At 48.3% G+C, this 118930-nt stretch overlaps 2 protein-coding genes, 1 non-coding gene and 1 pseudogene across 10 annotated transcripts; 1 reads left to right on the forward strand and 3 right to left on the reverse strand.

Moving 5' to 3' along the window:
• Positions 1-13031: 13031 nt before the first annotated feature.
• On the reverse strand, positions 13032-33992 carry LOC118144830 (suppressor APC domain-containing protein 2-like; annotated as a pseudogene). Its single transcript, XR_013521671.1, has 2 exons — positions 32783-33992; positions 13032-17031 (listed from the first exon to the last, which is right to left on the reverse strand). The product of XR_013521671.1 is annotated as a suppressor APC domain-containing protein 2-like (transcript).
• A 59-nt stretch (positions 33993-34051) lies between these two features.
• Positions 34052-72927, forward strand: LOC100894274 (NBPF family member NBPF3-like). Of its 7 annotated transcripts, none has more exons than XM_078335933.1 (19): positions 34052-36226; positions 43801-43923; positions 44970-45240; positions 48577-48687; positions 53625-54046; positions 55272-55509; positions 57215-57424; positions 58593-58697; positions 59245-59454; positions 60600-60704; positions 61275-61484; positions 62671-62775; positions 65253-65462; positions 66658-66759; positions 67841-67939; positions 69041-69092; positions 69877-70040; positions 70707-70758; positions 71278-72927. In XM_078335933.1, the coding sequence occupies exons 6-19, from the start codon at positions 55425-55427 to the stop codon at positions 71519-71521; spliced, it is 1953 nt and encodes a 650-aa protein (XP_078192059.1). In that variant the 5' UTR covers positions 34052-36226; positions 43801-43923; positions 44970-45240; positions 48577-48687; positions 53625-54046; positions 55272-55424; the 3' UTR covers positions 71522-72927. The 7 variants fall into 7 exon arrangements, with proteins under 7 accessions (XP_078192059.1, XP_078192058.1, XP_035115288.1 ...); XM_078335932.1 differs by having other exon boundaries at positions 34052-34505; XM_035259397.3 differs by lacking the exon at positions 55272-55509 and having other exon boundaries at positions 34052-34505; positions 53625-53707; positions 53978-54046.
• On the reverse strand, positions 68469-68609 carry LOC118145210 (U4 spliceosomal RNA). The gene has a single exon (XR_004730341.1). It is a non-coding gene; the product is annotated as a U4 spliceosomal RNA (small nuclear RNA).
• A 2271-nt stretch (positions 72928-75198) lies between the features above and the next one.
• LOC103788956 (uncharacterized) lies at positions 75199-117365 on the reverse strand. Its single transcript, XM_078333166.1, has 3 exons — positions 116556-117365; positions 76463-76621; positions 75199-76248 (listed from the first exon to the last, which is right to left on the reverse strand). The coding sequence occupies exons 1-2, from the start codon at positions 117363-117365 to the stop codon at positions 76505-76507; spliced, it is 927 nt and encodes a 308-aa protein (XP_078189292.1). The 3' UTR covers positions 75199-76248; positions 76463-76504.
• Positions 117366-118930: the final 1565 nt, after the last annotated feature.

Genomic DNA, 118930 nt, shown 5'->3' on the forward strand with positions numbered 1-118930 from the left:
TTACTGGTATTCTTTGAAGCAAATTTATAAGATCTGAATTATTCAGAAAATGCTCCCAAGCTAATAGAAGAAAATGCTTTAACCAGATGAAGTATCTTGCTACACAATATGGTGTGGTGGTGAAGCGTGCAGGCTCTAAAACCAGAAAACACAGGTTCAAGTCCTCGCTGTAGCACCTTGGGAAAGTTGCATCATCTCTCTGAGCCTCAATTTCCCCATCTAAAATGTGGGGATGACAACAATAGTGTCTATTTCACAGAGTTGTTTTGAGGAAAATAATATATGTAAAGCACTTTGAACAGCAGTTAGTGCTACGTAAGTGTTTGCTAATATTGTTTTAACATTTCAGATTATAAATATCTACCCTGTTATTGAGATGACAAGCATCCCTAAGCTGTTACCATGATGAAGAGCTTTTAGTTCCTTGGTTCTCCATCAGCTTTGCCAGAAAGAAAATACCACATGAAGAAGAGCAACTGAAGCAGGCGTGAGATGGAAACTTGGCTTAAGATTGGAGGTCTTGGGCTGGGTGCGGTGGCTCACACCTGTAATCCCAACACTTTGGGAGGCTGAGGCCGGCTGATCACAAGGTCAAGAGATCAAGACCATCCTGGCCAACATGGTGAAACCCCGTCTCTACTAAAAATATAAAAATTAGCTGGGCATGGTGGCACAAGCCTGTAGTTCCAGCTACATGGGAGGCTGAGGCAGGAGAATGGCTTGAACCCAGGAGGCAGAGGTTGCAGTGAGCTGAGATCGTGCCACTGCACTCCATCCTGGTGCCTGGCAATGGGGCAAGACTCTGTCTCAGAAAAAAAAAAAAAAACAAAACAAGATCGGGGGTATTGGGTTTATTAGGCTTTCGTCTTAAAATTTCCTCAGCTCCATTGATAAGAAGATGTTTAATATCAGTCTAGCTAAAAAGGACCAATAGACCCCACAAGACACTGAGTTAGACATAAAAATAGAAGGGTAGTAAATAGCTGGGTGCGGTGGCTCACATCTGTAATCCTAGCAGTTTGGGAGGCCAAGGAGGGAAGATCACAAGGTTAGGAGTTCAAGACCAACCTGGCTAACATGGTGAAACTTTGTCTCTACTAAAAATACAGAACTTAGCTGGGTATGTTGGCACGTGCCTGTAGTCCCACCTACTCAGGAGGCTGAGGAAGAAGAATTGCTTGAACCTAGGAGGTGGAGGTTCCAGTGAGCCAAGATCATTCCACTGTGCTCTAGCCTGGGTGACAGAGCAAGACTCAGTCTCCAAAAAAAAAAAAAAAGATAATAAATAAAATATGGAAAACTACACAACCAGATAATAAACAGCTGCAAGTACCTAAAACATAGCTAAAATCTCATAGGATTATGTTGAATGAAAGCAGCCAGCCACAAATGTGCATATACTGTATGATTCCATTTATGTGAAGTTCAAGAACAGGCACAACCAATCCATGGTGACAGAGGTCAGTATCGTGGTTAACTATGAGGAGGACAGCAACCGAGAAGGGGCACAAGGGTGTCCTCTGTGGTGATGGAAGGATTCTGTATCTGGACTGAGTGGCGGTCACATAAGTGTGCACATATGTAAATAGTGTGGAGTTGAAACTTAAAGTATATTCACCTCACTCTGTGTAAGATAGTGTCATAGTCCATTTTTGCTGCTGTAACACAACATCTGAGACTGGGTAATGTTAAAGAACAAAAATGTATTTCTCACACTTCTGGTGGCTGAGAAGTCCAACATCAAGGCGCCAGCAGGTCTGTAGTCTACTGAGGGCTGCTCTCTGCTTCCAAGATGGCACCTTGAATGCCGAGTCCACCAGAGATAAGGAATGCTGCGTCCTAACATGGTGGAAGGGACAGAGAAGCAAAATAAGAAAGCTGAACTAGGTGGCTTCCTCCAGCCCTTTTATAAGGCCGCTAATGCCATTCATGAGGGGGCTCTTCCCTCACGACTTAATCGGTTCCTGAAGACTCCGACTCTTCATACTATGTACATTGGAGTTTAAGTTCCAGCATGAATTTTGGAGGAGATACAAACATTCCAATCATAGCAAATATACTTTACTAAAAACGAAGGAAAAAAGGAAAATCCTGCCTCTAAACAAGATATTTTAAGAGTTATTTGCAGCCCCATTTTCTGCTTGCTTACATACATATTTGTGACCATCAGTGTCAGCTGAGAAGTTTCAGTAAATTTAAAAAGTTTCACATTATCTATTAATATTTTATTTAGATATGATCAAATTTATAACCTAGATTTTAGGTTAAGACAGAGACCCATAGTAATTTATTGCAATGTGAGAATGACAGAGAGATATTAACTAGCAAACTCCAACTATAAAAATAAATTTAAGGGCACAGTTCTCTGCTATGACTCCCGCAGACTAATCATTACTTGGATAGCAATGAATTAACTAAAAATGGAAGTGAGAACAGTTTGAGTCCTTTTTGCAGTGGATGGATGTTTGTGAGACTATTAAGTGAAGAGGGTTCAGAAACAAGGGGATAAATGGCAGCTAATTTGGGGTTGAATGGAGTAACGGGATGATCTTGAAATATAAGAATCCTGCCTAATGGGGCTTGTCTACTTGCAATTTGATAAACTAATATACATGAATTCAAAGAGATAAAGGACATGAGCACTCAGAGCAAAATTACAGGAATAAATTTAGCAAAGAGGCACCACAGTTGAGATAAGGGTCAGTGTTCCACGTCTGATACTTTTAATTCCTGAGTCATGGGGATGGTAAGCCGGGGAGCAGAGTCTTCTGACTGGAAGCTAAAACCCACTTGGGGTGGGTTCAGAGAGTCTGTTCAGACTCAAGAAGCGAAAGCAGATGTTGTGTGGTTGAAGATATCCCGATTGCAGGGGCATTTTCAAAGACGGTGGTGCTTGGAGAAAGGAATGTTGTGTATTTTAAAATAAAAAGAATTAAAAGGAAGAATGGAACAAGGAAGGAAAAGTGACCAGAGGATAGGGGACCATATGTTCTGGGTTGCAAGGTACAGCTAAGGTTAGGTCTGCTGTCTCGGTGCAATGATAATAGTGCCCCTTTCACCCTCTGAAGGGTCTGGATTTGGATGATAAAGCATATGATCGACCTACCAAAGAAAGAAAATTAGCCAGAAGGCCCATCTGTCCATTGCAAACGCTGTGTACTGATCCGCAGACCAGCTGAGCGGTGTACACCACCTCTGCCTCGCCCTACTCCTCGCTGCCCGGGTCCCCAGGAAGGCTGGAGCAGAACCCTGGGCTCTTGCGCTGCTCTGGTGCCACCTGCAGGTTATATGTGGGAACTGCGTCTCTCCACCCCACTACCCACCACCGTGCCTCCCCACCCCGACTCTGCACAGCTCTGGACTTGACCAAAAGACATTCTGAGAACGGGAAGCTGGGGCTGGGGAGTGGGCTGGACCCGTCTGTGAAGCCCTCATTACAGAATCGGATAGGCCCAGCTTAAACCAACAAAGCCAAGTTCCTCCTCTTCCTGCCCACTCCTGTCCTGTCTCATGTTGTAGACTGGAAACAAGCCGAATTCAGAATTTTCATTTGGTAGCATTGTGAAGCATACAGCTGGAGTCTCCAAGGTGCCATTCCCCACATATCTGTCTTTCCGCTAATACATTTGGGTAGTGGGGAAGCAAGAGAACTTAAGCTTACTAAGCTCCTACTGTGTACTGAGCACACAATGGGCACTTTTCTCTCCAGCCTCCCAACTGGTGTAGCATAGGTGATTATCCACCAGGGATACAGCATGAGAGTGGGCTAGTGGCGTGCTCACAGTCTCTCAGCTGAAACTGGAACCCCGGGGTCTAAGGCTAGTGCTCTTTTTGGATCTCCAGCTTGAGCAATAGTTGCAAAATGCAAAGAGAGAGCACCATGAAAATCTAAAAGGCTGGTCTGGACTCGATTATTAATTTTTTTAGGTTTTGCAAATTTTTTTGTCTTAACATTATTGTCTTAACAATGCAAACATTGTATAATGATAAAATCAAGTTAATTAACATTTTAATCACTTCACATACATTTATTATTATTGTTTTTTGTTAAGAACATTTAAGATCTGTTTTCTTCGAATAGTGTTTACTAGAGGTGAGGAAGGGTAAGGGGGGGGTTAGCCAAAGGTTGGCTAACAGGTTAACAGATACAAAAGTACATGGCTGAAGCTACCCTCATGCCTGTAACCCCAGCACTTTGAGAGGATGACTCCATCTAAGAGTTTGAGACCAGGCTGGGCAACATAGTGAGATCCAATCTCTACAAAAAAATGAAAAATTAGCCAGGCACAGTGATGCATGCCTGTGGTCCCAGCTACTTGGGCGGCTGAGGTGGAAGGATCGCTTGGGCCCAAGAGGTCAAGGCTACAGTGAGTTGTGATTGCACAGCTGCATTCCAGCCATGCGGACAGAGTGAGACCCTGCCTGGGAAAAACAACACACCAAGAAACAAAGAGTACAGCTAGATAGGAGGAACAGTTCTAGTATCTTTAGCACTACAGGGTGACTATAATAAATTACATTTTATTATATATTTTTAAATAGCTAGAAGAGGGGATTTTGAATGCTCCCAGATCAAAGAAATGATAAACATCTGAGGTGGTGGAGATTCTAATTGTGATTTGATTATTACACATGATATACATGTATAAAAATATACTGTCCCCATAAATATATACAATTACACGTTGATTAAAAATAATAAAAGCAGGCCTGGCACGGTGGCTCATGCCTGTAATCCCAGCACTTTGGGAGGCCGAGGCGGGCAGATCACGAGGTCAGAATATTGAGAGCAACCTGGCTAACACAGTGAAACTGCAGCTCTACTAAAAATACAAAAAAAAAAAAAAAAATAGCCAAGTGTGCATCGGTAGTACCAGCTACTCGAGAGGCTGAGGCAGGAAAGTTGCTTGAACCCAGGAGGCAGAGGTTGCAATGAGTCGAGATCACACCACTGCACTCCAGGCTGGGCCACAGAACAAAACTCCTTCTCAAAATAATAATAATAATAATAATAATAATAATGAAAGCAAAAAATCTACTCTCTCAGCAATTTTCAAGTATACATTATTATTAACTATGGTCATCATGCTGTACAACAGGTCTTCAGAACTCACAACATTATATTTAATTCTGATCAAAATAATAGATACAGAGTTAAGAACAAAATTGTATCTGGAGCAAGAAATTCTCAGTAAAAGAAGAAAAAATAGCAAAATGGAAATAAGAGGTTTATATCAAAAAGCATTTTCTCTGCCCTTTCCTTTCTTGTCTGAGTTCTAATTCCCAGAAGCCATCACTTTAAACTCATTTTGCTACTTCCTCTGGCATTTATCATCCTTTTTTTTTTTTCTTTTTTTGAGATGGAGTTTTGCTCTTGTTGCAATGGTGGGCTCCACCTTCCAGGTTCAACGAATTCTCCTTCCTCAGACCCCGAGTGGCTGGGATTACAGGCATGTGCCACCCCACAAGACTAATTTTGTATTTTTAGTAGAGACAGGTTTCTCCACATTGGTCAGGCTGATTTTGAACTCTCGACCTCAGGTGATTATAGGGCTGAGATTATAGGCGTGAGCCACCATGCCTGGCCTATCATCATATTCCTGTCTTTTTTTTTTCAGATGGAGTCTCACTCTGCTGCCCAGGCTGGAGTGCAATGGTGCAATCTCAGCTCACTCCAACTTCTGCCTCCAGGGTTTAAGTGATTCTCCTGCCTCAGCCTCCCTAGTAGCTGGGATTACAGGCATTTGCCACAATACCTGGCCATTTTTTTGTATTTTTAGTAGAGACAGGGTTTCACCATATTGGCCAGGTTAGTCTTGAACTCTTGACCCTGTGATCCGCCCACCTTGGCCTCCCAAAGTGCTGGGATTATAGGCATGAGTCACCACGCCCAGCCCTATCATCATATTTCTGAAGAATATTGGTGTTACTATTTCTTGCTTTGTTTTCTTCATTATCTGTGATTTCCAGGCCTAGTGCAGTATAGGGCTTACCTCCCTTATGAGGTCTTAATTTTTTTGCCTCAATTTCACCAATTTGACTGGATCACAATGTTACAAAATCAAAAGCATTTATATTCTTGTAGCTATCTAAATATTGTTCCCTAACCCAAGTCCTGCTCTGAAATTATTTCTTTCCTTTTCTTCCCTGGAGTTAATAATTGCTTCAGAATTTTCTCCTTCATTTGCTTATTTTTTAATTTTTTTACCAATTACTTACCAATTTTTTCAGATGCTCCAACCAATTTATCAAATGCCTAGTGATAATTATCCAAAAACTAAGAAGCACTGGATACTCTATCAGCTTTGTTATTTTTCTGGAGGCTTCCCTCTCTCCCTTGCCCTCCATCCTTCTGCTCCAAACTGGACTCAGCTCTCACCCCGGCAGGGCTGGCATCCTGGCACGTCTGCACCGCCCTGTGAATTTCCTGCTGCCTCTTCTGCGAGCATCTCCTGTTCCCCAGCCCCAGGTCATCTTTTCCCTGGTCTATGCTCTCAGGCACTGCAGCAGTCTTCAGATGCTTCCTGAGAAAGAGTGAATGGAAGTCAAGCTTTCTGACCCTCGCATATTTATTATGTCATTGTTCTACCCCCACTCCTGATTAATAGTTTGGCTGGAAATAATGCTCTAATTTAAATGTAACTTCTCCTCACTTGGGAAATGCTGCTCTATTATTTTCTAGCTCCCAGTGTTGTTGGGAAGAAGTCGGTGTCATGCTGAGTCTTGATTCTTTGTATATGACCTGTCTTTTCTCTCTGGAAGGTTTCACAATTTTCTCTCTATCCTTAGTCCTTTTCTGAAATTTCCCAATGTTGTGCCTTGTTGTAGGTCTGTCTTCATTCACTGTGCTAGTCACTTGGTAGACTCTTTTGAACTAGAAAATCATATCATTTTACTGTAGGAAGCCACCAGCAGGTTTGTGTGAGCTGTGTAATCGCATTCTATTCTTGCAAGGACAGAGTATCAAGCCCCTGGGAACCTTATAAGTGGATGGCGGGGAAGGGGGGTCTGAGGTGAATTCAACAAAGCTGCAGCACCCCCTGAGCTCATGTCCCAGGGCCAGGCTCTGCCTGAGGACAGTAGACATGGGTGAGACCCACTTCCTGCCCAGTCCTATGTGGGGCCCAGGACACACATGGTCCAGGAGGCCCCCAGCCCCGGGCTACATTTACATGCATCTACCTGCACCTGGCATTCGGTGAGCCACAGGAGCACTAGGGGAAGGGGCAGCTCCAGAGAGCAGGGTAGGAGGGAGGTAAATAATCATGGGGTGGGGAGTGGCCTTGTGGGGAAGGGGCAAAGGGAGGCCGTGTGTGTGTGTGTGTGTGTGTGTGTGTGTGTGTGTGTGTGTGTGTGATGTATTGGGGGAAATTGGGAGAGCATCTGTAGTTTTGTCAGTCTTAAGGGTGGGGCCCTGATTCAGTAGGATTTGTGTCCTTATAAGACAAGACAGCAGTGAGTGAAATCACTCTCTCTCCACACAAATATAAAGAAGAGGTCACCTGAGCACACAATATGGCAGCCACCTACAGGCCAAGAGAAGAGGTCTTACAATGAAACCAACCTTGTGGGCATGTTGATCTTGGATTTCCCAGACTCCAGAACGATAAGAAATAAGTGTTTGTGGTTTGAGGCACCCAGGCTGTGGTACTTTGGTGTGGCACCCTGAGCTGACGAATACATCTCCCCATCCTACTGCAACCACGTGACACTAGAGGGCTTGGCCGTTTTAGTGTGCCAGCTACCCAGCCAGCCCAGACCACACCAAACCAAGCAGAGACTTGCTTCTGGAATTTTCTGAATAGGAACTAATGGAGGGGAGCTCCATCCTTTCTTGGGGCCAAAGCCAGGAAGATGGAAGCCTCGTGCTGCCAACAGCCTGATTCCAACCCTGCGAAGGAAGCTGCTGTGAGAGCACAAAGCTGATCTGCAGACTGTGGGGGAGACAGAGACCAGGAAGGAGCCTGCAAATCCTCACAGTGCTGGGGACTCTGAGTCCAGGTATTCCTCAGCCCCGACTGCTCCCTGCCCTGCCCGTGGCTAACTTACTGACCGATGAACTTCCCTTGTTTCCTGAGCAAACTCAAGTGAATTTTCTGTCACTCGCGCCAAAAGAGCCCTGACTGCAGTGGCAGGGCATGGCAGGGCTGGGCCGGCTGGGCAGAGGACGCTGCGGGTGGAGTCAGCTGTGACAGGCACACAGGAAGGGCAGTTATCACGTGGCCTTCCTGAGGTCTTCCTCCAGCCTGGATGGTGAGCAGGACACACTCACACGCTCAGGAGGTCAGAGTGAGGGATCTGGTCAGAGGTGCCATGCTCAGAGCCATCTTTCCATGGGCCAGACTCTGTCATCGAGGGCTTTGCCATCAGAGACAGTTTTAGTCACATCTTGGGTTCACTTGATCAACTGCTGCTCTCCTAGTTTCAGGATCTTCAAACTAGGCTTCCCCACGTGGACGCTAGGAAGCCAGAGGCATCCTGGCCAGAAGCCCAGATCATGAAAAGGGCTCCTGCCGGTGCTCTCAGGTTCCAGAGGGCAGGACTGAGGGGGATGGGAGCAGCCCAGCCTGGGCAGCCGAGACAAGTACACCACTCTTGATCCTTCTCCTGGAACTTTCCACCCCTCAAGTTTGGGCCCCAGGTGGGGCACACGTGGGAAAGACAATGCCTATGCCCCTGACTAGTTTCCCATTAGAACTGATCATTGCACCAAGCACCGTCCTCCATTAGAACTAGACCAGACCAAGGGCCACTTTGCTAATGGATGCGTCTTCTTGGTCCATCTCATGCTCCCAACAGAGCTCTCTCCCTGGCATGGGAAGGTGCCATTCCAGGGCAGCCCTTTTGACCCAGCTTCCAGCCAAAGCCAGTCCCCCTGCCAAGCAGGCCCTAGAGTTACACTGGAGGGTGGCAGGCCTCACCTGGCAATTTCTTGCTGAAAATGATTAGTTTCCACACAAGTACAGCCTGGCTGTTTCATTCAAATTAAACCCAGAAGGAGACTCCAGCTTCAGTCTGGACTGCCTGGAAGTTGGGCTGTGTAGAGCGTTTGTGTGCTGGAAATTGTCAGACACGTGCAGACTGACCCAGTAGATACAGCAAATATACCCAGGGCGCCAATCAAGACAAGTGTGCACATGTATGCACACACACACACACACACATACACATGTGCACACGCATGTATGCACACACGCACACACACATGCACACAGACACACACATCAGAAAATCTAGAAATAAACTATTTTAATTTCAGCTGTCATGGAAATTTTATGTCATTTCCCCAAAAAACACAAATTTTATTTTATGATTTAATCTTGTATTTGTTTTTTAGAATCATTTAAGAAAAGGGGGAGCTGAGGGGTGGCTCACACCCTGTGATTCTAGCACTTTGAGAGGCTGAAGCTGGAGGATTGCTTGAGCCCAGGAGTTCAAGACTAGCCTGGGCCACATGGCAAAACCCCATCTCTACAAAAACTACAAAATTAGCTGGATGGCGTGGTGCATGCCTGTGGGAGGGATGCCTTCCTCAGGCAGGGACTGCCCCTACTGCAGACATCAGGACACGGAGCTGGGCCAGGTGTGGTAACAGAGACGGATTGCTGGACAGGAACTCTCCCACCCCCTCCTCATTTCCGAGTCCTAAAGGCAGGGGTTGGTGGAACGTTATAAAACCCCACAGCACCATGCCGATCTCCTGCCCTGAAACCTTGTGGCTTCTCCTTTGCCAACAGGGCATAGGCCATGGGCTTCATTTTGCCATTTAAGCCTTCCGTGCCCCAGCCCAGTGGCTCCCCCCGGCCTGTGCTTGAAATATGCCCAGCCCTTCCCTGATTCGTAGGGGATCCGAGAGGCCCTGAAATATCAGGGGATCTGGTCCCTGCAGACAGTAACAGGGAGCCTGGGGATCCAGCACTGATTCACCCCAGGGGGTCCTCCCTTGACTCACTTCCCTTCCAGGAACCCCATGATACCCTCTCTTAGAGCTGGCTGCTCCATCTGAAGGGGAGAAGGGTGTGGCCTGGGCCCTGGTGAAGGAGGCTCAGCCCTTCCTTGCTCCACGTTGCTCTTGGGAATGGTCCCGAAGAGGTAGCTGAGGCACTGAATCACACATGGGAGGTGATGACGGGTGCGCCCTGAGGCCGCAGTTCTTACGGCATAGCTAGAGCTGCCTTGGCTGAAGGAAGAACGCTGTCATGTGGGGTTTCTGGCATCAGGACAGAAAGGGGATGTATCCCTGCATCTCTCCGAAAGCAAACTTCCATTCAGCCTCTGCTGGGTCAGGCATCTGTGCTAGGATGAGGAGGTGTGGCAGGGGGTGGTCCAGGGCTATTTGTAGGACAAGCCCCCACTGGGGGACAGGGTATCTGAGGGGCACCAGCTCTGCCTCTAGGAGGCTGAGTGGGTGGTGAGTGGGGGGTCCTGCCTGTCACCAACAGGAGCAGGGAGAGAAGGGCAGAAGGAGGAGGGGAGGTGGCGGATAGACAGATGGATCCACAGGGGAGCAAAAGGAGGGGAGAAAGGACAGAGCTGGGGAGCAGCTGGAGGGGTGTGTGGGGCTCCTCACAGGGAGGGCAGGGTGGCTCCTTCCTTGTTTCCCATCTTGCAGCACTCCCTGTTCCTGGCCCAGGGCATCTGAGGCTGCAGGACCCACTTCTCACTATCATTGGGTCCTTTTGGGCCCCAACATGGTCACTCCAAACTTGCCTGGCAAACGAAGTCCAGCTAGCATTGGGGTGGCCCCACTCGGTGTCTCGGACACTCGAAATGGGCAAAGCCACGCCCTAGGCCATCCATGCCTGGGTCGCCTGCCCCCGCCCCCAACTGGACAGCTTTGGCTAGCTACGAACCCCATAACCTGAGATAGCGGGGTCCGTGTCCAGCCCAGGGTTGATCCCCGGCAACCCCAGCCTGTGGTGGGAGAAGCACAGCCTGCTTGACTCCACATCTGGGGCCACTTCTGGCTCCTCCTGTCCTTTTTCCCTCCCTGAGGAAACCCTCTAGGTCCACCAGGCTGGGTCGGGGTCTCAGGCCCCTCACTCATCTGTAGATGCAAGTCTGGCCATCATAGCCAGCGTCCAAGGCAGGGCCAGGGCGGGGGCTAAAGTTGGGGGCCGCAGCCTGGACTGCACCCCGGCAGGCTGAGCGACGGGACTTTTGAGATGTGGTGGTGTCTGGTCCATGCGGGGGTTATTGTTTCTCTTGAAACCACAGAGACCTGGGTTTGAATCCCAGCTCTCCTATTTGGCTGTCAAACCTTGAAGTCCCCTCACCTCTCTGTGGCAGTTTCCTCATTTGTAAAATTGAGTTGATGAGGATTAAATGGTTTAATGTACCTCAAGTGCCTAGCCAGGGCCTGACATACAGTAAATGCTCAATAAATGCTTATTCTTTCTCCTCTGTCTCTGTCATCCTGCACATTCCTGTGATTTGGGGTTTACATATAGCCTTACACATATCACCTCCCTTGTTGCAGAGCTTGAATCTTCCCCACCAGAGGCTGCTGCATACAGTAGGTGTGCAATAAATGCCTGCTGTGGTTGACTAAGAAACAAATTGCTGTTGTTCTGTGGGGATCTGGGCAAACCTAAGCACTTCCATCTGGGTACCCTAGGAGGCCTGGGATGAAGGCTGTGCCAGGCTGGCCTCAGTGGTGGTGAAGCCATTGATTCCACAACTTGTCCCTTGTTTTTGCTTCTCCTCAAGTCACCAGGACGCCTGGTTCTCGTTAGGGGCTAATTACTGGCCAGCTATGGACCTGGGACTGGGGGGCTGTTGGAAGACTGTTTGGAGAAAAATAGCTTTCTCTTCAGGAATGAAAAAAAGAGAGAAGGCTTCTGCTCTATGAATCAAAAATGTGGGTGAAGATCACCACCAGCCCCATCTCCCCTGCCCTTTCCCCTCCCCATCTTCCCTGTTCTCCACCTACACAGATGTCTTCGGAGCCTCCAGACAAGGTGCTCCCGCCCACAGCTGAGATTCAAGTCGGGATTAGCTGGGACCCTCCCCCTGCCTTGTTGCTAGCTGGGCAGAGAGACACAGGCCTGCAAGACAATGGCAACAAGCAGGGCGGTAATAACCTGGCTCCAGCATCTCTGCTGGGGCTTCCCAGTTTACCAAACATTCACGTGGTCTCTTGACAACCTTGGGAAGTGCGTGTGTTGGGGGACAGTGTCCCTGCTTCCAGATGAGGAAAAAGAAAAACATGGGCAATTTAGATGATGTGCAATGATCATGTTTCTGTTGCTGAAGGTGGAACGTGGTGGCAGTCATGGCTCACTGCAGCCTTGACCTCCCAGGCTCAAGCAATTCTCCCACTAAAGCCTCCTGTGCAGCTGGGGCCACAGACACATGCCATCACATCCAGTTAATTTTGTTTTTTTCTCATAGAGATAGGACCTCACTGTATTGCCCAGACTGGTCTGCAATTCCTGAGCTCAACCTATCCTTCCTCCTCAGCCTCCGAAAGTGCTGAGATTATTAGGCATGAAGCACTCTACCCAGCCCATATGTTTCTTGAACTCCTGACCTCAGGTGATCTGCCTGCCTCGGCCTCCTAAAGTGCTGGGATTACAGGTGTGAGCTACTGCACACCACCCCATCTGTTTCTTTTATAGTGAAAATAACATTTTGTGAAAAGTACTGTGTGTTCTTTACACGTTTAAGATTACACTATTAAAAGCTGAGATCTCAGTTTTTAATATTATTGCAAATCTGGTGTTTTTTTTTTTTTTTTTTCCTGAGATGGAGTATCCCTCTGTCTCCCAGGCTGGAGTGCAGTGGAGCAATTTCAGCTCACTGCAACCTCCACATCCCAGGTTCAAGCGATTGTCCTGCCTCAGCCTCCTGAGTAGCTGAGACTACAGGGGCATGCCACCACACCTGGCTAATGTTTTATATTTTTAGTAGAGATAGGGTTTCACCATGTTAGCCAGGATGGTCTTGATCTTCTGACCTTGTGACCTGCCCACCTTAGCCTCCCAAAGTGTTGGGATTACAGGCATGTGCCACCGCGACCAGCCTGTGTATTTTTTTTTCATATTTTCAGAAATCTCTTTATTTCTGTATATATATAAAGCATTGCTACTTTATGTTCTCTCTGATAATTCCAGTATCTGTGTCTACAGAGTCTATCTGTTGTTTCTGCTCGGTCTCAGAGACCGGTTTCCTTGTGGTGTTTATGAACTTTTTAAACTGGAGATCTCATTTTCTTTTCTTTTTAGAGATGAGGGTCTCTCACTACATTGCCCAGGCTGGTGTCGAACTCCTGGCCTCAAGTAACAGGATTCGAGGCATGAGCTACCATGCCCAGCCGAGATGTTCCTTTTCATTGGAACTTAATCAACACAAAATCCTGAGGCCTGGTGGGTTGTGTTCCCCTGGGGCAGATTCTCAACCAGGCACACTTCTGCCCCCAAGGACACATTTCAACATCCTTAGACATTTCTTTTTTTTTTTTTTGCCAATCAGTTTGAGCTTATGAGGTTAGCCTTGAACTGATGACCTCGCCTTTGTGAGCGCCATGACCTCCGGTGGGAGCCACTTTGGACCCCAACATCCTTAGACATTTCTGGGTGTCAAAGCTGTGTGCACACGCATGTATGTCCCTGTACACACTATGGACACCTCATGGATTGAGACCAGGGATGCTGCTCACATCCTGCAAAGAGACTGACCCACCAGCGTCACCAGGGTGGGCTCCAGGTAGGGTCTGCCTGCGCCTCTGCCAGCCACCTAGATAGACCCTGCCACCTGGGACCACTCTACCTTCTCCCCTCGTGGTCTCCAGGGTCACACTGTAGCCTAATTTTAAGCTGTAAACTTGGAGGACCTATTTTTCTTCACCTTGCATGGAACCCCAAGGCTGAGAGGCAGTTTTTCCAGAGGTCCCAGCCTGTCTCACAGTTCTGCTTTAGCTGTGGGGCCAGCTCTACGTGGGTGGTCTCCTGATGAGGTCACCCTGGGACAGACACTGTTCTGTCTCCTGCTTCCAGTCCTGCAAAGTTGCCAGGAAACCCCATGCTCTGGGCATGGCAGGCACCCTCAGAGGCAGACATGGGGCAGCCCTGGTGGGCAGACTCCAGCCTCCTAACGGGGTGGGGGAGAGGTTCTCCTTGGCTGCCACTGGCCCACCCACTGCGCTGCAGATGACCTGGTACTGGGGCTCTGGGGCACAGGCCTTCAGGACCCGCTTCCTTTCCTGCCAGGAGGTCCAGTCCTGGCGTCTTTATGTACCCTGGAAAGTCCACTCCCATCCTCCGGGGAGGAGGGCAGCTGTACACTGGGCTGGCTTGAGTCTGTCCTGGGACACCCCTGCAGACTGGGTGCAGGAGGGGATGTGGCTCTGTGAGGTTGCAGTGGGCAGGTGAGTGTGGAGCTGCGTTCCGGAAGGGAATTGACCACTGCCTGCTAGGACCCCTCCTCTGAGACAGGGGTGCCTTGTGGGACAGTGCTCCAAAGTGCCCTGGGCACGAGGGATCCCTAAGTCCCCCCACACTGACCCCACATTGGGGTCCCTGGGGCCCACACACACCCTGCATTGTGGTAGCTTCACCCCCCCACACACTGACCCTGCATCAGGGACCCTGGACTGCAGAACCCATCCGTGATGTTGCCATACCCTGGCTCTGGTGGCACTCAGTACCACCAGGCCAGGCTGGGCAGGGCCCCCCCACCAATACCTACCCCAGCACACCAGGAGTGGGCCTGGGTGGGGTGCAGGGAGTGACACCCAAGGGGACCTGCCCCAGGCTCCTCCTGTACCCTGAGGGTTCTCATTGTCCTTGGCTCAGGGAAGTGGCTTCTTTCTCCTGAAACCTGGGGTCAGGCTGGGCGTGCGAAAAAAACGGGGTGAGCAGGACCCCAGACCTTAGGAATCCTGAATGGTGCGGGGGGGGGGCAGGGGGAGGGCAACAAGCTCTGCCTATGACGTGCCTGGGAGCTGTCTCAGGGCGCAGAGTGACCCCCTTCCTGGGGACAGGCCCTCCTGGGGAGACAGGCTCACAGGTTGTTGTGTGGAACTCAACGTGGGGCAGCGTCCTGGCCAGAATGAGGAAGGCCAGGACAGCGTACGGGGTTCTGGGGGAGGCACAGGCAGGCCAAGCTCCCGGATCTGCTACAGTCAGACTCCCTCAGCCTTGGCCAGGACCGGAAATCCGACCTCCATCCCTGCCAGGCTAGCATACCCTGCTTAGAGGCCATCCCTACCCCCTCCATCTGCTCCCATCCGAGCGGCAGCCACCCTGTCCTGGTGTCCTGGGAAGGAGGAAAGCTGGCCTTGGACCCGCATCGCAGCCGCCCGGCGCCCTCTGCTGGCCACTGTCAGAGGTGCAGCCCGGCGTGAGCAGCGCCTTTCCCTGGAGAAGGGACCCAGGGCAGCACCGCTGGAAACCGCTGGGGCGACCCCGATCTGCTAACTCGTGGAGGGATTCCCCCGTGTCCACTGACAGCGGCAGCAGTAGCTGCAGGCCATGCTGACTCAAGAGAGCCCCAGCCCACGTCAGCACCAGGGGCCAAAATCGAGTCCAGGGCTCGGCGCGAGGTCAGCCTAGGGCAGGCCTGGGGAGCCGGATGGCAAGGGAGGCAGGAAGGCGCCCACTCAAGGACTGTGCCTGGGCCTGACGGGGGTCTCCAGACAGAGGATGAGTGCAACGGGGCGCCTGCTCTCCCAGGGCTGAGTGCCAGGCCGGCCCTGGGGTCCCGCTGGGCCTCACACGGGCTAGATGAAAGTGGAGTCCAGAGGTCCCCGTCCTGCTGGCTCAGGGTGCGGGCTTTAACAGCTGCTTAATGAGCGTGACTCCTGCTCCAGCCGCGTGATGCGCTCACTCTTCTCAGCCACCTGAGTGAGGAGTCGGTTCTGCTCCTTCGGCACGAGGATGGTCTGCTGCTGCCAGCCCGGGGCGAGGTGGACGTCAGGGCAGGGCAAGGGGGCCCGGAGGAGTGGGCAAGGCCTGGCTGGCACAGGCCACAGCCAGCAGCTCCCCCAGGCCCCGGGCCACCTCCTGTACCTCGGGCAGTAGTCGCCCCAGTGGGCGGGGGCTCCCCGCAACCCCAGAGTTGGCGCGGGCTCTGCTCTGGCCCAGGCGGCGCTGGCGCTCCGGCACTCCTGCTGCTGCTGCTGCTGCTGGTACCTGTCGCCGCCCCGCGCCATCATCTCCAAACCCTGCAGCAGCACCTCCTCCTGCTCCAGCTCCTTTACCTGCTTTGGCAGGCCGCAGCCCACGCCGCTGGTGATGGTGAATCTCCCACATTCCCCTCGGGCACGGGGCCGCCGGGCATCCCGAGTCCACCTCCAGGGCCTGCAGGCCGTTGCACCTGCGTCCGCGCTCGGGCTCCGTTACAGCGCCGCCTGGACGGGGTGAGGGGTGGGGCACAGCTGCTCCGGGCTGCGGGCCCGCGCTGCTGGGGACGGTCGAAGAGCGTGCACGCCCAGGGGCAGGGGCTTCCTTTCCAGTACAGACCGCGGCTAGGAGGGGGGCACCAACACCAGGAACTGCAGCAGCGACTGGTCCCCTGGGGGGCCGTGGCACGCTTGGAGCCCGGGGCTGCCGTCAGCCTCAGCAGCGAAGTGCGCAGGCCGGCCACGAAGCGCTCAAAGATCAAGTCGCCGCTGGCCGGGGCCATCTGGCACAGACCCTGGAGCACCCCGCGGGGCAGCTCCTGCGCGTCCGCACTCTGCCACCGGGACTCGATTTCATGCAGGTGCACCAGCCGCTACGCTGGTTGTCCAGAATGTGGAACAGGGTGTGCTGGCTCTGCAGGAAGGCGTGGGGCAGCCCCTTGTTGCTGGGCGAAGGGGCGGGCTACGCAGGAGGCACGCAGCCCTGCTCAGCAGTCATGGTTCCGGTCCCCGTGTCCACCCATTTGTTCTCTCGCGTCCCCACAGCGGGGCCGGCTCCGCGCGCTCCCGTATTTATTTTTAAGAGAGACAGGGTCTTGTGTTGCCCAGGCTGGTCTGAATTCCTTGACTCAAGGGATCTTCCCACCTTGCCCTCCAGAGCGTTAGAATTCCAGGTGTGAGCCACTGCACTGGACAAAGAGGAATTTTATAGGCAGAGCACGGTTGAGCCTTGCCATGGCATCATAATGTGGTTTCATTTTAATTTCTCCCTTCAAATGTTTCTCTTTTTAAAAATTATTTTTGGTCAGGTGTGGTAGTGTAAGCCTCTCATTCCAACACTTTGAGAGGCTGAGGCAGGAGAATCCACTGAGCCCAACAGTTTGAGGTTATGAAGCTGTGATTTCACCCCTGCACTCCAGCCTGGGCGACAGAGTGAGACCCTATTTCTATTTTTTTAAAAAAAGACACATAATAATTGTATGTAATTTATGTAATTGTACATAATAATTGTACATATTGTGATGTTTCAGTAAGTGTACCTCCAAATGTTTCTGAGTGTGGCTATGAAGTGTCTCTGTTCTCTGATAATCACCACGCAGTGTTGATTTTTATGTATCAATCCTTTCTCATGTTAATGTCAACTGAGAGGAAATGTTTGTAGATCATAAGCAGAAATACAGTTTGTTCAATCAACAATCATTTATCATCTGTTGGTATGTGCCAGGCCCTTATTTATCAGGGTTGGAGCGCTCTATCCTTGAGGAATTGCCCTCTAGTTCTTTGAAAGCAGTTATGAAACTAGAGAGTAACTGTCAAGGAGGACTTGTTATGTGCAGTGAGGACAGGGAGTCGAGCTTCTGATTTCTTAGTATACATTGGAGGGCTCAAAATATGTTTGCAGAGACATGGAATCAACCTCAATGCCCATCAGCAGTGGATTGCATAAAGAAAATGTGGTACATATACACCATGGAATACTACACAGCCATAAAAAGGATCATATCTTTCACAGCAAGGATGGAGCCAGAGACCATTATTCTAAGTGAACTAATGCAACAACAGAAAACTGAATTCCAGCCAGGCATGCTGGCTCACACCTGTAATCCCAGCACTTTGGAAGGCCGAGGCAGGTGGATTCCATAAGGTCAGGAGTTTGACACCAGCCTGGCCAACATGGTAAACTCTGTCTCAACTAAAAATACCAAAATTAGCCAGGCATAGTGTCAGGTGCCTATAATCCCAGCCACTTGGGAGGCTGAAGCAGAATTGCTTGAACCTGGGAAGCAGATATTGCAATGAGTCAAGATCACGCATCACTGCACTTCAGCCTGGGCAAAAGAGCGAGACTCTGTCTCAAAAAAAAAAAAAACAGGAAGAAGGAGGAGGAGGAGGAGGAGGAGGAGGAGGAGGAGGAGGAGAAGAAGAAGAAATGCCACACTTAATCACTTATAAGTGGGATCTAAACATTAAGTGCACATGGACACAAAGAAGCGAACAACAGACACCTGGGCCTACTTGAGTGTGGCGAGTGGGAGGAGGGTGAGGGTCAAAAAGCTGCCTATAGGGTATCGTGCTTATTACCTGGGTGACAAAATAATCTGTACACCAAACCCTGAGACACACAATTTACCTATGGAAAAAACCTGCACATGCCGCCGACCCTAAGATAAAAATTGGAAAGAAAAACAGAAAACAAAAAAACCAACATATGTTTGCTGAAGAATGAGTGAAACTTTTGAAATGTTTGTTCCTCACATAGCTTACAAAGCAGGTATTGCTTTGCTTAGGGGGATTATCTGTAAGATACAGAGATGCTATTCTGAGGCTTTCGGTCGGGGAAGCGCTGAGACTCTCCTGATTAACTGCAGTGCTGTCTCCAGTGCACTTCATCTGCCTGTACCCATGTGTGTTTATGGATGACACACACACCCCGGAAATAGCTCTCCCTGGACACGTGTGGGTTCAGCATTCCTGGTTTCAGCCATTCACAAGTTTCCCTATAGAGGTGTGGCTAATTGTTCCCAGTTATTTATTGTCCGGAGGTGTCACTGTTTAATGTACATTTCCATATGATGGAAATTATATGATTTAATGAAGTTGGGGGGTTCATATAAGTCTCTGGCTGTACCTGTCAGAATAGAAGCTCTGCTCTTGGCCTTTATGAAAACCCATCTTTGCCAGGCTCAGTGGCTCATGCCTGTAATCCCAGCACTGTGGGAGGCCAAGGCGGGAGGAACATTTGAGGCCAGGAGTTTGAGACCAACCTGGGCAACATAGCAAGATCCCACCTCTACAGAAGTAATAATAATAAAAATACATTACCCGGGCTTGGTGGCATGTACCTGTTGTCCCAGCTGCTTGGGAGGCTGATGTGGGAAGATCACTTGAGCCCAGGACTTTGAGGCTGCAATGAGCTGTGGTCACACCACTGCACTCCAGCTGGAGTCATAGTCTTATATATGTACAGTTTAATCTCTTAAGTACCACAGTGAGTATAGTGGGAAAGCATATGAAATATCTGGGACAAGGCAACAGCTTTGGAAACTGTTTTTCCATGGTACTTTCATTTTGCCTGTTTTTTTTTCTTTTCTGTTTTTAAGTTAGATTTTTTTTTTCAACTTGTGTCGGTATAAGAAAGTTGAGGAAAGTGTAAGAAAGATGAGGAAGAAAATTTTCCAAAACAAGTATTTTTTTCTTTTTTTTGGAAATGGAGTTTTGCTCTTGTTGCCCAGGCTGGAGTACATACAGTGCTATAATCTCAGCTCACTGCAAATTCCGCCTCCTGGGTTTAAGCAATTCTCCTGCCTCAGCCTCCCAAGTAGCTGAAATTACAGACATGAGCCCCCACGCCAGGCTAATTTTAAAAGTTTTAGTAGATATGGGGTTTTACCACGTTGGCCAGGTTGGTCTCAAACTCCTGATCTCAGGTGATCCACCCACCTTGGCCTCCCAAAGTGCTAGGATTACAAGTGTGAGCCACCATGCCCAGCCCATTTTCTTAGTTGACATGAAGCTCAGTGAATGCTAGCCTCGGAGGTAATTTTCAAACAAATTAGAAGCAACTGTGAAAACTTGTGTTTTGAATGGAACTGCTGGAAGCATTTGAAGCTGGAAAGTGGTCAGAACCTCTCTCTGCTGTCATGCTGCCCTTACAATGCTACAAGTATTGGCAAAAGCCCACATCAAAACTTGTGGTAATAATAACGGCTCAGCGCTATCTACTAGGATGGTTAGAAGCAAAACCAAACCAAATGGACAGCAAGTGTTGGCATTGCTGTTAGGAATGTAAAATGGTGCAGCCGCTGTGGAAAACAGTTTAGCAGTTTCTCAAAAGATTAAACCACAGAACTACCGTATTACCTGGAAATTTCACTCCTAGGTATGTATTTAAAAAAATTGAAACAGCGCCTCAAAGAGATACTTGTACACTCATGTTCACAGCAGCACTATTCTGTCTCTCTCTCTCTCTTTTTTTTTTTTTTTTTTTTTTGAGACAGAGTCCCACTCCGTTGCCCAGGCTGGAGTGCAATGGCATGATCTCACTGCAACCTCTACCTCCTGGGTTCAAGCGATTCTCCTGTCACAGCCTCTGAATAGCTGGGACTACCAGCATGCACTACCACACCAGGCTAATTTTTGTAATTTTATTACAGATGGGGTTTTACCATGTTGGCTAGGAATTTTAATCCTAGCTTTTTTCATTGGCCTCTGGCCACATGAAAATCTGTTGGTTTTCAGGGCATCTAGGGCTTTTAGGAACTTGACATTCAGATGAACTCTGAGTGGGCAGTTCAGGAAGGGAAGTTTTAACCCTGGAAAAGAAGAGCAACTGTGTATTAGCTAGGTCCATCATCTTAAAGTATCTTTAGGCAGATGTAGCTGCATCAGGATTTTACCTTGTTTTGATTTTTGTTTTTTGAGGGGGCGTGGAATTTGGTTTTGTGCTTATGTTTGCTTAGTAGTGTCTTTCAGTTTTTTAGATAGAGTCTCACTCTGTTGCTAGGCTGGAGTTCTGTAGCATGATCTAAACTCCTTCCAGCTTTTCCCAGCAGCTCCAGTGGCATAGATGTGTTCTGTGCCACATAGCACTGAGACCTCAGCAATGCAGCTCTTGCTCCCTAATACTTCTGACTTAAATCTCATTCTCCCAGCAGCTCCTTGAGGGCAGGCGACAGTCTCTTTCCTTCTATGACACAGTCCGGCCACACAGAGGGAACTGGGAGAAACCACTGCCTTTGGACCAGGCAGATGTTAATGGGAACTGAGCTGGGAACTGCTGGGCCCACTGCTTTGCCTCACTGAGCTGCAGATCCCCCAGCTGTGAAGCAAACTGCTCTGTCCATCTCTCCACTTGCAGATAAACCACACAGCAATGAGATACTCCTTCCTCATGTCCTGTCCCCACCTTGGAATCTATCCCACTGTCTACTTCAGGGAGCCTCCTGCCAGCCAACTCTCCTTGAGTCCCTTCCTCCTCGAACTTCACTCAAATTCTGGACCACTTCCCCCATGAAATTTTCCAAATGACTCACAAATGGGGGGATTCTTGTACTGAGAAATGTCAGGGAGGCCCGAGAACAGCTGGTGCAGTGCCTGCAGTCCCGCTCATGGAACACAACTGTTCCATGTCCTCATGGGTTTTCAGTCCCTACAAGAGTTTTTAAGCCAGAAGGAGGGAACACCTAGGAATATTGGCAGTGGGAGGTAGGGTTCTGGGCCTCTGATACTGACACACTTTGTGTCTTGGAACAAGTGTCTTTCCCTCTCTGGGCCTCATCTGCAACATGAGGTGTCCAGGCCTACAGCAGGTGGGGTGGCACTCTCCCACCACTTCCTGGAAGCAAAGGAGGAAATGCTTGTGGGGTGATGTCAGGGATACAGAGAAGGACCCTCCAGAGCTCTAAAATCCAGGACAATGATGTCCAAAATGCCTCCATTGGGGCTGACACATTCCTTTAATCTCTAGCAAAGAGAGAAGCCCAATCCTTGGGGCTTATCGTACCCTACAGGCAGGACCTGCCTGCATGCCTCAGACCTCGCAGGGAGGTCTCCTTGTCCACCATCAGGTTTAGTTGGCCTTCCTTGGGAGTTTCCACTTGAAGAAGGCTGAACTCAAAGCCCCCAGTCTAGATAGAAAGAGGAAGAAGATTCTATGAGGGACCTGTAGGAAGAGAGCTCTGCCAAAGGTCCCTCTGCCCCAGGGAGGAATGCCGAGGGAGCCTGAAAAGGAACAAGAGGACAAAGAGTTTGAGTCTGGGCTCTGCCACTTAACTGGCTGTGACCTCAGAAAGACACTTCATCTTTTGAAGTTCCAGTTTCCTAATCTGTAAAATGAGGGTGATAATAACCACCATCAGTGGTCCAGAGGGTGCCTCACACACAGCAAGTTCTGGAGGAACTGCAGATGCTATGACCATTCAGCCTTCTGCTCATCAAGGCTCAAAGCAGTGGCATCAGCCTGGGACACTTGACTAACAGGCCCCATGGGAGGGACAAGCAGAGCTCAGAGGGAGTGTGGATGAGGCAGGGCCTCCAATCTGCCCCAGAGGCTACACACAGAGCACTATGCTGAGCCCCAACCCTGGTCACAATTGACCCCTGACCCTCATCACACACTGACCTCCGACCCCAGTCAGGCACTGACCCCTGACCCTGGTCACACACCAAGCCCCAACCCTGGTCACACGCTGAGCCCTGACCCAGGTCACACGCTGAGCCCAGACCTTGGTCACACGCTGAACCAGACCCTGGTCACATGCTGAGCCAGACCCTGGTTACATGCTGAGACCCGACCCTGGTCACATGCTGAACCAGACACGCTGAACCACACACTGAATCCTGACCCTGGTCACACACTGAGTCCTGACCCTGGTCACACACTAACCCTGACCCTGGTCACACACTGAGCCAGACCCTGGTCACACACTGAGTCCTGACCCTTATCACATGCTGAATCCAACCCTGGTCACACACTGAGCCCGACCCTGGTCACACAGTGAGCCCTGTCTCTGGCCTCTCATTGTGAATCCTGAGCCTGGATGCGCACAGCTCTGACAGTCACCAGGCACCATGCCCAGTTTGAACCCAAGACCAGTGTCATGGTCTAGGCCCTAGGAAGGGCAGCCAGGCTCCCATCTCCTTGTGGAGAAGCTACTGGGTTAATCTTCTGTCATATGAGCCAGCTTGTCCCTGGCAGGGAAACGGGGAACCTGTGGGCCCATCCTTCTTCCCAGTCCACACCTTCCCCGAACCTTCCCTCATGGCCCTGGGCTCTGCCTGAAGAGGCCTCCCCACCCCCATCAGTCCACTTCCAGCACCCTGGGCCTTGGTTTTCAGGCTCCCAGATCTGTTTTATTCCTTGTCCACAACTCCACACCGAAGCCCTGGAGAAACTCCTTGGCTCCTAACTCAGAAGATAGGAAGGTGGGGCTCCTGGAATGCGGGAGGGAAAGAACACCAGCCTCACTCATTCCCGGGGCTCACCAAACAAAGGGGGACACTGAAGTCACTGGGAGGTGCATGGTGGTCCCAGGGTTCCTGTCCTGGTCCAGGGCTCTTTTCACCTAGTCCTCTGGCTGCCAAGGGGTTTCCCTCCTCGCAGTGCACCCTGCCCTGCCAAGCTGGCAGTGGAGGGCCCCTGTGGCAGGGGCAGGCAAGCGCCAAGCATCCTCCTAAGACCAAGAAGGTGGGGTGGCAGGGGCTGGCAGAGCCTCGGGGAGACACCCTGTCCTGGGCTCTGATGCCCTTGAAAAGCCCTGACTTGGAGCTAAGTTCTGACTTCTTCTCAGGCTGAACAATTGAACCTTTTGGATACTGTCAGGCACAACGGTGCCAAGAGGCTGAGCTGTCCCCCCTCTCGCAGGGAGGCTGAGGTCTTCTGGGCTGTGTGTCCTAGGGAGCAGTTGGCCACTGTCTCTAGACATAGCCCCAGGTGAAGGCCACTGTGGTCACACTAGAGGTGAGGGGCCCATTGATGCCTGAAATCCCACCACTCATTCACCCTTTGGGGCAAAGCACTGCTCTTCTCAAATGCAAGCTGAGATGGGGGTGACAGCTCTGGGTCCCACCCTGACAGCTGGCTTGGAGTGCTGCCAGCTGTGTGGCCTGGGTGGGCACGCTTTACCCACCCAGGCCACACAGATAGGGAGAGTAATATATAAATCACAGGGTTGTCACAGCTAAGATCCTGATATCCCTGCCTTCTCTCCTGGATGTTCCACAAACACCTCATCCTTCCTTGTCTCCAAATCACTCCTTCTCCAGGGCTCCCACCTCAGCAAATGTCTCCACCATCAACCCAGCTGCCCAAACCAGTAACCTCGCCTCCCTGTGCTTCCCCACTCAAGCCGGCACCTCTATCCTGGGCCAGGCCCACCACGGCCTCCCTGGAGTGGCCCATCTCACTCTTCTGTGCCCTTGTGTCCCTCCGCTCTTCACCCGGCAGCCAGGGTAGCAATGGTGAGCCATAAGTTAGATTAGGTCCCTTCCTTGCTTAAAACCCTCCAGCAACTTCCTTCTTCTCTTAGTCCAAAACCCACCCACGCTCATTGCTAACTGGCCCCAGGCTCTACCTGACCCAGCCTTGCCCACCTACCCACCTAGCCTGACCTCCTCTGGTTTTCTTCCTGCCACCCCACAAGTTTCCTTCCAGTGTCTCAACACACCAGGGTTCTGCAGGACACAGAATGCTCTTCCTGCTCCTTGCCCATCTGATAATGGGATAAGACACCTCCTCAGAGAAGCCCTCCCAAATTGCCCGGCCTCAGAGTGCAGGAAGTTCCCCCCACCCCGCCACATTCTCTACTTCTCCCTTGTTCTGCTCATTACAGTTTGCAATTATGCATCTACTTGTTTATTTACTATTTGTCACCACCCCAACCCCAAGAACTGTGAGCTTCACTCGGAAGGGGCCACAGCTGCCTTGCTCATTGCGTGCCTAGCCCCCAGCACAGAGCCTGGAACATAGCAGTTACTCAAGAAGCAGAAATCCCTGCTGAGGAAGCAGACTCCACCCTCTCTGCTTCCCCAGCCAGTCTTAGAAGCTATAGCCAGAGTCCCAGGGGAGGCGCTGGCAGGCGCAGACACCTGGACAGGCACAGCTTTGCCTCCGTGGGCTATGCCAATGGCTGTGGCTGTGCCAGGATGCCACATGGATTCCCTGCAGGAGACAGCACAGCTAGGGACTGAGCAGAGAAGGACCTCCTGAGACCGTGCCAGCAGCTGGGTGTTCTTGAAGCAAATTGCCTTGGCAGGTGGCAGGCTGCAGGCAGGGATGCTGGAGGGGAACAGGATGTGCCATGTCTTCTGAGACTCCAGAAAACGAAGGCGGGGGGAGGGGAGGAAGAACAAGGAGGAGGAGGAGGAGGAGGAGGAGGAGGAGGAGGAGGGGCAGGGGGAGGAGGAGGAGAGGGAGAAAGCAGGGGGAGGAGGACAAGGAGGAGTCCAAATGGAAGTCTGCTCCATCCCACATTACGCAGAGAGGATAAAGAAAAGGGCCTCCATGGTCAAGCTCCCTGGAAGGCAGAAGAAATGTGGGTTCACTTCCTGCTACATGTGCAATGCTGGGCATCTGATACCTGTGGCCGCAGACCTGCTCACCATGACTCTTGAAGCACAAATGATCCTGACCATTCTGCAGATGAGAAAACATCTGAGGACAAGGCAGAAGAGGAGGAAAATCCAAACTCAGCCTTTTGATTATGCCCACCTCAGTGCTGGGCTCTGGTGGGCCCTGACTCAGCCCTGGTGCTGTCCACAACACCTGGGCCAGGTCAGCCCTTCATGGGGCACGCTCCCTGAAGAAGGCCTGACTCAGGACAACTTGGCCTCAGGACAGGGGCTGGCTGGGCAGAGCGGGGTTTCTTACACAGGGTTTGTGGACTGAAATCATGGAATTGAACCAGTGTGAGCTCTCTTAGAAGTGCTGGCAGAGCAAGGAGCCAAATGATATCTGTCCCCTGGCATTTGGGGCCCTCAGCATCCCTCAGCCTGACCCCTTCAACTTTCTCCCACACTGATTCCTCCTGGGAACCAGATGCTTATCTTCCCACCGCCAGACCACGGGCATCCAGGCACACCCCTGTCCATGCTCTCCTCACTCTTCATCCTGCCTGCCCAAATTCCACGCTGACCAAGTCCTGCTTCTTGCAGGAGCATTTCTGGACTCCCCAGCCCCATGGGGCCTAGAGGTCGCTGGCCTGTGGAGGGAGCCCTAGCCACGAGGTGTAACCCTCCCACTCATTCTTCACTGAGGGACACTGGGGAGCCAGTTCTTCACATTAGTGTTCCACTCAGTAGTCCCATGTTACTCAGAAAGGAGAAAGAAAAGGGCCTCCATGGTAACCTCTCCTGGGACAAGGAAGCCACACAGGTTCACTTCCTGCTATGAGCCCAGTGCTGGGGATCGGACACCTGTGGCCAGACTCTGCTCACCATGACTCTTGAAGCACAAACAGTCCCGAGCATTCTGCAAATGAGAAAACAGCTCCAGACAGCCACATGGCTTGCCCAAGGTGGCATCGCCAGCAAGAGATGGAGCTTAAAGTCAGGTCAGCATTCAAGCTTGTAATACCAGTGCTTTGGGAGGCCGAGGCGGGTGGATCACGAGGTCAAGAGATCCAGACTATTCTGGCCAACATGGTGAAACCCCATCTCTAATAAAAATACAAAAAAAAAAAAAAAATTAGCTGGACGTGGTGGCATGTGCCTGTAGTCCCAGCTACTTGGGAGGTTGAGGCAGGAGACCTGCTTGAACCGGGGAGGTGGAGGTTGCAGTGAGCTGAGGTCACGCCACTGCACTCCAGCCTGGCGCCTGGTGACAGAGTGAGACTCTGTCTCAAAAAAAAAAAAAAAAAAAAAAAAAAAAATCAGGTCGGCTTTAGGGCACCAGGGATTTTAGTCAATCAAGGAAATCCCCTAAACAGGTCAGGGAGAAACACTGATCCTAGAAAGGGCTAGGGTCCCCCAGAGGCTGGTGGGTAAAAGGATTGGACAAGCGGCTGAGGGCAGGAGGCTGAACCTGTTGACCTCCAGAGTCCCACCCAACTGTGATATTTTCCAACCACTGGGCAAGCTCCAGCAGCCTCCAGGAGGGACTCAGGAAGAGGCTGGGCAGCCCCAGAGAGCTGGGGGACACTCTGACCATCAGTTTGCCAGAATGCCAGGCAGGAGCACAGGCGCCAATCCAAGGTGATTCTGCTCTCTGTGGGATGTCCTGACTTTCTGGGGTCACCAACAGAGACGTGGATGGCCCGATCCCAGAAGAAAAGGGGTGGAAGGGATGACATGAGGGAGAGAAGCTCTTTCCTATGGCCAAACCAGCCAGTGGGGAACCCTGTTCCACAGTTTTGACGGGCACCAGGCACCAGCTTGCCCAGAATTTCTGTCTTGCACAAGATAATTACAGTTCTTCCTGTGTAATGAGATAGTTTTTAAAGGCCATTCAAAAGAAATTGCCTATAATGAGGTGAAGGGGTTTATGGTGTTAGTCATCAAGGCGGCTGGTAATTGGTGGGACCCAGGCTGAGTCCTGTAGTGAAGCAACGAGTTTCCACATCTAAAAGGCAGGAAGAGCAGGAGGGTGGATGCTGAGCCCTGAGAAGGAGAACAGACACTTTACCAGCAAAGTTTCTGTGACACCAGCAGCCTGGTGTGCCCTGAAGAGCAGAGGGGACATCAGGAGGCTGGAACCCTGTTGGGGCAGAGGAAGCTGATGGAGCGGGAGATGGTCAGAGGAGGGGACAACCCACAGGGGTGAAGCCACTGAATGGAAGTCTGGGCTCCGGACAATGAGGATACTAGGTTGAAGAGTGTCCCCCCAAATCCATGTCCATCTGGAACCTCAGAATGTGACCTTATTTGGAAATAGGGTCTCTGCAGAGATGATCAGTTATAAGGAGGTCACACTGAAAGAGGGTGAGCCCTGATTCAATGACTGATGTTCCCATACAAGAGGTCAATTTGGCTGGGTGCAGTGGCTCACTCCTGCCATCTCAGCACTTTGGGACTTTGGGAGGCCAAGGCAGGCAAATAACCTGAGGTCACGAGTTTGAGACTAGCCTGGCCAACATGGTGAAACTGTGTCTACTAAAATTCCAAAAATTAGCAGGCGTGATGGTGGGCACCTATAATCCCAGCTACTTAGGAGATTAGTGGGTTCAAGGCAGAAGAATCGCTTGAACCCAGGAGGTGGAGGTTGCAGTGAGCGGAGATCGCACCACTGCGCTCCAGCCTGGGCGACAGAGCGAGATTCTGTCTCAACAACAACAAAAAAGAAGTCAACTTGGACGTAGACACATTCAGGGGAGGGGCCTGTGAAGATGGAGGCAGAGGCTGCATCCTCAAGCCAAGGAATGCTAGCAGCACCAGGAGCCAGGAGAGGCCAGGAACATCCTCTCCTAGAGCCCTCAGAGACAGCACAGCCCTGCAGGCACCTTGATCTGAGACTTACAGCCTCCAGAGCTGTGAGACAGTTAATTCTATTGTTCTAAACAGATTCATGGTGATTTGTTGCAGCGGCTCTAAGGAACTAATATGATGATCATTCTAACAACTATCTGACCATGAAAAAGTCAGCCTCAAAATGGAGTGAGCCTCCCACACCTAGAGGTGTGTGAGCAAAGCTGGAGCATCCCCGGTGCCCCAGTACTCTGGACAGCTCCCAAGGCAGGTTCATAGTTGGTCTTCCATTTAACCTCACTGTATGCAGGGAGCCATACAGACAGGGTCATCATTCCCCTCCCATGGATTTGGAAACTGAGGCCAAGAACCTGCTCAAGAGTACAAAGTGGCCAGTCAGGGACAGCAGTAGGCCTGGAATTTGGGCATTCTGACCCCCAGTGTGGGGCTCATTCCATCTCACTGCCCTGGGTCTTCCTTTGTGCCTTCTCTGTCTCTAGATTCAACTGTGGTTCAACATCCTGGAAGCTTCCCTGCACCCAGCTGTTGTGAAAGTGGCATCACTGCTGGAAGGCCTTTCCTAACTCTCCCCAGAAGCTTTCCAGTGGTGCTGTGGGCCGGCTGCTCTGACAGCAGGCTCCATCCTCCTGATGGAGCCACAAGCTTCTCGGGCAGGACTCGGCTTATGGAGATGCTACACTGGCTGGCAGGCCCTTGATGAGCACTTACGGTGTGCAAAGCCCTGGCACAGTGAAGGGCGGGGGTAAACCCAGGGGAGGTGGGAGCTGACCTATCATGGACTGAGTCCACAAAGATCAGACCACCCAGTGAGACACCACACGGTGTCCCCAGACCTAGTCTGGCTTCTGACTGGGCATCCCAGACTTCCCTCAGGAGCATGGAGAGAGATGGCAAAAGAGTGGGTCTGAGAAGGGCACTGAGGGGTTGGAGCAGTGAAGAGGAGCCCCCCTTGGTGGAGGACGGAAGAGAGGGTGGCCAAGGGAAGCTGCAGCTCTTCTGGCTTCTCCTGCTCCTTCCAGGCCTCTGGGCCCCCAGGGGATCATCTCGTCCGTCACCCCCATCCACTCCTGGCATCTGCTCCTTCCTCTCCACGTCTGCCTGCGTTGCTAGAGAACATCATGGAGTCCCCTTAGCTCCGACACCAAACGAAGTGAGAGCACAGCCAAGCCTGCTAGCCCAGGTGGCCCGGCTCTAAATGCTGGTTAATTGGTGCTGAGCAGCAGAGGGACGTAAAGAATGGGCTTTGAAGTCACCTGGTGGGATGTGTCCAGCAGGAACAATGGGCCACCCAGCTGGTAGAGAGTCTCAGCTCCTAATTAGGCACTGCTTTGAACACGGAGGCATCAGATTAATGAGGTTTACAGAGCTCAGCTTCACGGTGTGGCAGGCTGCCTCTGTTCTCTGATCGCAGTTTGATGCCAAAACCTTGTTCTCTAAATCAAAGGTTCTCCAGAAACTCTGCTTTTTGACGCGCCTTGGATTTCTGCTGGGCATCTCTGCCAGGGAGCTAAAAGCCTTCACCTCCATTCCTTCACTCGGCCACAGTGCTGGCTTTTGTTTCACTGAAGAAGACTTCACAGGGCTGGAACACCTCACATAGCCCGCCTGGAAGGGAGGACAGGGAGGCTGGGGTAGCCCCAGTTAGCACAGCGTGGCTGCTCAAGGTCACGCGGCAAGCTGGCCAACCTTGCCTGGCCACCAGGCCACCGGGCCCCCAGACTGCAGGGCCTCGCTGCTCCTGGCAGCTTTGATGGTGCCAGGCCGTGGAGGATCCACTGGCCAATTTCCCACTGTTGGCATCTGTTCACAGGCCTCAGGGTTCTCTTGTTCACCATTCTTGGGAGGAGACTGAGACGTCTGAAGGAGGCACCCCACACGGCCTTGCTTTCCGCCTCTTCTGCTCCAGTGGGGTTCCTCTTCCCAGCCCCCTCTTGAGCCTTTGCTCACCCAGAGCCATCCCCTGTTCCCCTCCAGAATGTCCCCTCTCTGTTCCATTTCACTGAACTCAGACCGCCCTTCAAAACCTTCAAAAGCTTGACCCTTGCTCCTCTTTTGCCACAACAGTCCCGGGATCTTTTTCTCCTTCTCCAAGAACTTCAGTGCCAAATCCCTGTTTTTTTGAACAACCGCCCCTTGCCTTATGTTCCATGGTTTAACATCACTCTCTTTGCTTATTATTTTGTCCTGTCTCCCTGTGAGACTGTGGTGTAAGGAGAGGCACAGTGCCTGTCTCACCTGTGTCCCTGACAGTAAAGACTGGCTGATAATGATTCCATCCTCCTTTGGCACTCTGAGAGCCACAGGAAGCAAAGACACCATCCTGCCTTCAGTTTCCCCAACTTCTAAATGGGCATGAGGCCTGCATCCTGCTTTCTTCATGAGGCTGCTGAACGCGTATGGGAAAAGATGGCAGTTGTGGGCAGAGATGGAGGCTGGGGAACGCTGAGGCTCACACAAATCCATTCCTCTCCCCAAGCCTCATGTTCCCTACCTGTAGACAGGGTTAGCCCGAGGATTCACAGGATGCGTGCATTAAAACTCAATCCTCACGACCACCTTGGGAGTGTGTACTGTCATTCTGCTCTATTTGACAAATGAAGACAGCCCCAGAAGAGTTGGAGGAGGCAGTACTGAAACCCAAGCAACACGAGGCTCTGGAATCCAGCCTCCACCACGCCACTGACTTTCAGGCAGGCCCTCTGCACACTTCGGCGGAGCTGTTCCTTCCAAAACGTGCTTCCCCTCTCTGGGCCTCTGTTTTCCCCTGACAGGTGGGCACACAGCGACATTCTGCAGATGATTCCTGCTTGGCCAGGGTGGGCTGCTGTGCTCCCTGCTCCTTTGGGCTCTTCCAGACCTCAGGTCCAAATTCCTCCTGTCTCCAGTGGTTCTATCCCTATAATAACTAAGAGGTGGCTGTGCCTCCCCTGCCTCTGCCTTAGAATGTCCTGGCCCCTTCCCCTCATGCACAGAAGGCTCCTGTCTGTCCTTCCCTGCACCTCAACCCTTGTATCCTTCTAGGTGACTTCCCATGCTAGGGGTGCCCTGACCACCTGCCACCTTCAGTGGCCACTCCCTCCAGTCTCTATCCCAGGCCACACCCCGGCCCTGTCACCACCCTAGCTTTTGGTCAAACCTCCCAGCTGGCCCTCCAGCTCCTCTCCTTACAATCCTCTCACTGCACTGAGACCTTCACACCTCACCCTCCATCACTGCCCGACCGCCCTCACTGCCCTTGGGGAGCTTGAGTTCCACGGCCCATCAGCATAATCGATGCTCAGATACCTCGCCCCCTCCTCCTGGGCAGTACTGTCATAAAACTCTGACCTGGATGAACCCAACCAACAACTTGGTACTCATTGCTGGGAGGCCAAATATGGCTGGAGAAACAAACCCATCCATGAGCTTGAATCCCAACCCTCCAGCGCTGCCCGGCAGCCCCAGCTCAGCCTCCAGCAGCTCACCTCTCCATTCTCCAATCTGGCAGTGGCCCCATCTCCACCCTCCTCCTGCCTCCCTTTCTCCACCTGACCTTTCACTCTATGCTGAGACCTCACTTTGTTTTCACTGAGGTAGCAGAAACCAGCAAATGTGAACCCCATTCCTCTGTCCCTGGGTGGATGGATCACTTGAGGCCAGGAATTGGAAACCAGCATGGCCAAATGGTGAAACCTCATCTCTACTAAAAACACAAAAATGAGCTGGGCATGATGGTGCATACCTGTAATCCCAGCTACCTGGGAGGATGAGGCAGGAGAATTGCTTGAACCCAAGAGGCAGAGGTTGCAGTGACCTGAAATCATGCTACTGCACTCCAGCCGCGGTGACAGAGGGAGATGCCACCTCAAAAACAAAAAAATTTACTCCTGAACTACTGTGAAAGTAGTATATCCCATACCGTAATGAGATTATTCATTCTCTCATCGTGACCTTTGAAGAATGCAATCATTTTTTCCTCTTAACTCAGAGTTAACAAACACTAAGACTAAACAGGTTGAGTTTAAGTTTTTCCATATCTTCCCTGAAAATGCAGTTATCACTCCAGTCTTTTTTTTTTCTTTTTTTTTGAGACGGAGTTTCACTCGTTACCCAGGCTGGAGTGCAATGGCACAATCTCGGCTCACTGCAACCTCCACCTCCTGGGTTGAAGCAATTCTCCTGCCTCAGCCTCTCCAGTAGCTGAGACTACAGGCGCACGCCACCATGCCCAGCTAATTTTTGTATTTTCAGTAGAGATGGGGTTTCACCTTGTTGACCTGGATGGTCTCGATCTCTTGACCTCGTGATCCATCCGCCTCGGCCTCCCAAAGTGCTGGGATTATAGGCGTGAGCCACCGCACCAGGCCTAGTCTCTCACTTTCTAAACTAAAACGATGGAACTAATGACTGCTATTTTTGGTTTTCTCCTAGTATATAAGGCAAAATCCCGGGTTTTCAGAAAATGATGGAATGGGGTCCTGCTTCATGCTTAGAATACAAATGGGAGAGGAACACGAAGTCAGAGACAGGTTTTGCTCTTACCGGCACAGTAGCTTCATTGGTGGTGTCCCAGGCCCTAACGGCGTCAGTGGCAGTCAGAGGCGTCTACGGTGCGTGGGCAGCGTCCGCACCCCGCGGCGCGACAGCAGCCTCCGAGGCATTTGGCGGCGTCCCAGGCGCGGATAGCACCAGGGCGCGGTCTGCGCATTGGGAGTGTCAGCGGCGTGCCAGGCTCGTCGAAGGCGGCTGCGGCTCGGTCAGCGGGTCGGCGTTGTCCCAGGCGCTGACACCATCAGTAATGTGGGCAGCGCAGTCGGCGCTTCGGAGGCGTCCGCCGCACGGTCAGCGTCGGCGGCATCCAGAGGGTCTGTGGCGTCCACGCCTTCAGCAGGGCGACCGCAGCGTCCCGTGCGCTAACGGCGTCGGCAGCGTCTACGGAGTCTGCGGCTCGATGGCGGCGTCCAGAACACTTCGGTGGCATCAGCGGCGCGGTAGGCTCTTCGGGGGCGGCCGTGGCTCCGTTAGTGGGTTGGCGGCATCCCAGGCGCTGACAGTGTCAGTGCCGTTGGCAGCGCAGTCCGCGCATGGGGTGCAGCAGCAGCGTTGGGGCGCTTCGCGGTGGCGGCGTCCAGATGGTCTATGGCGTCCGCAGCGTGGTCGGCGCATCAGTGACGTCAGCAGCAGGACCGTGGTGTCTACTGTGCGTCGGCAATGTCCCAGACGCGGATGGCGTCGGAGGCGTGGTCGGCACGTCGGAAATGTCGGCGGTGCAGTAAGCTGGTTGGGGGCATCCACGGCGGGGTCAGTAGTTCGGCGGCTTCCCAGCCGCTCACAGGATCAGTGGCATCGGCGGCGCGGTAGGCTGGTCAGGGACATCCACGGCGCGGTCCTCGGTTTGGCGGCGGCGTCCCAGGCGCTGACAGTTCGTCCAAGGCACGGTTGGCGAGTCGGGGCGTAAGCGCCGCGGTCTGTGTCCTGGGCATCTGCGGCGTGTTGGGGATGTCCGCGGCGCGGTCGGCCCCTCTGCTGCACGACGGCGACGTCCGAGGCGCTGCGGTGGTGTCCCAGGCGTGGATGGAATCCGAGGTGCAGTCGGCGCGTTGGGAGTGTAGGTGGCGCGGTAGGCTCGTCAGGGGCGGCCGTGGTGCAGTTAGCAGGTTGGCGGCATCCCAGGCGCTGACAGTCTCAGTGCCATTGGCGGCGCGGCGCGTTGGGTGCGTTAGCTGCGCGCCGCAGAGTCCAGAGGGTCTGTGACGTCGGCAGCGTAGTCGGCGTGTCAGTGAGGTCAGCGGCGCGACGGCGGCGTCTACTGTGCGTCGGCCGTGTCCCAGATGCGGATGGCATCAGCGGCGTGGTCGGCGTGTCGGAAATTTCGGCGGCGCGGGGGGCTCTTGGTGTGGTTAGCCGGTTGGTGGCGTGCCAAGCACTGACAGTGTCGGTGCAGTCGGCGGCGCGGTTGGCGCGTCGGGTGCGTCAGCGGCGTTAGCGGCGTGGTCCACACCGGGAGTCCACACCGGTATGTGACGTCGGCGGCGCGACAGGGGCGTCTACTATGCCTCGGCAGCGTCCCAGGAGCTGATGGCATCGGAGGCGGCGTCGGCGCTTTGGGAATGTCGGCGGTGCAGTAAGCTGGTCCGGGGCATCCACAGCATGGTCAGCGGTTCGGCGGCTTCCCAGGCGCTCACACAGTCAGTGGCGTGGGCGGCGCGGTAGGCTGCTCAGGGACATCTGCGGCGTGGTCAGCGGTTCGGCCGCGGCGTCCCAGGTACTGACAGCGCGTTGTGGGCGTCCGCGGGGTCTGCGGCGAGACGGCGGCATTCGAAGCACGGTGGGCGCGTTTGGGGCGTACGCGCTGTCGTCTGTGTGGTGGGCGTCTGCAGCGTGTTGGGGAAGTCCTCAGCGCAGTCGGCCCCTCTGCGGCTTTCCAGGCGCGGATGGAATTAGCTGTGCAGTCGGCGCGTCGGGAGTGTAGGTGGCGCGGTAGGCTCGTCGGGGGCGGCCGCAGAGTGGTCAGCGGGTCGGCGGCGTCCCAGGCACTGACAGCTTCAGTGGCGTCGGCGGTGCGGTCGGCGGCGGGGTCCGCACGTCGGGGGCGTCCTTGGCGCGGTCGCCGTCAGCAGCGTCCAGAGGGACTGAGGCGTCCGCGCCTCGGGGGCGTCCAGAGTCTGCGGGGCGACAGCGGCGTCCGAGGCGCGTCGCGGTGACTGGGCATCAGCGTCGCGGTAGGCGCGAGCTGCGCTTCGGTGGCGCTGGCCGGTGCGTTGGCGGCGCGCTAAATTAAGGTTTACCGGGAAGTCCATGCAGCGTTTCCGAGGTGAGTGCCGCGGCGGGGCGGCGGCTGGGATCTGCACTGAAAGTTTAAGGCTTAGTAGGAAGTCAAGGTTTAGGGGGTAGTCCACTCAGCCTTTCCGAGGTGAAGGCGCCGCGCCAAGCAGGGAGAGCGGTGAGTCCAGGACCGGAGGCGCACAGCTGGGTCGATGTGCGCGCCTGGGGCTTCCACAACTTTTGCTGTGCCAGCAGGCTGGGCGCGCCCGGCCGCGAGTGCTTAAGTTCCCTTCATTGGATTCCTTGCCTGCCGCTGCCGGCCGCAGCCCTGCTCTCGTGGGCTCTGGGGAAGAAACTAGCCGGCGGGTCTTCCTGTGGCATCCCAGGAGGTGGAGGGATGGAGCAGCTTCGGGGGCACATCCTCCTAGATCTGGTGGAGGACATTGACCCTTTGCCCCACCTTCAGGGCCAGAAATCGGTTCCCTCTGGGGACCTGAAGGGCAAGAGATCTCAAGCCCCAAATTTGCAAAGTTGGGGTCTTTATTGGCCTCCGGGATTCCACACCTGGCGCTGTCTCCAGCTTGGTGGGGGGCAAGCCAGGTGTGCCAGATCCTGGAAGCACTAGGGGAGCGTTTGTAGCCATCACTGAATCGCCTCAGGACTAGTGGGGCAAGCCTCAAATTAACCGCAGCATTTCCAGTAGGTTAGACTGTGGTGCTGCTGTTTGCGCTCCAAAGAGTTGCTGTGGTTTCCCTGTGTCTGTCTGCCTTGGGAGCTTCTCAGATCATCTGGTTTGGCATCCTCTCACAGAAGAGTTAAGCAAGACTTTTGGAATGCTTTCCTCGATTTCCTTCTGTGTTTTGCTGGTAAAGCTGCATTCAAAAGGAAGTCTTTTCTTGCAGTGCTATCTTTTCTTTCACTCCCAGTGCTTGACAAAGTTAAAGAAAAGTAATCTGCTGGTGGTTTTTCATCTTTGTTCTGAGCTGATACGCGTTAGTAGCTTTCTTTTGTTTTTAAATGTTATTGGTAAAATTTCACCTGTGAACCAGAAGCTCGTTTTTCCTCTTCTAAAACGGTAGCTTTAAGATTTCTGAGAACTTTGTGTCAAAGAAATCTTGGAAAAGTAACTGAAGTCTACAGAGGAAGCTCACAATTTTAAATGTGCAGGTGGTCCTGGGACCGTGGATCACACCTGTATTCCCAGCACTTCCGGAGACCAAGGTGAGCAGATCACTTGAGCCCAGGAGTTCCAGACCGCAAACCCCGTCTCTACTGAAAAGACAAAGATCAGCTGTGTGTGTGGTGGTGTGTGCCTGTAGTCCTAGCTACCCGGCAGGCTGAGATGGGAGGGTCACCAGAGCCTGGGAGGTTGAGATTAAAGTGAGCCATGATTATGCCAATGCACTCAGGCCTGGATGGAAGAGTGAGAGCCTGTCTCAAGAAAAGAAAAAAAATACAGGTAATGAATTTACACTAAGTAAATTTCACCACATATCAAGAAATAGAACATTTCCAGATTGGTGTATAAATGTAGGAGTGGCATTGTTGGTTTTAGAGGTATGTGAATGACAAAACTTTAGTATCAGTTATTGTTGATCGTTTTCACAAAGTGGTTGTACTGCTTAGCGGGGAATATTCTGGTTACCCCACATCTTTGCTTATGCTTCTCAATTCAAAATTATTTTGCCATTCTAGTAGAGGTGCAGTAGTATATCAGTGTAGTTTCATTTTGCATTTTCCTGGTATTGAGATTGAGTATTTTTTTTTGCCATTTATATGTCTTCTTTTGTGAAATGCCTGTTCAATCTTTGTATCCTGTTTTCATTGATATGCTTGTTTTTCTGTTGATTTGTAATACTTTATTCTCGATGTGTGTCCTTTCTAGGATATATATGTATTACATGTATTACATTTCTCTATTCTTCGAAGTGTAGCATGCCTCTTCAATCTTTTAATGGTGTTTTTACATGAGTGGAGATTCTCCAGTTTTCTTTTCTTTTTGAGACAGGATCTCATTCTGTTGTTCAGGCTGCAGTGCAGTGGCACAATCACAGCTCAGTGTAACCTCCACCTCCTGGCTCAAGCGATCCTCCCCGCTCAGCCTCCTGAGTACCTGAGACCATAGGCATGTGCCACCATGCCTGGCTAAGTTTTGTATTTTTTTTTTGTAGAGATGGGGATTCACCATTTTCCCAGGTTGGTCTCAAACTCTTGGGCTCAAGTAGTCTGCTCGCTTCAGCCTCCCAGAGTGCTGGGATTCGAGCCAACCCACCCACCCATGATTCACTTTTTACTACATGGATGTGACTGACAGCTTGATCCAGCACCATGTATGGAAAAGACCATCTTTGTCCTTCTGCACTGTGTAGCACTTTTTTTTCAACAATTGGATGGCTGTATGGTCATCTGATTGACGAAATCAGTGTGGGTCTGTTTCTGGACCAACCTGGGCAACATAGCAAGATCCAATCTCTACAAAAAATAATAAAGAATAAAAAAATACATGAAATTTTTAAGTGGGTAGAGCAGATGGAGTCATAGGTGGTAATTTATAAGTTATTGTCAGTTTTCTTGGCTACATAGAGGTGTTGGTAAGTGAGATCTGTTGGGAGTTCAGGCAAAATGTATTAAGTGAATTCTTTGGTGTTCAGAATGATTGCTAGATGTTCATTGTGACTTCAATTAGATGTTATTTGCGTATCACAGAGCTACAGGTTTTATTCTCTTCTTTATTTATTTGTCTTTAAACATTTTTACAATCTTCCTGTCAAGGCAGTACCTCTTTTATACTTAATTGTTCTTAGGTATGCTTAATTACCAGGAAAATTTTATGGATCATATCTAACTGTTAAGCCACTTAAAGTAAAGGGCTGATGTGATGTAATGTAGACGATAGGATTCTACATAATATCAATTAAATTGTTTCTTCTTTTTTTTAATTCTTTTTATACTTCAATTTAATTGAGTATATCAATTGAATTGTTTCTTCTTTTTCTTTTTATTCTTGAGACAGGGTCTCACTCTATTGCTGAGGCTGGAGTACAGTGGTGTAGTGGTATGATCGTGGCTCACTGCAGCTTTGACCTATCAGGCTCAAGCAGCCTCCGGCCTCAGTCTTCTTTTTTTTTTTTTTTAATTTTTTTATTGCATTTTAGGTTTTGGGATACATGTGCAGAACATGCAAGACAGTTGCATAGGTACACACATGGCAGTGTGTTTTGCTTCCTTTCTCCCCTTCATCCACATTTGGCATTTCTCCCCAGGCTATCCCTCCCCAGCTACCCCCAACCCCACTGGCCCTCCCCTTTTCCCCCCAATAGACCCCAGTGTTTAGTACTCCCCTCCCTGTGTCCATGTGTTCTCATTTTTCATCACCCACCTATGAGTGAGAATATGCGGTGTTTCATTTTCTGTTATTGTGTCAGTTTGCTGAGGATGATGTTCTCTAGATTCATCCATGTCCCTACAAACGACATGAACTCATCATTTCTGATTGCTGCATAATATTCCATGGTGTATATGTGCTACATTTTCCCAATCCAGTCTATCATCAATTGGCATTTGGGTTGATTCCAGGTCTTTGCTATTGTAAACAGTGCTGCAATGAGCATTCGTGTGCATGTGTCCTTATAGTAGAATGATTTATAGTCCTTTGGATATATACCCAGTAATGGGATTGCTAGGTCAAATGGAATTTCTATTTCTAAGGCCTTGAGGAATCGCCACACTGTCTTCCACAATGGTTGAACTAATTTACACTCCCACCAACAGTGTAAAAGTGTTGCTTTTTCTCCACATCCTCTCCAGCATCTGTTGTCTCCAGATTTTTTGATGATCGCCATTCTAACTGGCGTGAGATGGTATCTCAATGTCGTTTTGATTTGCATCTCTCTGATGACCGGTGATGATGAGCATTTTTTCATATGATTGTTGGCCTCATATATTTCTTCTTTCGTAAAGTGTCTGTTCATATCCTTTGCCCATTTTTGAATGGGCTTGTTTGTTTTTTTCCTGTAAATCTGTTTGAGTTCTTTGTAAATTCTGGATATCGGCCCTTTGTCAGATGGGTAAACTGCAATAATGTTTTCCCGTTCTGTTGGTTGCCGATTCACTCTAGTGACAGTTTCTTTTGCTGTGCAGAAGTTGTGGAGTTTCATTAGGTCCCATTTGTCTATTTTGGCTTCTGTTGCCAATGCTTTTGGTGTTTTAGTCATGAAGTCCTTGCCTACTCCTATGTCCTGGATGGTTTTACCTAGATTTCCTTCTAGGGTTTTTATGGTGCCAGGTCTTATGTTTAAGTCTGTAATCCATCTGGAGTTAATTTTAGTGTAAGGTGTCAGGAAGGGATCCAGTTTCTGCTTTCTGCACATGGCTAGCCAGTTTTCCCAACACCATTTATTAAACAGGGAATCCTTTCTCCATTGCTTGTTTTTGTCAGGTTTATCAAAGATTGTATGGTTGTAGATATGTTGTGTTGCCTCCAATGCCTCTGTTTTGTTCCATTGGTCTATATCTCTGTTTTGGTACCAGTACCATGCTATTTTGATTACTGTAGCCTTGTAGTATAGTTTGGAATCCGGTAGTGTGATGCCCCCCGCTGTGTTCTTTGTGCTTAGAATTGACTTGGCTATGCAGGCTCTCTTTTGGTTCCATATGAAGTTCATGGTGGTTTTTTCCAGTTCTGTGAAGAAAGTCAAAGGTAGCTTGATGGGGATAGTGTTGATTCTGTAAATGACTTTGGGCAGTATAGCCATTTTCACAATATTAATTCTTCCTAACCATGAACATGGAGTGTTTCTCCATCTGTTTCCTCTCTTATTTCGTTGAGCAGTGGTTTGTAGTTTTCCTTGAAGAGGTCCCTTACGTTCCATGAGTTGTATTCCTAGGTATTTTATTCTTTTTGTAGCAATTGTGAATGGCAGTTCGTTCTTGATTTGGCTTTCTTTAAGTCTGTTATTGGTGTAGAGGAATGCTTGTGATTTTTGCACATTGATTTTATATCCTGAGACTTTGCTGAAGTTGCATATCAGTTTCAGGAGTTTTTGGGTTGAGGTGATGGGGTCTTCAAGGTATACTGTCATGTCGTCTGCAAATAGAGACAATTTGGCTTCCACCTTTCCTATTTGAATACCCTTTATTTCTTTTTATTGCCTGATTGCTCTGGCTAGAACTTCCAGTACTATATTGAATAGGAGTGGTGAAAGAGGGCATCCTTGTCTAGTGCCAGATTTCAAAGGGAATGCTTCCAGTTTTTTCCCATTCGGTATGATATTGGCTGTTGGTTTGTCGTAAATAGCTTTCATTACTTTGAGATACGTTCCATCGATACCGAGTTTATTGAGGGTTTTTAGCATAAAGGGCTGTTGAATTTTGTCTTCTTTTCATCAATTGAGATAATCATGTTTTTTTTGTTTTTGGTTCTGTTTATGTGGTGAATTACGTTTATAGACTTGCATATGTTGAACCAGCCTTGCATCCCCGGGATGAATTCTACTTGATCATGATGGATAAGTTTTTTGATTTGCTGTTGCAATCGGCTTGCCAATATTTTATTGAAGATTTTTGCATCTATGTTCATCATGGATATTGGCCTGAAGTTTTCTTTTCTTGTTGGGTCTCCACTGGGTTTTGGTATTAGGATGATGTTGGTCTCATAAAATGGTTTGGGAAGGATTCCCTCTTTTTGGATTCTTTGGAATAGTTTCAGAAGGAATGGTACCAGCTCCTCTTTGTGTGTCTGGTAGAATTTGGCTGTGAACCCATGTGGACCTGGGCTTTTTTTGTGTGGAGTGTTAAAGTCTCCCACTATTATTGTGTGGGAGTCTAAGTCTTTTTGTAGGTCATTAAGAACTTGCCTTATGTATCTGGGTGCTCCTGTATTGGGTCCATATATGTTTAGGATCGTTAGCTCTTCCTGTTGTATCGATCCTTTTACCATTATGTAATGGCCTTCTTTGTCTCTTTTGATCTTTGTTGCTTTAAAGTCTATTTTATCAGAGATGAGAATTGCAACTCCTGCATTCTTTTGCTCTCCATTTGCTTGGTAAATCTTCCTCCATCCCTTTATTTTGAGCCTTTGTGTATCCTTGCATGTGAGATGGGTTTCCTGGATACAGCACACTGATGGGTGTTGGTTTTTTATCCAATTTGCCAGTCTGTGTCTTTTGATTGGTGCATTTAGTCCATTTACATTTAGGGTTAATGTTGTTATGTGTGAATTTGATACTGCCATTTTGATGCTAGCTGACTGTTTTGTCCGTTAGTTGATGTAGATTCTTCATTATGTTGATGCTCTTTAGCATTTAGTGTGATTTTGGAATGGCTGGTACTGGTTGTTCCTTTCTATGTGTAGTGCCTCTTTCAGGAGCTCTTATAAAGCAGGCCTGGTGGTGACAAAATCTCTGAGTACTTGCTTGTTCGCAAAGGATTTTATTTTTCCTTCACTTCTGAAGCTCAGTTTGGCTGGATATGAAATTCTGGGTTGAAAGTTCTTTTCTTTAAGGATGTTGAATATTGGGCCCCACTCTCTTCTGGCTTGTAGAGTTTCTGCTGAGAGATCTGCTGTGAGTCTGATGGGCTTCCCTTTGTGGGTGACCCAACCTTTCTCTCTGGCTGCCCTTAGTATTTTCTCCTTTATTTCAACCCTGGTGAATCTGACTATTATGTGCCTTGGGGTTGCTCTTCTTGCGGAATATCTTTGTGGTGTTCTCTGTATTTCCTGCATTTGAGTGTTGGCCTGCCTTGCTAGGTGGGGGAAATTTTCCTGGATAATATCCTGAAGAGTATTTTCCAGCTTGGATTCGTTCTCTTCATCACATTCTGGTACACCTATCAAACATAGGTTAGGTCTCTTCACATAGTCCCACATTTCTTGGAGACTTTGTTCATTCCCTTTTGCGCTTTTTTCTCTGATCTTGGTTTCTTGTTTTATTTCATTGAGTTGATCTTCGACTTCTGATATTCTTTCTTCTGCTTGGTCAATTCGGCTGTTGAAACTTGTGCATGCTTCACGAAGTTCTCGTATTGTGTTTTTCAGCTCCTTCAATTCATTCATATTCCTCTCTAAGTTATCCATTCTTGTTGTCATTTCCTCGAATCTTTTTTCAAGGTTCTTAGTTTCTTTGCATCGATTTAAAACATGTTCTTTTAGCTCACAAAAGTTTCTCATTATCCACCTTCTGAAGTCTAATTCCGTCATTTCATCATGGTCATTCTCCGTCCAGCTTTGTTCCCTTGCTGGTGAGGAGTTTTGGTCCTTTGCGGGAGTTGAGGTGTTCTGGTTTCCTGTGTTTTCCTCCTTTTTGTGCTTGTTTCTTCCCATCTTTGTGGATTTATCCACCTGTCGTCTGTGTAGTTGCTGACTTTTCGATTGGATCTCTGAGTGGATCCCCAGATTGTTGATGATGAAGTATTTCTGTTACTTGGTTTTTCTTCTACCAGTCTAGCCCCTCCACTGTATGACTGCTGAGGTCCACTCCAGGCCCTGCTTGTCTGGGGTGCACCTATAGCAGCTGCAGAACAGTGAGGGATGCTACCAGTTTTTTTTTCTGCTATCTTTGTCCCAGAATGATTCCTGCCAAATGTCAGTCTTCTGGATATAGAGGGGTCAGGGAGCTGCTTGAGGAGACAGTCTGTACTTTATAGGAGCTCAAGTGCTGATCTGTGAGCTCTGTTGTTCATTCAGGGCTGTTAGGCTGCTACATTTAATTCTGCTGCAGCAGAACTCATTTTTTTCTCAGATGCTCTGTCTTGGGGGGTTGGGGTTTTCTTTGTGAGTGTCCGCCTCGCTGTCCTGCCCAGCTAGGAGGCAGTCTAGTCACTATTTGCCTGCTGAGGCTCCGTCATGCTGGTGTGAGGTCCGCCCTGTTGCTGCAGCTCTGCCCTGCTGCTGCGGTCTCCACCCTGCTTCCACGGGCTACGCTCTGCGGCAGAGTCTCTATGTTATGGTGGGTTGCCTCGGCAACGGCAGGCTGCGTCAGCAATGGGAGTGTACCTCAGTAGGGGCGGGTTGCCTCGGTAATGGCAAGTGACCCTCCCCCACCGAGCTGCACCGTCCTGGGTTCAGCTGTGCCTGCAGTGAAACTCTCCAACCGGAGCATTTGGAATCACCGTTTTGTTTGTACCACTGCCCTGGCCCAAAGGCTGTTTCCCTGGAATCTCCTGGCCTGGCTCACTGTCCAAGTCCCCTTCAATCAGATGGATATGCCAATCTACCCTCTCAAGTCTCAAATTGCCGGTTCAACAAGGCACCCGGACCAGTGCGCTTTGTGCGGAGCGCTGTGGAGCGCCACTGTGCTGCAGCACCGGCCACCGGCTGCACCGGCCACAACTGATGGGCTGGCATCCCGTGTCTCTTTTATACCTGGGAATTTCTCCGTTCTGTGGACAACAAAGATCTGTCTAGAAATGTGGCCCTGACTCAGCCTCCGCGCGTTCACCGAGAGCTTCAATCCTTGGTTGTTCTCACCGCACCATCTTGAGTCGGTCTCCTCAGTCTTCTTAAGTAGCTGGGACTACAAGCATGCACCACCATGCCTGGCTAATTTTGTATCTTTTATATGCAGGGTCTTCCTCTGGTGCCCAGACTGGTTTGAAACTCCTGGGCTCAAATGATCCTTTCACCTTGTCATCCCAAAGTGTTGGTATTACAGGTGTGAGCTCTCACACCTGGCCATTTTAGTTTTAATAATTTTATATTTTTCTAACTTAGAGTATTTACTGTCTATTTAATTTATGAATATAATATTCATTATTATTATGATTTTGTATGTATTTAATCTCTTTTTTTTTTTCAGATGGAGTTTCGCTCTAGTTACCCCGGCTTGAGTGGAATGGCATGATCTCGGCTCACCGCAACCTCCGCCTTCTGGGTTCAGGCAATTCTCCTGCCTCAGCCTCCCGAGTAGCTGGGATTACAGGTACATGCCACCATGCCCAGCTAATTTTATGTACTTTTAGTAGAGATGGGGTCTCACCATGTTGACCAAGATGGTTTCAAGCTCTTGACCTCATGATCCACCCACCTTGGCCTCCCAAAGTGCTGGAATTACAGGCTTGAGCCACCATGCCCAGCCATCATTTTCATATAAATTCTTGGAAATTAGAGATCTTGTTTCTTACTTGCTACTGTGTTCTCAGTACTTGACCTTGCCTGGTATGATACAGATACTGAAATAGTTGTTAAATGAATGAATGAACCACATTCATAAATTCTCCAAGTATCACAGTGTTCACCATCTAACAAATAAAAGAGCTTGTCTAGAGTAGAGTCACAGTTAACCTGCCATACAAGGAAATGTCAATGAAAATCAACCATTGTATGTGTAGCTGCTAAGATTTGGGGGCTTTTGTTACTGCAGCATAAACTAGTGAAGCTCAGTGAGACGGCAGATAGAATAGACACACACACACACACACACACACACACACACACACACCAGATAGACCAGTAGATGAGATTCCAAAGATAGTTTAATCAGCATTAACTAACCACACCTACACTCTCTTAATTTCCTAACAGAATGAATGGAATTCCTGTTCACTAGGATCTGCCTCCAAGAGTACTTTGTGAAAACTTCTCTGGGTATGCAAGTATTTAATCAGGACCTTTTCTTTTTCCTCCTGCAGGTTGGAGTGCAGTGGTGCCATCATAGCTCACTGTAACATCTATCTTACGTCTCCAGGAATTCTCCTGCCTCAGTCTCCCAAGTAGCTGAGACTGCATGTGTGTACCACCATGCTTGGCTAATTTTTTATTTTCAGAGACAGGGTCTTACTATGTTGCCCAGGCTGGTCAGGACTGTTGATTGCGTACGACAGAAACCCAACCAACCCTAGTTCCCACCACCTTTCAGTCTGCTCCTTTCTTAGTCTTTCGAGTCTCAACAAATGGCAGTTTCATCCTTCACGTTGCCCAAGCCCCAAATCTTAATAGTAACCTTGATTTCTCTCTTTTATGTCATAGCTTATATGAAGGCCAATTATGTTCAGACCCAGGCGGAGCTTCCTGCTGACCCAGGCTCTCACCGGCACATTGTCCTTTTCTGTCCTCCTGAGGGTGTCTGGAGCTTCAGTGCTGTGTGCTCTGGGCCTCCATGCTGGGGCACCACCGACTCTCGCTGTCCAGGGCTTCCAGTGGACTCTCCGAGGCACTGATGTAGAATCTTCCCCATTCAGCATACCAAGAGCAGCCTCCCACGGTGTGGGGTGACATGAAGAGCTGTCAGATCCAACAGGTAAAAATCATGAGGCACTGCCAGCTGGATGCGGTCAGATAATCCTCTCTCTATTGGGACTCAGATGAGAAGGGAACATTCCATAGGCCCTAAACATCGCAGCATGACCAGCGTGTGCCACCGACGAGCTGTAGTGCATGGTCAGGTGGAAGTTATTTGACTTCAGGAGAGGACAGTGTTCTCTTCAGGCCCTTTTCTCAGTCCCTCTCCTCTCTCTTCCCCTCTCACCCCCTAGTCTCCATCCCCACTTGTCTCTCTTTTCACCTGCTTTCTCCTCTTCAGCTTTCATGGTTCTCCCGTCCCCCCGCATTTTCCATGCTAAGGCCCCTGCACTGTCCTGGGTGGGGAGATGTGTCTGGATTTAGGCGGTGCCCTCTAGATCTGTCCAGGATGGGGAAACATGGTTTAGCTGCCAGTATAATGGTTTCAGAGAGTGGCCACTTTTGAAGGTTTTTCAATCTCCCATTCTAGAATGGTGTAGGACTTAAAATTGTTGGGCTACTGTGGAATTCTTGGTTCCTCAGGACCTTGTGGTGGATGCCATCTTTCACTGAGCATTCACAGGGTGGCTATTAGGTGCCAGGCCCTGCTCTGGACTAGGGGCACCATAATGAGTAAATATCAGGTCGCTATCCCATGGAACCCACCACTGCAGGCATCGAGAGGGGGAGAAACAAAGCGACGTGGCCTGTTTGTGTCTTTCTCATATGGTCACCTGCCAGGTTCTGGGGGAGTGGGAGCCAGTGCAAGGAGAGAAGCCCAGTGAGAAAGGCAAAGGGGCGATGTCAGACCCAGGGGCTAAGACCCCCACCTGCAGCCGGGTAGCTTCTGGAGTGGACGAGGAGCAGCAGGAAAAGTCATGGCCTGGTGTTCAGGGGTTCACTGTCCCATCTCATTCCTGTGGATTCCAGAACTTATCCAAAGGGAAGACTCAGGGTCTCTAGCAACAGCAGGCCTGAGACAGAAAGTGACCCAGAGAAATAGGAAGAATTGTATGCCATGGACACGGTGTACGGTTTTATAGTAGTGCGTCCGTCTGTCTCTCAACTAGTTAGTGTGTTCCTGTTAATGGAAAATATCAGTGGTGTAAGTTCCCCTGGATCTCCTCATCTTCATGTAAGTTTGTCTGTTTCCCCATCTCTCCCTTGTTTCCTTCTTTTCCTTTCTTCCGGAGTTTTCTGATCAGGGTCCTGTGAGGCTAAAATCCAGGAATGGCCTGGGAATGCTTTTTCTCTAGAGCTCAGGCCATTTTTCTGAGTTCACTACATGTATTGAAAGAGTTTGTATTCTTGTTCCTGGAGGACTGAGGGCCCTTTTTTCTGTGCTGGCTGTCAGCCAGGAGACACTCTGACTTCAGATGCCACCTGCTTTCCTCCTTACCTGTCCTTTCCATCTTTCAAACAATCACAACTCATAGAGTCCTTCTTGGGCTCCTCCCTTCTCTGACTTCATCTTCTCCAACCAGCCACAGAAAGCCCTGTCACCTACGGAGTGATGTGATTCGATCCACTTCATGCAGGTAACCTCACCATCTTCAAGTCATGTAACTGTCATATAACAACATGATCACAGGAGTGGTTTCTCATCACCTTAACAGGCTTCAGAGACAAGGGTATGGCATGTTTGGGGACCATTTCAGAAATTTCGTCTACCACAGTTGGGCAGTCACATTCCCCCATCTGCAAAATACATGCACCGTCTCCTCTAAAGTTTCCAGATTTCAAGTCATTTTAAAGCATTAGTTCAACATGAAAATGTCACATAGACCACATCAGATCCAAAGTTTAAAATCTCATCTGCAACATCCACACCAGGTGTGGATGAGGCTTCTTGAGGGTGTCCATTAAGTACAGATCCTTGACATAATATCCTCACCTCTGTTGACCTCTGAAACTGAACAAGCTGCTTATCTGCTCCTAATTTGGAATGGCTGGACAGACACAGAATAACAATAACAGTGATTCTAGTTCAAAAAGAAGGAACATGGAAGGGAGAAGGAAGTTACTGACCCAAAATCGTTTGGAAATAGAGCTGGGCAAAATCCAGCAGGAGGTTCTTAAGTAGGATCTACAGCCTGGGACTGACACTTGATCCTGTGGGACTTTGCCTCTGGGATCTTTGCTCTGCATTTCTTGAAACCATTATTATCTATCTTGTTTTTTTCCCCACTCCTGTGGTTCTTCTCCTTTCTCCTCATGGCAGCATCCTCCGCTTAATCCTTGGTCCGTCATCCCGAGCAGAATCGGTCAGATATTGTCCGTGTCTCAGTCCTGACCGTCTCCACAAAGGGCTGTCCTTGTGAGCCCGTGCTCCTCTGGGACCGTCTTCACTTGTTCATTTCATTGAACAAGTTACTTGTAATAAAAGTCACTAATTGTAAATGTAGAATTTAATAATTTAAGTAGATATGTAGAATTTTGTAGCCATTGCCTCAGTCCGCACTTAGAATACATTTCTTAGCGCCCCAGATTCTCCAGAGCCTCTCTGCAGTCATTTTCCAATCTCTGGTCATCACGATGGAGCCTAAACAAATTTTATTAGATTGGAATTTTATATAATTGACCGTTGTCTTACTCTTGTGTTAACTAGAGGGGATATTTCATTCTAAGGACTTTCTTTGGGGGAACTTAGTAGTAGTCCTGTTTATTGCTCTCCTTGAATTGGTTCATCTGTGCTGGTGACACATAGTTGCTATCAAACCTTGTTTGGTGAGCATAAGTGAAAGAACTAAAAAAAAAAAACCTTCTACTAGAAATGTAGATGATGAATTTGCAGATAAAGTTATGTGGAGTTATGTTTGTTTGTTTTTAAGTTGGAGTTTTTCACTCTTGTTGCACAGGTTGGAGTGCAAGGGTGTGATCTCGGCTCACTGTAACCTCTGCTTCCCGGGTTCAAGCAATTCTCCTGCCTCAACCTCCTGAGTAGCTTGGATTACGGGCATGCACCACCACGCCAAGCTAATTTTGTATTTTTAGTAGAGATGGGGTTTCTCCATGTTGGTCAGGCTGGTCTTGAACTCCCAACCACAGGTGATCTGCCCTTCTCGGCCTCCCAAAGTGTTGGGATTCCAGGCGTGAGCTGTCATGCTGGAGTGCTATGGTGCAATCTCAGCTCACTGCAACTTCTACCTCTAGGGTTCAAGTGATTCTTGCTAGGATTACATGCCTGGCTAATTTTGTATTTTTAGTAGAGACGGGGTTTCTCCATGTTGGTCAGGCTGGTCTCGAACTCCCAACCTCAGGTGATTCACCTTAGCCTCCCAATGTGCTGGGATTACATGCGTGAGCCACCACACCTGGCTGGGAGTTAAGTATTTTACCATCTTTTTTCTTTCAGAAATTGTGTTGGTAACATTGAAGAGACACTTCTCACCTTCCTGAAATGTCCTTCGTTATCTTCTTCAAGTTGCAAGGGCTCTGGAACAGCCCTTGCAGTGCTTCCACAAAGGTAAGTATAACATTTTACTGTAGTCTTTTGTTTTTGTTTTTGTTTTGTGCCTATAGGGATTAGCATACATGTACGTGAATATATAAAAAGAGTACAGATAGGCACCTGTAACTAGTTTTCTGTTGCTACCTTTTAACGCATTATAACAAGTTAGTGGTCTGAAACCACAGAACTCAGGAATGACTGGGTTCTCTGATCAGGGTCTTAGGAGGCTGACATCCAGTTATGGGCTTCCTGTGTTTTTCATCTAGAGCTCAGGCTACCCTTCCAAGTTCACTGCAGATGTTTTGGCAGAATTCCTCTTCCTGTGGATGGAGGACTGAGATCCCTTTTTCAGTCCTCCTGGCTGTCAGAGGCCACGTGCATTCTTTCTCACTTTCCCCATCTTCCAACCAACCACAGCTCATGGAATTCTTCTCCAGCTCCCATCCTCTCTCTGACTTTGTCTTCTCCTACCCGCTAGAGAAATCTCTGACACTTAAGGAGTGATGTGATTCAATCCGGCCCACTCAGGAAAGCCCAGCCTTTGTATTAGTCTGTTCTTGCAATGTTTTTTGTTTTTTTTTTTGAGATGGCATTTCGCTCTTGTTACCCAGGCTGGAGTGCAATGCCACGATCTCGGCTCACCACAACCTCTGCCTCCTGGGTTCAAGCAGTTCTCCTGCCTCAGCCTCCCAAGTAGCTAGGGCTACAGGCATGTACCACCATGCCCTGCTAATTTATTTGTATTTTTAGTGGAGACAGTGTTTTACCTTGTTGACCAGGATGGTCTCGATCTCTTGACCTCGTGATCCACCCGCCTCGGCTCTCTTTCAATGTTATAATTAATGACCTGGGTGATTTAGAAAGAAAGAAGTTTAATCAGATCATGGTTCTGTGGGCTCTGCAGGCTTCTGCTTCTGGGGAGGCCTCAGGAAACTTAACAATCATGGTGGAAGTGGAAGCAGACGCGGTCTTCACGTGGCTGGCAGGAGAGAGAGAAAGCGAGAGAAAGGGGAAGTGCTACATACTTTTAAATAACTAGATCTCATGGAATCTGTGTCAAGCAATGGCACTTGGGGGATGGTTCAGAGCCATTAGAAACCATCCCCATGATCCAATAACCTCCCTGCATGGCCCCCCTCTAACACTTAGGATTATAATTCAACATGAGATTTAGGTGGGGACACAGAGCCAAACCATATCTCTCTTTAACGTCATGACTGCCATGTAACAACGCAATTACAGGATTGTCTCACCAGCTTAACAGATTCCAGAGATAAGGGTACAGCATGTTTGGAGATCATTTTAGAACTTCCACCTATCACAGTTCAACTTCTGTTCCCCAGACATTCATATTTCTCAGGGATGCAAAATACATTCACCCTCTCACCTAAGGTTTCCAAGTTTCATGTCATGAATGGGTTAGTTCAAAGTGAGAATTATCATGTAGCTCTAATCTGATCAAAAGTTTAAAATCTCATTTAAATCATCAACACCAAGTGCAAATGAGGCTTCTGAGGGTGTCCATTAGGTACAGATTGTTTTTTGTTTTTCTTTTTGAGAGTGAATCTTGGTCTGTCCCTCATGCTGGAGTGCAGTGGTGTGATCTTGTCTTCCTGCAGCTTCTGCCTCCTGGGTTCAAGCAATTCTCCTGCTTCAGCCTCTTGAGTAGCTGAGATTACAGGCATACACCATTGAATTCAGCTAATTGTTTTGTATTTTTAGTAGAGACAGGGTTTTGCCCTGTTGGCCAGGCTAATCTGAAACTCCTGACTTCAAGGGATCCATCCCCCTCAACCTCCCAAAGTGCTGGGATTACAGACATAAGCCACCATGCCCAAAGTACAGATCCTTGATATAATTCCCTTACCTCTGTTGACCTGTGAAACTGAACAAACAGCTTATCTGCCCTCAGTGTGCAATGGTGGGACAGTCACAGGATAATGATGCTAGTGATTCTTGTTCAAAAAGAGGGAAAGTGGAGGGAGCAAAGTCACTGATGGAAAACCATTTTGAAATGGGGCTGAGCAAAGTCCAGCAGGAATGTCTTGATTAGGCTCCTCAGCCTGGAACTAACCCCCTGTGACAGGGGGCTTTGCTTCTGGGCTCTGCATTTTTTAAATAATTATTGAACACATTTTATTTTCCTTCTTCCCCCACTCTTTTGCTTCTTCCCCTTTCCCCTCATGGCAGCATCCTTCACTTAATCCTTGTTGCATCATACCCAGCAGAATTGGTCAGGTATTGCCTGTGTCATGGTCCTGACTGTCTCCAGGAGGGGCTGTCCTTGTGAGCCTGTAGTCCTCTTTATTGTCCTGACCTCTCGCAGTCATGATTGCTTTCAGCTGACCTGGCTGGCTTAGGAGAAAACCTAAGACTATGGAGTCCCAGAACCCATCTCTGCCCTCTGTATCTCTAAGAGCGGAAGAAACTAACAGGGATCTTCTTGGAGAAATGGCCCATGTGAGGGTCTGGACTCTCCAGCAGTTAACAGCAGAGGAAACTCCCTAAGGAAGAATGGAGGAGCTGAGAGCCCAGGCCAGGAAAGCAGGCTTGTGTGAAACACTCTTTAATACTATATGCTCCCTGCCCCAATCTAACAGCTAGTGAATGACAGCTGACCCGGTATAAATGCCAGGACTATAGAACTGTGATAAAGGGTTTGTCCAAGGAAAGGGGCTTTTACTGTTTTTGTTTTCATAGAGGAAATTGCTATTTTTAATCTAAAGTTTTCTGAAAGGCAGCAGTGAGCTTCTGGAGGGTGAGTTACCTGGTCTGCACACGGAGGTGAGGCCAAGGCTTGTGTGTGGGATCTGCTGTCACCAAGAGGTGAGCGTGCCTTGGAGAGTCTTAGTCTTTCTGGGCTTCAGATTCCTCATTGGTAAGGTAGGGGCTTATTGTACCTCTCTGCGGTCCCTTCCTGCTCTGTTTTCTCTGAGTCTCTAAGAAATTGGGATGGTTTTCAGTGCTACCTGGGACCATCAGCTGAGACCTGATGGTGTGTGTCTCCTGCAGGAGCCCAAGCTGAGTCTACACCCTGAAATTCCAGAGCTGAGGAAAGAAAGAAAGTCAGCAGGTTTAGGGGATGAAAATAATCCACAAAGGATAAGCCATTAATAGATGAAAACAAAAGAAGGGGAGATAAGGACAAACTGGGACAGAAGACTCAGGGGAAATGGGCAATGCCTATGCTCACTTAAATTCTCAGGGAGCAGCATGAGCTAAGCAGTGGGGACTGAGAGAAACTTACTCCATAGGAATCTCCTGCCTCTGGCCAGGGAGAGCCATAGGGTAGATCAGAGCTGGTTTATAGTGAGGGGCAGCTTCAATTTCAGGAGGGGGAGGATGCGACCGTGAGCCCCCCTCCCTCAGACCCAGGAGCCTTGACCTCGGGGCTGCCGTAGCAGTGGATTCTCTTCAGGTTACTGTGGGTTGGAGGGAATAACCGTGCTTAGAGAAGGGTTGGAAGTTTTCATTCTTACATCGAACAGCTCTGCCCTAGGTCAGGTGCCAGAGTAAGTGTCCCTCGGTTGTATATGAAGCAGTGATACTTTACTATTCTTCTGCAGCTTCAGTTGAGGGAAGTTTCTCATAAATATTTATTGAGTATTTACTTTTCTTTATACTGTGCTAAGCACTTGGGATTCAGCTATTTAATGTCTCCAAAGAAAAGCCAGTGAGTGGAAGAACACAAACAAATCATTTCAACAAGATACGGTAGTTCTCCCCAACTGAGGTGTTGTGAAAGCCCAGAAGCTGGGAGGGTATTTCAAAGGACATTGCTCCTAATGACGGGGAAGTGTAAGAGAACATTTTCAGATTGGCCAGGCCTGGTGGCTGATGTCTATAATCCCATCACTTTGGGAGGCCAAGGTGGGTGGATCACAAGATCAAGAGATCGAGACTATCCTGGTCAACATGGTGAAACCCCATCTCTACTGAAAATACAAAAGCATTAGCTGGGCATCGTGGTGCATGCCTGTAGTCCCAGCTACTTGGGAGGCTGAGGCAGGAGAATTGCTTGAACCCAGGATCTGGAAGTTGCAGTGAGCTGAGATCACACCATTGCACTCTAGCCTGGGTAGCTGGAGCAAAACTCTGCCTCAAAAAAAAGAAAAAATTCAAAACAGGCTAGCCTTTCTTCAAGCTCCCACAGGAGAGGATCCTGGGGCAGGGATGGTGTAGGGCAGGTACCTCTCTAGAGAAGAGGATTTGCAGCATTCTGAGAGAAAGAGAATTCTTAGTAGACACTGGGGAGAAAAATGTAGGTGAAAGGGTCGGAGGTTTGTAATCAATTTTATTCAGTCATGGATGAACACTGCTGAGAGACCCCTCTGTGCTGGGCCCTTAGCTAAGAACCGTGACCACAGAGTTGAGTAAAATAGGATCCCAGCTTTCACACAATTCTCAGTCTAGTGACTGGTGATTGATGAGAAGTGTAGTCATGGTGGGTTCATTGGAACCAGTGGCCGATGCTGTATGAGATGACCTCAGTGGATGGCCTGGCCCAGTGACCCTGGACTTCAGCCATATTTCAGCATACGGAGGTACAGTGCACCAATACCTCTGCTCCATGTGGAGTCAAAGCAGTTTACAGAGCCAAGGTATTCAGAGGACACTGATGATATCAGTAGCTATTGACTGTTTCCAGCTGGGGAAACAAAGTAAATTTAATACGTCTTCTAAATTTGTCCCTGCCATAATAAATACGTTTATCTTGATAATGAATGATATTCTGGCAAATTAATTATAACTTACCATAATGAGAAATAACTTTATGCTGAGTACAGCAGACACACAAGCCCTTGAGGACACATGCCTGAGGATTCCGATGAGGATACAATGTCCAAATATGTAAACATTTGGACCTGCAGTCCAAACTTTGAAACAGTGGAATACCTAGTTTCAAATTCAAGGTTGCTTTAAGTAGAAATTCACTTTACCTCTCTTTGCAGGGCAGTGGGGCCAATCTTCCCTAAGCTGCCCCTTACAAGAAAAGGAATCATGCTGGTAAGATTTCAGACTTCAGCAGACATGGGTAAGTAAGGAAGTCTTACAAATCTATTTTAGCCACCTAGTGAGAAATGAGAAATTTAGCAAGTTCATTCACATTCAGGACAGTTGTGTGCACTAGATCAGAGGCCCTGATACATAAAGAATAGAGCCCTAACAAGGGCAAGTAATTCTTCCTGTCCTAGGATATAACTGCCAACTTCAGGGAAGTGGGAACACAGCTGCCCACTTCAGGGTATGGGTTACTTTTGTGCCTGGAATGTGTCTGACATCCTGCTACGTGTACCCATTTCAGGGAGCCTTGGAGGAGCCTGAAAAACTGATGGAATTGGACAGTGCATGGAGATGGTTGAGCAAGATGAGGGTAAGTGCAGGGGCATGGCCAGGTCATACTGGGAGACAATGAGCAGCACTGATGGGGACAAAGATAAAGTCAACAGTTTGTGCTTCAGCATCAAAAACTCAAACCAAGCCGGGTGCGGTGGCTCACGCTTATAATCCCAGCACTTTGGGAGGCCAAGGCGGGTGGATCACAAGGTTAAGAGATCGAGACCATCCTGATCAACAAGGTGAAACCCTGTCTCTGCTAAAAATACAAAAATTAGCTGGGCATGGTGGTGCGTGCCTGTAGTCCCTGCTACTCGAGAGGCTGAGGCAGGAGAATTGCTTGAACCCAGGAGGCGGAGGTTGCGGTGAGCCAAGATCGTGCCATTGCACTCCAGTCTCGTAACAACAGCAAAACTCTGTCTCAAAAAAAAAAAAAATCAAACGAATAAGGAATTTGCTTTCATAAGTAATAAGTATTTTTCTATTTACATGAGAATTTAATCTCAAAACAAATGATAAAAATAGTAAGTCCAGGCCATAAAACCTAAACCATAGCTCATAGTTATTCCTTCTTAATCGAGCTATCAGTAAAATCTTCTTCATAAAACATACATTGTGGTTATAAAAAGGCAAACGTTTACCAGGTGCAGTGGCTCATGCCAGCTGTCCCAGCACTTTGGGAGGCCGAGACGGGTGGATCACGATGTCAGGATATCAACATCGTGCCAACATGCTGAAACCCTGTCTCTGCTAAAAACACAAAACTTAGCCAGGCATGGTGGCACGTGCCTGTAGTTTCAGCTACTTGGGAGACTGAGGCAGGAGAGTCACCTGAACCCAGGAGGGAGAGGTTGCAGTGAACCGAGATTGTACCACTGCATTTCAGCCTGGTGACAGAGCAAGACTCTGTCTCAGAAAAAAAGAAAGAAGAAAAGCAAAATTCTTAGTGAAAATCATAGGTGTTTCTTAGAAGAGAGAATTAAATATTGTCAAGGGAAGACCAAGTCTCATAGTTCTCTTGCATATTCCAAAGTTTCAGGGAAATTCCAGGTAACAGAGGTTATTTCCCATGCTGTTAAAGCAAGGTTGCAGACACTAATGAATTCTGGGTCCAATACTCTAGGAGGGCACACCTCTGTCCTGGAAAATGATACGGGAACGAATACTTTTCCTGTGACTCATTCTGGTTATTTATCGAGGATCACATAAACTAAACAATGGAAATATGGCCAAATTCATGATTTGCTGACCCTCTTCTTCAGGTTTCTTACCTGACTCTTAGGATAACAGCATTACCTTGAAGCATATGATGAAGATATGCTGTCCAAATATGTACACAGTTTTGAGCAAAATGCCTGATACAAATTGGTCAACAAACAGTTACTGGATGATGATATGAATATTTACTGAATGACATGGATCCTATGAATAACTGTGGAATAGTTGTTGTGATTGCTTTTATTAGCAGTCCTCAAAACTCATCTCTGTGTGACCTTGCAGGTAAGCCATATAACTGTGAACCTGCAGCTTCATCAGTTTTAAAATGAAGGAACCTGACAGCTTTTCATTCTGCCCCATAATGTCAGGCCTCCCAGACACCAGAACATACATTTACTTAGTGCCTTTGATATATCTCCATGCAGCATCCCTACAGGTAGTTGGAGGATGGTGGGGGCTGCAGAGAGGCACGCTTTCCAATGGGATTGAGGCAGTCCTTCTCCCTTGACTTCCACATGAATGCTGCGCATCTCGGGGTCACACCCATTGCACCCTCAACTCAGGCAAGCCCAGCAGCCAAACATAGGAGACTTGGGCTACAGAACAGTCTCCCAAATCCCAAGCTTACAAAAGCTAGGTGGAGATGACGGCTGAGAAAGTGAGGGGGTGGTTCAGGGGATCACTCTTCCCTACTCGTTCCTCTCATCTCAAATTCACTTTCCGTTGCGCAGCAACACTGAGGACCACCAACCACCCCTGACCATCACCTTGATCTTGCCATGTTTGGTTAGTGGGAAACACTAACACATCAATGGTGTTAGACCAACTCAGAAAAATATCTATCAAACAGTGTTTTGTAAGAATCGCTCATGGCCCTGTTATTTTTAACATATGGAAAAAATGAAATGAAAACAAAATCGTATCAGGTTTCCACAACTTCCCAAGATAGATGGTCACACATGCTTTCAGGAGATCTCTATAGAAATGGTTTCAATGATGCAACACCTTGAAAAGAGCTCATCTGGGACTAGAATGACATCTATAAGTGACAAGTATGAGATGCAGTGTTCAGTCACATTAAAAAACAAATCATCCCACGTAGAGGAAGCTTTGGATATAGGGACATCACACTGGTCTTAATTGTAATGAAAAGCCTCTTTTGTTACAAATATCAGTGTACTGGTACCTGCCAGTAAGAAAAACTAAATCAGCATAACCATGAGATGCAGCAAGAAGAATATTGAGCCAGGAAAGAAAACATTTTTAACAAATGAATTACTCATTAACTTTCTAGTGGATACAGAAAAAACTGCAGACAACTCAGAGGGTATCATGGCAGTGTAATAGATTGATATGTTAAACTTGTGGAAAAGCCTTAAATATTGTTTTAACGTTAGGATTCACATGTTTAGCATGACTGACTTCATGACTACCATTAAGAAAGTATCACGTGTTGGGAAACTGTTTCTGCATTGATTTTATACACATAAGAGATGGAAAATGAGGCACATGCTTACATGTATTGGGAATGGGATGGGACTGTGGCATTGTCACAATGGTACACAAATACTGAGACTGACTTATAGAGTAATGGTCCCCATCTGTTGTGACCTGTGTTGAAAACACAGGTGAGACTAGGAGGCCTATGTTTTAGCAAAACCTGGGCAGTTGGATTGAAGGGCTCCTAAGATTCCATGACACACCCAGCTTTTAATTCTGTTATTGCAACAGCAGACGGTTACCTGGGACACTGGCCGCTATCTCTCACACTCTTGTCAGAGTCTGAGCTACAGGCACTTTCTTCAGTTCTCACTCAGCTCAAGCATTTTCAACCTTGTTTTTGCGGTTAAGGACCCTAAAGTGCTATTAGGAGGGATCAAGTTTTTCTCAACAGTAAGTTAATTTGAGTTCCTGACATCCCCCAGTCCTGATGAAACCTATTTGATTTCCAGTTTTTAACCCATCATGTGTTTGGGTTTCTTCTTAGTCCCTGGCCCTACCTGTGGTGCCCCAAATGTCAGCATGATAGCATCTGGCAGGACGTGTTCCAGGAAGACCACAGAGGCAAACTTTCCAGATACCATCGAGAATTCCTACTCCCAGCAGGAAGAGACCAAACCAAATATCGGAGCCAGCAGAAATAGACTTCTTCTGAGTCAGGTGGCCTACTTCCTGAACTACCAGCTGAAGACCTACAGTAAGTTCTATAGGTTGACCACCATGAAGGTGATGAAGGATGTCCGGTCTTGTCTCAGGAAACTAACCGTTTCCTTAATCAAAATTAATTTCATCCTTCCCATACTTGTGGAAACGAGCAGTGGGCATTTTAACATTTATTTAAAGATGGAAGACAGTAGCGAAAGTATTTAGCAACTTTTCTACATCTGCTGTAAGGTAGGTGTGAGACGGGTTAAAATCCCAGTATTGATTACTGACACAGGCACAGAACCACCTGTTTTCTCAGCAAAAGGCTAAATCATGTTTACAGGAGTCTTCTCTGTACCATATAAGATCCTACATACAAGTAGCATCTAGTCTGTTGGCCAAAATGTCTGAGGTTATTGAACTTCCATTTGGTTTTTGTTTCTGCTGTGGCACAGTAGGCAAAGCTGTATTCTGGGAACACTGGGGGAAACACAGTGATAGCGCACAGTACCCACTATGAGGACCTGCAACGGGACCCTGCTCCTAATAGAACCTGTGGTATCTGTAAGTGGCACCATCAAGGGCAGGGAGTACCCTACTACTGGTGCCTCAGCCTACCAATCAGCTGTGATCTCCGATGGGCACCAGCACACCTGGATAATTTTTGTATATTTAGTAGAGGTAGGGTTTCACCATGTTGGCCAGGCTGGTCTTGAACTCTTGAGGTCAAGTGATCTGCTCTTCTGGGCCTCCTAAAGTGCTGGGATTCCAGGCATGAGCCACCATGCCTGCTCCACAGATTCTTTTTTCAGTAGAGATTGTTAGAATCCCTTGGTCCAGTCTCCTATATAAATTTTTCTAACAATTCATTGGCAATGATATATGATCAGATAAATCAGTATTGAAACAATGCTTCTGGAAAGTTTTAGGGCAATTTTTGAAGATTTTGGGGACAAAGTTTTAATTTTTTGCACTGACTTAGGTCAGATGATGTGACTAAGATCTATCAGATGAAGGAGATTTTGTCCCATGGATCTGAAAAGCAGGCTCATCTACTTCTAGGGCGACTTAACCTAGGGACCAGTAGAACATTCTTGTCAGAATATCACATTCTTACCCTGAGAATATTTTACATTTTTGTGCTATGACCGAACACTGATTTGGTCTTGTATGAAGTGTGATTTGCTTAATGTGACCTGCTCTTCTGAATTTGTTTACAGGAGATCAAAAAGATCACAATGAAGAACAGAAATGCAGAGAGAGCAAAAATAAACTTCTTATGAGTCAAGTAGCCTACTACCTGGGCTGCCGGCTGAAGATGGAAGGTAAGTTCTCTAGGTTCAGCATCACGAAAGTGATGAACAGTGTCCTGCCTTGTCTCTGAGAAATGATGCACTCTCTTCAAATTTTATCCTACCTATACTTGTAGGAAAATAGCAAAGTGTACTTTAACATTTTGTTAAAGATGGAAGACAGAGGCCAAAGTATTTAGCATTTCCACATCGTCAGTAAGGCAGATGTGGGACTAGTGTTAATATCTCAGCAATTGATTCCTGACACAGGCACAGAACCACCTGTATTTCTCAGCAAGAGGCTAAATCATGTTTACAGGAATCCTTCTAACATAGACGATCCTGCAGAACTCGTAAGTAAGATAAAGGTGGAAGAGTTTATTTCCTGGTTTCAAGGTGACTGAGTAGCTAAGACAAGTTGACTTTAAAGAGATTGAGAGGAGATAGGAAGAGTAAAACCAGGGAAAGAACATCTTCAAATCAATAGGCAAGGCTGTCAGTGACATCACTTAGTTTCGATTAAACCAATTTGACGTCACCAGTTTCTAACTCATCGTGTGTTTGGGTTTCTTTTCCCCAGTCCCTGGCTATCTGTGTTCTGCCCCAAATGTCAGCACGGTGACATCTGGCAAGCCTCCTTCCAGAAAAAACACAGAAGTGAACATTCCAGAAGACATTGAGAAATCCTGCTCCCAGCAAGAAGAAAACAAAGCAAATTTCAGAGCCAGCAAAAATAGACTTCTTCTGAGTCAGGTGGCCTACTTCCTGAACTACCAGCTGAAGACCTACAGTAAGTTCTATAGGTTCACCGCAACGAAAGTGATGATGTCCTGTGTTGTCTTGAGAAACCGATATCTTCATCAAAATTAATTTCATCCTTCCCATACTTGCAGAAAATAGAAATGGGTATCTTAATATTTTGTTAAAGATGGAAGACAGAGGCCAAAGTGTTTAGCAACTTTTCCACCTCTACAGAAAGGTGGGTGTGGGACTGGGGTTACAATCCCTGCTATTGATCTCTGACACAGGCACAGAACCACCTGTTTTTCTCAGCAAGTGGCTAAATCCATGTTCACAGGAATTCTCTATGTACCATATAAGGTTCTCCAGACAAGTAGCATCTAGTCTGTTGGTCTAAATGTCTGAGGCTACTGAACTTTTATTCCGTTCTGGATTCTGCTGAGGCCCAGAAGGCAAAGCTGTGTTTTGGGGACACTGGGGGAAACACGGTGATGGCACACAGTACCATCTGTTGGAAACTTAAGGGAGACCCTGCTCCTAATAGAACTTGTGGTATCTGTAAGTGGCTCCATCAAGAGCAGGGAATACCCTGGTACTGGTGCTGCAGCCTCCCAATCAGCTGGGATCCCCGGTGGGAACCACCACAGTTGACTAACTTTTGTATTTTCAGTAGAGGCAGGGTTTCACCATGTTGGCTAGACTGGTCTTGAACTCCTGAGGTCAAGGGATCTGCCCTCCTGGGCCTCTTAAATTGCTGGAATTCCAGACGTGAGCCCCCCATACTGGCTCCACAGATTGATTTTTCAGTAAAGGTTGTTACAATTCACCTCTTGGTCCAGTCTCCTATATAAATTTCTCTAACCATTCATTCACCATGATATATGATTAGATAAATCAATTTTGCAGCAATGCTTCTGGAAAGTAGAGCAATTTTTGGAAGATTTTGGGGAAAAAGTTTTAATTTTTTGCATGATTAAGGTCTACCGGATGAGGGAGATTTTATCCCATGGATCAAAAGCAGACTCATCTACTTCTAGGGCAACTTAGTCTAGGGCTTGTTAGACATTCCTGTCAGAATACCACATTCTTACACTGAGAATATTTTACATCCTTGTGCTATGAGTGGACACTGATTTGGTCTTGTGTGAAGTGTGATTTGCTTAATGTGACCTGCTCTTCTGAATTTGTTTACAGAAGATCGAAAAGATCACGAAGAAGAACAGAAATGCAGAGACAGCAAAAATAAACTTCTTATGAGTCAAGTGGCCTACTACCTGGGCTGCCGGCTGAAGACAGAAGGTAGGTTCTCTAGGTTCACCATCATGAAAGTGATGAACAGTGTCCTGTTTTGTCTCTAAGAAACAATACACTGTCTTCTTCAAAGTTAATTCCATCCTGCCCATACTTGTAGGAAAGTAGCAATGGGTATTTTAACATTTTGTTAAAGATGGAAGACCATCTTTAACAAAAGCTGCCAAAGTATTTAGCAGCTTTTCCACATCTATAGTAAGGCAGGTGTGGGACTAGTGTTAATATCCCAGCTATTGATTCCAGACACAGAGACAGAACCACCTGTTTTCTCAGCAAGAGGCTAAATCATGTTTACAGGAATCCTCTCTACGAAGATCCTGGAAAACGTATAAGCAAGATAAAGGTAGAAGTGTTTGTTTCATAGTTTCAAGGTCACTGAGTAGCTAAGACAAGTTGAATTTAAGGAGATCAAGAGGGTAGGTGAGAAGAGTAAAAGCGGGGGACCAACATCTTCAAATCAATAGGCACTACTGTCAGTGACATCCCTCAGTTCTGATTAAACCAATTTGACGTCACCAGTTTCTAACCCCATCATGTGTTTGGGTTTCTTCTCCCCAGTCCCTGGCTATCTGTGTTCTGCCCCAAATGTCAGCATGGTGGCATCTGAAAGGCCTCCTTCAAGAAAAAACACAGAGGTGAACATTGTAGAAGACATTGAGATGTCCTGCTTTGAACAGGAAGAAAACAAACCGACTTTCAGAGCCAGCAAAAATAGGCTTCTTATGAGTCAGGTGGCCTACTTTCTGAACTATTGGCTGAAGACATACAGTAAGTTCTATAGGTTCACCCCCATGAAATTGATGAATAATGTCCTGTCTTGTTTTGAGAAACTAAGCTCTTTCTTTATCAACATTAATTTCATCCTTCCCATAGTTTTAGAAAGTAGAAATGGTTATTTTAATATTTTGTTAAATATAGAAGACAGAGGCCAAAGTATCTAGCAACTTTTCCACGTCTACATTAACATGGGTGTGGGACTGGGGTTACAATCCCTGCTATTGATCTCTGACACAGGCACAGAACCACCTGTTTTTTTCAGCAAGTGGCTAAATCATGTTTACAGGAATCCTTTCTGTACCATATAAGATCCTGCACGCAAGTAGCATCTAGTCTCTTGGTCTCCATATCTGAGGCTACTGAACTTCCATTTGGTTCCAGTTTCTGCTTAGGCCCAGTAGGCAAAGCTGTGTTCTGGGAACACTGGGGGAAACACAGTGATAGCACACAGTACCTCCTGTGAGGAGCTTGAGGATTACACCTGCTTCTAATAGAACCTGTGGTATCTTTAAGTGGAACGCACCATCAAGAGCAGGGAGTACCCTGCTACTGGTGCCTCAGCCTTTTTATTAGCTGGGATCCCTGGTGGGCACCAAAGCACTTGGCTTATTTTTGTATTTTTAGTAGAGGCGGGTTTTCACCATGTTTGCCAGGCTGGTCTTGAACTCTTGAGGTCAAGTGATCTGCCCTTCTGCATTTTCTAAAACGCTGGAATTTCAGGCATGAGACACTGGGCTGGCTCCACAGATTCTTTTTTAAGTAAAGGTTGTTAGAATTCATGGCTTAGTCCAGTCTCCTATATAAATTTGTCTTAAGTATTCATTGACCATGATATATGCTGAGATAAATCGGTATTGCTGCAATGCTTCTGGAAAGCAGTTATTGCAATTTTTGAAGATTTTGGGGAAAAAAAGTTTTAATTATTTTCACTGACTTAGGTCAGAGGATATGTGATAAAGATTAACCGGATGAGGGAGATTATGTCCCATGGATCTGAAAAGCAGGCTCATCTATTTCTGAGGCCACTTAATCTAGGGACCAGTAGAACATTCCTGTCAGAATATCACATTCTTAAACTGAGAATATTTTACGTCCTCGTGCTATGACTGACACTTATTTAGTCTTGTGTGAAGTGTGATTTGCTTAATGTGTCCTGCTCTTCTGAATTTGTTTACAGAAGATCAAAAAGATCACGATGAAGAACAGAAATGCAGAGACAGCAAAAATAAACTTCTTATGAGTCAAGTGGCCTACTACCTGGGCTGCCGGCTGAAGACGGAAGGTAAGTTCTCTAGGTTCACTGTCACGAAAGTGCTGAACAGTGTCCTGTCTTCTTTCTGAGAAATGATGCACTCTCTTCTTCAAAGTTAATTTCATCTGTCCCATACTTCTAGGAAAATAGCAATGGGTATTTTAACATTTTGTTAAAGATGGAAGACAGAGGCCAAAGCATTTAGCAACTTTTCCATGTCTGCAGTAAGGTGGGTGTGGGACTAGGGTTAATAATCCAGCTATTGATTCCAGACACAGGGACAGAACCACCTGTTTTTCTCAGCAAGAGGCTAAATCATGTTTACATGAATCCTCTCTGTACCATATAAGATCCTGCAGAACTCATAAGCAAGATAAAGGTGGAAGGGTTTATGTCCTGGCTTCAAGGTGACTGAGTAGCTAAGACAAGTTGACTAAGGAGATCAAGAGTGGAGATGAGAAGAGTAAAAGCGGGGAAAAAACATCTTCAAATCGATAGGCAGTGCTGTCAGTGACATCCCTCAGTTCCAATTAAACAAATTTGAAGTCACCAGTTTCTTTTTTTTTTTTTTTTAATTTTTTATTGGATTTTAGGTTTTGGGGTACATGAGCAGAGCATGCAAGACAGTTCGTAGGTACACACATGGCAGTGTGCTTTGCTTTCCTTCTCCCCTTCACCCACATTTGGCATTTCTCCCCAGGCTATCCCTCCCCACCTCCCCCTCCCACTGGCCATCCCCTTTTCCCCCCAATAGACCCCAGTGTTTAGTACTCCCCTTTCTGTGTCCATGTGTTCTCATTTTTCATCACCCGCCTATGAGTGAGAATATGCGGTGTTTCATTTTCTGTTCTTGTGTCAGTTTGCTGAGGATGATGTTCTCCAGATTCATCCATGTCCCTACAAACGACACAAACTCATCATTTCTGATTGCTGCATAATATTCCATAATGTATATGTGCCACATTTTTCCAATCCAGTCTATTATCAGTGGGCATTTTGGTTGATTCCAGGTCTTTGCTATTGTAAACAGTGCTGCAATGAACATTCGTGTACATGTGTCCTTATAGTAGAATGATTTATAGTCTTTTGGATAAATACCCAGTAATGGGATTGCTGGGTCAAACGGAATTTCTATTTCTAAGGCCTTGAGGAATCGCCACACTGTCTTCCACAATGGTTGAACTAATTTACACTCCCACCAACAGTGTAAAAGTGTTGCTTTTTCTCCACATCCTCTCCAGCATCTGTTGTCTCCAGATTTTTTAATGATCGCCATTCTAACTGGCGTGAGATGGTATCTCAATGTGGTTTTGATTTGCATCTCTCTGATGACCAGTGACGATGAGCATTTTTTCATATGATTGTTGGCCTCATATATGTCTTCTTTCGTAAAGTGTCTGTTCATATCCTTTGCCCACTTTTGAATGGGCTTGTTTGTTTTTTTCCTGTAAATCTGTTTGAGTTCTTTGTAAATTCTGGATATCAGCCCTTTGTCAGATGGGTAAACTGCGAAAATTTTTTCCCATTCTGTTGGTTGCCGATTCACTCTAGTGACAGTTTCTTTTGCCATGCAGAAGTTGTGGAGTTTCATTAGGTCCCATTTGTCTATTTTGGCTTTTGTTGCCAATGCTTTTGGTGTTTTAGTCATGAAGTCCTTGCCTACTCCTATGTCCTGGATAGTTTTGCCTAGATTTCCTTCTAGGGTTTTTATGGTGCCAGGTCTTATGTTTAAGTCTTTAATCCATCTGGAGTTAATTTTAGTGTAAGGTGTCAGGAAGGGGTCCAGTTTCTGCTTTCTGCACATGGCTAGCCAGTTTTCCCAACACCATTTGTTAAACAGGGAATCCTTTCCCCATTGCTTGTTTTTGTCAGGTTTATCAAAGATTATATAGTTATAGATATGTTGTGTTGCCTCCGGTGCCTCTGTTTTGTTCCATTGGTCTATATCTCTGTTTTTGTACCAGTACCATGCTGTTTTGATTACTGTAGCCTTGTAGTATAGTTTGAAATCCGGTAGTGTGATGCCCCCCACTATGTTCTTTGTGCTTAGAATTGACTTGGCTATGCGGGCTCTCTTTTGGTTCCATATGAAGTTCATGGTGGTTTTTTCCAGTTCTGTGAAGAAAGTCAATGGTAGCTTGATGGGGATAGCATTGATTCTGTAAATTACTTTGGGCAGTATAGCCATTTTCATGATATTAATTCTTCCTAACCATGAACATGGAATGTTTCTCCATCTGTTTGTGTCCTCTCTGATTTCGTTGAGCAGTGGTTTGTAGTTCTCCTTGAAGAGGTCCCTTACGTTCCTTGTGAGTTGTATTCCAAGGTATTTTATTCTTTTTGTAGCAATCGTGAATGGCAGTTCGTTCTTGATTTGGCTTTAAGTCTGTTATTGGTGTAGACGAATGCTTGTGATTTTTTCACATTGATTTTATATCCTGAGACTTTGCTGAAGTTGCTTATCCATAGTTTCTAATGCATCCTGTGTTTGGGTTTCTTTTCCTCAGTCCCTGGCTTTCTGTGTTCTGCTCGAAACATCAGCAAGGTGGCATCTGGCAGGTCTCCTTCCAGAAAAAACACAGAGTTGAACATTCTGGAAGGCATTGATAAATTCTGGTCCCAGCAGGAAGATAACAAATCTAGTATCGGAGGCAGCAAAAATAGACTTCTTATGAGTCAGGTGGACTACTCCCTCAACTATCGGCTGAAGACATGCAGTAAGTTCTATAGGTTGACCACCATGAAAGTTATGAATGATGTCCTGTCTTGTCTCGAGAAACTAACCGCTCTCTTCATCAAAATTAATTTCATGCTTCCCATTTTTGTAGAAAATAGCAATGGGTATTTTTAACATTTAGTTAAAATTGAAGACAGATGCCAAAATATTTAGCAACATTTCCACATCTGCCGTAAGCTGGGTGTGGGACTGTGTGACTGGGGGACTGGGGTTAACAATCACAGCTATTGATTCCTGACCCAGGCACAGAACCACCTGTTTTTCTCAGCAAGATGCTAAATCCATGTTTACAGGAATCCTCTCTTTACCATGTAAGATTTTACAGACAAGTAGCATCTAGTCTGCTAGTCTAAATGTCTGAGGCTACTGAACTTCATGCAGTTCCGGTTTCTGATAAAGGTCCAGTAGGCAACGCTGTGTTCTGGGGACCTGGGGGAAACACGGTGACAGGAGACAGTACCCACTGTGAGGAGCTTAAAGGGGACCCTGCTCCTAATAGAACCTGTGCTATCTGTAAGTGGCACCATCAAGAGCAGGGAGTACTGTGGTACTGGTGCCTTAGCCAGCCAATTAGCTGGGATCCCCGGTGGGCACCACCACACCTGGCTAATTTTTGTGTTTTATGTAGAGGTAAGGTTTCACCACGTTGGTCAGGCTGGTCTTGAACTCCTGAGGTCAGGTGATTTGCGTGCCTCGCCTCCTAAGTTGCTTGGATTCCAGGTGTGAGCCACCATGCTGGCTCCACAGATTCTTTTTCAGTAAAGGTTGTAAAATTTATCCGTCGGTCTGGTCTCCTATATAAATTTCTCTAACCATTTATTGGCCATGATATATGATGAAATAATTAGTATTGTGACAACTCTTCTGGAAAGTAGTTAGGGCAATTTTTGTAGGTTTTTGGGGAAAAAGTTTTAACTGTTTGCACTGACTTAGGTCAGAGGACACATGATTAATATCTACGAGATGAGAGAGGTTTTGTCCCGTGGGTCTGAAAAGCAGGCTCATCTACATCTGAGGTGACTTAATCTAGGGCCCGATAGAACATTGCAGTCAGAAAATCACATTTATACACTGAGAATATTTTATGTTGTTGTGCTATATGACTGGACACTGATTTGGTCTTGTGTGAAGTGTGATGTGTTCAATGTGACCTGCTCTTCTGAATTTGTTTACAGAAGATCGACAAGATCATGAAATACAGAAATACAGAGAAAGCAAAAATAACCTTCTTATGAGGCAAGCGGCCTACTACCTGCGCTGCCAGCTGAAGACCAAAGGTAAGTAAGTTCTATAGGTTCACCATCATCATGAAAGTGCTGAACGATCTTCTGTCTTTTCTGTGAGAAACTGAACACTCTCTTCTTCAGAATTTATTAAATTTTTCCCATACTTCTAGGCAAATATAAATGGGTACCTTAGCATTTTGTTAAAAATGGATCCGTCAGTCCAGTCTCCTCTGTAAATTTCTCTAACCGTTTACTGACCATCACATATGATGAGATAAATCAGTATTGCTGCAATGTTGTCCTGCAGACAAGTAGCCTCTAGTCTGTTGTTCTAAATGTCTGAGGCTGCTGAACTTCCATTCGGTTCCGATTTCTGCTGAGGCCCAGTAGGCAAAGCAGTGTTCTGGGGACACTGGGGTAAACACAGTGATTACACACAGTACCTGTTGTGGGGAACTTAAAGAGGACTTTGCTCCTTACACGACCTGTGGTATCGGTAAGTGGCACCATCAAGAGCAGGGAGTACCCTTGTATTCATGACTCAGCCTGTTAGTTAGCTGGGATCCCTGGTGGACTAGTTTTTGTATTTTTAGTAGAGGTGGGGTTTCACCATGTTGGCCAGGCTGGTGTTGACTTCCTGAGGTCAAGTGATCTTTCTTCTTGGGCCTCCTAAATTGCTCTGAATCCAGGCATGAGTCACTGTGCTGGCGGCACAGATTCTTTTTTATGTAAAGCTTGTTATAATTCATCCGTCAGTCCATTCTCCTCTGTAAATTTCTCTAAGCATTTGTTGACCATCACATATAACTAGATAAATCAGTATTACTGCAGTGCTTCTGGAAAATAGGGCAATGTTTAAAGATTTTGGGGGAAAACTTTTAATTGCACTGACTTAGGTTAGAGGATAAGTGATTAAGATCTAGCAGATGAGATTTTGTCCCATGGATCTGAAAAGCAGGCTCATCTACTTCTGGGGTGACCTAATCTAGGGACCAGTAGAACATTCCCTTCAGAATATCACATTCTGAAACGGAGAATATTTTTCATCCTTGTGCTATGACTAGACACTGATTTGGTCTTGTGTGAAGTGCGATTTGCTTAATGTGACCTTCTCTTCTGAATTTGTTTACAGAAGATCGGAGACGTCACGAGGAAGAACAGAAATACAGAGACAGCAAAAATAAACTTCTTATGAGTCAAGACTACCCGGGCTGCAGGCTGAAGACGGAAAGTAAGTTTCATAGGTTCACCGTCACCAAAGTGCTGAACAATGTTCTGTTTCCTGTCAGAAACTAAAGGCTCTCTTCATCAGAATTAATTTCATTTTTACCATACATCTAGGAAAATATAAATGGTATTTTAACATTTTGTTAAAGGTGGACGAGAGAGGCCAAAGTATGTAGCAACTTTTCCACATCTGCAGTAAGGCAGGTGTGGGACTGAGGGTAAAGTCTCAGCTGTTGATTTCTGACACAGGCACAGAACCACCCGTTTTTCTCAGGAAGAGGCTAAATCATGTTCACAGGAAACCTCTCTGTACCACCTAAGATCCCGCAGACAAGTAGCATCTAGTCTGTTGTTCTAAATGTTTGAGGCTGCTGAACTTCATTCGGTTCCAGTTTCTGCTGAGACTCAGTAGGGAAAGCTCTATTCTGGGGGACATGCGATGGTAGCACACTATACTTGCTATGGGAAGCTTAAAGAGGACTCTGCTCCTTCCATAGATTCTTTTTTATTTTTGTTTTGTCTTTTTTATTCAGTCTCCCTAGAGACTGTCAAAAATTGTCAATGCCAACTCTATTGCATGTCACCAGGGCGGGGTATTGGGAAAAGTTTTCAATGAGCAATAATCTCATCTCAGATAAAACTCATTCACTATGATACTGGCCCTGAGCAAAGCTCACAGACTGTTTTTAAAGCAAGTGCTGTTAGAATTTACATATCAGTCCAGTTTCATGTATAGATGCCTCTAACCATTCAGTGACCTTGGTATCTGGTGAGATAAGTCAGTATTGCAGCAACACTCCCAGAAAATAGTCTGACTCATCTTTGGAGATTTTTCTGGGAAAAAAATTGGTTTAACTTTGCATAGACTCAGGCAGAGCATGTGGCATTATGGTCTACCTGTAGAGGGAGATTTTGGCCTGTGTGTCTGGAAAGCAGGCTCATCTGCTCACCAGGCTTCATCTAGGGCACCCTGGAATAGTCCTGTCAGAATTTGTATTCTTGCCCTGAGAACATTTCTGTGCTTATGCTATGACTAAACACTGGTTTGGTCATACGTGAAGTGCGATTTGCTTAATGTGACCTGCGTCTCTGAATTTATTTACAGAAAGTCAAAGTGATGATGAGGAAGAGGAAGAAAAAGGGCCAGTGTCCACCAGGTAATGCTGTGGAGTTGTGGGCTGTTAGTTCAGTAGTGACACCTAGAGACTGCAGATCCAGGGAAAACGAGGAAGTGATGACCGGGACACTTTCTTTCGTTCACCCAGCTCCAAATTGTCCTTATCGACAATGTTGTGGGTGATTTGTAGCACTTGTATAGGTTTTAATTTCTCACTCCTCCCAAGATGGAAACCTGTAATCAGATGAGCCAGGTGAACTCAGCAAACAGGAATTTTCTGGTTTCGCCTGTTCTCTCCACAATGTTTAAACCCAGGGAGTTTCTGGCTTTCTGCCCATTTGTTTTGAGCATGTTTGCTAGGATTTGTGAAGAGAAGAAATTCAAAGCATAGACATATATCAAAATACTGGAAAAAGTATTAATTAATACACCAGATCTGGGTGTCTGAAGTGCCTCAAGAGCTCTGTCCACTTGAATGCCGCATGTAAAATTCAACACAACTTATGCGAGGCAGTTGAAGCCCCATGTTAGTTCTCATGATGCAAGTGGTGATGAGAGTTTACAGGGAGAGTCTGGGTGGCCTGCAGTGGCTCATCTGTGGCAAATGCACTGAGCACATGCTGCTCATTTGTGCTGTTTCCAGGGTAGTCACCCTTTACCCTGCATTTAGAAGGCATAGTTTTTTTTTCTCTTGAAGGAAAAATGCCTTTGCTTTCAGTGACCACTCACTCCACTCTGAGTTCCATCAGATCAGCTGGGAGACTTTGTTCTCTAATCTGTGTTGGTTTAATCTTCTGTCATCCCTGTCCTGCCTGGCTCATCAGGAATCTGCAGGAGTCTGTGGAGGAGGAAGCCCCCCAGGAGTCCTGGGATGAAGATTATTCGACTCTCTCAATTCCTCCTGGCACATTTGCCTTCAATGAGCCTTACAGGACCAACCTGCACTCATTAGAGGAACAGCAGGTCAACTTGGCTCATGACATAGACAGTGAGTACTCTGTTGTGAAAGTGGTAAAGCTCCACTTTGTGTCCCAGATAGACCCCATAGTCTTTGTGCATTGCTCCCCAGGCTGGGCTGAGAGTTGTCATCACTGTGGGCTGAACCTATCCATCAGTGCAGATTTCAATCACTCCGGATTCCAGTCTGAAGCATGGGCATGGGGTGGGTCAGTGAGCTTTGCTCTCTCTCTAGTCTCAGTCCATGCCTGTGGCACCCTGGACCAACTGTCAGGACATTGGAACCCAAGGCAGGTGTTGCAAACTCACACCAAGCTATGCAGCACATGCCCACGAGTTGTCTGTGAATCTGAATTAAACGTCTCTTGCCAGCTAACAAGTTCCTCATGAGTTTTGTTCCCCAGGCATGTCTGTGAGGTTCTTTCCTGTTTGTACAAACTTGGTATAACTGTTTGTACAAACTTGGGATAAAGGGATAATGGTCTACCAGAATAGGGACGTTTCACCATTGGTTCTGAGACACAAACCAAGGAATCTCTATCATGATTGGCCTTGAGACCTCCTGAAGTCTCTCTCTCATGTTATCCTGTTCTCAAGCTGAGGAGTCTGAGGTCCCCGTGCAGGGATTAGACAGTGGACTGTTACGGGTGTAGGGCGATGGCTAACTTTTATCTGTCCCTATTCGAATTTATTGCAGAGATTGAAAAGGACCAAGAAGAGGAAGAAGACCAAGGCCCACTGTGCCCCAGGTAACTTTGAGCAACTGTGAACAGCTAATTTTGTGTTGACACCTGGAGACGCCAGGTCCAGGGAAAACAGAGTGGGCTGACAATATCGATACCATCTTTTCAACAAATCCTGAAGTATTTCTACAAACATCGCTGTTGGTTTTCATTGCAATAGATATTTAGGTTTCCGTTTCTTCCTCCCCTTACCATTTACTAACTGCTGTAGGTTGACCATACTTGTTTTTATGATCAGTGTACGCTGTGTGTCCTGAGGGTACTAACTCAGAGTGTCCTTTTACTCCCTCATCAGTGTGTCACCTGGACGGTTTACTGAGCTTACTCTCTCTTTCTCCCTCCCCTTCCTTTCATTCTTTTCTACCCTACTCTTGTCCATCCCAGCATAAGGCAATAGTTTGTTACGTCATTAGTGGATCTATGTGTTTTCTTTATCATTTACTTGTGCTACCCATGAAATCTAGTTGGGGCTCTGCGGTGTCTTATTTTCCTTGACTTATTCTTTGGTTTTTCCTCCTTTGTTAGGCTCAGCATGGAGCTGGTGGAAGCAGAAGAGCCTGAAGTCTTCTGGTACTCACTGGATATATTGTATTCAACATATACAGCTTATCTTGAGTTTTATTACACATGCCAGGCTTACACATATGCCGTTTTTTTATATGCAGAAGAGCATGTTCGCTTGACTTTGGACATGGACAGCAGGTTTTTTACTCTGACGGTGGTAGGACTCCACCTGGTCTCCCGGATAGGGGTCATATTCCCACACTAAGACAACGTGTCACACGGGACTCTGCCAGTGCAGAGTATGAACCACGCCATGTTCTTGCTGAAAACGCTTAGCCCGAGTTTCATAGCCTGAGGTAATCTCCAGACGACTTCAGAATGTAGAACAGTGAGCGGCACAACTGACCTGTCTCCTTCAGACAGCCCATGTCACCACAAATCACACAACTGAAAGGAGAAGAGATGTTTTGGTTTGAAAAAGAGTAAAAAGATAATGTAGCTACATTTCTTTAGTTCTTTTGAACCCAAAGTGCCTCCTCACCTTTTTGTTGTTGTCGTTGATGGTGGGGACATGGGCTTGTTTGTAGAGGACAGGTCAGCTGTCTGGCTCAATGGTCTGTACTCTGAAGTTGTCTGAAAATGTCCTCATGCTTAAATTCAGCCTAAATGTTTTTCCGGGAACACTGCAGGGTCAATGCTACCTCACCCATCTGCAGGTAGAGAAGGTCCCGTGTGTCTACCACCATGATTGTGATACCAGGACTTTTCCACCATTTGTCTATCACCATGATCGTGATGCCAGATCTGTACCTTTAAGAGACACCTTATTTATATGGATATATATATTTATTCAGAGACACCTTATTTATACAGATATTTATACAGAACTAATTGGAAAAGTGGTTTTTAAAAGTATTAACATTCTGTATTCAAACGATCATCTCTCAACATTTTGTAATTCATTTATCATCCCTGGCTGTGTCAACTATTATATTTACATCTCTACACTGGAAATTTTCTATTTTTACTGTATTTTTGCTTTTGCTAGTTTCTGTTGTTCAAAGAAAAAAATTCCCTACCTGCATATCAATTTTTATCAAAGTTAATTTTAATCTATACAATGAAAATGTTTTTCTTCAAGATAAGACTGTCAGCACATAAGGCCACAGCAAAACAGAGCCTTTGTTTGCTAATTTTTAAGCCTTTGTCAATTTCTGGCTGAGGAGAGAGGTAGTTTATTTAATTAGCTGCTAATATCTATTTAAGTGAGCAGCCAGAGAAAGTCTTATCAGACTAAGGATATGCAAAGCCCAGGCCATTGTCTTTGAGTCTTTTAAACTGTTTCAGAAGAGAAGGGAATAGGCAGATTCCACATATGTGGACAGGAAGGAGAATACACTAAAAGACTCAAACAACCATTGCCCAAAACAGAATAGAAAGTCCATTAAAATTCATGAAATAGTTTCTCATGAAATGTAATCTCTCTAAACTTAGCCATTATATGAAAGTCAGTTCTTAATATACCACACTACATTGACTGTTGACTTTCATAAGAATTCATTTCCATGTTTGTTATTTGAAAAAGCAAAAGGACTGTAATCCTTTCTTTTCTTTGCCATGATCATTTTAAGATTGAGGATTTTTTTCCAAAATAAAATTAAAGATTGAAAATTGACGTTAAAATTTATCTTCTCAAAGTAATGATGTGTAACGCAGGCTGTGTCATTCCTGTTTGCAGTATAAGTGTCAAGTGCTCATTTAACCATTCTTTAAATGTTTCAAATTACTGGGAACAAGCCATGTTCCAGGGTGTATCTTCTTTTGTTTTTGTTTTGTTTTTTTCTTTATTTTACTTTTAAGTTCTGGGATACATGTAGAAATCTTGCAGGGTTGTTACACAGATATACACATGCCATTTTGATTTGCTGCCTCCACTCTCACCCCGGTCACCTACATTAGGTATTTCTTTTAATGCTATCCCTCCCCAATCTCCCCACCTTTGCTATACCTTCTCTAGCTCCCTCCTGCCTGACAGGCTTCAGTGTGTGATGTTCCCCTCTCTGTCTATGTGTTCTCATTGTTCAACACCTACTTATGAGTGAGAACATGGCGGTGTTTGCTTTTCTGTTCCTGTGTCAGTGTGCTGAGAATGATGGTTTCCAGTTTCATCCATGTCCCTTTAAGGACATGAACTCATCATTTTTTGATGGCTGCATAGTATTCCATGGTGTATATGTGCCACATTATCCAGTCTATCTCTAGGTGTAGAAAGTTTTCTGTTATTATTTCTCTGAAGAAGCTTTCTACTCTTTGCTCCTTCTCAACCCCCATTTAAGGCCAATGAATCTTTGATTTTCTCTTTTGAAGCCCTCTTCTAGATCTCTTAAGCATTCTGTGTTCCTTCTCATTATTCTTTTCTTTTTTCCCTTCTGACTGTATTTGAAATAGCTTGTTTTAATGCTCACTAATTATTCTGCTCAATCGATTCTACTGCAACTCATTAAGGCATTTTCCAGCTGCAGGATTTTTTTGGCTATTTTCTATTACGTCAGCATTCTTGTTAAATTTTTCTGATCCAAGTTTGAATTGTTTCTGTTTTCTTGAAGTTCATTGAGCTTTCTCAAAATAGTTACTCTGAGTTTCCTGAGAAGTTACATGTCTCCATTGCCCCAGGGTTGGTCAGTGGCGGCTCATCTAGTCTATTTGCTGAGGTCATATTGACTTCAGTGTTCTTGATACTGTTGATATTTGTCAATATCTGGGCATTGAAGGATAAGGTATTTATTCCAGCCTTTGCAGTCAGGTCTTGTTTGTACCTGTTTTTTAGACGGCCTTCCAGGAATTCAAAGTGTGCTGACGAGTTCCCTATGGCAGTGGTCACTACAGCCATTTTTGTCCTACATGGCATTCTAGGCCCAGGTACACTGCAATCTTTACAGATGCCCAGGTCCCCAACCCTTTTGGACTTGGGGGAAGATCAGGGATTGTTCTCTAGGTTCACAGGTAAAGCGTGTAGCTTACTTTCCTTCATTTTCCCCAAGCAAAAGGAATCTCTCTGTAGGCTACACTGCCTGGAGTATGGGGAGGGGTGATGCACCATTCCCATAGCTGCTGCAGCTGCTGCTGTCATACTGGCTGTGACCTCAAGTCCGGCGTCTTCCAGACCTAAGCAACATCAGGGTTTGCCCAAGGAGTGCTGTGGTCACTGCAGTCTGCCTGCCCCTGATATTTATTTGAAGCCCAATTAATTTCCAGTGATAAAGCTGAGCAGAACTTTGGTGGGCTCTTTCTCCTGGGGCAGCTGATTCCCTTGTGGCCCAGGGTGAGTCTAAATGCTTCTGTGGACATCAGCCTGGAATCAAGCGCTGTTGGGTTCTGTTCAGGGATGTGTTTCACTATGGCCAGACTGATACCGAGTTTGAATATAAAGTTCCACACTTTCCTCCTTGTCTCCAAAAAAACTTTTTTCAAAAAGCATTTTAAAAGTTTTATGTCAATGTTGATGGAATGACATACTCTTTGACTCAAAGGTCTTAAATGGATTTTTAGTTTTGATGCAGTGTGACAGAACACTTTTTAAAGTGTGATCTACAGCACTCATGTACTAAAATCACCTGTGGTGCTTATATTATCAAAAGGCAGACTCTAGGGCCCACACCAACTACATCTCCTTGGGTTGGAGACCAGTATGTAGCTCCTATAGTCTCCACCGCTGTTTCTAAGGTACACCAAGTTCAAGAACGATTCTTTCATATTTTCAGACTAGGGATTCTCACAAAATGACAAAGAGGAAGAACCTTAACTTTTTAAATTTAGAGTTCAAGCATTAGACTGCACTTCTTAAACACAGTTTATCTTTCCCATTTTCTCTTTCTAGTTCTGTGTACTGTCAAGGCATTGGTGCAGAAATAGGAAACAAAGCAGTGAAAGAAAAACTATGTATTTGTTTATATCTGTTTTGCTTTAATAATTACCAAAAAGACTTCCATTTTCTCTCTCCCACCCTGTCCACCAGTTATATTCGCCTTCAACTCATGGTGATAGCAACATATATACATCTATATCATGCATTTATACACACAAACATGCTGTGTCAGCACTGTGAAGACACAGACTGGGCTTTACTGTCTCTGGAAACCTCTCCCATGCCGCTTAAAAATGGGCACAGGTTTGCTCTGTGCAAGAATTTCAGCAGAACTGGTCTTGCTATCAGTCCCGTTTCCCCAAGGTAAGATAGGATGACAAAATCAGACAGTGTATTTTAAGTGAGGTCAGTCCAATTTGGATATCATAGAAGAAAAGAAATAGGATGTGCTAGCTTAAGCCTGAGATGGTATCTGGGGAGTCACTGCATTCGTGATGTGATCTCAAAGAACACAGACGCTGCAGTGCAGACCAAAGCCCAGCCCGACTCGACCCAATAGGATCAGGTGTGGATCTGTGAGTAGCACTCACTGAGTCCCCGCCAGTACTGTCCAGCAGGGCACCGCTGCTCACTATTGTGCTTTTAGAACCTGCCAGAGGAGCTCTAGCATTGGGACCACATGCCTCATTCATCAGAATCAGGGTCCTCTATCCACTGAGTTTTCCACCTCAGGCAGCTGATGAGGGCAAGAAGTGTGCTGTTGCTAGTTCCCACGTCGCTGGGGCTGTTGAGAAGCAGTATCACAAAACCGTCTATGCAAACTACACATTCTTTGCTTTATGCTGTGTCTAGTAGGCCTTGGCTAAGTGTATTCCATAGCTGTCAGGCTTTCTGCCTTTCTTCCTGCTCCACCAGGACACGCCTCTGACTCCCTCTTCTGGATTCTCCAATGGACTTGGAGAAACGAGGCCCAGATGCTCCTCAGCAGATAGGTGGCCGCAGAAAAAGGGGACAGGCCCACCCTTCCTGCTGTTTTAAGGACCTCTGGTGGCTGCGCTTCTTGCATGGTTCCTGGAAGGCAAGGGTCACAAGGCTGGAGTGCACGTCAGAGCCCTTAGGGATTTCACCTGCAGAGAAAAATGAAACAAACCAAACCAGTGTATATTGCCAAGCCCTGCTGATGCTACCTGAAGCTGGAGTGAGAGTGATGTGGTGACTAAAGCCAGGAGTGTGGTGAAAGCCAGGTAAGAGGATGAGCTAAGAGCATGCGCTGCAGTCTGGAGGAACAGCAGGTGCCCCAGGTTGCGGGAAGCCTCCCCACCTCCCCGAGTGCTGAGATACCTGCTCCAATTCACTGCAGGCTGGGTCGCTGGATTCTACCATTCACTCTTCAGGGGCCAGGTGACTCTCCAGATCACTTTGTCTCTGCCGAAAAATGGCCTCTGCCATCTTCCCCCAGAAAGAAGTGCTCAGCAGGAAGCATGCATATACAGCAACAGCCTGTTGTAGGAAGAAGAGGACATTTTTACGGGAAGTCCTCTGTTAAGTTGATGTCCAATTGACATAACGAGGATGTGAAGGGGCCAAGTCTATATGGACCTCAGAGCTCAACTAAGTCCAGTTCCACCTTTGACAGATGAGGGTGCAGCAGACTCACAGAGACTAAGGGACAAGCCAAACCAGTTGGTGACAAGCCAGGTATTAGAACTGAGGCCTCGGGTCCTTTACAGTGATTTATGGGAGGTCAAGGGAAAAGCTTTCACACTGGAAAAAGGCAGTGGATACTAGAGATTTTGGGGTTGGTTTTTCCGGGACAGGAATAAGGAGTTACAGAGGCAATCCTGTAAGTGTTGTTCTAAAGAGGTTCAGGAAAAAAGGAATTATCAGAGAAAAACAAAAGGGAATTACTGAAAAAAAAAAAAAAGTTAAATCATGGCCCTAGTCATTTTCACACTATGGAGATCGACATTCTCTCAGGTTACGATTTAGAAACATTTCTAGGAATATGTTTTATTGCTTATGGCAAAACTTTGAAGTTTTTGTTTTATTTTATATAGCAACACCAACAAGTGATGTGAGAGTGAATGAATTGGTAAATGTATGAATTGGGCAGGGGGTTGAAGAACTTTGACATCAGAGTTTTGATTTGACAGGGCGTGACCCCTAATACAGAGAAAGGGAAGCGTCCTTTTTTTGTTCCCCACCCCAGGAAAAGCTGAGGAGCTTCCCTGCTCAGCAGTGGAGCACCCTGGATTGGAGGACGCTGGGGAGCGGGAGCTTTGGCTCTGGATTAGATAGTCCTGGACAACCTCCCATCCTGAGGTGACATGGAGAATGGGCAGCTGAGCCCAGGTCTGGGGGAACGGGGTAGCTGCGCTATCCTCATAAGTTGTTCTGATGCTCAGGGGGTGCACTTGGAGGTTACTGCTTCTGGGAGAGGAGGCTTCTGCCTTCCCTGCCACCACCTTACCTGGGACAGCACTTGAATAGGAATCAATTTGCATCATTCCTGCTGTCACCAGCCTCAAAGACTAGGTAAGCAGCTTATTTCTCCCTCTGCAGAACTACTTTCAAAGCATTCCCAGCCTTCACCTCCTCCAGCTGGTTCTCCAGTTTTGGAGTAATGAGGGGCCCAGAATACGCGTGACTCAGGTTGGGTCAAGAAACTGACTCCCTGAATGTTGCCCTCTCCCTGCCTACCCCACCCTCATCCCATTCTGTAGGACCCTCTTGTCCTGGGGTGTCTCTGGCTTCTGGCTGTGGCATGGATTGGAACCTGCTGAAAGCAGATGGAGGCTGCTGCCTCAGGCAGGACCCAGGGAATCTACAACCCTTTGACCTTCTCAACGGGCTTCCCAGCCCTAAATTACCTTATCCTCTCTCCTGTGTCACACTCCTGTGTCCTGGCTTTCTAGGGACTCCAAATGACAGAACTAAGAGGTATCTGAAAGCTAGAGGCCAGCCCTCCAATTTGACAAAAGGGCAAACTGAGGCCCAGGAGAAGGAAAGCCTTGCCCAAGTCTAAACAGGAGACAGAGCCCCATTATTATGGAAAAACTGGTGCATGGGAAGGAGCATGCCCATAAGACTTTGGATAGCACTCCACCATTGAGCAGGGTGGGAATGTGAAAGAAGTGATCTGGGATTTTTGAGCCCAGGTTGCTTCGCTGGGTCTTTCCTGGTCTCTGTGGCTGGGAGCAACAGTTTTTAATTCCTGCGGCCCTGAGCCTCCCAAACACTTTATGAGAAAGGCAGCAGAGTTGGGGGAGGGCAGTGTTTGAGAGTTCCTTTTTCATCCCCTCTCCTCTGCCCCAGCAGCTGAGCAGCAACCCTTAATCCCTGTCTCTGCAGGCAGCTGCATCATTGTGGAGAAAGTGGTAAGGCTGAGGCCAGTGTCAGACTCCCCTGACCCCAGAGCAGGGACCTCTGTGCTGGCCCCAGGGGCTGAGGGGTACTGAGTGTACCTCCTGGACAGACACCTGCTCCCCACTATCCATGCCTGACCTGTCACTCAGCAGGGGAGCCAAGAAGCCTGCCCTGGAGCCACCTACCTGATGGGGACCTGGGTCAATCCAGTTCCACCCTCCTCCCTTCCCTGGAACCCATAGTCCAGCCAGTGCTGTAACTAAGCTGTGACTAGAAGGGCAGATTTTGTGTGTGTGTACATACATTGCACACACACCCCCAAGTAGGGGATGTGAGGACTGACTTTAGGACCCTGAGATATTGAAATACGTTAAGACTCAAATAAAATCTACCACAGTGAGAAGGGTACTCAGCTTATCAGAAATCAGATTCAAATAAGTCCCTTCACTTCCATAGTCTCGGTTTTCATGTCTGCAAAGTGGAAATAATTCCTAGGAGGAGAAACCTACGCAAAAATGATCCCCAAGCTGGAAGTTGCTGCATGGATGCAACACGATGTGGTCCCACTGCTCCCCGCCCCCGTGGGAGGACTGAGGATGGGAAGAGAAAGGGCTCTGGCTCAGGAACACAAGGGCAGCCTCCACCATCTCCTCACTGTGCCCCTTTCCTCTGCTACTGGCCTCCTCAGCCCTTCACAGGCCCAGGCAGCAGGGGATGGGGAGCCCCAAGTTCTCAGAGGGAGAGAGATTTGCCCTAAGGTCCTCTCCTCCTTCCCAGGCAGTGAGGCTGAGAGTACAGCCCTCTCCCAGAGCTTCATCCTGAGCCCCTCATGGTAGTCCTACAGCAGGTTTGAGCACATTTAGCTTCCCATGTATTCTCCAGCTTCTCTTTGGGTGGTATGGAACAAGGAAGAGTTTTGCAACATGCCTGGACCCACAGATTGTGGTCTGGGCATGCTGGGGCTGTGGGAGGGATTGCAGTCTCCCAAGCCTTCCCCAGAGCTAGGAACTGGCCAGTGACCACCTGCTGTGTCCCAGCAAAGCTGATGACACCCAGCACATGGCTATTGGCTATTCAGCCATTCCTGCCACTTGGCCTGGTCCCTGTGCGTGTCCCCTCCAAAGACAGTAGGACCCCTGCATGCTGCCCCCACCGGTGATTCTGCAGAAAGGTGAAGGGGAGCCTCTCCCAGCAACCAGTTCCCTTTGCTCTGCCTACCCGAACTGGGTGGTGACTGAGAATCAGAGGCAGAGGATTTAGAGAGCGTCTCTTCCTGCTCCCCAACTGGCAGATGAAGAAACTACCTGTCCAGAGATGTGAAGGGACATGTTCTGGGTCACACAGCAGGCCAGTGTCCAGGCAGGTTCCAACCTGAAGTCCCTGGGCCACTTGTGCTGCCCCAGGCACAGATCGCCTGCTTCCTCCACCTCCCTTGACCCCAAGCTTGAAATTGCAGCAAGATCCCAAGATGAGATGCTGGGGGAATTGTTCTACAGATTTGTTAATCGCATCTCAGAATGAAAGGGCCCTAAGCTCATCAGCCAGGAAGAAATCCAATTTGGCTTGAATAGCCATAGTTATTGGTCATATATCATTGAAATATTTTTATTTTCTATGAACCCAGTGGTGGAGGGGCTGGGGTGCTGGACTGGCTGCTGGGCCTAGAGGTTCTTCTGCACTTGGCGGCTGTGGTCTCCAGCCTCACACACCCAGGACTTGGGACAAAGAATGGGAGCCATGCGGTGGGAGGGGGCGGTCTGACCGGGTTGGCCAAGGCTTGCAGTGAGGGTTCCAGGAACCTCCTGATCCTTCAGGCCAGGGCATCTGGGAGTTTGGTCAGAAATCACAGGTCTATAAGTGTTGCCATTTTTATTAAGCTTTCATTGTCTTTTCCCCAGTGATGCCAGGGCTGCTGTGTGGGCTTCAGGATCCAGAGCTGGTAGGTTTTGATGGCGAGGCCTGAGTTGTGCAGGGAGGGGCAGCAGGTGGGAAAAGGGGTCAGAGAGGGTCAGTCGGTGGAATTCCTTTTGGCAGCAGGGCACTGTAGCTAAAAGGATGGGCTGTGATGTTGCCTCCAGAGACTCCAATCCAGCCCAGCTCTACAAGCAGCCTTGTAGAGTGAGGGTTGATCAGATATGATATAAACAAAAGTACCTCCTGTGTGCCAGACACACTGTAGTACTCAGTGAACGGTAAACTCTCCACCCAGTCCCCTTGTAAGGGGTCTGGCAGATAGTAAGCCCTTGGACTTCTATTTCCTTCTACTGTCTGGCTCTACCAAGAAGAGCTGTTTGGCTAATCTGGGTGTGCTGTGTGTGTCCCCATCTGGCTGGCCCAAATGCCATCATTTCTTCCCTCCCCATGGCTGCAGGAAAAGACACTCTGAGGAGTAAGCCTTGGCTAGTGATACAACAGCTTGAGTCCCTTCTCCCAACCCCCAGGGGCACATGTAAGCCATGGGAGGTGGGGACAGGGAGGCCAAAGGACAGATCAGGTGTGGAGGGAGCCACTGGCAACAGGGGAGGATGACCAGGGCAGCAAGGGCTTTCCAAGAATGCTCCTGGACCACCTGTATCAGAATCACCTGGGGAGGTGTTTAATTACAGATTCTAGGTTGGGCACGTTGGCTGACACCTGTATTCCCAACACTTTGTAAGATCGGGGCAGAAAGATTGCTTGAGCTTGAGGTCAGCCTAGGCAACCTAGCAAAACCCATTTCTACAGAAAAGATTTTATAAAATCCAGCCAGGTGTGGTGGCATGCGCCTGTAGTCTCAGCTACTCGGAAGGCTGAGGTGGGAGGACCACTTGAGCCCGGGAGGTCGAGGCTGCACTGAGCTGTGATAGTGTCACTGGACTCCAGCCTGGGAAACAGAGTGAGGCCTCGTCTCAAAACAGACCAAAGAAAACAAAGCCCAGCTTCCTGGGCCCCACCTCCTCCGAATCTGACCTGGTATCACCCTAGAATCTGCACTTTAACAAGTATACCGAGTCACTCTGATTCACAGTGAAGTCTGAGGATCTTTGCAACATAGAATAAAGGAGTCTGCTCCAGTTGACTTGTGGACCTGCCTACAGCAGGGCCAGACCTTATGATGAACTAAGAAGTTCGTAATAATCACACCAGCTGCTGTGGTTCAGCAGGGGAGCAGTGTCCCCATCCCCATTACATGTTTCCCTCTTGGTGTTAGGGGGTCCAGTTCTGTCCCACTGAGCCCACCAGAGCGGGGACACAGAACAGGGAAAGTGATTGTGACTGTTGCACCCGTCAATGCTGGATCCCTCTGGTGTTGGCTGGGACGTTTCTTCAGATGATAGATGGACCTGGGGAAAGCTTGCTTGCCTGATAAATATTGAGCCATTGGGTTTACGAGTCAGCGCCCACAGTTTCCTCACCAGCTGTCAGCCCAGGAGGCCAGTCTTCCTTCATCGACTCCATCTGTGCAGGCTGACCTTCTCTGAGAAATGGAGGGCTTGGACAGGTTCGCCACAGGCCACAGTGTCCCACCTGACTCCCCTCCCCACCTCAACCTCGGCGCCTAATAATAAGCCTAGGTTTTCTTTGCAGAGAGGAATGGTCATTTGTGCCCCTCTGAACTTCCTGCTGGCAAACTGAGCCAATGAAGATGTGTTTCTTAGGGGGCTGCAGGGGTGATGGGGAGTCGGGGTAGGTGCCGACTTCAGCCACAGCCACCAAGCCAGGTTTCCCTGGGGATGGGGCAGGGGATCGATTTTGGGTCTTCTTGCTGGGGAAAGAACTCAGACAAGTGTGGAAAGTCACCCAGCCACACACCTTTCTCTATGGATCTAGAAGGCATTCCTGGGCTCTGTTGTCATTTTTACTGGAGATTCTAGGTAGGACTTAGGACTTCTTCAGAGAAGACTCTGAAAGGACCCTAGGATCCAGGTGCTAGGATGGGGCTCCCTGCTTCACCTCTACTTTCTCTCTGGGATGATCCATGGCCCTATTGTATTAGGATTCTCCAGAGAAAAAGAACCAATAGGAGATTTATATATGTCAGAGAGAGAGATTTATTAGAAGGAATTGGCTTATGTGACAAGAGGCTGAGAAGCCCCAAGATCTGCAGGCAACAAGCTCGAGACCCAGGAGAGCTGACGGTCTAGCTGCTGTTGGAGACTGAAGGCCTGAGGAGCAGAGGGATGATGGTGTAAGTTCTTGTTTGAAAGTTGGCAGGCTGAAGACACAAGAACAGCAAGCATTTCCACTTGAGTCCAAAGGCCAGAAAAGACCAGTGTCGGCTGGGCACGGTGGCTCCCACCTGTAATCCCAGCGCTTTGGGAGGCCGAGGTGGGTGGTTCATGAGGTCAGCAGTTCGAGACCAGCCTGGCCAATATGGTGAAATCCCGTCTTTACTAAAAATACAAAAAAATTAGCTGAATGTGGTGGTGTGCGCTTGTAGTTCCAGCTGCTCGGGAAGCTGAGGCAGGAGAATTGCTTGAACCTGGGAGGTAGAGTTGCAGTGAGTCAACATTGCACCGCTGCACTCCAGCCTGGGCAACGGACCAAGACTCCATCTCAAAAAAGAAAGAGAGAGAAAGAGAAAAAAAAAGAAAAGAAAAGACCAATGTCCAAGCTCGAGCAGTCAGCAAAAAGAATTCCCTCTTACTCAGCCTTTTTGTTCTATTCAGATCTTCAACTGATTGGTTGAGGCCCACCCTCATTAGTGAGCAGCATCTGCTTTACTTTGTGTACTGATGCAACTCTTATCCAGAGGCTGGGCTTGGTGGTTCACTCCTGTAATCCCAGCATGTTGGGAGGCTGAGGTGGGCAGATCACTTGAGGGAGGAGTTGAAGACCAGCCTGGCTGACATGTGAAACCCCATCTCTACTAAAAATACAAACATTAGCCAGGCATGGTGGCATGCACCTGTAATCCCAGCTACTCAGGAGGCTGAAACAGGAGAATCATTTGAACCTGGGAGGCAGAGTTTGCAGTGAGCCAAGATTGTGCCACAGCACTCCAGCCTGGGCAACAGAGCAAGACTCTATCTCAAGAAAACCCCAAACTTATCTGGAAACTCTCTTTCTAATAAATTACCTGCCCCACAGCCAGCAGCAGTCCCTGGATCACCAGGTGCAAGCCAGCCATCATGGGCCTGCAGGTTCCTGGAATTCAGGACTTTTTCCAGTACCCATAGTTGCCTGCCTCCAAGTGGGTCTGCTCTGCTGTTAGAAAGCCTCAGTCTATGGGACCTTGGATTGGGGAGTGGGGAAAAACCATAAGGAGCATTTTGAGGACAACTTGGAAAATTCAAGGATGGAGTATATGCTGGATAAATAAGTTAACATTCTCAGATTGTGGCTCAAAGGAGAATGACCTTGTTCTTTGGAAATATGGGCTGAAGCATTTGGGGTTAAGGCCTCTTGATGTTTGTTGATGATCATATGACTTAGAGAGAGAAGTAAATGGAACAAATCTTACCTGGTGTTGGCAGACAGGGGTTTACTTACTGCATGCTTTTTTTTTGTTGCCCAGGCTAGAGGGCAGTGGTGTAACCTTGGCTCACTGCAACCTCCGCCTCCCAGGTTCAGGCAATTCCAGGCTTAGATTCCCAAGTAGCTGGGATTACAGGCATGTGCCACCACTCCTGGCTAATTTTGTTTTTTTTTTTTGTTTTGTTTGTAGAGATGGGGTTTCACCATGTTGGCCAGGCTGGTCTCAAACTCCTAACCTCAAATGATCCACCCACCTCGGCCTCCCAAAGTGGTAAGATCGCAGGCATAAGCCACCGCACCCAGCGAACTCTTTAAATTTGTCTGTAGGTTTAAAATTTTTCCAAATAAGATAATTGAGGTTAAAAATTTTCAAAAGTAAAACTGAAAAAAGTGTTAAGCTGTCTTATGAGAAGTGCTCCATGGATTCCTTTTGGTTCTGCCCCTGAGAACTCAGAGGATGCATCCTTGCTGGAGGGAGATAGCTTGTGGCCCACAGGTCAAAAAGTGTTGGTCTCAAGTGCAATCTGTGTGACCCTCATAGTTTTGTATTTTCCACACTAATTAGCAACCTGTACTTTGAAATCAATTAATTTCAAATAAAAATCTAGATCTCCAGCTTCTTTTTTTTTTTGAGACAGAATTTCGCTCTTGTTACCCAGGCTGGAGTGCAATGGCTCGATCTCGGCTCACCACAACCTCCGCCTCCTGGGTTCAGGCAATTCTCCTGCCTCAGCCTCCTGAGTAGCTGGAATTACAGGCACATGCCACCATGCCCAGCTAATTTTTTGTATTTTTAGTAGAGACGGGGTTTCACCATGTTGACCAGGATGGTTTCGATCTCTTGACCTTGTGATCCACCCACCTCGGCCTCCCAAAGTGCTGGGATTACAGGCTTGAGCCACTGCGCCCGGCCCGGCTTCTCTTAATGAATTAAAAAATGTGCAACAAGGTGCCACTGGAGGTCAGTGGGGTCTGGATTCAGACGAGGATCCCTGCAGCCCACCAGGCCGGGCCCTGCCCTGGCCTCTTGAGAGCTAGAAGGGGATGGTGCTCCTGGTCTAACCCTGTCCTGGGGTGGCCTTCACACTGTTGTGCCATGTTCACTTGTGCCCCATAACCTAAACAGCTTCCTTGATTTTCCAAAACCTTTCAGTCCCCCACCTTGTGGCCACTGTCCTATGAATGAGCTTGGCCCTTGCCCTTGAGCCTCAGCAGCCCAGACACAGACACACTTTCTTGGCATACTCTGACCACACTAAGAAGAGGTCGCTGCTTCTCTAATTCTAACCACTGTCACTGTCTCCTAACACCTCTAAAGTGTTTCTCCCTCGGGCTCAGCCCCTGCTTCCCCCTTGCTGGCCTACAGCATGAGGCTTTCTTGTCCCAAGGCAGGACTGATGTCCCCACTGGGAAATCTCCCTGTGAGAGACTCAAACTCTAAGCTCTTGTCCAGCTTTTCAGCCTGGGAATGGCCTAGATTTAATCAAAAAGCTCACCACGCCCTCATTTCCCAGAAGCAGGGACAGCTAGATGAGCACACAGCCGCCAAGAGCCAAGACTGCATTCCAGCTCCCTTGCAGCTACCTGGGGCCATGTGACTAACAGGCTAACAGCATTGCTATGGTCTGAATGACCCTTCCAAAACTCATGTTGGAATTTACTTGCCATTGCAATAGTATTAAGAGGCCTTTAACAGGTATGATTAGGCCATGAGGGCTCTGTCCTCATGGATGGGCTCGACACCTTTTAAAAGGGAGCTTTGGGGAGTGAGTTTTCTGTTTCACAAGCTCACTTGCCCTTCTGCCTTCTGCCATAAGAGGACACAGCAAGAAGGCTTATGCCAGATGCCAAGCAGATGCCAGATGCCAGTGCTGTGCTCTTAGACTTCGCAGCCTCCAGAATTGTGAGCCAAATAAATTTCTGTTCATCATAAATTACTCAGTCTGTGGTATTCTGTGACAGCAGAAGAAAGTGGACTAAGAGAGGGATATAAGGGTAAGTATCAGACGCCAAGTTCTGGAATCCTTCCTTTTAAGACCCCTTTCCTCCTTGCCTCAATCCTGCTGCCTGGACACAGATGTGATCACTAAAGTTTCACAGCCATCTTGAACGATAAGCCCATGAAGCCACAGCCCGGGAACGGTGGGGTGGACATCAAGCTTTCCAGGGAAACTGTTGAGTAGAGCAACTGTATCAGACCTGGTCTGCAAAGCTCTGGGCTTAGACAGGACAGAGAAATAAACTTCCAACTTGTATAAACCACAGTTATTTGGCTTTTCCTATTACTTGAAGTCAAATCTAATCCTGACAAATGTACTCAGTTATATTTAGGTTTGACCCTCACCGATCACATGCCACATGGGAACAGGAGAGAATTTCTTTTTTTCTCCTCTTGCAGGAGAATGTCAAGTTTCCCTAAGGGTGAAAGCCAGGCTACACTGTGGACTGGCAACTCCATGTTTGGGCAGAGTGACTCCAGGATCCTGTGAGCCCAGGAGCCAAGTGTTCACTTCACAGAACACAGAAGACATAATCCCTGCTCACCAGGGCCTGCAGGGTAGCTGAGGAGATGCACACTGTCAGAGCACCATCAGCTGCAAGACAGCACGGTGAAGCAGCTTTTCCTGAGTCAGCTGCAGAGATTTCAAAAGTCCCAAGCTGCTAAACGTCTGTTCCTCCCCATAGATAGAGATGTGATTTCTACTGCTCCAAAATGGCAGAGAAAAGACCACAAGCATCTCTCCATCTGGAGGGCAGAGTCTCCTTTTCCCTCTAGTGGGCCTTCTGAGCCAAGGAATTCCCTGGGAAGAGGGAAGGCATTATCTGGATGGGAGGAACCATGCTCTGTTCTTTCAGTAAGGAGCAGAGGGAGGGAAGTGTGACAATTAGGAAGGAGCTGGTCAACTCAGGGAAAGGCAATGCCTTCTTCTCCCAAAAGAGCCTGAGTTCCCATCCACCTCCAGGTTCCATGCAGCCAGATGTTGGGGACAAATGCCTTGGGGAGGGGAACCCAGGGAGAATAGGGTTAAGAGTATCTGGACATGCTCATGTGCTCAGTTCCAGGAAGCCAGGCATTTGGACATTTCAAAGTCAGCAGAAACTCAGAGTGTCCTGAGACCTCACCCAGGGCTCTGCCCTGCTGACATTCTCCTGGCTGTCACGAGGGACTAGGCCAGAATGCCAGTGAAAAAGCACACTTCAGCCCCACTTCCAACCTCCAGCAAACTTGCAGGGACCTAAAGCATCATTTCAAGGAGCTGGGAAGAACCATGACCTGGAACCTGGGCATCTGTCTCCATCCCACCCACCCTTGGCTTCTAGTCTAAACTCTTTTGCCCAGCACTCAAGTATCCCCTTAGCCACCCTCAAAACCCTGAATTTGCCTCCCACATTCACAATATTTTAGGCAAATCCAGATCCCAGCTGCCCAGTTGTGTTGAACAGAAAAAAGCCCCCCTAGGAGTTTTCCTCCAGCCCGGACTTTCCAAGAATTCAGAGCAGCCCACGCCTATTTCCACCTGAATCAGAGAGATGGGTGGTTTTCAAACTTCAGCAGCCAAATTCTTTGTGCAAAAATCAACATTTCCTGAAAGCTCTATGTGTCAAACAGCCAGGAGTAGAGCTGGTGTGCTGGCTGCAGGCTCAGAAGCTGCAGCCCCTCCTGCCCCCAGACCCACCCGGGGCCCTCCTGGAGAGAAGCTCCAGAGCTGCCCCCCAGAGCTGCTCAAGGCCCTCAAGGCCCTTCCAGGACATGAAGCCCTTTCCTGCCCTCACCCTTGTGGGTCCCATAACCAGGCATGGCAGCCCCACCCTCACCTCCTTCAGTACATCCATCAGCATCCAGCAGAAATAGAAGGGCCTCTCACTCCAAGCCAGCCAGCACTCAGCCCATGCTCTACCCAACCTGGCCCTGAACCCAGTGCCCTGTGGTTTCCTAAGTACATGCCTCACCTCCCTACTCTGAGTCTGATGTTCCTTCTATGGAGCAGCCCCACTAACAGGGTCCAGCCCACAATAGTTGTAGATTCCAAACGTCACTTGACTAAGTGTATTTCACATTGGCTATCTCACTGGAACTTCAGGACAATCTTATGAGGAAGGGAGACACACAGGGCAACTGTCCCATCGAGCAGGTGAAAAAATAAACCAGAGAGTTTGCTACAAGACAAGACAGAGCCCAGCCTCCAGTTCTGCAGCTGGGCTCCTCCTGCATCATCCACCTGCCACTCCCTCATTCCTCCACTGATGCTACCCCAGCTTTCCCTACGGACATCAAGAAGCTTAGAACAGGGACCGCAGGAGGCAGAGAACACATAGGACCCAGGCAGAGAGTACCCCTTCCAGAGCTATGGCCTCTCACACGCCCCTGGCAGCCAGATGCCCAGGGTTAGTAACAACGAGGCTAAAAATAGGGCCTGACTCTGGGGGATGGCAGGGGGCCGAGTGGCCTGTTGGAGGAAACATCTGCCTCAACTCCAGAACAAACACACAGGAAGTTGCCCTGCTGCAGGATTCCCGACTGTGGGTGCAGAGCACATGGAATGTCCAGGTCTATACCCCGGGCAGGGGCTCAGGCCAACCCCTCACCTGCCCTGGGCCTGTTCCCCCAGTTCACACACACACACGCCGTACAGAGTAGAAACCCACCTTGTGCATCTTAGAGTTGAGAGCCAGAATGCCTTTGAGAACTGAGTCTGACTCTTTCATTTTAGAGGAAACTGGGGTCCATGGGTGGCCAGAGACCTGCCAACAATCACAAGAACAGTAGGTGGTGGCGCTGGGACCGAGGTCTCCTGCTCCTTGCTTATCCTGGCACCCCCTGCTCATACGCATCACTGGGCATGTCCATCCAGGACCAGGGACGACCCTGCTCCCAAGGAGGCAGATTCCACATTAAGCATATCAGCTGGACTCAGGGCGCAGCACTCAGGGCAGTCCAGGAATACACTGGGCTGGCCCAGATCTTCTCCAACCTGCTGCCCTCAACTCCTGTGCTCTCAACTCCAGCCAGTGCACTCCTCAGTCTACAGAACAGGCACCATCAACAGGCCTTGGCAAATAATCAACATCAATATCAAAAATAATAAGAGGCTGGGCATGGTGGCTCAGACCTGTAATCCCACCATTTTGGGAGGCCAAGGAGGGTGGATCATCTAAAGTCAGGAGTTCCAGACCAGCCTGGGCAAAATGGTGAAACTCTGTCTCTACTAAAAATACAAAAATTAGCCAGGTGTGGTGTCACATGCCTGTAATCCCAGCTACTCAAAAGGCTAAGGCACGAGAATTATTTGAACCCGGGAAGCAGAGGTTGCAGTGAGCCAAGGTTGCACCATTGTACTCCAGCCTGGGCAACAGAGTGAGACTCAGTCTCAAAATAAATAAATAATAAGTAGAAAGCTGAGGAGCATCTTACTGGACGTGAGGGTGGGAGCGGGATGTTCTGCAGTCTGTTTATGGCAGAAATGTTGCCTCTGAAGATTCTTGAGGTGGTCCATAAACAACAAGGCTGGGCCGCCTCTCAATCAGTCTGGCCCAGCCAGTTTTCCTCCAGTGCTGCAACAGATGCTGCTGTTTCTTCTATGGAGCAGTGGAAGTTTGAGGGCCACACAGCAGCCCCCCACTCACTCATTCTACTTCTTCCTGACTGGCTCAGCCGTCCTACCCAGCCCACTCCCTGCACCAGAAGGCTTCCTTGACCTCCCCTCCATCCCTTCCCACCACAAGGGTCTCCCAGGGGACCCACCTGGCAGAAGCTGGGGCTGGCCTTCTTCAATGGCATCCTCAGGGCCTGTCCTGTCCTTGGCACAAAGAAGCCACTTGAATTAACAAAACTGGGAATTTTTTGGTTTTTAGATAGAGTCTCACTCTGTCACCAGGCTGGGAGTACAGTGGCATGATCTTGGTTCACTGCAACCTCCTCCTTCCGGGTTCAAGTGATGCTCCTGCCTCAGTCTCCCGAGTAGCTGGGACTCTAGGCGTGTGCCACCACACCCAGCTAATTTTTATATTTCTTAGTAGAGATGGGGTTTCACCATGTCGACCAGGATGTTCTTAATCTCTTGACCTCGTGATCCACCTGCTTCAGCCTCCCAAAGTGCTGGAATTACAGGTGTGAGCCACTGCACCCGGTCCAGATAATTTTTAAAAAACAATAAAAAGCCAGCCTGGACAAGATGGTAAGACCTCATCTCTACAAAATAACACACACAAACTAACACACACACATACACACAAAAAGCATACAAATTTAAGAATTAGCCAGCATGGTGGTATGCATCTATGGTCCCAACACTTTGGGAGGCCACGGCTGGCAGCTAGCTTGAGACCAAGAGTTCAAGACCAGCCTGAGCAACATGGCGAAACTCCATCTCTACTATAAATACAAAAATTAGCCTGGCATGGTGGTACACACCTTCAGTCTCAGCTACTTGAGAGACTAAGGTGGGGGTTATCACTTGAGCCCAGGTCAAGGCTGCAGTGAGCTGTGATCACAACACTGCACTCCAGCCTGGGCGACAGAGCAAGACCCTGTCTATAGAACAATTTTTTAAAATAAAAAGATAATTTTTTTAAAGGATCAACTTTACAGGTGTCTGTGTTGTGAGAATAAACCAGTCAGCACAGATGGGGTTTTAGCCCAGGTCCCAGAATACAATATATGATCCATAAGTGGCCACCATGTGTTGACTGCCTGAAAGAAATTACAGGGCAGGAGATGCTGACCACTGACCACCTCCCACCCCCAGGTAAGAAGGCTAAGGAGGAGGACACATGGAGGCCAGAGGCTAGGGGAGCCCTTTCAGGTCAGAAGGAAGACAGAGTGACTCTGAGGGGGCTCCTCTCTGAAAGGTAGATCCCACCCATGAGGAAGAGTTGCCTGGCTAAGACCTCTGGGTCTCTCGATGAGTCATGCCCGCCTTGCCACTCAGAAAGGCAAGAAAAATAAGGCACCTATGAAGTCCCCTGGGCCCATCACTCACTCCTGAGGACCAGATTTGAAATCACAAACACTGAATTCTTAACACCAATGGCTTCCACGACTCTACTCCCCAAGGTTATGCCTTTCCGGTTCACTGGGGTAACGGATAATAATGGCAGTAGGTAATGTGTGCTGGACTCCAGAAGTGTTCCAGGCAGTGGGCTCAGTCAGCCTCTCATCTAATCCTACGGTTCTGAAAGCAGGCTCCACAGACCCCAGGGCCTAGCACCTTCCATTTAGGGGTCCAGAGGTCAATAGGATTCTCGCGGCAGCACTAAGACATGACTTTCACTGGAATGACATTTGGTGGCTCAAAAGCCATGGGGGGTAAAACTGTTAGAGTCTCAGTAGAAACAAGGCAGCAGCCCCAAACTGGGCCAGTCTCACTGTGTTCCCAGAGACATGCACTCACAGTGAGAAAATTCACCCATGTCACATAAGGGTCCATGATGAGGTAGTAAAAAGGATTAGTTTCACTGAATCTCAGCCTTTGGGTACATGTCCACTTAACATCCCATGTGATAAAATGGGATGTGTGCATAAGGCCCAAGAAGGACAGGGGTCTAGAGACCACATAGAGCTCTACTGAGTTGGAGCTGATTCAGCCTCTGGTCCAGGGAATACCTTTTTTTTTTTTTTTTTTGGTCTTGCTTTGTCATCCAGTCTGGAATGCAATGGCATGATCACAGTTCACAACAGCCTCAACCCGGGCTCAAGCCATCGTCCCACCTTAGCCTCCCAAATAGTTAGGACTACAGGTATACGCCACAACGCCTGGCTAATTTTTATATATGCCACTATGCCTGGCTAATTTTTATATTTTTGGTAGCTATGGGGTTTGACGATGTTGCCCAGAATGGTCTCCAAGTCCTGGGTTCAAGTGATCCACCCGCCTCAACCTCCCAAAGTGCTGAAACTACAGACATAAGCCACTGCCCCTGGCCAGGAGCACCATTTTTACTTGAGAGAATGATCAACAGACACAGGATGGGTTTTCAGATTTGGGTATTTGCAAGACATTTTTACAAAATGAGTAAAGTAATCCTGTCCTATCAAAAAAAACAACTGGCTGAATTTCTTGCCAATAATAAAGCTGGAGCTTGGAGGCTTCAAGGGAAAATCAGAATTGTGGAAAGCCTGTGTCAGCCACTGTGAGTTCAAAAGCTGCTGAAAACAGAAATATTTTTCTGATAATAGTTGTGATGACAGTAACAGATGTGACTTTTAAAAAATGTTGACACGAAACGTATCCACATTTGGAAGATCTGCTAACACACCAGGCCAATTATTTTCCGAGAGACAGATGCCTCATATTACAAAATCCCATAACAGGATTTTTTTGTAATGAGGTACAAAACGTTCATTAACGTGCTTTCAGATTCCACATTTCAACTAGTTTTACAAATCAACCACCTGCCAAATGTTTACGTGAGATCAAAAGAAAATATCTAGAAGCTAATAAAGTATTCCTCCCTTTTCATAATACATATCTGTGGTGAAGCCGATTCTCTTCACCATGCTTCAGTCAAAACAATGTATTGCAATAGATTGAATGCAGAGGCAGATTAGAAAATTTGTCTTCTATTAAGCCAGACACAAAAGAGGCTCACAAATCTGTAAGGCAAAATGCCATTCTTCCCATTCAATTTTTTTTGTCTTGGAACATATAGTTATTTTCCAGGAAAAGTAATAGATTTTATTTATGCTGACATATAATAGGTTTGTCATTATAAATGAATTTATAAATATGTTTTTGTTTGTTTGTTTTCTGAGATGAAGTCTTGCTCTGTTGCCCAGGCTGGAGTGCAGGGGCGTGATCTCAGCTCACTGCAACCCGTGCTTCCAAGCAATATTCCTGCCTCAGCCTCCCGAGTAGCTGGGATCACTGGCATGCACCACCAAGCCTGCCTAATTTTGTATTTTTGGTAGAGATGGGGTTTTACCATGTTGGCCAGGCTGGTCTCGAATTCCTGACCTCAGGTGAACCACCCACCTTGGCCTCCTGAAGTACTGGGATTACAGGCATGAGCCCCCGTGCCCGGCAAAAATATGTGTTTTTAAAAATACATTCAGTTTTGGGGATTGGAGAGGGATAGCATTAGGAGAAATATCTAATGTAAATGACAGGGCAATGGATGCAGCAAACCACTACCCTGGCACGTGGTTTAATAAAATGTTCCTCCCTTTTCTATGTAAGAAATGTTCCTCCTTACCTATGTAAGAAACCTACACAATCTGCACATGTACCCCAGAACTTAAATAAATGATAAAGAAAAATATATATACTGTTTTAATTCCCAGAGTGGTAACTATATATATATGCCACACAAACAAAAGCTCTTAGAGTCACCAATGTTTAAGTGTAAAGGCGTCCTGAGAATACATTCACAAACAGTTTGATTTCACCTTCATAACCCTTGCCTTGCCCCCAGTTTGCAGGTGCAGAACACTGAGCCCCAGAAAGTCTGGGTAACTTGCCCAAAGGGTGCACAGGTGGCTGAGCAGGGCTCAAAGCCCAGCAGCCAGGCTTCCCAGGGCATGCTCTCGACAGCTGCCCCTCATCTTACATTACACTCCCAAAGGAAGTGGCGAAGGATAAAAGAAGACATGATAAAAGGGAAACCGCAGACATGAGAGAAGAGAATGTAAGTAAATATTTATATAATCTTGGGGCAAAAAAGAACTTTCTACACAAAATTCTGGAGGCAGAACATATACAGTTAAAGATGGCTAGATCAGAGTGCATAAAAAATGATCAGCTTTTGATCAATACAGAAAAAATACAAAGTTAAAAGGCAAATGACAAACTGGATAAAAATATTTTCAATATATTTTTATTATTCATCATTTTTTTCTTCTTCTGAGACAGAGTCTTGCTGTCGCTCAGGCTGGAGTGCAGTGGCATGATATTGGCTCACCGCAGCCGCCTTTTCCCAGGCTCAGCCTCCTCAGTAGGTAGGATTACAGGTGCCCACCACCATGCCAGGCTAATTTTTGTGTTTCTAGTAGTGATGGGGTTTCGCCATGTTGGCCAGGCTGGTCTCGAACTCCTGACCTCGGGTGATCCACCCACCTCGGCCTCCCAAAGTGCTGGGATTACAGGCATGAGCCACTGTGTCTGGCCTATTATGTGTCTTTCAACATATGGATTTGGTTTTTTCAAACAAATGGGAAAACAAGTACATCTTGAAAATAAAACAGATAAAAAATAACAAGCAAAATGGAAAGAGAAGTACAAATGGCCAACGAACATGAGACATAATGTTCAACCTAACTTGTAACGGAAAACCCAGAAATCATGAGAACCAGGCAGTGCCCATCATCACATCAGAAATGAACCAGGGTGGAAACACCCATGTGGGCATGGGCTCTGGGGACAGGCTCTCTCCCGAGCACCTGACAGGATGTAAACCAGCCATAATTCTAAAATATCTTTAAAATGACTTTTTTAGATGAATGGAACCATGTAGTATTTGCTTATATTGGCTTCTTTCGCCCCGTATCCTGTTAGGGATACTCATCCAATGCTTCATCCATTTTCATGACTACATAATGACGTCCACGATAAATTCGACTTCAACCACTGTGAAAGTGGAAGATATTTCTAGCCTGTCACTGATATCAACAAAACTGTCCTGCAGACCCTTTGGCCCTGCAATCCTTCTAGCAATGTATCCAAAGGAAACAAGGAAATATACAGCCACAAAGGTATCCAGTACAGTTTGGTTGGTATTAGTGAAAGATCGGAAATGTCTTTCACATCAGCAATGGTCGAAGTTGAATGGTTCATGGACACCATTAAGGTCATGAAAATGGATGGAGCAGCAGATGAACATCCTTAATAGGACGTGGAGCAAAAAAAGTCAACATAAGCAAATGCTACGATTCCATTTATCTAAAACTCAAAAACAGACAAAACTAGTCTACGATGTTCAAAGTCAGGCAAGAAGTTCTGTTGGGAGTAGCAAGAGGGTGGTGATGGGATACAGGAGTCTGGGGTGCTGGTAGACTTCTACTCTTCAGCCTGGGTGAGGCTCCCAGGGACGTGCTCACTAAGCACACTCATCCAGCTGTATACCTGTGATGTGTACACTTTTCTATGGAAGTATCTCTGTTTGTTTTCAGAGACAGGGTCTGACTGTTGCCCAGGCTGGAGTGCAGTGGAACAATCATAGCTCACTGTAGCCTCCAAATCCTGGGCTCAACCAATCCTCCCACCTCAGCCTCCTGAATAGCTGGGGCTACAGACATGCACCACCTTGATGGGCTATTTTTTTTTTTGTAAAGATGGGGGTCTCACTATGTTGCCCAGGCTGTTCTTGAACTCCTGGCCTCAAGTAATCATCCTGCCTCAGTCTCCCAGAGCACTGGGATTACAGGCATGAGCCACTGCACTTGTCCCTTTTACGGATGTTAAATTTCAATTTAAAAATTTCAAAAGAATGAAGTAGCAGCTTATTTACTGATGTAGGAAAATGTCCACTATATATCATTTAAAAAAAAGACACCACAGTATTTTAGAGTTTTGTTCTGTTAAAAAGGGGGAGGCCTCTTGTATACAAAAGTGCATGAACACAGGTATGTGCACACTCTCTCTCTCTCTCTCTCTCTCTCAGAGGAAAAATGTCTAGAAGAACGACTCTCAAAACATCAATGGTGAACCATGGTTAACTCTGGAAAATGGGATCACAGATGATTTTTCTCATCTTCCTGGATATCTTTATTTTCTCTCATTTTCTTACAGTAAAACTACACTGTTTAGAGGAAAAAAAGAAAGACAAAAAAGAACGACATGGTGGCCACTGACACCAGCGAGCATGGTTCTGCATCAACTTCGCAGCCCAAGAGACCCTGACCCCACAGGGTGAGGACTCTCCCAAGGTGCCACTGCTGGGACGCTCAACACCTTCCCATGGGAAAACTGGCCTGTGCAGTCAGAAGGAGCTGCATACACCCCAGTGCCAGCCTGTGGCTTAGCCCCCATCTCTGAGCCTCGCTCTCCCACAGGGCAGTGAAGGTTAAATGAAGCCACGATATCCTGGCCAGTCCAGGCCAGTTCTTAGGGTGGCTCTTACACCCAGGTTCCCCAAGGTTCCACAGAAGACATGGAGGCCCAGGGAGGCTGAGAAACTTCCTCACCTCATGCAGCAGGCCTCTGAGGCCTGGTTTCTCCAGAAACAACCAGGAGAGGCACCCTGGCTCACAGAGTCCTCCCCAATATTGGAGTGTTGTCCAGAGTCTTGAAACCAGGAAGTCCTTTCCCCTCCTCGGGCCTCAGCATCTCTGGGAGTAAAAGAACCAGGCTGGAAATTGCACTTGACCTCATGTAGCCTCCCTGGGTAGCAGGAAAGGTGGGATGGCTTATCCAGACAGGAAGTGATTTTGCCGGATGAATGACAGGCTGACATTCCATCAGGAGTCCCCACCTGCTGGTGGCCTCTGGGGTCATGGGAGCTGGGAATGGGTGGGTATACAGAGGCCAAGGAGTAAATAGGATTAGCTGTGGAAGGCCAGGCACACGGCAGACCCCCGGCAGGGAAGTGACTTCATTTCACACATTATCCTCTTCACTTCCTCCCCTGGCATGGGAGGGACTTAGCCCTAAGAGGGCCATATTGCACTGGCTCCAGCCAATTCCACACAAGCCAGAGCAAGAGAGTCCAAGCTTTCTCCTCTCCAATACCCCTCTTCTTATCCCCAATCCACAGATGAGGAAACTGAGGCTCAGAGTGGCTGACAAGTGCAGGGACTCCAGCACCTTTCCCGTTATACTGAGCTACACAATGGAGGGAGATGTTTACTGATGGTCAGGAACTCTGGGAAGGCTTCCTGAGAGAGGATGCAACTGAGCTGGGCCTTAAGGGATGAGCAACATTTGACAGACGAGAAGGGGATGGAAGCATACTCTGTGCAGAAGGAGCAGCATGGAGAGGGAGGTGCTTCCTGTGCAGTACTGTGGGAAGAATTAAGGTGCTTGCGAGGCAAGAATATAGGATGAGGTGGGGTAGGCCAAACCCCAATCCCTGGGGACCATGCCAGGATCTTAGGTGCTGCTCTGCAGGGTGTGGTGTGCCGCCCAGCCGGGGCAATGGGAAAGAGGCACAACCACAGCCTATGTCCCTAGGGGGGCTGCATGGAGGAGGCAACAAGGGGAAGCACCTGAGCTAGAAGGTGGGTATCACTGGGATTTCTGGGGCACAAAGCTCACACCACCAGCTCATCAACCCCAACCAAACTACAAAAGAAGTTCATGGTACCAACAGTACTGTGTGTCAAGGTCTGTACCACAAGCCAGACCAACAAGGGAGCAGGGGATTGAGTGCAGACTGCCTGGGCTCCAGCTTCAGCTCCGCCACGACCAGTGTGACGCCCCTGACTGAAGCACTCCACCTCTCTATACTTTGACATCTATCAAATGAATACACCCACCTCGGAGGCCATGAGGACTGAGAAAACCCTTGTACAGATGTGAGTACCACAGCTGGGGCGTGCCAAGTCGTCACCACTGTGTTCTCTCTCTCTATGATCTGCGGCTATAGATCGTAGCCATTCTGATGCACCAGGAGGCTGTGTGACTTGGCCTAGAGCCCATGGCAAAGAAACAGTGGAGCAAAGATTCAAACTCAGGCTGTCTGGCCGCGAATGCCTAGGCTCACACCAACCCATCAGGTGAAACAAAAACCATGACACTGAAACCTCCACCTGCCAGCTGTGGCTCTCCAGGCCCCCGGGCAGATTCAGGCAGGGGAGCAAAGGCTCCACCACCTAAAACCTCCAGTGGCAGAGGGAGGGGCAGGGAGAAAATGCCAGGCCGCGCGAGAGGAAGACAAGTATTTTTAAGTTTCTCCCTCTTCCTGTTTATCGTTCCCTTCCATCCTGAAGTCCTGGTAGCTGTTTTTTTTTTTTTTTTCAGGGAAAGTCCTGTCAAGAGGGACATCCTGCCATGTGGCCTCCCCTGCCAGCCTCGCACTGCTCGCACTGCGGGCTCTGAGTGTCTGGGTGCCTGCAGACACTCCTCCCTGGCCTGGAGGCTGCTACATAAAGAGGCTTTCAGAAGAAGCTAGGGCCCAGGAAGGGGGCCTGGGCTGGGAGGTGGGCCCATACCATGGCACCAATCAGCTCCACACTCAGACCAGAATAGTGACAAGAAGAATTTGAAGAAATAACTCTAAGGCTGGTATTGAAGGAAGGGCCAGAGCCTGAGCTGGGGTTAGGAACACAGAGCACTGGTCGTACAGCCAGACAGAACTGGCATCCAAACCTAGATCGCTCACGACTTGCTGTGTGACCTTGGCTAAGTTACTGAACTTCTCTGAGCCCAGTTCCCTTCTCTGTAAAATAAGGATGATGTGGATACCTACTTCATAGGGATGTGGTAAGGATTACATTAGACAATGTAAGAAAAGTGCGAGTACCTGGTAAACATAATAAATGCTATATTTTATTGCCACTCTCGCCATCAAGCTGACTCCCTCACTCAATTTCAAAGATGTGATATACCTTTCAAATATGCTCAAAAGAACGATTATAGCCTTAAAAAAAAATAAAACAAAAAAACGCAGGCCAGTCATTGTGGCTCATGCTTATTATCTCAACATTTTGGGAGGCTGAGGCAAGAGAATTGCTTAAGCCAAGAGTCTGATGCCAGCCTGGGCAATATAAAAAGATCCTATCTCTACAAAATATAATTTTAAAGATTAGCCAGGTGTGGCGGCACACTCCTGGGGTCCCAGCTACTCAGGAGGTTGAGGCAGGAGGACTGCCTGAGCCCAGAAGCTTGAGGTTGCAGTGAGCTGGGACCATGCCACCGTGCTCACTCTAGCTTTGGTGATAGATCAAGACCTTGTCTCTAAAAAAAAATAAAATAAATTTTAACATTTTTTAAAAGAAACTAATTCTGGCACATTCTACAATATGGATGAACCTTGAAAACATTATGTTATGTGTTTAAATAAGCCAGACACAAAAGAAGAAATAGTGTGAATTCCACTTACATGAGACACCTTGGTCAAATTCAGAGGCAGGAAGTAAAAGAGTAGATGCCAGGGGCCGGAGGAGAAGGAGTGGGAGTTAGCGTTTAGTGGGCACAGCGTTTCGGTTTGGAAGGAAGAAGAAGTGCTGGAGCTGGATGGTGGTGGTAGGCGCACAACAACGTGAATGTCCTTAATGACATTAAATTACACAGTTTTAAATGACCAAAATGGTAAATTCTATGTTATGTATATTCTACCATGGTAAAAAAAAAAACCAAAAAACAAACAAACAAAAAAACTAAGGCCTCATTTAAAAATGTTTTTAATGCCTATGTTCATTTCTGCCTCCACCCCTGAAGAGCTCAGGATGGAGAGATGGAGCAGATATGGAAAGAGCTAAAGGCCCTGCCACCCAGGGAGCTGGCACAGTTGGCAGAGCTGTGTGATGGGTGCTGAGGAATGATCCAAATGCTGCCTCGGGTCTGGGATTTGGCAGCCGCTGGGTCAGGCGTGCACCGGCCCCAGACAGGCTGGGTCTGAGACAGGCAGCTGTGCACACCTGCATCCGTCAGCAGCTCAAGTGAGTGGACGGTGTGTGCAGGGCCATGCTCAGATCTTCATTTACGTGTGTGCACCATCCCAGGCTCAAGACGCCAGTACAGCCCCTATGTGCCCATCGGGGTCTGTGCTTGGCCAGCCCACAGCATCAACATCCAACAAACAGCAGGGCCTACACCACGTAGGGCAAACTGCAGCCTGGCCGCTCTCTCTGGAGCCAGGGATGGGGAAGGAGTCGAGGAAAGAAGGCAGAGAAGACTGCTACTTCGTGGGCACACCTTATGAAATGAGACTCCTCCAGAAACCCCCACCCCCAACTCCAGTCTGACCACTCTCCCACGAAGCTGCAGCTGGGGGTAGGAGGCTGGTAAGACTGGAAGGCAAAGGAAGAAAGTTAGATAGGCTAATTGAGTGACCATGTGACCCTGAGCAAGGCTTTTCCTCTCTCAGACCCTCTGAAACCTCCCCACTCTCCCTCTTGGTGAAAGGAGGATTTACCCTAGCACCCAGCAGTTCACTCCTGGCTCTATGTCCTAGAGAAGGAGGTGTTCATGTACATCAAAAGACACAAAAATGTTCACAGTAGCTTTATCCACAAGCACCAAAAGTGGAAACATGGCAAAGGCCCAACACTAAGAAAAATAATCAGCAAATTGTCCCTGTGATGGAACCCTACTTACCAATGAAAGGAACAAACCACTGATAACTGCACAGGTGACTCCCTCAGGGCTGATGTGGAATGAAAGATACCAGATAAAAACAACTCCGCAGGGCTCAGCGTCTCACTCCTGTAATCCCAGCAATTTGGGAGGCCCAAGCAGGCGGATCACCTGAGGTCAGGAGTTCGAGACCAGCCTGGTCAACATGGTAAAACCCCGTCTCTACTAAAAATACCAAAAATTAGCTGGGCATAGTGGCAAGTGCCTGTAATCCCAGCTACTGAGGAGGTTGAGACAGGAGAATCGCTTGAACCCGGGAGGCGGATGTTGCGGTGAGCCGAGATCACGCCATTGCACTTCAGCCTGGGCAACAAAAGCAAAACCTCATCTAAAAAGAAAAAAACAGCTCATACTGTGTTTTTTTTTTTTTTTTTTTGAGACGGAGTTTCACTCTTGTTACCCAGGCTGGAGTGCAATGGCGCGATCTTGGCTCACCGCAACCTCTGCCTCCCAGGTTCAGGCAATTCGCCTGCCTCAGCCTCCTAAGTAGCTGGGATTAAAGGCACGCGCCACCATGCCCAGCTAATTTTTTGTTGGGCACCATGTTAACAAAAATGGTCTCAATCTCTTGACCTTGTGATCCACCCGCCTTGGCCTCCCAAGTGCTGGAATTACAGGCTTGAGCCACCGCGCCCGGCCCATACTGTGTTGGCCATGTGTACGAAGTTCGAGAACAGGCAGGACTGATCCTTGGGAAGGCCGTCAGGAGAGAAACCACCGGTGGGAAGGTGGGGGAAATGACCAGGAAGAAGCACCAGGGAACCTCTGGGGCACTGGAAATGTTCTACATGGTGATCTGGGTAGGGGAGACACAGGTGACACAACTGTAGCAACTCACCAAGCTGTGCCTGGATTCACTATCTGGAAATTAGATCTAAACTGACAGACTAAGATAGAAATAGCTAGTAACTCATATTCTACCGTCCCCTGAGGGCTACAGTGAGGCTACTAAGGGGCTGTGTGTGGAAACATGGCAAGGGTTGGGTTGTGGGTAAGAACACGGGCTGGGAGTCAGAAAGACTAGAGTTCAAGTCCTGATACTCCCCTCTTCTTTCCCTTTTTTAAATTTAGTTTGTTGGTTAACTGGGTTTTATTGTTGTTGTTATTGCCAGACAGGGTCTCTCTCTGTTGCCCAGGCTGGAGGGCAGTGGTGCAATCATGACTCACTGCAGCCTCAACACCCCAGACGCAAGCGATCCTCCCATATCAACCTCCCAAGTATCTGGGGACTATAGGTACACACTATCAGAGCTGGCTAATTCTTTTTTAATTTTTGTAGAGACAAGGATCTCACTATGCTGCCCAGGCTGCACTCAAACTCCTGGGCCTCAGAGATCCTCCTCCCTCAGCCTCCCACAGTGCTGGGATTACATGTGTGAGCTTATTACACCTGGCCTACCAGATTTATTACAAAAGTACCTTGTACTCTTTGTCACAAGTCAAAGGTCTATACAGAAAACACTTACACCCTTCCCATCGCCACCCAAGCTCACCTCTTAAGCTTCTTCATGCAACAAGCTTTTGCCCTTAAGAGGACAACACAAACACCCCTCCCAGCCAATCCAGGTCATTCCAGCCCTGTCTGCTTCACGATGGCCTGCCATTTCACTGCATCACTACTCATTCAGCAAACACCTGAGAAGTATTGACTCTGTCAACCAGACAGGCACAGACCCGGACACTCACGGAGCAGATCTTCCAACAAGAGAAAGAGAGGGAGGGAGGGAGGCAGGGAGGGAGACGTCCACCAGGGGACACAATGATGCTACACTGTATACATTGTGATGTGGGCTACAAGGGGCTGAGAGTCTGAGCGAGAAGATGGGAAAGACAGGAAAAGGGCATATTTTAGATATGATAGTCACGGAAGGCCTATGTGATGCATGAAGACAGAAAGGCCCCGGCCATGTGAAGACACGTGCCCGGCAGCAGACTGAATGGCAGGTGCAGATGGCCCACAATGGGAAGAACACAGAACTGAAAGGAGACAGGCAGTCTCCGGTTCACTGCCACGAAGTCCTCACACAGTCTTGCACCCTGATAGCGTACTTCTTTAGGACAGATTACCAGAATTTGGGAGGCTGAGATAAAGGACATGTGCATTTAAACACCTTTCATAGATGCTACCAAATTACCTTTCGAAAAGGTTGCTGTATTTTACACAGCAACCAATGCTGCTTACTGCTTAAGAAAGCCAGTCTCCCCACATCTGCCTGGTTCAAGATGTTACCAGTCTTTCTCATTTCTGCCCATATAAAAGCTCACCACTTCCCTGTCTGCAGAATGGGGGAAATCACCAGTCCCCTTCCTCAGGATGCTGTGAGGTTTAACTGAGAAATCCCTCTAACCTGCTAAGCCCAGTGCCTCACACAGAGCAAGCCCTCACCCATGGGAGCAGGCTCTTATCATCTTTCCATGCAAATGCCCAGGGGTAGCTGCCAGCTCCATCATTACCCTGATGACAAGGGGAACATCTAAGAGAGCTTTGAACGCTCAAACCCACAACTGGGTGCGGTGGCTCATGCCTCTAATCTCAGCAGTTTGGGAGGCTGAGGCGGACAGATCACGAGGTCAGGGGATCAAGACCATCCTGGCCAACATAATGAAACCCCGTCTCTACTAAAAAAATACAAAATTTTCCAGGTGTGGTGCCATGTGCCTGTAGTCCCAGCTAGTGGGGAGGATGAGGCAGAAGAATCACTTGAACCCAGGAAGCAGAGTGAGCCAAGATTATGCCATTGCACTCCAGCCTGGTGACAGAGCGAGACTCCATCTCAAAAAAAAAAAATCAAAAACAAAAACAAACAAACAAAAAACCCCACAAGCTTCACATGGCTGTTCTGGAGTCAGGGATATGGGAAAGAGGAGGTGGCGGCAACTGTGGCTCAGCCAGAGAGCCCTGGGCAGGGAGTGGAGAGACCAGATTCCAGTCCACCTTTCTGAGGGTCATTTTCTCATCTGTAAAGTGAGCTCATGCATTTTCTCTTCATGTAGCCATCCTATAAACATTTCTGGGATGCCACCTATGTGTGAGGCATGGTTCTAGGAGCCAGAAGTACAGAAATCCCTGCCTCACACATGCTAGCAAGAGACACAGAAATAAACTATATAAATTAGTAAAATAGTATATAAGAAGATGCAGGGAAGAGGTGAAATTTTAGACAAGGGATTCAGGGGAGGCCACACATAACAGTCAAGACCTGAAGGAAGTGACTCTCTGGAGGAAAAGCATCCCAGGCTGCGGGGTTAGCCTGTGCAAAAGTTCTGTGGTGGGGTGTTCCTAGGGTGTTGAAAGAGCCATGAGCTGGCCCGTGGGGCTGCAGTAAGGTGAGCATGCAGCTGAGTATTGAATGGCAGTGTCCTGGAAGCCACAGTAAGGACACTGGCTTACACTGTGAGAATACAGGAAACCCCTGGGGAGCTTGGGACAGAGAAGTGCTCTGCCCTGAGTTTTAAGTTCTGACAAGGTCTGCTAGCTGCTGTGTTAGAAGAGTTGGTTAAGGACAAGGGCAGAAACCAGCAGAAACATCAGGTGGCTACTGCAACAGTGTAGGTGATGCTGGTGGCGGGGCCAGTAGTGGAGGACAGGTGAGGACACAGCTTGCCCTGCATCCATGCTGAAGGTGAGGCCAGTGCCTCTCCTGGCATGTCTTTTCTGAAGTGTAAGATAAAGAAGGCCAGGCATGGTTGCTCATACCTGTAATCCCAGCACTTTGGGAGGCCAAGGCAGGAGGATCACAAGGTCAGGAGTTCAAGACCAGCTTGACTAACATGGTAAAACCCCTTCTCTACTACAAAACTTAGCTGGGCGTGGTGTATGTGCCTGTAATCCCAGCTACTTCGGAAACAGGCAGGAGAATTGCTTGAACCCAAGAGGCAGAGGTTGCAGTGAGCCAAGATTGTGCCACTGCACTCCAGCCTGGGTGACAGAACAAGACTCTGTCTCAAAGAAAGAGAGAAAGAGAGAGAGAGAGAGAGAGAGAGAGAGAGAGAGAGAGAGAGAGAGAGAGAGAGAAACCACGGACAACTTTGCAGTGTTTGGCCTGAACACCTAGAGGCATGGGGTTGCTGCCAACCAAGACAGGCCAGACTCGGGGGAAGTAAATATGTGGTGAGGACTGAACAGACAGTCCAGGCAGCCACCGCCGCCCTCAGCTGCAAGCTTAAAAGGAAGCAGCATCCCAAAAGGGGAATTGGTCCTGAGGCTTACACAGGCCACTGTGGAAAGCAACACGAAAGACAGACAGAGGAAAAGAGTATCCAGAGAGAAGTCAGCGTGGCTTGTCTGACCCACTACAGACATCAGTGTCCACAGAGCCCAGACCGTGGCCTTGGCTGGGCTGCTCACAGACCCACTTATGGGTGGGAACACTAAGGAAATAGTTCTACAGTAAACACCTCTTGTTTAGGAGCCAGAAAGGGACCACGAGTATTCGCTCATGACCGTAATTCCAACATTTTGAGAGGCTGAGGTAAGAGGATTGCTTGTGCCTGGGAGTTCAAAGTTGCAGTGAACTGCAATCACACCACTGCACTCCAACCTGGGCAACAGAGCAAGGTTCCAATTCAAAAAAAAAGAAGAAACAGCAGCTGGAGAGGGCCAGAATGAGCCAAGGTAGGGGGCAGGCAGCCAGCAAGCCCATGTGCTTCCATAGCTCCCACCCACTACCACTAAACATAGACTACGGAGTGAGACCCCAAGATTCCCAAGAGCTAATGCACAAGCAAGCAGTACCCTACAATCTGGGCCTTGAGTTTACTCCTGTGTTTACAATCCAGTTCCTTCTCCATGAAGGCCAGATGATATCATCACACACAGCAGAAAGAAAGGCTGTGATTCAAATAAAAAAAAAGTGGGTGGGGAGGAGAACAGAGCCGCTCTGCAGCCCACGGCAGCCTAGAGGTGCCCAATTCAAAGGCCCAGCCTCTTAGCAGTCAGGACCAGGTGCATGTTGAGAGCATCTGTGTGAACTGAGCAAAGCCTATCTCTGTGCCAAGTTCCTAGTTCCTACAAGAAGTGGGTTTAAGAGCCACTACAAGCAGATTTCAATAATGCCATTATTCCACCTTATCTTCAATCAAACAAGTCAGCTTTCCAGGTATCAGGCGATGCCCTATTAAAACAGACATTGAGGGATTGCTCACATGCATCTAGGCTTAAATGTGAGGTCTGATTACCCCAAACTGTCCCATCAGCCCAACATTATTAGTACTTCCCTGTACAGCAGGCCCAAGAAACAGGGGCAGGGGACACAGGAGAGGCCCAAAGGCACAGCTCTCTACCACCAACCCACAGTTGGCAATGTAGGTGCAGTTAACATCCTTCTAATTAAAGGAACACCATTCAGTGGGAATGAGTTGGCTTTCTGGTTTTACTATTATTTCCTGTTTTTTTTAACAGTTATATACAAACTTTCAGGTGTTTATGCTTGGTCTTATACACATCTCTGTTACATTATGATAAGAATAATCTCAATCAGCAAGCAAGGGTTTTTCATTGCTGTTGTTCAAAAGGAAGTCTTGAGCTCAGGAGTTTGAGACCTGGGCAACACAAGACCTCCTCTCTATTTAAAAAATTTAAAAATTAGTCAGGTATGGTGGCACACGTCTTTGGTCCTAGCTACTTAGGAGGCTGAGGAGGGAGGATCATCTGAGCCCAGGAGATTGAGGCTGCAGTGAGCCATGATTGTACCATTTCACCCCAGCCTAAGCAACAGAGTGAGACTTTTAAAAAAGAGAGCGAGAGGGCTGAGTATGGTGCCTCACACCCTGTAATCCCAGAATTTTGGGAGGCTGAGGCAGATGAATCACCTGAGGTCAGGAGTTTGAGACCGGCCTGGCCAACATGGTGAAACTCTGTCTCTACTAAAAATATAAAAATTAGCTGGGCATGGAAGCAAGCACCTGTGATACCAGCTACTTGGGAGGCCGAGAAAGGAGAATCACTTGAACCCAGGAGGCGGAGGCTACAGTGTGCCAAGGTCGCACCACTACACTCCAGACTGGACAACAGAGTGAGACTCCATCTCAAAAAAAAAAAAAAAAAAAGAGAGGGGAGCCTACAAAAAAAAAAACGCATGTTGTATGACTTCATTTTTTTTTTTTTTTTTGAGACAGAGTCTCGCTCTGTCACCCAGGCTGGAGTAGAGTGGCGTGATCTCAGCTCACTGCAACTTCCACCTCCCAGGTTCAAGTGATTCTCCTGCCTCAGCCTCCTGAGTAGCTGGGACTATAGACGTGCACCACTACGCCTGGCTAATTTTCATATTTTTTAGTAGAGACGGGATTTCACCATGTTGGTCAGGCTGGTCTCAAACTCCTCACCTTGTGATCCACCCGCCTCAGCCTCCCAAAGTGCTGGGATTACTGGCATAAGCCACCGTGCCCAACTGTATGACTTCATTTATATGAAATGTCTGGAATTGACAAATCTATAGAGATAGACAGCATGTTACAGTGCACAGGGTACAGTGATGCTAATGGGTACAGTGAAAATGCTGTAAATCGAGACGGTGGTGAGATGATGACTCTTTGAATGTACTAAAAGCTACTAATTGGGTGAATTGTACAGCATGTGAATTCGATCTCAATAGAGCTGCGAATTGGGAGTCCATGTATTACCCACATTTGAGCAGCACTGAGCCAGAAAAATGGAGACATCCACAAACCCATCTACACAGAACTCCCGCCAGGTCTTCTCCCTCCCCATACAGAATTCCTGAGCTCAGAATGAGACCCCAAGTCACAAGACAATCCCATCCTGGGTGAGCAGGGGGCTGCTCTGGACCACCACATAGGATTCCTATCTCCTGAAACCCATGTCTTTCAATTGTTAAGTTAGAAAAAACTTAAAAGCAATGAAAACAACCAACTTTAGGATGCAAGGGATGGGTTCATTTATACATAGATGGCAGTTTCAAGGAAAGCAGCGTAACGATATGGACTTGGAGCCCCTAGGACCTGACTGGCTGAGGTCTCACAGGCTGGGGTTGGAGTGGAGTCAGGACAGTGAAAATCTGAGCCCAGGAAGCCCCTTCCTCAGAGGCCACAAGCATCCCATCCTCCACCCATACAGGCCAGGCAGGATGGCTACTGGGAGGCCCCCACATGCTTTGGCAAGGGGCAAATCCCCAAGGGTCTCTTTTCTGTCAGCCCAACAAACTGCCCTCTCCTGGGCCTATTCCTTCCAGTAACACTTCAGAGAGACAGGAAGAAGAAGCACCCATGGGTGGCAGCCAAGTCAGAGTCAGTGGTGAAGTGGCAGGAGGGCACATCCCCTAGAGCCTGGGACAGGTAACCAGAGACTATTTTAGACAGACTGATCCTGTTTGGTCCAATGCCTCCCTTCTCCATAACCTGCTCTAAATTAACCACCTGCAGAAGTCTTCTTCCCATCTCTCCCCAAGCCTCGCTAGACCCCGGCTCAGGGTATGTGCTCTGAACTCCTATGGCAGTGCTGCAAGATGAAAGCAGGCACCACAGCCATGGACTGAGTCTGAGCTCATTTACACCCCAAAATCAAAAACCACACAAAATCATGTAGAAGCACAGAAAAAAAAAAGGACAATCAGCACACTGCTGACAGTGTTACCCCCGGAGACCAGCGAGAGGGGAAAGAGTGGAAAGGGGAATTTGACATTATACTTTCTAAGACGCTACTACGTGAATCTTTTGTGTTAGGTCAGGAGTGGTGGCTCACACCTGTAATCCCAGCACTTTGGGAGGCCAAGGCAGGCAGGTCACCTGAGTCCAGGAGTTCAAGACCAGCCTGGGCAACAGGGTGAAACCCCTAAAAATACAAAAATCAGCCAGGCGTGGAGGTGCACGCCAGTAGTCCCAGCTTCTCAGGAGGCTGAAGTGGGAGGATCATTTGAGGCCAGGAAGTTGAGAGCTGACATTTTGTTACTTCACCGCAGCCTAGGCAATAGGAATGAGGCTCTGTCAAAAAAAAAAAAAAGAAAAAAAGAGAAAAATATTACACTATTTTTAACATATCCCACACATTGGAATACTACTCACCAACAAAAAAATGAAACCGATTAAATCATGCAATAATGGAGATGAATCTCAAAAAACATCATGTTGAATAAAGAAGCCAGTCACCAAAGGCTACTTGTTATATGATTCCATGCACGTGAAAAATCCAGAGAAAAAAAAACAACACAAAATCATAGTGACAGAAATTAGACGATCAAGGCTGGGCCCAAGATGGGAGCAGTGCCCAGCTACAAGGGAGCATGAGGCCCTTCTGGGTAATGGAAATGTTGGCAGACTTGTCTAGGAGGTGGTTGCATGGCTGTGACACTTTTTCCAAAAGCGCACACTTCACGCAGAATCTCAAAACTGTTTTTTCTTTTTTTTTTCAGACAGAGTCTTGCTCTGTTGCCAGGCCGGAGTGCAGTGGCACGATCTCAGCTCACTGCAATCTCCGCTGCCCCAGTTCAAGCAATTCTCCCGCTTCAGCCTCCTGAGTACCCGGGATTACAGGCATGCACCTGTATTTACAATGCCTGGCTAATTTCTGTATTTTAGTAGAGATGGGGTTTCATCATGTCGGCCAGGATGGTCTAAATCTCTTGACCTCATAATCTGCCCACCTTGGCCTCCCAAGGTGCTGGGATTACAAGAGTGAGCCACCACACCTGGCCACAATTCTTTTTTCTCTTAAAAAAAATAAATAAAAGTACAATAGTGAGTAACCACTTAGTAGGCACGGAGTTTTCCTTCGGGGCGGTGAAAGTTTTAGGTGAGAAAAACAGTGTTTGCATGACACTGTAACTATACTAAATGCCTCTGAATTGTGGACTTTAAAATGGTTTATTTTATTTCAATAGATTTCACCTCAGTTAAAAAAAATTAAAGCTAGGCAGGGGAAAATGTTCACGCCCATTCTGCAGGTAAGAAAATTAAGCTCAGAGGAACAGTCAAATGCCAGCCCAGGGCTTATTCACCTGATGCCTTAGGGCCCAGCTCAGAGCCCCCCGGAGCAGAGACTGCCCCATACCTTCCCCAAATGCTCTGCAACTCTGGGGGCCAACTCTAGGGAAGGCCCTTCTTTCTGAGGCATCCAGAAATCAGCTTCCTCCCAACAGGCCTTGGGGTGAGCCAGCAGGGCGGCACCTGCAGGGGACTCCAGAAGTCTTTGTGCTCCAGCAGACAGGGCTGACGTGGGAGGCAGGGAGGGAGCTCCAGCAGACAGGGCTGACGTGGGAGGCGGAGGGAGCTCCAGCAGACAGGGCTGACGTGGGAAGCAGGGAGGGAGCATGCGTGAAGATGATGGTCAAGGCAAAGCTGAACAACCACTCAGATCAGGCTGATGAGGTCTTTATTTTTTTGAGATGGAGTCTTGCTCTGTTGCCCAGATTGGAATGCAGTGGCTTAACCTTGGCTCACTGCAACCTATGCCTCCCAGGTTCAAACGATTCTCCATCCTCAGCCTCCCTAGTCAATGCGGTGAAACCCCATCTCTATTAAAAATACAAAACAAAGATAGTCCTCAAGAAGAGCAACCGCAAGGCACATAATCATCAGATTTACCAGGGTTGAAATGAAGGAGAAAATGCTAAGGGCAGCAAGACAGAAAGGTCAGGTTACTCACAAAGGGAAGCCTTTCAGACTCACAGCAGATCTCTCAGAAGAAACCCTACAAGCCAGAAGAGACTGGGGGCCAATATTCAACATCCTTAAAGAAAAGAACTTTCAACCCAGAATTTCTAATCCAGCCAAACTAAGCTTCACAAGCAAAGGAAAAATAAAATCTTTTGTGGACAAGCAAGTACTTAGAGATTTCATCACCACCAGGCCTGCTTTACAAGAGCTTCTGAAAGAAGCACTACACATAGAAACAAACAACCAGTATCAGCCTTTCCAAAAATATATCAAAAAGTAAAGAGCATCAACATAATGAAGAATTTACATCAACTAATGGGCAAAACAGCCAGCTAGCATCAAATGGCAGTATTAAACTCACATATATTATTATTAATCCTAAATTTAAATCAACTAAATCCCCCAGAGGACACAGACAGGCAGATTGGATGGAAAGTCAAAACCCATGAGTATGCTGCATCCAGACCAATTTCACATGCAAGGATACACAAAGACTCAAAACAAAGGGATGGAGGAAGATTTCCCAACCACATGGAGAGCAAAAATAAATAAATAAAAAAAAGCAGAAGTTGTAACTCTCACCTCTGATAAAATAGACTTTAAAGCAACAAAGATCAAAAAAAGAGGCAAAGAAGGACATTTACATAATGGTAAAAGGATCAATGCAACAAGAAGAGCTAACCATCTTAAATATATATGCACCCAATACAGGAGCACCCAGATACATAAGATAAGTTCTTAATAACTTATAAAGAGACTTAGACTCCCACACAATAATAGTGGGAGACTTTAACATCACATTGTCAATATTAGACAGATCAATGAGACAGAAAATTAACAAGGATATCCAGGACTTGAACTCAGACCCAGAAAAAGTAAACTTAATCAACATTTATAGAACTCTCCACCCCAAATACACAAAACATACATTCATATCGGTACCACATCACACCTACTCTAAAAGTGACTGTACAATTGGAAGTAAATCACTCCTCAGTAGTTGCATAGCATTTCACAGGTTTAAATGAAATATTGGTTGGCTGCTTCTTTGTTATTTTCCTTCCTGTCTCTATTGTTAAGCACAATTATTGCCATAAAAGACGTTTTCAGTACCCATTTTTAGACTGCATTCTAGCCTGGGCAATAAAGCAAGACTCCCGTTCTCTCTCCCTCTTTCTCTTCCTCTTTCTTTCTCTCTTTCATTCTATTTTTTTACTCTTTTTTTCATTCTTTCTCACTTTCATTTTTTTTCTAAAAAAGAAAAATAATAATAAAAAATAATCAAGGGTGTGGGGTGAGGTATAGAACCTGAGCAGTGTCTCCACAGGCAGAAAGAGCCTTGAATTTGGCCACCCTCAGGGCTGTTCCTCAAGGAGCCCAGGCATGGCTGTGAAGCTGGACCTGAGCCCTGCCTCCGTTAGCAGGAAGGGGAAGGTGCAGAGGATCTGCTGGGGGCAGGGCCAGGTGAAGACAACTGCCCCAGGCCAGCAAGGGCGCAGAAAAGAGGATGGCCACCCCCATGCAGAGATCAGATGGGAAAGGGAGACAAGGCTGTGTTTTGAGGACATTCTTGGATTTTATGAAAAGACTTTAAAAAACCCCCCAAACCCAAAAACATTTTCTTGGATTTTCATGTAAGCCCATCATATCTCTGCTCTCAGCAAGTGTGCCTGATTTAATAAAATCAGTACTGGCAGCCAGCAGCATGTTTTTGTTCTAGAACATTAGACTATATATATACATTTTTTTAATTTAAAAAAATACAAAAATTAGCCAGGTGTGGTGGTGGGCACCTGTAATCCCAGCTACTCAGGAGGGAGTTGGGAGAATTGCTTGAACCCAGGAGGCAGAGGTTGCAGTGAGCCAAGATCAGGTCACCGCACTCCAGCCTGAGCAACAGAGTGAGACTCCATCTCAAACAAATATATTGCCGGATGCTGATATTCAGTGTACTTTCTTGGCCTGTTCAGTTATGGAAGGTGGCACCCAGTTGCAGAATGTGTTGTACCTTTCAGCACCTGATGTATATATCTCGTGTAACAGAAAGGGCAACAATAAAATAGTGAGCCTTAAAAAAAAATGAGGGACATCCATGGGCCACTGTGTGACCAGAAGGAAAGGGGTTAACAACTTCAGGAGGTTCTCCAGTGCCAAGAAAAGGAAAAAAGGAGGAGAAATCCCCTCTGTGCTTTCTAAACAGACTCTTCAAAAATGTCCCATCGTCCCAGGCCTCCACTATGGGAAGGCCAGACAGAGGCCAGCACAGCCTGCAGAGAGCACAGCCTGGGGCTCAAGCAGGATGCAGAAGCTGGCAGGGTCCCAGGTCATCTCAGGGCACCCACCCTTCTCCCCTCCCATGGCCTCCAGCCCAGCATGTCGGCCATTTCCCAGGGTACCCATAGCCCTCTCAGCGCCACATCCTCCCTTCTTGTGGAATTTCTGAAAGCCCCAGCTCCGCGGAAGCCCACAGTGTTGGCCAGTGGCACACCCACTTCCCAAAGATGTTCCCTACTTCCTTCCATGAGGATGCAGATGACCCAGACACCCTACATGCCTCTCTCATCAGTGCCCTAGCTTCAGCCCAGGCAGGGGCACCCCTTAAAGCCAAAGTTAGCCCACATGCCAGTTATGGGAAATATATACAATGCTTCCCAAAGGCTGTCACACCTTTGCCATGCTGCTCTTTCTGCTGGGGAAGCCCTGTCCTCCCCCTTGCAAACTCCTGGCCATCCTTCAAAGCCCACATGAAATATCAAACACACCCCAGGCCAGCTATTCCCTCCCTCCATCATGGCACCGGACATAGTATCTGCATGTACCTCGCTCACCTACTGGCGGGGACTGAGGTTAATCTACCTTCAGAGTCCATGCACCTCATACTAAACCCAGGGCCAAGAAAGCTCAGGAACCCAAATCAAGATGCCACCCTGGTCCCTTCCCACCACCTGGTCCTGTGCAAGCATTCTGGTCTCTGCTGAGAGAATACGTTATAACAATAACATAAGCACCTAATGTTTACCAAGCACTTCCTATGAGCCAGACAGTGCCTCGAGGGCTCTCTGCAATTATCTCCTTTCATACTTGTGACATTCTCATAAGGGAGTTAGTATCCTTAACCCTGTTACACAAGGCACAGAGAGGTTAGGTTTCTTGCCCTGGGCCACACGGCTCATGAGGGAGGGAGCAGAAATTCAGACCCTGGTGGTTTCTTTCCAGAGCCAGTGTTCTTAATCACAACAGGTCTATGTGGGGGTAGGAAGACAGTCGAGGGAGAACGTGTCAGGAAAACCCCTGAGTGGAGGAGGAACTCAGGGATTATAAAGGCCAGTGCTTCCAGACCTCTTTCCCCGGGTCCCAGCCAAAGGCCTTGAAAGGCAATCAGAGCCTCCTCCCAGACGAAGCCTGCTGCTCCCAGACCCAGTCCTGTGCTGAGCACCAGTTACAGGAAACATAAAAGGCCCATCTGCAAGGGCCATGGCTGGAGATGAGGGAGGCACATGGCTGGGCTGCCCACTGGGAGGCGAGAGCCATGATTTGGGACTATGCTTAGCAAACCACTGGCTCACCTCCCAGAGGCCCAGCAGGCAGCAGGCCCAAGCTTCCATACCTCCGCCAGCCTACCATTTCCTGACACCATGTATGGAGGCCCCACAAGGCTAAGGAGGGACTGGTGGGCACAGAGCAAAGACAAACCCCTTCAGCTTTCATAGGAGATGTGCCTGGCCCACCTAGCCTGCTCCAGGCCTCACCCAGGGGCCCGGGGCCATGCACCTGGCTGCTAAGGAAGCCCTGCAGAGTCCTGGCCACAGGAGAAGACTCATAATCAAAGGCCCCTACACCCACATCAACTGGGAGCTCACTCCATGCCAAGCACTGGTCCACACGCTTTCCACTGATTGTCTCCCACTGAACCCACAAGGAGGTGGGGGTTACTGACCCCACTCTAAAGATGAGGAAACCCAGACACTGAATGACCTGCTGGAGGTTACAGGGTATGTCAGTATCAAACCGTATCTAGAATCTGGGCTGGCTCCTAGGTGCCAGGTTGAGCAGACAAGACCTGAGCACAGCCAGGTGGGGGACCCCTTCCCTGTGCAAGCCCAGGGCTTAGCAGAAAAGAAGCCAGCGCCAGAGGGCAGTGGCTCTCATCACAGACTCAGCTGCCTGTGTCCTCTCTCTTCTCGGGGGATCATCCCATCCCTGCCAAAGACCTGCAGGCTTGGGTTCAGGAGAATCCCCAGGCAGTTCCTCCCCGATTCCAGTAGGCAAAGAACAGTTGGAGCATCCCACTCAGGCCACACGGCCTCACTTCAGGAAGCCTCTGGAGACCCAAGGAAGAACCAAAGCTCAAAGAGCACCTGCTGGTGCGAGCCCAGCCCTGCAATGCACGGGCGGAGAGGCCAAATGACTGTGAGTACAACACAGGAGACTGAGCGTTTTGGGGTCCTCAATCCCCAAAGTGGGAGTCTAGAAATAAGCCCCAGCACAGAGCACCTGCACCATCACCACCCTAAACAGGACAACTTCCTGGCACTGTGCTGCCCAGAGAAAAAGTGATAACCAGGCAGTGCATGCCTCGGCCTACCTCTCAGAACCCACCTGTGTCTGGTTACTGGCCTATGGCAAACATATGTGTCTGTGCCCCTGGGAGCTCACAGTCAAATCCATTCTGCCCAGGTACTTCAGCTGCTTCCCCGTGGCTCTGCGTCTGTGTCTGGGAATGTTGTTTCACATCCCCATCTGTGCTCTGGTAGGTCCATCTATGTCTGTCTACTGACCTGTCTGACTCCCATGTGGGTAGATTCAAACCCCTGTGATGGTGTAGATCTATGTATGTGTCTGCAGCCCATATGTGGCCCACGCTGATGAGTTCATGTGTGTCTCTCCCCATGCATGTCTGTGTCCCCAGGTTGTTTGCTCATCCCCACCATCCTCCTGTGTCTGTCTTCATGTACATATGAATCTAGTTCCTCTATGTCTCTGCACATGCAGCTGTAAACCTGACCACACACATGCACACATGTCTCTGCCCACACGGGCATCCCCCACAGGTGCCTGGGTAACCCAGGTCTGTGCACACCTGTTTGGAGGCAGACAACTGTGTTCACACAGGTTCTCACAGTGCCAGCCAAGGGCTTCAGGGTAAGCTAAGCAACTCCCACTCCCAGAACAGCACCCAAGGCCATGGTCATGAGCACACTGCCACCTCCACAAAGTGTTCCAGAAAAACGGAAATCTGCCAGGGACAATGAAGGAGGGGGCAGAGACCCAGATAAGCAGAGCCTCACAGAGGTGAGGTCAGAACCGTGCCAGGAACCACCCACCTCAAGCCACCTGGGCCCTACTGTGCCCAACCCCAACACTAGCCAGGGAAGGGAGGAGGCTGCATGCACCACCAGGGGTCTGTCTGCATTCACAGGAAACTGGCCCAGTGCCTGCCAGCCTCCCAACCTACCCCAAATCCCAGTGATGGAGGCTCTTCAGAAAGGCAGTGAGGACTTCCTCCCGCTTGCCTCTGACCCTCCAAGGCTGGCTCTAGACCCCAAACCCCAGGAGCCACAGGCCAGCTAGGAGAGTCCCATGCTCAGCCCAAGCCAAGAAACTAAATGGGTTGCTTCAGAAATCCATCAGCAGGAAACAAACGAAGCTGGGAGTAGGGATGGATGCAGGAGAAACTCCTAAGCTCCCCTGCTGCTCCCTGCCCTTGGAGCAGGGTAATAACGAAGAGTGGGCATGGAGCTGGAACATTTCAGCACATTTGCTTGCTTGCATGGAAACTGGATTTCTGCTGCCCTGGTGGTTCCGCAGCCTAGATTATTCATGTAGCAATGGTGTGTAGCCTCTCTTGCTTTCCACTATCACCAGGACTGGTATCAAAACCCTGCATCAGGGAACTTTTATGTCCCATGTTCCCCACAGGGGCTGAGCCTCCTGAGGACAGAATCCTCCAAATCCTCCCCTACCCACATACTCCAGGGCCATGGCCCAGTGACTGGCATTTAAGTGGTGCTCAGCCACTCGGTTCAGGTTGCTCTGTCCAGAAGCCAAGGAATTGATGCCTGGGCCTCTGGCTGGGAGTAGAGATGCCCAGAAGATTCCCGGGGCCATGAAGCTTTACTCCCATCTCTGACAACCCAAGAGTCATGAAAGGGCTCCAACCATCCTGGCCACCTTCAGGAGCCCGGTGCTGCGGGTCTCCCATAGAACACTCTCCTGACAGATTACTGCCCCCTCAGAAAACCCTTTTAAACTGAAAAACGTACTCTCCTCGGAGACCCAGGCCTACAGAGGAAAAGGGCCAGACTGGGCCAAGAATAAATGCCTGTCCCCGCTGAGGCCTCTGAACTCATTCCGGGTCTGCGGGCCTCAAGCCCCCCAGGGATGAGTCCCGGGACCCCATCTCTGGGTCATGAAATGGCCTCCCTCTCCCCAATCTCCCCCTAACTTCGCGGGGAAGCCTAGATCCGGGCTGTGCTCCCAGGCCTGGCAATGAAAAGTGGAGTTGTCGCCAGCCCGTGCCTACCCCAGACCCAGGAAACTCGAAAGACGGGGTAGCCCCGTGCCCAACACACAGAACCACCCAGCAACTGCTCCCTGTGAGTCCCTTTTGCCTCCCAGGGACCAATCCTGAGCGGGTTTGGGGTGAAGGCCCAGGACCTCACCGCTCCAGGTGATGGGGAGTTGGTGTCTAGAGCAGTCTCGGGCTGGGGGGTGCCCGTAGGATTCCGGATTTGCCCTCCCCTCGCCAGCCCCCGGCTGGGACACGTCAGTACCTGCCATCCCGCCGCTCCACGGGGCATTCGTGCTCCTGATGCCGGCAAGCTACGCCTGGACTGCGGGCGCCGAGTCAGGCAGCTGTGGGGCGCGCCCCGTGCGGGCTCCGGCTCGCTCCTCCCAACTTCCCCAGCCCATGCGGGGGCAGAGGCGGCTTCGAAGATGGGCAGGCCAGGCGGACCCGGCGAGGCCATGCGAGAGGGAGCCCGCGCTAGCCCGCGATGGGAGCTGCGCACCCCTGCCAGTGCGCGCCGCGCTGCTCCCCCGCGTCCCGCGTCCCGCGTCCCCCGCACCGCCGAGGGTTGGACCCGGCCCGGCCGCCAATCACCGCGCCCGACCCCGCCCCGCCCGCGAGTCCCAGCCCCACCGCGAGGGGCAGGGGGGCTCGGATTCAAAGACACACTCACCCTAGCCGCGCCCCGGGCGGTCGAACGCTGGCCCCACCTTCCCCGGCCACGCTTCCTTCCTCCGCCCGCCCCTCTCAGCGAGGACGAAAAGTTTGGGGCAGAGGAGACTTCCCGGGAAGCCAGTTCCTCTTCCCTCGTGGCTTTCGCGGCTGCTTCTGGAAGACACCCAAACCCGACGTCCAGCCTCCTGGCTGCAAGAGGCAGCAGCGCTCTGGGCGCCACACCCGCTCCCGGATGCCGGCTCCCCGCGAGACCTGCTGGCCGGGTTTCCCTCGCCCTCTCTGCTTTACAGCCAGGCCGAGCCTCCGCTGGACCAAGCCCAGCATCCCGGCTCTGCGCTGGCCTCGCCGTGCTGTGCAGCCCCAGCTGGGCGATCGCGCTCGCTGGACTTTTGCCTCCCATGTGTTGAAGGGCTAGCCTAACACAGCGGACTGTCAGTCCAAGCAGGGGCTTCTCCCACGCCCAGGGTCCTAAGGAAACACGCCCCTCGGCCCCCAGAGGCCAAAGGGGAACGGCAGAGCAGAACTTTGGATAGAAAGGGGTCCCTCCGCCCCCACCCCATCACTTGGCTCCAGGCAGTGACCGGCACCATAGGCCTGCCCCCCCACCTCCCCTCATCCCACCCATGCAGACTAGCACTAGGCGGCAGCCAGCCCGGCCCACCCCGACGGCCCCGCGAGCACGTGGGTGAACACACCCACTTGGGTTCACTCCTCACCAGTGCTTCCTCGTGGAGAGTTGGGCTTTGTTGTATTTGATGAGTCACTTCCTCTCTGCTCCACACTCGGGAAACCCTTCTTTCTCACTTGTTAGCACCTGCCTCACCCCCATTCAGTACTGGAGCAGGATTTGGGGGAGCTAGGGTTGCCCCACGATGAAAGTAGTGCAGGCACCTCTGTCCAAAGTCAGGCGGGAGAGCGCTGGGCTGGGAGAGGGATATACATGTCCCATGACCCCTAAGAATAACTGAAGACAAGAGGAATGACTCATTGTGGTCTCACCGCATCCCTAGCACCTAGCTCTCCAGTGCTTCACGATGTTATAAGGTTAGTACTTTTCTGATCTCTATTTTAAAGAATGAAGAAACAGGCCCAGGAAACACTTGTCCTCAGCTCCATACCTGCTTCTGTGCCACCCAAGGTGTGTGAAAAGGACAGGAGCAGAGAAAGTACCATACTGACCTTGAGAAACAGACCTGACTTTCAGAGTCTGGCAGAGCTAGGCTCAAAGTGGCTCACAATTTACTGGCTGTGTGGTCTGGGAAACGTGAGATAAGTTCTCAGATTCCCAACTTCTGCATCCACAAGTTGGCCTCATCCTCCTTCAAAGAGGTGTTTGAGGAGCCATGAGCTGGGCAAGTAATGTCCAGGCATTGTGTGTGGCACACTGTAGGGCTTCCATCCTGGGCCACAGTTTCCTTCCTTACTCCTCACCACAGCCCCATATCCCATCCCACCCACTGTCTCAGACTCCCCCAACTGAAGCCTGCCATCCTGAAGATGCATTCCAGGATAATGCCCTCCTCTAGGCCAAGACTAAGGGGCATGCATGTGTGTGAGCAGATGCACACATATACATGTATGTACATGCATATGCATACAGATATATACACATAATGCACATATGTATCCAAATACATACATGCATGCAGAGGCATGCATGCACACATATATAAACACAGTACATGCCCATATGCACATACATACATACAAATGCACACATTTTGCTTCCCCTCACCCTCCCTGCCCAGCAGATGCTGGGATCCATGGCCGTGTGCCTCTCTAGCTTCCAGAGGACATTTAAGCTATGTCCTACCTGTGTCTGACCTGTCTTTTGGTCCATAGCACAGTGCCTGGCACATCTTCATACATTCATTTGTGCTTGGTACACACACAGTAGGTGTTCTTGTTGAACTAAGCAGAAAAGCCCAGGGCAAAGATGTCCTCAGGAGAGCCTGTAGTCACAAC

The sequence above is a fragment of the Callithrix jacchus genome, chromosome 8, assembly GCF_049354715.1.
Source record: "Callithrix jacchus isolate 240 chromosome 8, calJac240_pri, whole genome shotgun sequence".
Taxonomy (NCBI): Eukaryota; Metazoa; Chordata; class Mammalia; order Primates; family Cebidae; genus Callithrix; species Callithrix jacchus.

What these genes read in the sequence shown, in the direction of transcription:
- LOC100894274 (XM_078335933.1), top strand. Translation starts at nt 55,425, where the DNA reads ATGGATCCTATGAATAACTGTGGAATAGTTGTTGTGATTGCTTTTATT. An exon ending in CTGCAGGCTGAAGACGGAAA is followed by an intron (nt 67,940 to 69,040) that starts GTAAGTTTCATA and finishes ATTTATTTACAG; the next exon opens with AAAGTCAAAGTGATGATGAG. An exon ending in CTTGGCTCATGACATAGACA is followed by an intron (nt 70,041 to 70,706) that starts GTGAGTACTCTG and finishes AATTTATTGCAG; the next exon opens with AGATTGAAAAGGACCAAGAA.
- LOC103788956 (XM_078333166.1), bottom strand. Translation starts at nt 117,365, where the DNA reads ATGGGAGGCAAAAGTCCAGCGAGCGCGATCGCCCAGCTGGGGCTGCAC. An exon ending in GTGGAGCGGCGGGATGGCAG is followed by an intron (nt 76,622 to 116,555) that starts GTACTGACGTGT and finishes TTCCTACAACAG; the next exon opens with GCTGTTGCTGTATATGCATG.